Below are 120827 nucleotides of genomic sequence, written 5' to 3'. Positions count from 1 at the left end.
CTTTACTGACCTACATTAGCTCCTGGTCAAGTGATATGTGAGTTTTTAAAAAATTCTTATCTTTGTTTTCAAGTCCCTCCATGGCTGTGCTTCTCCCTTTCTCTGTTACCTCCTCCCAACACCTTATTCTGGCCACTTGAACATATCCGATTTTAATCACTTCACCTTTGGTGGCTGTGCCTTCAGCTGTCCAGGTCTCTGGAATTCCCTCTCTAAACCTCTCTATCTCACTTTTCTCCTTTAAGATGCTCCTTAAAACCTACCTCTGACCAAGCTTTTCACCATCTGTCCCAATGTCTCATAATGTGGCTCAGTGTCTCATATTGCTTCATATTTATAATGCTCCTGAGAAATGCCTTGGCACATTTCATGCACTTGTTGTATCAGTAATTGTGATAACTGGATTGTCATAAAAAAACAGAATGCATACGGCTTACTGTAAGGAAGAAAATTAATCATCCTCACCAAGCCTGGCTTATGTTTGACTCCAGATGCAAAACAATGTGGAATTGACACTTTCAAATGTAAAACAAACGTGCATTGTGATGCAGTTGTGATGTCACACTATCGAAGCAAATTCAGACATTGGTTATAACGAATACAATAACGCTATTCAGGAACATCAGCTTTTCATACCCACCTTCCACTTGGCCTAGACTGTGTTGTCTCAACTTTGCAAGGAAAAAAGAAATCAGTAACAGAACTTGAATTAGTACATGCTGTAAGACCATCTTTCTGTTCAGTGATGCCTTTTGCCTTTATGCTATTTTATATTTGTTCTATCTCCACTTAAACTGGAAATAGTGGCATAGTGAACATAATTCTGATGTTTCTTTTCCAGTTGGTCGTAAATATGGAAAATCCTTTTGAAGCTGATTGCCAAAGCAGCAATTATGCTTTTTTGGCAAAGCCATTTTCATATTACACTGAATCTCTACTGTTCTATGTCATCAGTCACTCATGGCAACTACAATAGTGTTGTACCAGCTATATTATGGTCAAAAAAAGTAATAGAAACATCTTGGATATTTCTCTTAATTCTCTCATGCACTTATTATCAAATGCAAATTGTTGTTTAGACATTTAGCAGACATCTTTATCTGAGGTGACCTTCACTGTATGCTGTGCTGTACCTCAGTTATGCATTTGACATATTCCAGTAGGAAGATATAAAATAGTATTTTCAGGGATGACCTTCCTGAACAAAGGAGCTCTTTGAAGACGTTGTTTGGCTGGTGACATAGTATCTCATCCAGGAACCTATCCCTGAAAATGGGAACATATGGCCACCCTATCATATAATTGCCCTCTGAAATGGCATACTCTGTGAAGGTCTGAGGGCAAGGCACTACCATGTTTAGCAGGTACAATGGCTCAGGGACAGATGATGCTAAGCTTCTCTGCATCCTGCAGAGGAATACATTTGAACATGAATCTATAGAGAGGTCATCAGAATTCACTGCCAGTTAAGTGCACAGCCAGACTACCAGAATATGCTTAAATATGACCTTTGCAGCTGATTCTCACAAATGGTGTGACATAGCTGGGGAACAATGAGCCAAAGAACATCTGGACCTGTTAAATGTACACGTGTTTGTGGACATGCTGGTATGAATAGGCCAAGAATGAGTTGAAAGTTGTGTTGTCTCAACCAATCACATCAAACTTTTGATTGTGCCAGATAGACAAGTGGTGAAACAAGTATCAGCTGTGGTTCAGTTGGTAGTGCTCTTGTCTCTGAGTAACAAGGTTGCATGTTCAAGTCCCACTTGAACACAAGGCTGCCACTCTAATACAGTACTGTGGGAAGACAACACTGTTAGAAGATCTGTATTTCAGAAACTTGAGGCCCCATCTGCCTCTTGGCTGTATGTAAGAGATTCTGTGGCACTATTTTGAAGAACAGAGGAGTTATCCCCAGTACAAAAGCAAAATACTGCAGATGCTGGAAATCTGAAATAAAAACAAAAAATTCTGGAAATACTCAGCAGGTCAAACAGCATCTATGGAGAGAAATAGAATTAACTTCTCAGGTTGATGACCATTCATCAGAAGGTTCTGATATATTCTTATTTCATTTATCCCCCGAGTCCTGGCCAATATTCCTTACCAATCAACATCACGAGAACAGATTATCTGGTCACGCTTGTGTTGCTTTTTGTGGGAGTTTGCTGTTTGCAAGCTGGCTGCTGTGTCCCCTACATTACAACAGTGATTGCTGTCCGAAAGTTGGCTGTAAAGTTCTTTGAGGTGTCCGGTGTGCTGTATAAATGCAAGTCTTTTATTCTTTCAAAGTATCTTTGAGGACTGTGGCTGGTCTTTCGTCTCAGTGCCCAGTCCGTGGATGCCCATGTTGGCACCAATTTGGGGGAACTATTGTGAACTTGGAGAGTAGGGTTGCCAACCCTCCATGATTGCCCTGGAGTCTCCAGGAATTGAAGATTAAACCTCCAGGATACTGCGGTGAACAATCCAGGAGAAAGATCATGGCAGGAGTGAGGTCATTAAATGAATTGAGTGCTTTTTTTCAATGCTTTAACTTACTCATTATAAAAGTATTGGAGATGGGAGAAAAACATTTGCTCCACCAGGTAAGATGTGATGAAATCTCCAGGATTGTGTCCAACCAGAGTTAGCAACCTTACCGGAGAGATGCATGGCTCATTGTCAGCAGGATGTGTAAAAATTGCCATGAAGTGCACGTAAAAATTGCCATGAAGTGCACAAACAGAACAGCACCACCTCCTTTCTCCTAGTGTTGTGAGGCTGCACATTGTGTGGACTCCCATCTTGCATTGACTCTGAATACCCCACACAGCAGGTCAACCCAGCAATTGATTCCTGATCCCAGATAAATGTAAATTCTTTTCATTGTATGTATGTATGGCCCACAATTAATATTGCATAAGAACCCAAAAATATATGGACATATTTGTATTTCAAAATAACCTAACAAACATACTTAGTTATGCAATTTTAAATTTTTCTTCATATTGCAGTCCCTTGGTGCTGCCTTTGGAAATAACAGTAAATTTGCATTTATATACCAGCTTTCAGGATCTTCCAAAGTGCTTTACAGCAAAAGAACTACTTTTGAAGCACAGTCTGCTGTAACTAGGGTTGCCAACTATGAGTCAATGTATTCCTGGATGTTTCATTACATGACTTGCCCCCCACACTCCTGCCATTAGTTGGCCAATGCATCCATCCTTGTGACGCACTTCCTTCCTACACCAATTGGAAAGCAAGAAGGCCAATTACCCAATTGGATGATGCTTGACTGTCACCCAAACAGCCTTTGTTTCCCCATTTTCAATATTTTTATATCTGATAAAGAGAAATATTCAAAAAAAATAAAAAAATCCAAATCTTTGTACTGTCCCATTGACCTTTGGGACACAGCAGCATCCTGGGGATTGATCTTCAATCCCTGGAGACTCCTTGCCAATCCTGGAGAGTTGGCAACTCTAGTCGTGACGCAGGAAATGCAGCAACCAATTTGAGCACAGCAAGCTTCCGCCAACAGGAATGTGGTAACAGCCAGGTAACCTCGGTGTTTGTTTTAGCTCTGTTGTTTGAGGGTTAGATATAAATATTGGCTAGGACACTGGAGAAGAGCTCCATTACAGAGAGAAAAAAAAAACAAAATACTGCAGAGGCTGGGGATCTGAGATGAAGAAAGAAGAAAATGCTGGAAATACTCAGCAGCTCAGGGAACCTCTGTGGAGAAAGAACTGTGGCCTTTCAGCGGGAGTGCCCTAGGGCTCATCTTTGAAATAATGTCATATTGGGATCTTTAACACCCAAGTTCAGGTGGAAAAAAATAAAAGGAAGAGTGTAAATATATTTTTTAAAAGTGTAATAGGGGGTGGAAATAAATTGTAAAGAAGAGAGAGGTAAAAATTTCACAATAGGGCGTGGAAATAAGTAGGAAAGAAGAAAGAGGTAAAAAAAAAATTCACATTAAGACAACTTTCCATAGTGACTGCAGAGGTTTCACTGCTGCTCCTTTTTTTGCACAGTGGAACTGTTCTTCGGCACTTGAGCCGCACGGGGGAACCTTTCCTGCAGGGCACCAGAGGCCGGGTGGCTGTGACTTCTTGTCTCTCTGGAAAATTCAATTGAAAAAATTATATAATTGTGTTTTTTTCGGTGGGGGGGAGATGTCGGCTTTTACGGACGAATATGCGACGGAGGTGAGTTTGTGGCGGGAGCCGGGTTTCTCGCTGATAATTTTGGTTGTTTTCGTTAATGTCCCAACACATGGTTCCTGCAGCCTGAGGCCCACAGGAACCTCAATTTATCAGTAAAATCCCAACACTCTTCATATTATCTTCAAATGACTGTATTGATTTATTTCTTGTAGCTGTAGAATTAAAACAAAGGCTCAACATGTTCTGCCTTCTTCAAAACCTGTTTTATTTTTTTAAATTTCTGGTTTGGATGTTTTACCTTTTCCTTTCTGGTTTAGATGTTTTACCTTTTCCTTTCTGGTTTAGATGTTTTACTTTTTCCTTTCTGGTTTAGATGTTTTACCTTTTCCTTTCTGGTTTAGATGTTTTACCTTTTCCTTTCTGGGTTTAGATGTTTTACTTTTTCCTTTCTGGGTTTAGATGTTTTACCTTTTCCTTTCTGGTTTTAGAAGTTTTACCTTTTCCTTTCTGTTTTTAGAAGTTTTACCTTTTCCTTTCTGGTTTTAGAAGTTTTACCTTTTCCTTTCTGGTTTTAGAAGTTTTACCTTTTCCTTTCTGGTTTTAGAAGTTTTACCTTTTCCTTTCTGGTTTTAGAAGTTTTACCTTTTCCTTTCTGGTTTTAGAAGTTTTACCTTTTCCTTTCTGGTTTTAGAAGTTTTACCTTTTCCTTTCTGGTTTTAGAAGTTTTACCTTTTCCTTTCTGGTTTTAGAAGTTTTACCTTTTCCTTTCTGGGTTTAGAAGTTTTACCTTTTCCTTTCTGGTTTTAGAAGTTTTACCTTTTCCTTTCTGGTTTTAGAAGTTTTACCTTTTCCTTTCTGGTTTTAGAAGTTTTACCTTTTCCTCTCTGGTTTTAGAAGTTTTACCTTTTCCTCTCTGGGTTTAGAAGTTTTACCTTTTCCTCTCTGGGTTTAGATGTTTTACCTTTTCCTCTCTGGGTTTAGATGTTTTACCTTTTCCTCTCTGGGTTTAGATGTTTTACCTTTTCCTCTCTGGGTTTACCTTTTCCTTTCTGGTTTTAGATGTTTTACCTTTTCTTTTCTGGTTTTAGATGTTTTACCTTTTCCTTTCTGGTTTAACTTTCCAGCATTGGCTTATCATATTTATTTTAAAGAGAAATGTTGTATTTAATTTCTAGACATTTTTTCTGGTGGGTTTGTTTCCCTATTCCTCCTCATCGCTTCAAATTTTTTTTCCAAAAATACACTTCATTCATAAAATTTGTAAAAGTACATGGCAAAGCATTTCAGCTTAACAGTGCCATAAAATTTGACTTGTCTCCATGCCGTGTATTCCACTTTGAGGTGTCTCTATTGATTTTTACAATATACTTTCCTATGTCAGGGATGCAACCTGGGCGCAAAACATTCCAAATTCAAAAATTGCAGAGAGTGCAATAGAATTCAACTTTCCTTCATATAGAATTTTCAGTATACTTAGAATCATAGAGTTATACAGCACAGAAACAGGCCCTTCGGCCCATCATGTCCATGTTGCCATCAAGCACCTATCCTAATCCTATTTTCCAGCACTTGGCCTGTAGCCTTGTATGCTGTGATGTGCTCATCTAAATACTAAAATGTTGTGAGGGTTCCTGCCTCTACCACTCCCTCAGGCAGTGTATTCCAGATTCCAACCATCCTCTGGGTGAAAAAATGTTTTCCTCAAATCCCCTCTAAACTTCCTGCCCTCGCCTTAAATCTATGCCCTCTGGTTATTGACACCTCCGCTAAGGGGAGAAGTTTCTTCCTATCTACCCTATCTATGTCCCTCATAATTTTGTATATCTCTATCAGGTCCCCCCTCAGCCTTCTCTGCTCTATATTCGCAAAGTACATTCAGTGCCAAGCATGCAGCTTGACGGGTTCTATACATTTTCCAGCACTATGGTGCATTATGTCTGACAGGCCTTAGACAGCAACCTTTCCCCATTGTGCCTCTGTGACAGCTGCCCTAAACTTTAGTGTGTCCCTCAGCGTGTCAAGCTGTAAGCATTTCCATCCAGAAGCAAAGTAGGAGAAGAAAGAAAGGCTTGCATTTGTATAGCTTTTCAGGACCACCAGATGTATCAAAGTGCTTTACAGCCAATGAAGTGCTTTTGAAGTGAAGTCACTGTTGTAATATAGGAAATGTGACAGCCAACTCACATTCAGAAACTCCCACAAACAGCAATGTAGTAATGACTAGATAAGCCATTTTCTTTTGTGACAGGACAATCAAACATGTCGGAGCAGAAGTAGGTCATTTGGCCCTCTGAGCCTGCTCCACCATTCAATAAGATCATGATTGATCTGTTGAGGGCAAGAGGAGTTGGCACGAAAGAGGAGTTGAGGCCTGGGGCAGAAAGTTTTCCGACATTGATATTTTTACCCTCCCTTTTTCATGTTTTCAGCCAAATGGTTTAACCTATTCAGCAGAGCAGGATGGCAGGGTAATCTCTGCTTAAGAATGTACCTGTCAGACTGATGCACTTCTACAAATAAGGAAGAGTAGGCGACAACTCTTCAAAGAGCAATTTTGAGTTCTCCCACCTTTTTAATTTTTTAAACCAGAACTTGATTGAAGCAGTCTTGCTGAAATCTGCAAAATTTGACTTGTCCATTGGTCTCCAATACACTTTTCCCATCACAAAGATGACAGGCCATTGTGGTTTGAAAAATGTCCTGGCCGCTTCTGTTTTGACAGCAGTGTGTTATGCTTACTAATATTTTTAAAAGTGCCCTGATTCTTCATACTTGATAGGTTTTTGATTTGATAGTAAACATGGCTTAAAGAGTTTGGAGTAAAAACATTCAGCCATGATCTTATTGAATGGCGGGGCAGGCTTGAGGGGCTGAATGGCCTACTCCTGCCCCTGTTTCTTATGTTTGTCATCTTAACCCCACTCTCCTGTCTACCCACCGTGATCCTTGACTCCCTTAAAGATCCGTCTAACTCGGCCTTGAATGTATTCAATGACCCAGCCTCCACTGCTCGCTGGGGGAGAGAATTCCACAGACTAACAACCCCCTCAGAGAAAACAATTCACCTAATCTTTAAAGGAAGCCCTCTTATTCTTACATTGTGTCCCCTAGTTCTAGTGTGTGTTCATTGAGGGATAAAAATTGGACAGGACACCAGGGATAACTCCCCTGCCCTTCATCGAAATAATATCCTGGGATCATTCACGTCCACCCAAGCCGTAGACGGGGCCTCGGTTTTGGGCACGGCAGATACAGCAGTGCTCCCTCAGTACTGCGTTGGGGTGTCAGCCTTGATTTTTATGCTCAAGCCCTAAAGTGGGACTTGAACCTTGTGATTCAAAGGTGAGTGTGCTACCAACTGAGCCACGGCTGACAAACAACTTCCAGAAAGTTTTCCGACATTGATATTTTTACCCTCCCTTTTTCATGTTTTCAGCCAAATGGTTTAACCTATTCAGCAGAGCAGGATGGCAGGGTAATCTCTGCTTAAGAATGTACCTGTCACACTGATGCACTTCTACAAATAAGGAAGAGTAGGCGACAACTCTTCAAAGAGCAATTTTGAGTTCTCCCACCTTTTTAATTTTTTAAACCAGAACTTGATTGAAGCAGTCTTGCTGAAATCTGCAAAATTTGACTTGTCCATTGGTCTCCAATACACTTTTCCCATCACAAAGATGACAGGCCATTGTGGTTTGAAAAATGTCCTGGCCGCTTCTGTTTTGACAGCAGTGTGTTATGCTTACTAATATTTTTAAAAGTGCCCTGATTCTTCATACTTGATAGGTTTTTGATTTGATAGTAAACATGGCTTAAAGAGTTTGGAGTAAAAACATTTTATTTAGTGCTATACTGTAATTATATAGGCTTGGCTTCCAATCTTGTAAACTGGGTCATATCATTGTAAATTCAGAATTTAGGTGATTATTTTTAGAACCTACAAGTGATGTCCTCTACAATATTTATTCTGAGACAGGTAAGACCACAACAGTTAATGACATGGAATTTACAGCACTGAAATATGTCATCTGGTCCATCTAGCCTGTGTCGGTGTTAATGCTCCAAGTGAACCTCCTCCCATCTTGTCTGCATGTCCTCCTGTTCCTTTCTCTTTCAAGTATTTATCCAGTTTCTTCTTAAAAGCAACTATGCTATTTGCCTCAACTACTCTACATGGGAGTGCATTCTGCATTCTATCCACTCTCTGGGTAAATTTTTTTCTCCTCATTCATGGGATGTGGGAGCCGCTGGCTGGGCCAGCATTTATTGCCCACCCCTAATTGTCCCTTGAGAAGGTGGTGGTGAGCTGCCACCTTGAACCGCTGCAGTCCATGTGGTGTAGGTACACCCACAGTGCTGTTAGGGGAGGGAGTTCCAGGAAGTTGATCAATGACAGTGAAGGAACGGTGATATAGTTCCAGGTCAGGATGTTGTGTGTGGCTTGGAGAAGAACTCACAGGTGGTGGTGTTCCCATGCATCTGTTGCCTTTGTCCTGCTGGATGGTAGAGTTGGAAGTTGCTGTCGAAGGAGCCTTAGTGAGTTGCTGCAGTGCACCTTGTAGATAGTACACACTGCTGCCACTATGTGTCTGTGGTGGAGGGAGTGAATGTTGAAGGTGGTGGATGGGGTGCTGATCAAGCCAGCTGCTCTGTCCCAGATGGTGTTGAGCTTCTTGAGTGTTGTTGGAGCCGCCCTCATCCAGGCAAGTTGAGGATGTTGTAACATATAATGAAATTTCTCCTGAAGCCCCTATTAGATTTATTAGTGACTATCTTCTATTTACGTTTACACGAACAGATTCCCGCAAAACATTTTCAGTAAAATTAATATCATTATTACAACAATACTACTTTAACTACAGGGTTTCTGGGCATCTTTTCACCAAAAACATTAACGGAATCAAAACTCTCTCGCTGGAAAAAGCTACATGAAGCTGTCCTTGCCTGAAAACAGGCCCTGGAATATAAACACAAATCGTGTCAAGTGTCCGGCCTTATAACTTGTTTATAGGCATAGAATATGAAAGTCTAATTGGGAACTCTTTCCTCCTGAGTTGAGAAGTTGTTGGGCTTAATATTATTTGAGGAATAAACACTTGATTTCTTTGAAATCTGCCTGTTATAATTTCAGCATCTAACGTCAAAGAAAACAGTTTCGTAACCTGCCAGTCTTATTCCATGACAAAGTCCTTGTTTAGAATTCAAATTCTGTAGTAACATTGTAACTGCACCTTCCTTATGTCAAAGTTTGTGTGGTAGCATGACCATTGGAGTTAGACTGCAGAATGCCTGGAGGGTATAGACTGTTACCATCATCTATTAATTCAATGCTAATGTATTCTTTTCATTCACCTCACAGCTTTTCTAAAACTTTGTCATTCAAATTTGGTGAATCTTCATCTCTAGCACAAAGAATTGCTCTCAAATAATAAGTTGTATCAAATGCAGCTGGTAGGAATGTAGTGAGAAAGAACTGCACAAATTATTTGTGGGTATCAGTTGACATAAAGATGAGAATTTTGGTGGCCACTAGTACTGTGGGTGTACCTACGTCACAGGGGACTACAGCGGTTCAAGAAAGCAGCTCACCACCACCTTCTCAAGGGCAATGAGGGATGGGTAATAAATGCTGGCCCAGCCAGCGATGTCCACATCCCATAAACAAATTTTAAAAAAGGAGGGTCGGGGATCTTTTTTCTCTATATGTTTTTGGGCTGGGATTGCCCTATGCTCAGACACTAAATAGTATTTGATGCAGGACTACAATATTGGTGACAGACATTTGCAGTGACATTGGCCTTTGAAATCTGGGATGCCAAGCAATAAGCAAAAATCAAGCAAAAGTGCCTAACTTTTCAAACAATTAATAAGGAATTCAAAGGAAACTTATAAACTTAAATAACATTGTTACAGTGTCCCCTATACACTCCAGTCTGTGCAGTTCCCAAGATGGACACAATGTGCTCCCTCTCTCCAGGGCTGCCTGGGTGCGGCCAAAACCATGGAAGCCAGAGTGACCACCCCCACAGACAGCCTGCAACCTGGACTTGTAGATGCCACCTTGGCCTGGAACAGACCAACGAGGAGGTCCTCTGATTTCCCTACCCCTCCCCTCCCCTCCGCCATGGTTGATCAAGAGCCGGGGACTGAAGTGGAGCCAAAAGTTGAGGAGCAGCCCCTTCAAGTAGTGAACGAGGAACTGCAATACTCACATTGTGAAACTTGGAAAGAAAGTGAAGATATTTGAAGCAAATAAACGATCAGATTTGGTTCGGAGTTTTCTCTGGCACAGAACAAAAGACTATTCAGCCCAACTACTGTATACTGGTGTTTGTCTCTCACATGAGCCTCTTCCTGCCCTGTGTCCCCCACTCGCTTTCAGTCTGCTGTGAACACCAAGCTTCCCTTTAAATCCATCTGTACTATCTGCTCCAACTACTCCAGGAACCAGTGAGTTCTGCATTGTCTCCACTAAAGGATATCCTTAACTTCTTTATTTGATCTGTTAGTGGCTTTCTTGTGTTGATGCCGCCTTATCTGGACTTAGCCAGTAGTGGAAACAATTTTTCCACATCCACCATGTTGAACCCCTTCATAGTTTTGAGGGCAATCATTTGATGGGTTCCTTTTGTGATACGTTTGTCCAGGAGAGTTAAATTCACCATTTTTTTTCAAAAAAGGGAAGACTTGCATTTATATAGCGCTTTTCATGACTGTCCGACATGACAGGTGGGGATTTGAATTGCAATCCACGTGGAATAAATCAGAGCCAGTTGCTAAGGCAAGAGGCGTGGCTGTGAAAACGTGTTTTGGTAGATATCTGATTGGACATGAGGAGGGAAACAGAAAGCAATGAAGGTGAACAAGGTAAAAAGAGAGAAACTGAAATCCTGTCTGAGAGGAGAGCTGAACTTCTTCGAGGTGGGCATTCCTTGAAGAATAGTGGCAGTGCATTAAACACCAATCATCTTAGGCAGTCCCTCAGGACTTGCTTCCACTCCGCTTTAATGGGTTCTGAAATGGATGATGAGTCCAATGCTTGATCTGCAGACTCTGCCACATGTGGGGCAGGTGATGCTCGAAAAGAATTAGGTCGGTGGGTTGTTTGGGGGTCTTTGTGCTGCCTCCGACACCTTGACTTCGCCTCTACGCGTTCCCGACAAAGTCTCTCAATGTGTGTGATGCCTTCTCAAATGAGCCGCCTCCATTTTGGTCAGTCACAAGCCACAGTGTCCCATGAGTCATTGGATGCATTTGACCTCTTCAGGGATGCTGTGAGGAGATCCCTGAACATTAATATAAAAGCAAATTGTTGTGGATGCTGGAATGACTGAGTGGGCCAGGCAGCATCTGGGGAGAGAGATACAGACTTAACAGACAAAGGCATTGTGTCCTTTTGTCATTTAACCTCTCCTGCCTTGCATCTTATCACAGACCCTTCCTGCGCTGTCCCTTCCCCTGCCACCACTGCCACTTTCCTTTCCCCTATTTTTCCTGCTTCTGCACTTGCTTAAAATCTGTTATGTCTGTTATTTTTTTTTCCAGTTCTTACATAGTTAGATGAAGAAGGGTGAGAGGGAGTTTGTAGTGAACATTAATACTGGTATAGACCATTTACGCCAAATGGCATGTTTTTTTTTGTAATTTTGAAGTTTCTCCTTGCAGGTCATTCTGTGCATAATTCTGCCTTGTACTAGACTGTTGCAGAGTGCATTGTCAGTTAATATTTAATAGGTTAAAAGTTGGTAGTGGGACAGATTATTTTTACATAATTTTGTTTTTGCTGTGTGCATAATTTGTCTCACCTGAAAAATACCTGCACCCATTGCAATTTTCTCCTCTTGTTCGGGAATCTTGTGTGTTTGTTCCATTGATGCGAAGTATTTTTTTTCTGTTTTCCGCAGTACGATCCATATGCCTACAATGCCGATTATGACCTTCACACTGGTAAATCTTCAAGTTTAATTTTTTCTTATTTGGCATGCTTGCTTTGAAGCTGTTGATGAGTCAATGTGTGCAAGTGTGTAGCCTGCAATGATTATTGGCTTGAACTTTAGAGAAGAGCTGAGCTAAGCGAGTCAAACCCCTCTTACAGAGAGTGAATGAGTCGCTGAATTGGTCACATTGGCCCCAATCTTAAAAGAGTTCGGGAGGGCAGATACCTTGTGTACAAGTCCCCAATGTGTTCAGTGCACCCGAGGCCATGGAGGTCCAATGGATTTTAACAATCAGGCTTGGCTGTCATATATGTCCCAGGTGTCCTAGCTGATTGTGGGATCGCTATGCTGTAAATAGCCTGCAACTTGGAGGGGCACACTGACGTTAAATGTGACTATTTGAAAGGCAGAGCTGGCTCAGTAGATGAGCGCGCCACCTGGTATTGTACCAAGCCAGAGAGACCGGGATAATAAAAGCAAAATATTGCAGATGCTGGAAATCTGAAATATAAGCAGAAAATGCTGGAAAACCTCAGCAGGTCTGGCAGCAGCTGTGGAGAGCGGAAGAGAGTTAACGTTTCGAGTCCAATTTCAAATCCTTCGGAACTGGATAATTTTGGGTTTGACATCTAGTATGGCTTGGTTTCACTATGATTGTTTCAGCACTAAAGCTACAGAAAGGAGAGTTCAGCCACCCTCCTTACTTGTGACCCCTCATTGCAAATGTGGGCATTGGCTGAAATGTGCGTTCGGCTTAGAATTGCTCACTTGGGTAAATTACCAAAGGGTCGGCATCCTAATGGTACCTCGACATATTCAGTACCTTTTAGGATCGGGGACGAGGGAAAGAACATTAGGAAGGAAATGCAAGTATTTGTAAAAGTCTCTCCTACATCCTCAGGTGACCCCAAACAGGACCTTGCTTACGAGCGGCAGTATGAACAGCAAACTTATCACGTGATCCCGGAAGTAATCAAAAACTTCATCCAGTACTTCCACAAAACTGTTACTGACCTGATCGACCAGAAGGTCTACGAGTTACAGTCTAATCGTGTGTCCAGCGATGTGATTGAACAGAAGCTTTATGAAATTCAGGATATCTATGAAAACAGGTACGGGGAGTAAATATATATTGCATTTTGTTTGTGGGCCAGTAAATGCAGGAAGTCATGTTGCAGCATACATGTTTGTCAAACTGCTTTCACGCCAGGCTACACCTTGTAAAAAGGTAAGATTTTATTTTTCTGCCCATTAGCTACTTTTGATCCATGCTTTGTAGGAGAGAACATGAGTACATAAGAAACAGGAGCACGGGTAGGCCATATGGATCCTCGAGCCTGCTGTGCCATCAACACTGTCCTGCCATATTAGTATATCCCTCTCAGTATCTATCCTGTCAAGCCCCCTAAGAATTTTATCCATGTCAATGAGATCACCTCTTGTTCTAAATTCTAGACGGTACAGTCCCATTCTACTAAATCTCTCCTCAGTCAACAGCCTCTCATCCTAGGAATTAATCTTGTGAACCTCTGTTGCAGTCCCTCCAGGGCAAGTATATTTTAAGGAGAGCAAAACCATACATACTCCAGGTGTTGCCTCATCAAAGCCCTATTTAGTTGCAACAAGACTTCCTGACACTTAAGTGCCAAATCCCTTGCAAAAAGTCTAGCATACCAGTTGCCTTCCTAATTGCTGGACCTGCATTTTGACTTTCTGTGATTGGTGTACAAGGCCTCCAAATCCCTCTATATCACAACATTTCCTAGTCTCCTTTTTTTTTAAAAAAAATTCTGATTTTCCATTCTTCCTGTCGAAGTGGATAAGTTCACACTTCCCCACTTGAAAGTCCATCTGCTACTTTCTTTCCCAATCACTTAACTCCCTTTGCAGCTTCTTTATGTCCTCACAGCTCACTTTCCCCCCTAGCTTTGTATCGACATGTCACACACTCAGTCCCCTCATTGAAGTCATTGTTATAGGTTGTAAATAGGTGAGACTCAAGCACTGATCTTTGTGGTACCTTACTTTTTGCACCCTGCCATTCTGAAAGTGGCCCATTTATTTTTACTCTTTTTTTCTGTCCGTTACTCAATCTCCAATTCATGCTAATACGTTACCATGAATCTCATGAACCTTAATCTTGTACCAACCTCTTGACTCTTTGTTGAATGCCTTCTGAAAACCCAAATATACTACAGCTACTGGTTTCTCCTTTATCTACCCTACTAGTTACATTCCCAAAAAAAAACTAAATAGATTTTTCAAACATGATTTCACTTTCCAAAACCTCTGCCTAATCCTATTGTGATTTTCTAAGTGCTCTGTTGCCATGTCCTTTATAATAGATTCTAGCATTTTCCATATTACTGATGTCAGGATGGCTGGCTACAATTCCCTGTGTCTCCCTCTCTCATTACTTGAGCAATGGGTTTATATTTGTTACCTTCCAATCCAGGGGGGCCATTTTAGGATGTGGGGAATTCTGAAGGTCAAAACCAACGTATCCACGGTCTCTGCCTCCATTTCTTTTAAAAGCCCAGGGTGATTTGTCAGCTTTTAGCCCCATTAGTTTCTCTAGTGCTTTTTCTTCACTAATTTTAATTACTTCTAAGTTTCTCTCTCTCAATTAGCCCTTGGCTCTCCAGAATTTCCAGTAAAGTCATCGCTTAACCACTTAACCCACTTAGCATTGTTTCACTTTAACATCATACATAAAGTAATGCCAGTATATCTATATAGCGTTGCCAAGTGTCACTTTAACATCGTTTGCCACAGACTTCCTCTTCTGTGGCCTGCTTGCTCACATGACCTCTCCTCCAGCACATCCACCCTTGCCCTCAGTCTCTCTTCCTCCTGCTGCCAGCCTTGCCTCCTCCCTGGGCCTTGTGCCTCCCCCTCCAGCCCCTGGCCTCGCACTTCCCTCTGCCTCCCGCCCCAGCGTCGTGCCTCCCGCACCCCCTTGACCCCTGGCCCGGTGCTTCCTAACTTCTGCTACTAGATTGACCGTGCTCCATCTAAAAGCACTGTTATGTAGGTGAGTGTACCATAATTCTTTTATACATTTTATATTGTACATTGTATTTCTTTTATAGTTAGTGATGTATTTTATTTTGTAGGTTGTTTCAGTTAGGAATGCACATGTATGGTACAGTATTTCAACTTGTACCTTGTTTTTTCTGGGTGAGAAATATCCAAAGGAACCTAACTCTGGCTTTAATATTAATTCCTATGGGAACCTGTGATTCGCTTAAAGTTGCAATTTTCAGGAACGCAGCCACAACTTTAACTGAAGACCCCCTGGATGTCCTTGGGGGAGAATTGTTCTGGGCAGGCCGGTCGGGAGTGGGCGTGGAGCCGATCCGCACCGGCATTTTATGCGGGCAGGCCAATTAAGGTCAGCCCAGCATGATGCACGGCCGGTAGCGTTCAGCGCTACATGGGCGGGGGAGAAGAGGGAGATCAGAGCCTGTGCTCTTTCACACATGCACATGAAAAAGCGCAGAAATCTCCGAGGCACGGAGCTGTCTCGGAGATTAAGCTTATATTGAAATAAAGGTAAAAATTATTTAGACACGTCCCCTCATGTGACAGCATGAGCTGGGACATGTTTATGAAATGTGACTAAATTATTTATAGATTATATTAAACCTTCAGGAAACCTCATCCCGCCCATAGATGAGGTATCCTGAAAAATGCAAAGGCCGCTTGGGCTCTTCGCCCGCCTGCCAACCGCAAGGTTGGGTGGTCAGCATTGATAATTAGTTTAATTAGCTTTTTAATGATCTTAACAGGCCTTTGGCAGTTTGGCGGGCGCACAACTGGCTGCAACGCGCACCCACCGAATGAAAGATCTGAATGATGCGCGGTGACATCGGGGCGCACGCCCGACGTCAACACGCGTCATTTTATGTGTCAGCGTGCATCCCCTTGGTGTCGTCTGCTGTGAAGACAGACACAAAACATATGGTTAATGTCTCTGCTATTTCCTTATTCCCCGTTATAATTTCTCCTGTCTCTGCCTCTAAGGGACACACATTTACTTTAGCTAATCTCTTCCATTTTGCATGTTTGTAAACACTTTTTTAATATGTTTTAGTATTCCTTCCCAGTTTACTCTCATTCTGTTTTTTCCCTCCTTTATCAATTTGTTGGTCGCCCTTTGCTGATTTTTGAAACACTCTAATCCTCAGGTTTATTTTGGCAATGTTGTAAGCCACTTCTTTTAACCTAATATTATCCATAACTCCTCTTGTTCGCAATTCCTCTGATCCAGAAAGCCAGCCGGTGAAGGATAGAACTGGAACCTAATCGTTACACACTATGTAATTTTTTTTTTATTTACAGAGATGCACATAACAAACTTGCACCTTCAAACCCAAGCGGCTGCAGTTTGTTCTATATATAGGAGCACAAATGAATCCCCAGTTAATGCCCATCACCTGAATTCAGTTAAACACTTATTTGATACGCAATTAACAGCAATGTCTGCCACTTTTCCAGTGGAGCTTTTATTCCTCAGGGAATTACTTGTTGCTTTCTTGTTTCTATTCTCTTCCTTTTCTCTTGATGTTGTTGACTTGTTAACGGGGTAGAATTCCATCTGACACGACATCTGATACCTTGCTTAAGTGGCTTTTATGCATAAACTTTGATGCTGAGTGTTAGCCAAATATTCTGTTATTGGTGCTGAGACAATACATTCATCCAATGTCCACATACTGGTACTTGCTCTCAGGGGTCACTATAGTGACGAGGAATTGTAACACCCCGATGGCATTTTGAAGTAAATTAACTCAGCGCACACTGGGATTCAAACAAGGTATCTTCATGGGCCAAATGGCTCAGAGTCATCGAAAGAGGCAGGGACCTATCACCCTGAGTTTATTTTACACCTTAAATTACTTTTTTTTGCATTGAATGAACTCTGAAACATCTGGACAAAACAATATTCACCGCATGTGCTTGAACGTGTTTTAGTACATCCCATTCTAACTTCCCCTGTGTCTTATTTTCAAGCTTGCCTGCGTGACCTTGCTGGAAGGACAGGATCAGACTCGACTGTGAAACCCTGAACAGTCAAACAGCCCACCAGAACTTTACTAAGTTCATACGTGACAACTGAGCTCTTGGAAGAGCTATCAGAAGGTTACCTAGTGCTCTCGGAACTACAACCCCCGCAGTACCCTCTGGAGAGATTACATAAGAGCCTGCAGCTCATAAACAGGCCATTCTGCCTAACTGGTCTCTGCCAGTATTTATGCAGCATGTAAGCCTGCTGCCATCCCGCTTCTCATCTCATCAACATGTTGTTCTATTCCTTTATCCTTATCTGCTTATCTGGCTTCCCCTTAAATGCTATCTATGATACTCGCTTTACCTACTCATTATGAAATTGAGTTCCATATTTGTTGCTACACGTTCGATAAAGAATTTTTTCCTGAATTTTCTGTTTTAATTATTGGTGATTGTCATTTATTTGAAGAGGAGGAAAGAAAATTTGGGAGTCTGTTACGTAGGCATTCATCATTGAATGTGGTAAAATGCTTCATTTGGTAGGATTATGGACCAGAATCATATTTACCTTGTTAAAAAGTTGCTGAAACTCAACAGCTCAAAACTGGTCAGAAAAGCGTGCCTGTGGTGTGAATATTATACAGTTGCAATGTGAACAATTATTGAAATTTTGAGTAATGTCTTTTAATTCTCCTGTTTCCTCAGCTGGAACAAATTGACAGAAAGGTTCTTCAAAAACTCCCCTTGGCCTGAGGCAGAAGCTATTGCATCCATATGTCGAAATGGTATAGTTTCGCTTTCAGCTTGTACAAAATGATGTTTTATGTTAATGTACTTGCTCATGGACTACCTAAGTTGTGTCCCAGCAGTAGAACAAGATGTTCTATACATTAAAGAATAAAACTGGAACTTAATCTTTATACACTTTATATGGTTTTATTTACAGCAAGACATGTTACAAGCATGCATTTCCAAACCTTGCCAACCTCAGTTTCAGTCGTACTTATTCAAGAGCAAAAATGAATCCCTAGATGCCTACCACTTGAATATAATTGATATACAATTAACATAAGATTACTAAGCCTACGACAAAGAATCAATTCTGTTTAAATCTCCTGTCACGAAATGCGTTATCTTGATCCTTAAGGACATCTGCTTATTTCCACACAATATAGCCCACGCTGAAACAAGATCATCATCACATCTGCGGAACACCTGAGGTCTAAATTTAACAAGTTGTGCCCAGTGTCCGGGAGTGAAATGGAAGCAGCAATAACCAATTTAACAGGGCAGCAGCCAGTGCCTGTTCTATGTGTGCATCAGGCCACTGCTAAATTGATCAGACCCTTGCATTTTTTAAGTGGCCCTGGTCTGAAGTGAACAGAAATCTTATTTCAATATTGAAATGAAACTGCTGCTCCTATTTCCAATCAGATGCTTAGTTAGTTTGGACTAATTTCCGAACTGCGACCAGTATTTCTGGGTTTTGAGCTGTCGAACAAGTGGTCCTTAAAGACTGGAGTGCTTCTCCTGGATACAGAAAAGAACTGAAGGTCTTTGGCAGTCTGAACTTCCCACCCCATGCATTATGACACCTGATCGGTGTCTGTGACTATCCTGGGTTACGAAGTTGAAATCTGAGGATAAATTTTTGGTGGTCCTTGGGGCTGTCAAGTCTGTCATGCCTTTGTTGCTTCAGGTGCCACTGTCCCTAGGGTACCTTGTGAAATTTTGAAGTTTGAGTAGAAACTTAATTTTACTTTGAAGTCTTTTGGTTACCTTAAGGCAGAAAAGGGGGCGAAACTTATATATTTAAAAAAAAAGTTTGCATATCTGGTAAGTTGTAGGTGTCACCTAGTATCCTGAATAATTTATTACTGGGGATAAGTATTGAGGTCCAGTCAGCTGTGTATTTACCTTGTAAACGATCTTTTGCAGATGCTGTTTTTATTATTCTATACAAGGAGCTCTACTACAGACACATTTACGCTAAAGTCAGCGTAAGTCTTCAACTCCACCATTCCATTTGTTTGTTCGGCATTTTAACTATATTAGAAGGATAATATTTTACATGCTATTTTTCATCAGTCATTATAGATGCACGGCTTTTCCTTGTAGTTTTCATACCTGTGCCTGTTAATTTAAAATGTAACACAAATTAGAACTTTAGTCTTCTAGTGACTTAGACTTGTATTTTGCTTTTCAAAATATTAAATGGAAGCACGTATTCTATTCTGTAGAAATAAAGTTCTATAAAGACCTTTATAATCACTCAATGCAAACTTGCATTTATATTTTTTCCTTTGTCTATTATTTCATGGGATGTGTGTGTCGCTGGCAAGGCCAGCATTTGTTGCCCCTCCCTAATTGCCCTTGCACTGAGCGGCTTGCTCGGGCCATTTCAGAGGGCAGTTAAGAGTCAACCACATTGTCACATGTAGGCCAGACCAGGTAAGGAGGGCAGATTTCCTTCCCTTAGGGACATTAGTGAACCAGCTGGGTTTTTACGACAATCAGTTATACTTTCATGGCCACCATTACTGAGACTAGTTTTTTTTTGAATTCCAGTTTTTTTTATTAATTGAATTTAAATTCCACCAGCTGCCGTGGTCGGATTTGAACCCATGTCCCCAGAGCTTTAGCTTGGGCCTGTGGATTACTAGCCCAGTGACTACGTCATCATCTCCCCAGTAAATAACGTACAATAGATGCCATTTCAGGGTTTTTAGGAGACTTCATTTTAACTTTTTGGCTCGGGTTTCAGTGAAAGTAAGTAAAGCAACAAATTGGCCTAGAATCCTGGATTCTACTTCAGAGCCACAGAATCCAAATACAAGGAGGTACTGATGAATTTATGCAGGAAAATTACAGGATAGATATAAAAGCAATGGAAAAGGTGCAGTGTAGATTGACAAGGGTGTCACCAGGGATGAAAAATGATGAAAAGTTGGAGTCTTACTACAGAAAGATAAGGGATGGAGGTCTTCAGATTCTGTAGAGTTATGGAAGGGTAAACAGTAAGAAATTGTCTCCACTGGGGGGTGAGATGGTGAAGCAAGGGCAGAGATTAAGATAGTCAACAAAATAATTAGGAGGATTTGAAAAACTATCATTTACACAGCGGTTGATTCAAATGTGGAATTATCTATATAAGAGAGTAAGTAAACTGAAAGGGTGGCAGAAGCAGATTCAATAGTAACTTTCAAAATCAAATTGGATAAAATATACTTGGAAGGGAGAAGAAAATTGCAGGGCTATGGGGGAAAGAGTAGGGGAGTGGAACTGATTGGATAGCTCTTTCAAAGAGCCGACACAGGCACAATGAGCCGAACGGCCTCCTTCAGTGCTGTAACGTTCTATGATTGTATGGTCTTCATGCTTAATGGCATTAAGACAGAAAGATTAGTAATCTTGATGCCATTGTTGCAGATTTATTGAAAGCTAACATTAGTTATTTGGAAATCCCACAGCACAGTGTGCTGTAGTCATTAGTTTGGTATTACCTTGTCAAAAGGTGGCTGAGTGGAATTAAGTATTGATGGACTTTAAGCTTCTGTACAGTCTCCAGGGCAAACCATACATTAAGCATAGTTTAGGGAACTATTTCTGTGATACTCACTGGTTCTCTTTATTTTCTAGGGAGGGCCTACGTTGGAGCAGAGGTTTGAATCGTACTACAATTACTGCAATCTGTTCAACTACATTCTGAGTAAGTACATTTCTAGTAAAATATTTGTTATTCTCTTTGTTTTTCTGCCCCCCACCACCACAAACTCGGATAGCGAAAGGAAGGGAGAACGTTGTGACAGTGTTATTGTTACTGAATAGTGATATCTTCTTGCATTACACTCAACCTGGGGCACATGAGGACCTGAAAACTGATGAACGGAAAAGCACAAATAGAAACAAAAAAATACTGGAAGTACTCAGCAGGTCAGGCAGCATCTGTGGAGAGATGACAGAGTTAACATTTCAGGTCTGTGACCTTTCATCCAAACTGATTTCCAGGATCTTAGTTGAAGGGTCAGTCACGCAGAGACATAAGTTCAGGGTGAGGGGCAGAAGGTTCAGGGGGAATGCGAGGAAAAACTTTATTACCCAGACAAAAACAGAATTACCTGGAAAAACTCAGCAGGTCTGGCAGCATCGACGGAGAAGAAAAGAGTTGATGTTTCGAGTCCTCATGACCCATCTGTCGAAGGGTCATGAGGACTCGAAACGTCAACTCTTTTCTTCTCCGCCGATGCTGCCAGACCTGCTGAGTTTTTCCAGGTAATTCTGTTTTTGTTTTGGATTTCCAGCATCCGCAGTTTTTTTGTTTTTATCTTTTTTACCCAGAGGGTGGTGATGGTTTGGAATGCACTGCCTGGGAGGGTGGTGGAGGCGGGTTGCCTCACATCCTTTAAAAAGTACCTGGATGAGCACTTGGTATGTCATAACATTCAAGGCTATGGGCCAAGTGCTGGTAAATGGGATTAGGTAGGTAGGTCAGGTGTTTCTCACGTGTTAGTGCAGACTCGATGGGCCGAAGGGCCTCTTCTGCACTGTGTGATTCTGTGATCCGTAATATTTTGCTTTTGTAATGGAGAGACACAACCATATTAACTAACAATAACGATTATTGTGGTGTAACACGTGAAAGACACTTGAACAAAAGGACACCCAAGGTGAACAACAGCAGAGTTATATTCTGATAGCCTATACACAAAGCATCAACCAACATCCTTCAATATCGACAGCCCAATACACGATATATAGAACTTACAGCACAGAAAGGGGCCTTTCAGCTGAATCCGTCCATGCAGGTGTTTATGTTCCACATGAACTTTCTCCCATCCAACTTCCCCTGGGTTTTGCAGCCGTGAATTCCGATATGATGTGATTGTTCTCCATGTAAAAACCAAAAGTGTCTGGCAGCTGAATTGAAGCAGATATAGCAAATAAAATGTTGAAATATCCTGGTTTTAATAGTTACAGCTACACTAAAGTAGCTGTACAAAAATAACGGGCCGTAACTTCCGAGCTCCCTGCTGTCGGATTTGGGGGGCACCCCGATGATGCGCTGGGGAACCCCCTTCTTATGTTCACAGGTAAGGGTTTGTACGGCAATTGCCCAAAATGCAAGTTTCCTCTGGGCGATTGCCCTGCGCTGGGAACCATCTGAAAATGCAACTTAAATCCCAAACCTTGGATGGTTCCCAGTGGATGTGTTACACAAGTAGTTACCCAGGAACAATTGGAAGAAGTAAAATCTCTTCTAACTTCTGGGAAACTACTCCACTCTAAAGCCCCAGCCCCCGCCACCCCACCCCGCCAATATCCCCAACCCTCCAGGGGACTCCTCTCCCCCCCCAACCCCTGACTACCCATAGGCCTGAACCCCTTCCGCTCCTGACCCAACACCACCCACTCAAGATCCGTCAACCCCATCCCACCCCCCGAGGTTCCAACAACCCGAGGCCCGATCCCCCTCACACTACCCCCCCCCCCCCCAACAATGGTCCGACCTTGATTCCTCCCCATCCAAATCCTATACACTTACCTTCCCCCTGGCCTGTCCATTTCAATGGGACTTGTAACTTATCTGGTCAACGGCAGGTAGTGCCATAAAATGTGGGGGTGGGAGGGGTCCTTCTTCAGTCCGACGAAGCTGGACTATGATGCTGACGGAGACGACTGCGCTGCCTGATCTCGCCCAGCCCAAGTTGGAAGGCCGGAAATGATGGGCACGGAAGAAAATCCACGCAGGTAATTTGGTACCGAGTGGCAGTCGGACGCTGATTGCCACTCCAAGGGAGTTACGGGCCTGTGTTTCTTAACTGCAGGTGAACCATGAATCTCTGGGGGTGCAGTGTAGAAATGGTTTGGGAATCAGTGCCATAGAATGACTAGCTACCAAAAAGTAGTTGCAGAAGAAATTTCTAAAACGTTAGGAATTTTCTTGAGAGACTCTGAGGACTGTGATAATAAATTGAGACTGAATTGTTGAGTTTTCAGATCTGTAAGATTCTACTAATTTTAAATCAAAACAATCTCGTCCCTTTTAGATGCAGACGGCCCAGTCCCTCTGGAGCTCCCGAACCAGTGGCTGTGGGACATCATTGACGAGTTCATTTACCAGGTGACTTTCTGACTTTTTCTTTGGGCTAACTTGCCTGGATCTCAACTGAACATTACTTTTCTGTTCCAGAGGTGGCATGCATTTGCAGAGCATGCTCGAGGGGCTGAGTGGCCTTTTCCTATTCCTTTGTTTGAGTCTCTGCAACAATTGGCAATTCCGACTTGGCCACTTATTATTGACAATCGGCAATTCTCATCTCGACCCATTAGAGCACGTCAGACAGGGGAAGGGTGATGCTGAGGAAGAAATCACGGTGGGGACTCACCCATTCTTGCCAAGTGCATATTTTATTTGTGTTCCAAGATATATCTGTGAAAAGCAGAAATAAAGGATAATTTTTAGAGCCATGAATTGAGTCTAAATTTAGAACTGAGCAGTTTCAGTTTTATTTTGAAATGGCAGTGATGTGTACTGCAGCAATTCACCAAGGCTCCTTCGACAGCACATTCCAAACAACAACCTCTACCATCTAGAAGGACAAGGGTGGCAGTCGCATGGGAACACCACTATTTGTAAGATCCCCTCCAAGCCCCACACTCGAGGGGCTGAGTGGCCTTTTCCTATTCCTTTGTTTGAGTCTCTGCAACAATTGGCAATTCCGACTTGGCCACTTATTATTGACAATCGGCAATTCTCATCTCGACCCATTAGAGCACGTCAGACAGGGGAAGGGTGATGCTGAGGAAGAAATCACGGTGGGGACTCACCCATTCTTGCCAAGTGCATATTTTATTTGTGTTCCAAGATATATCTGTGAAAAGCAGAAATAAAGGATAATTTTTAGAGCCATGAATTGAGTCTAAATTTAGAACTGAGCAGTTTCAGTTTTATTTTGAAATGGCAGTGATGTGTACTGCAGCAATTCACCAAGGCTCCTTCGACAGCACATTCCAAACAACAACCTCTACCATCTAGAAGGACAAGGGTGGCAGTCGCATGGGAACACCACTATTTGTAAGATCCCCTCCAAGCCCCACACTAACCTGACTTGGAACTATATCTCTGTTCCTTCACTGTCGCTGGGTCAAACTCCTGGTAGTCCTTTCTTAATACACCACGTGGACTGCAGCGGTTCAAGAAGATGGCTCACCACCACCTTCTCAAGGGCAGTTAGGAATGGGCAACAAATGTTGGCCTAGCCAGCAATACCGATGTCCCATGAAAGAATATATAATAAAAGAAATGTTGTGCATTCGCTGTTTGAACTACACAAGTCGAATGTGGAGATATGACGAGAAGGGCATGTTGACTGGGTTACTTAACCTATTTTTCCTAGGATTTGTGCTGGGACAAACTTGGTTGTGCAACATTTCCTTATGTCTTCACCGCACCAGTGCCGTTACAAACATGGCCCTGGTGAAGGAACAGAATACACCTTTGACCTGTTGTGATTCTGAAGACCAAGCAGAGATGAAAACATTGGAAATAAGCCACACGTTTTATTCAGAGTACAAATCAAAATGTGCTTTCGCCAGGCTGCCCTGCAAAAGTTTGCAGCTACCTTCATCGCCAGAGATTTGACCCGAAACTGGCTTGCCTATCAGAGTGCTAACCACGTCCATGCCTTCCATTGAAACTTTTGCTCTTTCTCCACACAGTTCCAGTCTTTTAGTCAGTACCGCTGCAAAACAGCCAAGAAGACGGAAGAGGAAATTGAATTCCTGCGGTCAAATCCCAAAATCTGGAACGTTCACAGTGTCCTCAATGTCCTGCACTCCTTGGTCGACAAATCCAACATCAACCGGCAATTAGAGGTCTACACCAGTGGAGGCAAGTGCAGATGATTCTGCGTTCTGTAAACTTGGCTTTCTTTTGTTGATATTCTTTCATTTCTGCACCCCCACCCCCGGCCTGCCCCCTCGTGGGGCCGCTGCTGAGCTCGCTCTGAAGCTCTGTTTTCCCTCTAGCGGCAGAAGTTGGTCGGTGCAGATAGTCCTCGAACTTCAGCTGCTACCTGCATTGACCAGCTTTTGCCACTGGATGGAGCCTGGTCAATCTAAAAGTACTGCAATGTAGGTGAATGTATCCTGTACCTTTTTATTCTTTTAAACATTTTACATATTGTATTTCTTTTATATTTAGCGATGTGTTTTACTTAGCGAGTTATTTCAGTTTGGAATGCACAGTGCTGCACATGGCATGGTACAGTATTTCAACTTGTACATCGGATCTTTCTCACCCAGAAAAACCAAATGAACCCAACTCTGACTTTAGCATTGATTCCTATGGAAACCTATGATTCACATAAAGTAGTTTCAAGAACGCAACTACAAAACATCAAATGCGGACTTCCTGTACTGATTTGGGATTGTGGAATCTTAGGAAATCTCAGTTAATGTTCTTACATTTCCTGATAAACTTATTCTGCACTGAAAGATTATATTTTTTTTGCCTCATTTGCTGTGTGCTTAATAATTATATCTTTTTTTTGTGTCTCTGGGCATTAGACTAATTTTAAGTTAGCATTCAAAAATGCTGAAGCAGCTTCCTGAGCCAAAATGTTACTTTGCAGACCCCTGAATGACCTGCGCACTTTTTGTTTAAAATTCAGTTTTCAAACATCTGCATTTTTTCCCCCATCTAATTTGAGAACCACATTTTCACTCAAATGATGTCCCTATTTTTGCGAAAGGGAAACTTGCATTTGTTCCGCATCCTTCACCACCCCAGGACATCCCGCAAAGTGATTCACAGTCAATGAAATGAATTTGAAGTATAGTCACTGTGAATAAATAAAATGCGGCAGCCAATTTGCGCACAGCAAGCTCCCACAAACAGCCGAGTGATAACGGCCAGATCATCTGCTGCTGGTGTTAGTTAAAACTGACTTCGCTAGAGACCTACGTTCACTCTTGCATTGATATCTACTACTGTTCATCTGATTACAGGAGATCCTGAGAGTGTTGCTGGGGAGTATGGACGTCATTCCCTATACAAAATGCTGGGATACTTCAGCTTGGTTGGACTCCTGCGTCTCCACTCACTGCTCGGCGATTACTACCAGGCCATCAAAGTGCTCGAGAACATTGAACTCAATAAAAAGGTGCATCCCATCACAGCACATTTCTATCTGTTAACTGAGATTAATTATCCTGCTAATTTTAACCAGCAATTAGAGACACATTCTCCAGTTATTTCTATAGCTGTTGACGAATGGTAGGGATCCATTGCAAGAAACAAGAATTCCAAAATACCGCTGAGAGTAATGCAAGTGAAAATATTATAAGCCAACACTGGGACTAGCCAGCCTTTACACATCTATGTAATCAGCCAAAAGTTGTTCATGTTTTAATTTGTTAAGCAAGAGGAAAAGAAAATGATTGTATACATCAGATAATGAGGGGTTTTTTTGTCCTTCAAGGTACACTATTTTCTGGCTTTGGAGTTAGAGGAGCTTCAAAGCCCTCTAGGTCCCTGCAAGTGCTATTAAATGTCATGCTTGCTGAGAACTGCATTGTAATTTCTGTATAGGTTTTCCATCTGGGCTTATACCTCCCCTCAACTCTGCTCCATCCTGTAGATGAACAGGTTGAGTTTGGAAACACGCTCTGTAAAAATATTGGGGGACAACAATTCTTGTCACACCACCTTTGTGTAACCTCTCAAAGCCCAGACCTTGCCCACTGCACTTTTTAGCAAAACCTTTGCAGTTTCCTCAATAGCTCTGTGACACTGCACCATACATAAAGGCCAGAAGGATCCTGGCTTAGCCCCCGGGGGCCTTGCTGATTCAGCTGTGTTGTGGTTGGGAGTGTGATATTTGCCATCAGGACCTTGGCATTAGAGGGAAAGTTTCCAAGAGCTCCACTTCCTGATTACTAGAGCTCTGAGGTGCCAAGGGATCTGGGTGGTCCAGTGCATGAATCACAAAAGGCTAGTATGCAAGTACAGCATATAATTAGAAAAGTTATTGCAAGGCAGTTGAATATAAAAATAGGGAGGTTATGCTTCAGTTGTACTGGGCACTAGTGAGACCACATTTGGAGTACTGTGTAGAATTTTGGTCACCATATTTAAGGAAAGATGTAAATGCATTGGAAGCAGCTCGGGGAAAGTTTACGACACTAATAACTGGACCGGGTGGGTTTTCTTTTAAGGAAAGGTTGGACAGGCCAGGCTTGTACCTGCTGGAGCTTAGAAGAGTAAGAGGCGACTTGATTGAAACATATAAGATCCTGAGGGGATTTGACAAGGTGGATGTGGAGAGGATGTTTCCTCTTGTGGAAGAATCTAGGACTAGGGTGTCACTGTTTAAAAATAAGGGCTCGGCCATTTCAAACAGATGAGGCAAAACTTTTTCACTGAGGGTCGTAGATCTTTGGACCTCTTTTCCTGAAAAGGCAGTGGAAGCAGAGTCTTTGAATATTTTTAAGGCAGAGGTGGATAGATTCTTGGTAAGCAAAGGGGTGATGGGTTATCGGGGGTAGGTGGGATGCAGATTTCAGGTTACTATCAGGTCAGCCATGATCTTATTAAATGGCGGAGCTGGCTAGAGGGGCTGAATGGCCTACTCCTGCTCCTTGTTTGTATGTACTAGCCCGTGACTGCTGTGTGGATATTGGTTCAGATCAGGCTGGACCGCGGGGCCTTTTAAGAGTGAATAGCTACCATCACCCACTGTCAAGGCTCATAATGGTCTGAGTTGCCTACTTCTGCTCCTATAATTAATGGCCACTTGGAAGGTGCCTATGGAACCACACCAGATGAAGATGTCATCAGGATGAGAGGGGAGAAAAATGGTGAGCACGTGGCGAAGGCTAATTTGCTCTTGCTCGACTTGCAGCCTTTAGCAGAGTAATCGATGCTCAGAGCTGTCGTTAGTAAATTAAAACAGTCGTTAAAATGAAAAGTTAGGCTCTGTGAGTTAAATGTATTTCGTTGCCAGTTCAGATATTGCCTTTCCAAGTTAGTCCCAGCATTGAATTGCAAGCTCAACTTCATCAGCTGGAATATCCCTGAGTTCCTACTTCCCTTTGAACGATGGTTCATCTTTACTGGTAAGGAATAGTAGAACAAGACTCCAATCCTTCTCCTATCGATTTCACGGTAACTGACGTACTGCCGTCTCCTGGCACCTCACACACTCTCACTAACAATAGCGACCTGACTCCTGCCTCACGTATGACGAACTTGTAACGATCACAGCGCTCAGGTGACCAGGAGGAATAATTATTATCCCCAAATCATCTGCTGTCGCCTCATCACCCCAATCCAGGGAGAATGTTACGCCACAGTAATTCAGTCTGGTTGGTAAATCTGTAGGGAGGGTTAAGTATTGGTTTTCCAGCCATGTATACCTCATGTTTGGGAGTAGCACACCCTCTGTAAACCTGTTTGTATTTGACTCCTTCACAGAGTATGTACTCCCGAGTGCCAGAGTGTCAGGTTACAACTTATTACTATGTGGGTTTCGCCTACCTGATGATGCGCCGTTACCAGGATTCTATCCGTGTGTTTGCCAACATATTGCTGTACATTCAGAGAACCAAGAACATGTTTCAGCGGTCGACCTATAAATATGAAATGGTAAACCTAAAAAAAAACTGTGTATAATGTTGCACTTATACACTGTGTTCCTCTTTGTTTGTAGTTGTTTAATTGAAATGATTCCATGTTAGCGTAAAAGAAATGCTCCCTGGGTGTTTTTATTCAAACTAACGGATAACTCACATTTTTTTACAAGCCCAAATACTATGAATTAGCAAGAGCAGACAATATTAACTTTTTATTTTGATTTGCTTATCGCCATTCCTGACGCTGCCAGCTCTTAAATAGTCAACCCTCCTGACTCGCCCAGAATGGTCATTTTTCATGCACTGAGATAGTGAGTGCCAAACAGCAAGGAGGGTATTCGCAGACAAACTTGTCCTTACCCAAGTTCATGCTTTGTGTGTTAAGTTGACTTTCCAGCACTGGGGCACTGAATAATGATTAAGGGCAAAAGAAAGACTTGCATTTATAACGTGCCTTCACAACCTCAGGACGTTCCAAAGTGCTTTACCGCCAAGTGTAACCGTTGTTGTAATGTGGGAAAGATGGCAGCCAATTTGCACACAACAAGGTCCCACAACCAGCAATGACCAGATAACGTGGTTTTGTGATGTTGGTTGAGGGGTAAGTGTTGGCCCCAGGACACCCCATCTCTTTGAAATAGTGTCATGTTATTTTTTACTTCCATCTGAGAAGGCAGACAGGAGCTCGATTTAATGTTTCACCCAAAAGTTGTTACCCCTGACAGTGTAGCAGTTCCTCAGTACTGTTGCTGAAGTGTCAGCTCAGATCTTTGTCTTTAAGCCTCTAGAGTGAGATTTGAACCCACAACGTTCTCTGACTCCTAGGCAGCCGTTCTGCTGAGTAGCACGTGGCAGATTTTTTCCTCCCCACCCACTCCCAATTCCAGTTAAGGGAACTGAAGCCAAAAATCTTCCTGCCCTACCCGAGAACAGGGATTGGACGTGGGACCAATGTTCCATTTAATTTCTCTACTTTGTGCAAAGCTCATTTCTTGCACCATGTGGCCCTGCATCATAGATCCCACTACCTTATGAGATGTCCTGCCCCATGTGCCCATTGATTTGCGAGTCAAGAATCGGCCTGTTCAGCCACGTGAAGACCTGCAGCAGAATCATGCAATCCTGAGTATAAGTCATATTCGAATCAAGGGACAGCCAACGATGACCCTGTTTGTGGGAGCTTGCTATTTGCAATGTAGCTGCCATGTCTCCTATATTACAGCAGTGACTACGTTGGTACTCAATTGGCTGTAAAGCACTTTGGGATGTGCTGAGGTTATGAAAGGTGCTATATAAGTACAAGTCTATCTTTCTCTTTCTCTATTATAGCGATTGATTTAAAATTCCAATTGGGCATTTTTCTAGCCCAGACCGAATGGGTACCTATGGAGGTTTTCCAAACAATTGTGTGGGATCGTCCAAAAGTAGGAATGCATCATTACAGATAAAATCAAAGCCCCGTTTTCTTTCTCTCTTCCTTCTGCCCCTTTTTACGTCAATGTGTAGATCAACAAACAGAATGAGCAGATGCATAGTCTGTTGGCAATTGCCCTGACGCTGTACCCAATGAGGATTGATGAGAGCATCCACACTCAGCTGCGAGAGAAGTATGGAGACAAAATGCTGCGGATGCAGAAAGGGTAGGTCTGCTGTTCCTTCTCTGCCATCCATTTATTTTTAATGTTACAGTTATTCGGCAATGATGCATTGTGCACATCACAACAACAATATGCATTTATATAACACATTTATAGTAGTCAAGTGTCCCAAGGCCCTTCACAGGAGCATTCTCAGACGAATTTTGATAGGGAACCATGCAAGGAGACTTTAGGGCAAGTGTCTGCAAGCTTGGGCAATGAGGTAGGTTTTGAGGCAGATGGGTTCAAGGGGGGAATTCCAATTGGCCCGAGGCAGCAGAGGGAACGGCTGCCGATGGTGGAGCAATGAAAGTCAGGATGTGCAAGAAGCAAGAATTGAAGGAGCACAGAGATCTCAAGAGGATTGTAGGCCTGGACGAGGTTACAGAGATGAGGAGGATTGAGACTGTGGAGGGATTTGAACACATCTATTGGGTTTGCGTTATGCAGCTTTGTCCACCTCTATATTCAGTTGTTACCTCTAAAATTATGTTTCTGTTGGAATGATTAGTGGCTAATTGGAAATTGGTACAGATAAATAGCAGGGGCAATGTTAACCTCACAACGTGACCTGCACCCAGGGTCAGTCTAATGTTGGACAGAACCATGTCAATTCAAAAACCCGTTTATTATTTCATAGGATTTCTAAGTGCTGCTCAGTTCTATGAGAGGTGGTGTTCCATTTTTTTGGATTTTGAAAAGTTCTGAAACTGCTACAATTAATGGGCAAGTAAAATGTGGGATTTTAGGAATGAGAAACTAACCTAAAATGAGGAATTTGTAATAATGTCTCCCCTTTCCAACTTTCCATCAGGTTCGTTCCTGGGATCATGAAACTAATAACCCAGTAGCCCCTTCCCTTAATAAGAATTTGCCTCTTTATTTTAACCTTTCCATGGTTTTCTGTTCCATCACAGGAACATAGGACTTAGGAGCAGCAGTAGGCCATTCAGCCCCACGAGCCTGCTCTGCCATTTAATAAGATCATGGCTGACTTGGTTGTGGTCTCAATTCCACTTTCCTGTCTGTTCCCCTGACCCTTGACCCCCTTGTGTATCAAAAATCTGTCTAGCTCAGCCTTGAATAGCTTCAACGGCCCAGCCCCCACTACTTTCTGGGGGGAGAGAATTCCACATCGTAATGACACTCCTGAGAAAATATTCTCATTATCTCAGTCTCAAAAGGGAGACCTCTTATTCTTAAACTGCGTCCCCTATTCTAGTCTCCCCCTTATAGCCCTGGCCACTTCCCACAGACTCTTGTTTTGGGGCCTGAGCAAGTGAACCACTTTTTTTCCTCAAGGAACATTATTACTTCTTCCAGTCAGCCTTTTAAATAATTATCAGCTAGGCTATAATTACTAAGGTCCAGGAGTGTCTCTTCAAAAAGTTGTATCTCCCACTTTTAGGATAATACAAAGGGGAGATTCTTAAGCAGCACACTGAAGACTATGTGAGATGTTATATTTTAATAATTTATTTACAAATTTATTAAAGAACTATTCAATATACAATACACTCAAAATTGATAAGTACATTGCAGCATTAAAGATTTATAGTAAGATGGAAGCATAATCTTAGTTCTGATATAAAAGCCAGTAAAAGAGACTAAAAAATAATGCTGCAGATTAAAATATCTCTTAAGATGTCCATCAAATATTTAAAGCAAAAGATTACCTTGAATCTCCTGGTAGCTTTGGCTGTCTGAATGGTAGGACACGAAAAAAACGTTTGTCTAAAGTTTCTAACTCTTCAACAGCCTCAGAAAAATTGGTTTAAGGTTTCCCTTTACTCTTTAATATCTCTGCTTTTCTGGAGAAATCTTTTTTACCCGTCTAAACTGAATTTCATCATCTCCAGCAGCTATGGGTGTTGCCTCTTTGTTTAAACTCCTTTCTTTTGATTATCCCTTATAATCCACTATTATCTAATTGTTGAGGATGGCCTTATTATGTGAACATTGTGAGACTTTATCTGGTCAGTATAGGTTTATGATATTTTCTAATATCAATCCTAATTAATTTCACTTGTTTCTATATTTTCATGATGTGATTTTAGACTTTTAACACAGGAATAGTGATTCTAAAGTTCTTTCCCAGCTCAGTCAGAGGCTACGTTCTTATAGCATCTGCCTTTTGTACAAGGTGTCTGATAATGTTCAATTCTGACTTTTGGAAGCCCACTAGTCTTCCATGATACGTTGAGCTAAATTTTAAGAATGCCTTCTTAATAGGTAGCGACACCAAATCCCGGACTGAACCATCATTAATGTGTGTTATCACCTTTTTTTAAAAATTCCTTTGGTAGTAAATAAAGCATTTAAACTGTGAAAGGATAATCCTTCTCGTTACCTCCTTCCAAAAAAGGCACGAGCACTAGAATTCCAATGAATGATACCAACATAAAGGAATGTTGTCTGTCTTTAATTAAATTTAGAGCTGGTTTTAATTAAGTTCAGTGCTGCCCCTGTATGTGTGTCCAAAAAGCTTCTGGGTAGAATGGCTGTCTGTTAGCTTGTAACCATTTTCTCAATTCTAAAGTATAATGTCATAATTATACATGAATTCTACCAAATATCTATATTTTACCTAACTATCCCCACAGATAATCTCCAAATTTTATCACCGCCTTATAAAAGAAAACCTGTTGACAGAATTTCCTATTTTATTTTGACATTTTAAGAGACGGCTCAGCTGACAGCTCACTGACCTCTGAGTCAGAAGATTATGGGTTAAAGAACCATTCCAGGGGTGATGGGGGTAATGTCACTGGATAAGTAACCCAGAGGCCCGGGCAAGTGTTCTGCGTACATGGGTTCAAGTTCCACCATAGTAGCTGGTGGATTTTAAATTCAATTTATAAAAAATAATTTGGAATTGAAAGCTAGCCTCAGTAACGGTGACAGTAGTCTCATGAAACCATCATCAATTGTCATAAAAATCCATCTGGCTCACTAATGCTCTTTCGGGAAGGAAATCTACCACCCTTACCTAGGCTACATTTGACTCCAGATTCACATTAATCAGATCCATATTAACTGCCCTCTGAAATGGCCTAGCAAGCCATTCAGTGCAAGAACAATTAGGGATGGGCAACAAATGCCGGCCTTGCCAGCGATGCCCACATCCCATGAAAGAATAAATTGAAAAAAAACTTGAGCGCACAATCTGGGCTGTCACTTCTGTGCTGCGCTTTGTAATGTGCTATCTTTCAGATGATTTGCTATGCTGTGAGGCCCTTTTTGCTCTCTCAATGCTGAGAGATCTTTCTCAGCCATCTATTTTGAAGGCAGGATGGCAAGTTCTCTCTGGAGTCCTAGCCAAAGTTTATCACTCAATTAACAGATGATTTGATCATTTCTTTTATTGCTGTTTGTGGAACTTTGCTGTGCACCTATTGGCTGCCATGTTTCCTACAACAGTGGCTACACTTCAAAAGTACTTCAACAACAACAACTTTCGTTTAAGTAGTACCTTTGCTATGCTAAGTGCCCAAGGCACTTCATGAGAACATAAGATTTTGATATTGAGCCGCAAAAGGGAATAATAGGGTAGCTGACCAAAAGCTTGGTCAAAGAGGTATGTTTAGAGGAGCATGTTAAAGGAGGATAGAGAGGCAGAGAGATTTAGGCAGGAATTATGGCCCTTAGAGTCACAGCAGCTGAAGGCACAGCTGCCAGTGCTAGAATGACTTTAATTAAAAAAAAGATGTACAAGAAACTCGGTCTGACTGTAAAGCATTTGGGATGTTCTGTGGTTGTGAAAGGCATGATATAAATGCATGTCTGTATTAAGTTTTAAACTCTTATCGCTATTCCTCAAATCAGTGTCGACAGAACTTTGCCAGACCCAAACTCGGGTATGTGTGAAGATCTTATCTCCCTTAAGTTCCCTTCTCTCCCTCATCCTGTTTTTCAGAGGGTAAAGTCACAGGTTCCAGTCATTCCTCTTATCTCAGCTTTGTGTACCTCCTCAGGACTGTTGTTTCCATCCCTGACAAAATCTATACCTTGCCCTCAATACTGGCCATAATTGCCTGTGATGCTCCAGATAAAATTTCCACATCATTTCCTTTATAACTCTCAATCCTGATTAATATATCCCATTAGTTTAATTGCTTTCTCACCACCAATGAAGACAAAACTTAATGGTTTTAACAATCTATTCAGTAACTTCCATAGACCTTTCCCTGCTTTGTTACCTCAAGCGCACTGCAATTTAGTATGTAAGCTCCAGTCTTGCTGCCTCTACCTAATCTCATGGCTTTATACAGAACCATGTTCAGCTTAATCTTCCAGCTCTCTGCCCATTGATCTAACCCTTCTAGATCTCTCTGGATTATTAACTTTGTTAGCTACTCTACTGCACCCAGCTGTTATCTGCAAACATTAGACAGTATTCCATTCTCTAAGTAGAAAATCCAAAACCAACCCTTGTGAAACTGAACAAAAACAAAAATACCTGGAAAATCTCAGCAGGTCTGACAGCATCTGCAGAGAGGAACACAGTTAACGTTTCGAGTCCATATGACTCTTCAGCAGAACTGAGGGAATATAGAAATGAGGTGAAATATAAGCTGGTAGAAGGGGATGGGACAGGTAAAGCTGGATAGAGGGCCAGTGATAGGTGGAGACAAAGGAGAGATTGCTAAAGATGTCATAGACAAGAGGACAAAGGAGTGTTGATGGTGGTGATATTACCTAAAGAATGTGCTAATGAGGACATGAAGGGTAGCAAGTAGGACAAGCTAGTGGCAGATGGCCCTAGTGGGGGTGAGGTGGGGGAAAGGGATCAGAATGGGCTAAAAGGTGGAGATAAAACAATAGATTGAAATAAATTTAAAAATAGGTGGGAAAAGAAATTTTTTTTTAATTCTAAATTATTGGAAATAGGGGATGGGGATGGAGGAGAGAGTTCATGATCTGAAATTGTTGAACTCAATATTAAGTCCAGAAGGCTGCAAAGTGTCCAGTCGGAAGATGAGGTGCTGTTCCTTCAGCTGTGAAACTGCACTGGTTATTAGTTTCCAGCCTGACAGTTCTCCAAATAGCACCATCCTTTGCTTACCTTTGTCGCACAACTTGTAAACCAGCTGTTATAAGGCACAGTCAAATGCTTTCCAGAATTTGAGAGGCCATATGATTCACCTTGCCTGTGTCCCCTCTATATTAGTAATTCAAAACTAGCCCTCTGTCTTCCTCTACGTCAGATATTTATCCATCTTTTCTCTTAAAATTGCAATCAGCTCAATTCGAGCTGTGATACCTTCTGCATTCCAGATAGTTAAAAATCTGTGGTGCAACAGTACCACTTGCATAGTTTCAGAGCAAGTCATCTAAGGTTGCATAGAAGCAGTGGTTTAAGAAGGCAGCTCACCGCCACCTTCTCAAGGGAAACTAGGGATGGGCAATAAATGCTGGTCTAGCCAGCAAAGCCCACGTTCCTTGAATGAGTTTTAAAAAATAGAAGCTGTTCTAGATTTAAATAGAATCACTTTTAGTTCTTTGTTCTTTGACATTGCGCACTGAAAACTTGCCTAAATTGGTTCGTTGTTTGAAGTGCATTTCCAGTGACTAGGTCAATGCCAAGTGGTCTATCCGGTTTCATTCTTTTTTTGAGCCTTTTGAGACTTTATAGCGGCTTGATAGGCCATTTCAGAGGGCATTGCTGTGGGTCTGGAGTCACATGTAGGCCAGACCAGGTAAGGATGGCAGATTCCCTTCTGCCAAAAGGGTGTTAGTGACAACATTTTACAACAATCGACATTAGACTTTTTAATTCCAGCTTCTTTTATTGGCTTCAGATTCCACCATCTGCCGTGGCTGGATTCAAACCTGGGTCCCCAGAGCATTACCCTGAGTCTCTGATCATTACCTCCCCTTAGAAAAGAGGTATTTCAGTGGACCCCTGCAAGTCTCTATCATAATAAAATTCTGAGATAGCAAGACATGGTTGATATTATTTAAGCACTGAAGCAGCACCACAACCAATATATATTTATCTGATATTAACAATACAGTAACGGTTCACATGCTGCAGCTGAACCATAACCTGTCCTTTCTCCTTGAAATGCTGTGACTGTTTCCCAAATTTGTTTGTTTTCCCGCACCTATAACGCTGCTTTTTGTTTCTCCGATAGCGAGATGCAGATTTTTGAGGAGCTGTTCAGTTTTGCTTGTCCCAAGTTCCTGTCACCGGTGGTGCCAAATTATGACTCCGTCCATCCCAACTACCACAAGGAGCCCTTCCTACAGCAGCTGAAAGTGTTTATGGATGAGGTGCAGCAACAGTCTGTACTGTCCACTATACGTAGGTATGTGAACTTAGAATGCAACAAGATTAAACCATTGCCATCTATTAGTGTGTTTGTAATAACATATAGTGGTACGCAAAAGATCCCATGGCAAGTTACTTTAGATTATCTTATCCCTATGGAACCATTTCCCAACAACAAGTCAACATCGTTTTAGCAATGGAAGAATTAGGGAATGTGTCTCGCCCCCACCCTCGCCCAGGCGCACCCCCCCCACTCGCCCCGGCGTGCGCCCCCTCACCCCGGCTCTCAGTTCAGAATTGAAACCTTGAATTGGGATGACTCAAGACACTATAGGTCACTTGATGAGTCTGGCAAGGCACCCAAAATACACCAATCATTGAATATTCAGTGGGGCATTGCATTAGTTGACTAAAGGGTACACTTAATAACCACCTGAAAATATATTTGTTTTAAATGGCGTTAGTTTTGGGGCCAGTATCATTATGTGCCACTCACTCTTGCATGTTGATTTCTTGCTGGTTGCTAACCGCTTGCAGTTTCTTGAAGCTGTATACCACAATGCCTGTTGTCAAGCTGGCTGGATTTCTCGACATGACTGAGCAGGAGTTCCGCATCAACCTCTTGGTCTTCAAGCACAAGATGAAGAACCTGGTATGGACAAGTGGGATCTCAGCCCTGGATGGCGAATTTCAATCTGCGTCTGAGGTTGACTTCTACATTGATAAGGTGAGTTTTGCCTATGGAAGAGTACTTTTTTTTGTATTCTACCAGTTTCATGTCACTTACTCCACACGTGCTGATGGCCATTTGATACTTCTCCCTTTTCAATTTGTGACCCTAGGGCAAGGGTTCCCAAACCATGGGTCAAGACGCCCGATGGGGCCGCGGGACGAGTGATTGAGATTGTGAGGCTGCAATGGTGATTCTTGCAGGACGGCCCTGTCAGTGGCCCCGAGGCCCTAAAGCACATGGTTTGGAGGCTTGAACTCTAAGGGCTCATTGCAGTCTGCCAGACTGTTTGGGAAAAAAAGCATTCTCCCATGCCCTGCTCAGCAGCTCCCATTGCCCACTCAATAACTCTTTTTCCCCACCCACTTCCTGCTCAACAACAACCCTCCCCCACTCTCTGGGCTGCACCAACTTTTAAAAATTAAATGTGGTTGCAGTGGGAACAAGCTTGGGAGCACCACCCTAGGGTATGAGGCCCTAGTGTATGTACCACAGTCAGTGGTTGCCCTGGCTGACACACAACAAACTGGGAATTGAACTTGAGCCTTTGGAGTGTATGCAGTAAATTACCAGACCTTGTCTTTACCCGTAATGGAACAATTTGAATTTCTGTTTAAAACTTGTTTTCACTATTGATTCAGGACATGATCCACATTGCAGACACCAAAGTGGCCCGACGATATGGTGACTTCTTCATCAGGCAGATTCACAAATTTGAAGAGGTGAGGCGAAGTGTTTTATTCTTCACGCACTGATTTCATTAAGCCCTTTCTAGGTAAAAGAGTGACACCATGGAATGCGGACCTATCTTGACTGTGCTCCTGAATCTGACTTTTTACCAAAAGGCGAAACTCATTGAACTGTGTAATATGGAGGTTCACCAAGTGTTAAATGGAGAGTGACTCTCTCTGGCTACCTTTCAGCAGGATTGTCAGTTGAGTCAGTTGAATACTTTCAAAGAACAAAGAAAAGTACAGCACAAGAACAGGCCCTTCGGCCCTCCAAGCCTGCGCCAATCATATTGCCCGTCAACTAAAACATTTTGCACTTCCAGGGTCCGTATCCCTCTATTCCCATCCTATTCATGTATTTGTCAAGCTGCCTCTTAAACACTACTATTGTACCTGCTTCTACCACCTCCTCAGGCAGCAAATTCCAGACACTCACTACCCTCTGCATAAAAAACTTGCCCCGCACATCTCCTCTAAAGTTTTCTCCTCTCATCTTAAATCTATGTCCCCTAATAATTGACTCTTCCACCCTGGGAAAAAGCTTCTGACCATCTACTCTGTCCATGCCGCTCTTAATTTTGTAAACTTCTATCAAGTTGCCCCTCAATCTCCATCACTGTAGTGAGAACAATCCGAGTTTCTCCAACCTCTCCTCATAGCTAATAACCTCCAGACCAGGCAGCATCCTGGTAAACCTGCTCTACACCCTCTCCATCCCCTCCATATCCTTCTGGTAATGTGGCGACCAGAATTGCACGCAATATTCCAAGTGTAGCCTAACCAAGGTTCTATACAGCTGCAGCATGACTTCCCAGCTTTTATACTCAATACCCCTGCCAATGAAGGCAAGCATGCCATATGCCTTCCTGACTACCTTATCCACCTGCGTTGCCACTTTCAGTGACCTGTGGACCTGTACACCCAGATCCCTCTGCCCATCCTGGGAACCGGGATTGAGGAATATGTCGTAACAAATCTTCAACAGGGGGAGATGGCGATTATAGTGGTCACGTCACTGGACTGATAATCCAGAGGCCAGGCTAATGCCCTGAGGAGCATCCACAGCAGCCGGTGGAATTTAACTTCAATTAATAAATCTGGAATTGAAAGCTATTGAAAATAGTGGCGACCATGAAATTATCATCAATTGTCATAAAAACCCATCTGGTTCACTCGTGTCCTTGAGGGAAGGAAATCTGCCACCCTTACCCGCTTTGGCCTATATGAGACTCCAGATCCACAGCAATGTGGTTGACTCTTAGCTGTTTTCTCCAGTGCCCTAACAAGCCACTCAGTTCAAGGGCAGTTAGGGATGGACAACACATGCTGGACTTGCCAGGGGCACCCACATCCCATGAAAGAATGAAAAAAAAGGCAACATATTATCCAAGTGTTTGAAGTGCCATTTGTATAGTAAACATTGGAAATGCGTTAAAGATTCTTCACTGATACAGAAATCTTACCCTTGTGGTCATTTATCATTTTATTCTGGGGAATTTTTGTTTCCGCAATGCTGGAGATTGGTGAACCTAATCGGATATAGTGCAGTAACATGCCTCAGTCTGAGAAGGATCTCCTTTCATCGTACCATGTAAAGTTTTTCTATTCCCTCAACCTCATGGCCTCTTGACTGGGCCACCTTGTATGTGGTGGAGTTGCATCCATTGGGTTTGGGTTGAGAACCACCTCTTCAAAGTAGGTCTCCCGAAAATCAGCAGAGAGAGAGAGGTTTTCATTTTCCAGGGGAGTTGAAGAAAATCTAATAATCAAAGTGTTTGGGAAAATGTATTAATTTTTAATATATTAACTGTATATTTGTCCCACAGAAATAAGGCTTTGCAAGGTGTTAAAGGCATAAAGAGAAAGATAGGTAGTCATTTCATGCTGGTTTCTTTTGCCTGGAGCTGGAATTTTACCAGTGACCATCAGTCTGCAAAGATCCCTCACCAATTGCAATAGAGGGACAGACCAGCTTATTCACAACTCTGCTTGAACAGCAGATTAATATATATTGTGCATTACAGAACTCTGACTGCTATAAAAGAGACCTGCTCATGGTGGACTTGCCTCGTCAGGCCAGAATGTTTAACGCAAGTTTGTTTTTATCTTGTAGCTCAACAGAAGCTTGAAGAAAATCAACCCCCGATAATGTACCTACAGCAGCAAACGGTCAACCAAAAAAGTTGCTGCTTCTCCAAGAGCACAGTGATGGATGGTTGCCGTGCAAGTTGTCCTGATGTAACTAGGGCTTTTTGATATCTGAACGGCTAGGTGCGTTGCTTGGTTAAATGTGGTCGAGAGATCAGTTTTAAAAGCATCCAAGCTCAAAATCTACCACTTACACCTTGGTAACAAAATCATTTGCCTTCTGTTTTATAATATATACAGCACATATTCTTCGCCTACCTTTTGCTCAATGTGAGCTGATACAGGCAATTTGCAGAGGATGATGTGATACTGAAGAGGAAAATTTCCAGTCTTCTGAATTAATTGATACCGGAACATTCATAAAAGCAAAAAGCCTGCGAGTTCAGGCTGTATGTATTATAAAATAATAACTGGTTACTGTTATTACAAATCCTTGGTTAATGATGCATTCCTAATTCAACTAGCACCTCACTAGTTGAATTCACACCCTCTGGTGTTCTGTGTGAATACAGATAATGAACACACACTGAAGGGTGTTGCTCCCCATCTCTTAAATTAAATTTCAAGTGAATCCGCACCTAATGGAACGAGGTGTCACAGTCCAGTTATTTTGGATAATTGGTTACAAGTTAGCTATCTACAAAACTCCTGCCTCTGTAACTCATCTATGACTGATTTCATGTCCATTGGCTATCTGCATGTGTTTGGATATCAGATGTAATACCAGGCCTTTCAATTAAAATGTACTTGCTGTCTCCTGCCTTGTTATCTTCATTCAAGGATATTGTTAACAGCATGAATATTTCCTACAGCTGATTGTTGGGGGAGAACCAAGAACGTGCAACAAAAGCAGTCCAGCCAATGTTTGGATAAAAAGAGAAACTAAAAGTATGGAATAATAAAAACAAGTCTGTAAGCATGTGAGTGCAACACTTTGTATTTGGGATTGGTCTTCAGTGGCTTTGAGTGTCTGTGGAGGTCGAAGAGTATTTTTGCCCCATTGGTTCTGAGTTTTCCTCTGGATTTTTGCCTTCGGAAGGGAACTTCTGTGTTCTAATGTAACAGCACCTCCACGGATACATTGAAAAATATGGCAGGCCCTTTTCCACGCTGATACCTCGCAAAGCTTGATGCTTACAGGAACAGGAGAAGGCTATTTAGTCTCGAGCCTGTACTACCATTCAGTGAGATCGTAGCTGACCTGGATTTAACTCCACGTATCAATCTTTGTCCCCCAAATCCCTCAGTACCTTTGGTTAACAAAAATATATCAATCTCAGGTTTAAATTAACAATTGATCGAGCATCAATTGCCGTTTTCAGACAAGAGTTAACATAACGTAAGAAAGATGAGCAGGGGAAGACAATACAGGTTGTCAAGCCTGCTCCGCCATTCCAGTAAGCAAGCACAAAGATAGCAGATCGAAACAGTGTACGAGTTTGGGAATTTGGTGAGTGAGGGAATTCGGTGCAGTGAGGGAGTAGGTGCTGTTCTGACTTCTTACAAAAGAGGAGTGGGCTGAGAGAGGGAGCCAGAGACCATGAGTGGGATGTGAGAGTTGAAGCCAAGAAACAGAGAGTGCTTGGTGATTTTAAGTTTTTTTTTCTCTGAACAGGGGAAGTAGTTTAAACTGGGGCGATATAAATATTGCTTAAAGTTATAGCTTAACTAGTTAATTCACTTATAACCTCAGATAATCATTTGAGTTATATTTCTAAACTTAATTAGTCCAATAAAGCAATATAGATGGCTGGGAAGGAGATGTGTTGCAGCTGTGGAGTATGGGATCCGGTGGATACCTGTGTGATCTACGGCAACCACATCTGCAGCTTGACGAAATGTTTTCTCTCAGAGGGCCATTAATCTGTGGAATTCTCTACCCAAGAAAGGTAGCAGAGGCTGGGCCATTGAATAAGTTCAAGGCAGAGTTAGATAGTTTTTTGATTGACAAGGGAGTCTAGGATTAGGAATTGGAGTTGAGGCCACAATCAGATCAGCCATGATTTTATTGAATGGCAGGTTTGAGGGACTGAACGGCCTACTCCTAATTCTTGTGTTCAATAGGATCATTGTTGGTACACTACTATGCCATCTGGAAATACTTATACTGGAGCTCTGCAACACACGTGTGGAAGGACTTCTAACCTCCAGGCCAGCACCATTGGTGCCATCAGTTACAGTGTTAATCAATTTATTTGAACCCCACTTTCCTGCCCATTCTCATGCCCTTGATTCCCTGAGAGAACAAAAGTCTTTCAATCCCAGCCTGAAATATATTCAATGATGGCTCATCCACAATCCCCTGGGGTAGAGTATTCCAAATATTCAGAACCCTTTGAGTGAAGAAATTTCTCATCAGTCCTAAATGATCATTGATGGATTTTTGTTTAGGAAGATTAACAATCTTAGTTTTGAAAGTTTCAATTGGCCCAAAGTCCACAGTTTTTTGTGGGAGAAGGGTTCCAGAGTTCTGTTACCCCTCTATGTGGAGATTTGCATCCTGATTTCAGTTCTGCATAGCCTCAATCTTCTATATTCAAGGAAATACAATTAAGATATCTGGGCAAGTGAAATAACTTATGGGACTAGAATATCTGAAACATAGATGCCAAGAAAACAGTTTAAAACTAAATGGATTATTGTTTATTGCAAGGGGAATGGAATATTAAAGTACAGGGTGTTGGTGAGACCACGTCTGGAGTACTGTGTACAGTCTTGGTCTCATTTAAGGAATGATATAATGTATTAGAAGCATTTTAAAGAAAGTTCACTCAGCTGCTACCTGGGATGTGGGGGGGGGGGGGGGGGGGGGGGGGGGGGTGTTGGTGATACCTGGGATGTGGGGGTGGGGGGGGTGGGGTGTTGGTGATACCTGGGATGTGGGGGGGGGGGTGCGGGGGGGGGTGTTGGTGATACCTGGGATGTGGGGGTGGGGGGGGGGGGGTTGGGGGGTGGGGTGTTGGTGATACCTGGGATGTGGGGGGGGGGGGGGGGTGGGGGGTGGGGTGTTGGTGATACCTGGGATGTGGGGGTGGGGGGTGGGGGGTGGGCTGTTGGTGATACCTGGGATGTGGGGGTGGGGGGTGGGCTGTTGGTGATACCTGGGATGTGGGGGTGGGGGGGGTGGTGGGGGGTGGGGTGTTGGTGATACCTGGGATGTGGGGGTGGGGGGTGGGGTGTTGGTGATACCTGGGATGTGGGGGTGGGGGGTGGGGTGTTGGTGATACCTGGGATGTGGGGGTGGGGGTGGGGGGTGGGGTGTTGGTGATACCTGGGATGTGGGGGTGGGGGGTGGGGTGTTGGTGATACCTGGGATGTGGGGGTGGGGGGTGGGGTGTTGGTGATACCTGGGATGTGGGGGTGGGGAGGTGGGGTGTTGGTGATACCTGGGATGTGGGGGTGGGGGGGGTGGGGGGTGGGGTGTTGGTGATACCTGGGATGTGGGGGTGGGGGGTGGGGTGTTGGTGATACCTGGGATGTGGGGGTGGGGGGTGGGGTGTTGGTGATACCTGGGATGTGGGGGTGGGGGGTGGGGGTGGGGGGTGGGGTGTTGGTGATACCTGGGATGTGGGGGTGGGGGGTGGGGTGGGGTGTTGGTGAGGGTTATCCTTATGAGGAAAGATTGGACAGACTTGGTCTGTATCTATTGGGGTTTAGAAGATTGAGAGGTGATCTTATTGTTAGAAGATCCTGAGGGAACTTGACAGGGTGGATGCTGAACAGATGTTTCCCCTTGTGGAAGAGACTAGAACTAGGGGACAACATTTAAAAATAGAGGTCTCCCATTTAAGATAGAGATGAGAATTTTTTTCTCTGAGGGTCATAAATCTTTGGAATTCTCTTCCCCGTAAGAGCAGAGGAGGCAGGGTCATTGAAGAATTTTAAGACAGAGGTAGATAGATTGTTGACTAGCAATAGTTAAAGGTTATCAGGGTAGGTGGAATGTGGAGTTGCACCCACAACCAGATCAGCTATGATCTCATTGAATGGCGAAGCAAACTCAAGGGCGGCCTACTCTCCTAATTCATACGCTCGTATAAAGAAAATCAGAATGGGATTAAATGGTTCAGATCTCCTTACTGATGACAGGTTGTTGATTAGGACAAAAATCAGGGATCATATTTAGATTTTGCAAATTGAGACATTTCTGTCCATAAATCACATTTTCAGCTGATGACTTCAGAAAGAGAGAGAGGAAAACCTATTATACACTGCCTTTCACATCTGCAGGATGTTTCAAAGCCTGTTGCAGCCAGTGAAGTACTTTTGAAATGTGGCAGCTGATTTGTGCAGGGCAAAACCCAGCAAACAGCAATGAGCTGCTTGAACAGTTAATCTGCTTTTAGTGCTAAGGACAGAGAAATTCCCAGCTCTTTAAATAATGCCATAGGATCTTTTATGCCTACCTGAGAGCTCAAATGGGACCTCAGTTGAACCTGACAATGTAACACCCACCACCCTTGGGCTATTGCATTGAAATGACTTAGTGTTGTCACTGGCTATAATTGTCATACTTAACGTAAGGGAAAAATCATGCATTTCAGCAATAAGCTTTAATCATGAGCTTGTGTAGTGTTTGAATCAATAAAGCTACAACCAGCAGTAATTTATCTTTGTGTTAAACAGCCCACACACAACCCAAGTTTGAAAGGGAAAATGCCTTTAAATTTACTGCTGGGAATTTTTCAGTTCAAGGCAATAATCTAAAAATTTCCCACATGCACCATTCACAAAAATCCTATGGACAATTTATTTCCTTTTTAATCTTTTGTGGGATGTGGGCATCACTGGCTGGGCCAGCCTTTGTTGCCCATCCCTAGTTGCCCTTGAGAAAATGGCGGTGAGCTGCCTTCTTGGACCGCTGCAGTCCATGTGGTGTAGGTACATCCATGGCGCTGTTAGGGAGGGAGTTCCAGGATTTTGACCCAGTGACAGTGAAGGAACGGCCGATATATTTCCAAGTCAGGATGGTGTGTGGCTTGGAAGGGAATTTACAGGTGGCGGTGTTCCCATCTATCTGCTGCCCTTGTCCTTCTAGGCGGTAGAGGTCCTATGAGTTTGGATGGTGGCTCATAATAAAATTCTACCTCAGCAACATTGTTGTGATTCAAAGTAATCTGTCAGTACTCCAGGTGTGGTCTCACCAATCTATAGTTTTTAAAATAACTGACTTATCCTTAGAGATATGAACTTTGGACAGGGGAGAGATGGTAGGATGGCTCCCATTTTTCCACCTCTTAACTGACCACAAATAGATGTGTTTTAGAGGAAAGATGTTGAGTGCTGTAACTTTCAAGAACAGACAAAAGACAGGTTTCCTTGTAAGTTTTAAAAACAAAGGACAATAAAAGTTTATTTCTCAACACCGGAAATGTATTCACAGCACTCATTCACACACGTGCACAGACACACACACACACACAGAAGAAAAGGTGATTCCAAACGAGGTAGCGTGCACTTAGATTTTTTAGAAGCCCAAAAATTCACCATTATACTTGAGTCTCTCGAGATGGAAGCTTGAAACATTGCATGCCTGATATTCCCTTTTGGTTCACTGAAGAAATGGAGGTTGGAAGTGTTGTGTGATCCTGCAGCGGCTTGCCGCTTGCAGCAACAGGTATCTGGCTTCAGTTGAGATGCAATCGAACCCCTGTAGCAAAAAGCTGGTTTGGTTTTTCAAATCGGTAGGTAAAAGCTAGCCCCAATTTGCTGCCTGCTGGTGGATTTTAGTCAGGGTCCTTCTTTTGCTGGTCTCTCTGGCTGCCCAGACTGATTCCCTCAGACTACTCTCAAATGTGTTCATAAATGTTCCCTATCATAACCAGCTTTCTGTCAGATGAACATTGTAACTATTTCATTGTTGTCCACACAAATGATCCCTGATGAATTGAACATTGACACACATTAGTATTTGAGTTTCAACCATTTGCATCACCTTGTGATGTAATGGGTTTCTCCTTCCACGCATTCTGTGGAATTCCATTCCACAGCCAAGAGGTCTGCAGGGAAATTGTAAGCTAGCTCTTGAAGCTATTTGGACAATATAAACCATTAAATCCATGGGAAAGATCTGTTGCAATTTTAATGCCTTCTCAAGGGAATGTCCCAAAAGGCAGTTTGCCTTTTAATGTCCTGTCCAGACAAACAGGCTAATTTCTATCCTTGAGTGATTCCACATATATTGACAATCAAGAAAGGAGGTCACCTGACCTCTCAACTCTATCTTGCTTCAAAGCAGATTGTTCATCCTCCATTTTGATTTTTAAAAGTAATGTGTCTATTTTCCATAAATCCATGAGTATAACAGCGTGGGCATGATAACCTGCCATTGGAAATAAACTGATCAGACATTTAAAAGTTTCACACCTTTTAAAAATATTCTGCTTTTCTGTTCTTACTGCCAAAGTGAATAACTTCACACTTCTCCCATATTAAACTCCATCTGTCACCTTGTTGTCCACTCACTTAGCCTGTCTATATCTGTTTGCAGCCTATTTATGGCCTCCTGACAGCTTGCCTTGAGCTCAGCTATGATGCCCCATAACCAACTAGCCTGATCACTCTAAGGAATAATCTTGGAGCCAGGACGTTGGACTGCAGTTGGTACCAGTGGTATTATAGCCTAACAAGAGTTGTTGCTTTCAGGAATTAATATGAGAATCTAACATGTGTGCTTGTCACAAAGTTTTGAGCTTTATTTGTTTCTTGTTACTATCCCAGAAAACCTTATTTCAAACAGCACAGGATCTTGGCTATCTGCCATGAATTCAGACGCAACAACCTTTAGCCCTTTGAGCACTGTGCATGCCAATAGAAAACAATGCAACTAGGAAGCTTTTCGGGGCAATGTTGTAACCTATAGTTCATGGGCTGTGTGATAGAGTGGAAATTTCCTCCCTGCCTCTCTCTCCTCCTTTTAGGCACCCCTTAAAACCTAGCTTTTTGACCAAGCTTTTGATCACCTATCCTAATGTCACCTTATGTGGCTTGATGTCAGATTCCGCCTTGCTTCCGTGAAGTGCCTTGGGACGTTCTACTATGCTGAAGGTGCTATATAAAGGCAAGTTGTTGCTTAGCACACTGTCCTTTCACTTCTGGGATCTGTGTTCAATTAAGCTGCGAGGCGGCAAGAACGTTTCCTCTGTCTGTGAAGCAAACTTGACCTAGTTTCTAATGGCTGAAAAGTAGACAACTCTTCTAACACAACAGTAAATCTCACTCCGAAGCCAGTTCCTATTCACCAGTTGCAACTTGTAAATACAGTTTTGTTTGACTTACACATTTTAAACTGATAGGAATATGGAGGGAGCATATTCATGCAAATACATTGCATTTCGTGCTTTTGTAACCTAAAGCAAAGAAGAGGAAACTGAGCTCCAGGTCATTGTCGACTCTTTTTCCGAAGCCTGTGAGAAAATGGGCCTTTCGCTAAACATCCGAAAAACTAAAGTCCTCTTCCAACCAGTTCCCACAGCACAACACCTCCTCCTGTCTGCAGATCGATTATTGGGGATCTTGGACAATATGGACTATTTTCCATTTCTTGGGAGCCTCCTTTCAACGAAGACAGACAGAATTCACCCTCGCCCCCAGCATGCCAGTTCCATCTTCAGTGTGTCAGCCTTCACCAACTGAGGAAAAGAGATTTTGAGGATCAGGATCTCAAACCCGAGATGAAGGCCATGGTTTACCGGCAGCCATGAACCCCCGTGCTCCTGAATGCTTCGGAGACTTGGATGACCTACAGCAGGCACCTCAAAGCACGGGAGAAGTCTTTGCAAAGTCCAGCTCCAGTGTGGCAATAAAAGCAGTCCAACAGCAGCATAGTCTCCCAAGCCAGCATGCCCAGCATCGAGGCGCTAATCATTCAAATCTAGCTCCTCCAGGCCGACGCCAGACTCTTGAAGCAAATGTTCTACTTGGAACTTGGGAGACCCCCAGCAACTTCAAAGCATCCCTGAAGAGATCAGTTTGTTTTTTATTCATTCACGGGACAAGGGCATCATTGGCTAGGCCATCATTTATTGCCCGTCCCTAATTGCCCTTACGAAACTGAAATGCTTGCTGGGCCATTTCAGAGGACATTTAAGAGTCAACCACATTGCTGTGGATCTGGAATCCCATGTAGGCCAGACCAGGTAATGATGGCAGAATTCCTTCCCTAAGGGACATTAGTGAACCAGCAACAATCAACAGTGGTTTCATGGCCATTAGATTTTTTTCTGCCCTGGTCCCCAGAGCATTACCCTGGGTATCTGGATTACTAGTTCAGTGACAATACCACTACACTACGGCATCCCCCTTTGACACTTGGGAGTCTTTGGCTTGCAACGAACGAAAGTGGAGAAGTTTCATTTCACCGAATACACCGAGAGACTATCAGAAACACGCGGAGGCAAAATCAAGGCATAGGAGAGCATGCCCAAACCTCCAAACACCTCATCTACCCTTCAAGTACAATCTGTCCCATACCTGTCAGAGTCCACCAATCATGCATTGGGCTTGTCAGCCATCGAACTGGAGTGGAAGCAAGTCATCCTCGACTCCGAGGGACTGCCTAAGAAGTCTAAAATAATTTTTATTTCAATCACTTATTATTGCACATTATATATTAGCAACAAAAAAAATTACAAGTTCACAATTCATGAATTCACAAGTATACCTTGTCTACTTACCCAAGGAAGGAAGTACTTGCCTTTGAGAAAGTGCCACAAAGCTTCGCTAGACTGATCCCTGTGATGAGGGGATTGTCATATGAGGAGAGATTGAGTCAACTTGGCCTTAATTCCCTAGAGTTTAGAAGAATGAGAGATAATCTCATTGAAACATATAAAACTCTTAAAAGGCTTGACAGGATAGATGCTGAGAAGATGTATCCCCTGACTGGAGAGTAAAGAGCTCAGAATCAGAGTCTCAGAACAACCGGTTGGTTATTTAGGACTGAGATGAGGAGAAATTTCTTCACTCAATGGGTGTTGAATCTTTGGAACTCTTTACCCCAGAGACGTGTGGATGCTTAGTCATTGAATATATACAAGACAGAGCTCAATAGATTTTTGGATATTAAGGGAATTTGAGGACATGGGGAAAGTACAAGATGGAGTTGAGGTTGAAGAATGTCCATGATATTAACAAATATTGGAGCAGGCTTAATGTTCAATGTAAATACTTTACTAGGCCTTATGGAGATAGAAGCAGATTACACTAGACAAGAGAGTTCAGCTAAAAGGTGGCACCTCCAACAGTACAGAATTCCCTCAGTAGTGCAGTGGGAGTATCAGCCTGAATTTTGTGGTCAAGTCTCTAGATCATGGTGACCAATTGCCCCTTAATTTGTGGCATTTTCCTGTAATCTCCCCTTTAGTCCCACACCCCATTTTTTTGTTTCCCCCAGACACCATTCGCCATTTGTCCCATATTTCTCAGGCAATGACTGGGAGGCTGCTGGGAGTCTCCTCTTCCCATGGCCCGTGGGTCTTTTTTGTTTCCAGCCATCCTGCCATCGGCCACAAGGTGGAGAAGGAGCTCCAGGAGAGACAAATTAGAAGATTGGAAGTGCACTTAGAACTTATGTCTTCCAGTTCCCATAAGTTCAAAATAGTCACGTATTTAAACTCAAGGAGATTCATTGAATGTATTTCTCACTGATCTCCATGTGACTGATGGAGTGATACATTGTGCTGGGCATGTGACTGCGGTGTTGCAGTAAATGTGGTACTCTAGACGTACATTCCCATAACAATTAGTTCCTAACTCTTTACGAATAATACATCGTAACATCCATCTTTCTTTAAAAATTTTATATCAATATAAATTCCAATCCTTCACTTTTTTTATATTAAATCTAACTAAGGAAGGTTAACAATCAACTTTTTCTAATTAAACTCATGACTTTTAGAGTATGTTATAGTTTGTTTTCTTTCTCAAAAAATTACTACAGTATCGCTCAGATGGTAGTATGCTGCGCCTGCACTTGTAGATCTGGCATCATTGCTCCCAGTGCTGAGTTGGTATGCTGCGTGTTGCTCCTGGTGTTATAGGAGTCGTGCTTGGTAATATTGTGTCACTTGGTGGTGATGCTGTCTCGCTGGTTAGTGATGCTGTTGATGATCTTTTCTGCTTTCCAAGCTCAGGCAGAAGTCAAATATGGACTCTGCTCCTTCTCTTTGCTTAACGGTTTTGGTCTCAATAATGTATGACCTTGTAATCTCAGCTTCACAAACAACTTTTGTTGGGTTCCAGGTTTCCATGATTGGGTCCTGTACACGCACAGTCTGACCTTTCAGCTTGGGCAGAGATTTAGCATGCTTATTGAAGTACGGACTGCCTTCCGTCTATGCAAATGTGAGTTGTCGTCTTACCTCCTCCTGATCACGTGGAGGGAGCATCTTGCTTGGCAGAGTTGTTTCATTTTTTTTTTTATTCAGTCACAGGATGTGGACTTCGCTGGCTGGGCCAGCATTTATTGCCCATCCCCTGAGAAGGTGCTTTCTTCCATTCAGCAAGTAATCTCATGTCAGCCTTGCGAGGTGTAGGTCAGAGCAACAGTAAGTCGAGGTTTGGCTCTTCCTGTGCATCTCGGCATTTCATGACGGCTCTCTTCACCGTCTGGATTAATAAACCGGTTTCCACTTGGGTAATATGGTGATGAGATGATGATGTTGAACCCATACTGTTCAATGAATCCTTTATATTCTCTGGAGGTGAATTGGTTCCATTATCACATATAATTCTTTTAGGAATCCCTTGCTCAACAACCAGAACTCATACTGCTGAGATGATTGTTATAGCTCTCAAATATCTCACCTTTCAGATAAAAGGGAACTTTGAACAGTAGTCTGTTCAAACTATTCTTGATTTTGCATGTATAAATCAGCTCCCACAGTTTGCTGTGGTCTGGGTGGTACTTCAGTAGCTATTGTCTCTTTCTGCTTGTTATTTCCATACTTCTGGCATTTATTGCATGCAAAAACCATTCTTTTGATGTCTTTGTAGAAGTCTATCCAGTACACAGCTGATCTGGCTCTGAGCTTACACTTCTCCATTCCCATGTGGCCTTTATGTATCTTCCAGAGAAGTTCTTTCTGCATCATTTTGGGGATGATTATACTGAATCCGTCTAGCAGGACACCATCTGCCAGTGAGAGATCATCTCTGATAGACCAGTACTGCTGTATTACTGGCTGTGTTTGCTGTATCTTATCAGGCCATCCCTGGATTGCTTGCTGGGAGAGCATCTGTAACTCCTTGTCTTTGCTGGTCTCATCTCTAATTTGACTCAGTTTTGTTAGTGTTATGCTCACGAAGTGATGGATTTTTATATCAAGATCTTTTATTTCATGTTTCTCCTGTGATGACAACTGAGATAGGGTATCTGCCAGCACAATTCCTCTTCCAGTCTTGTATTGCAGAGTAAAATCGTAACTCTGAAGCCTCAAGAGTAATCTCTGCAGCCTTCTTGGTAATCTACACAGATTTTTCCTGTATATCTGTTCCAGTGGATGATGATCACTCTCCACTATGAACTTTCTCCCATACAGATATGTATGGAATTTCTCACCTCCATACATGACTGCCAAAAACTCCCTATGTTGGCATATCTGGTCTCAGCTGATGCTAGAGGTTTGAATGTGAATGCTATCGGCTTTCTCTCTTGCACCAGGGCTGCTCCCAGTCCTTTTGTAGAAACATCAGCTTGCAGAGTGACAGGTTTCTTTGTTTAGTATGACAGACTTGTCTCCTTGCATACCACTTATCCGAGTTTGTTAAAACTCCTCTCGTGTCACTTTGACCACTGGTATGCAACATCTTCTCATGAGCTTTCCTGGGTTTGCTGTGTGTTCTGACATGTGAGGTGTGATGTACTACATCAAGCCAAGGAAATTTCTCAGCTCTTGTCTCTTGGAGTTTCCATCTCAGGTGGCTGTGACATTTTCAGGACTCAACTTAACTCCGCCAGGTGTGTACACCATTCCGAAGAACTGGCATTCTGTCACCTTCACAATGCAGTTGTCTGTGTTTAGCCTGATCCCAGCTTTCCTGGTTCTCTCCATGGCTTCATGATCTTTTCCAAGTACACCATAGATCTGTATAGGCTGACTCATCCTCTATATGTCTTGGCTATTTTCTGCTGGAATGCATCATGGCCCACTTTAAGGCCTAAAGGTAGATGCAGAAATTTGATTCGACCAAAGAGTGTGTTGAATGTTGTCAACACTATCATCGTCCTGGGGTTATCATTGACCAGAAACTGAACTGGACCAGCCAGATAAATACTAAGGCTACAAGAGCAGACCACAGGCTGGGAATATTGCAGTGAGTAACTCACCTCCTGACTCCCCAAAGCCTGTTCACCATCTACAAGGCACAAATCAGGAATGTGATGGAATAATCTCCACCTGCCTGGATGAGTACAACTCCAACAACACTCAAGAAACTTGACCTGAACTGCAGCGGTTCAAGAAGGCAGCTCACCACCATCTTCTCAAGGGCAACAAAGGATGGGCAATAAATGCTGACCCAGTCAGTGAAGCCTACATCCCGTGAATGAATTTTTAAAAATATCCAGGACAAAGCAGCCCGCTTAATTGGCACCCCAACCACCACATCAAATATTCATTCCCTCTGCCACCGATGCACAGTGGCAGTAGTGTGTATCATCTACAAGATGCACTGCAGCAACTCACCAAGGATCCTTCGACAGCACCTTCCAAACCCGTGAGCTCTACCACCTAGAAGAAAAAAGGCAGCAGATACGTGGGAACACGACCAACTGGAAGTTCCACTCCAAGCCACACACCATCCTGACTTGGAAATATATCGCCATTCCTTCACTGTCGCTGGGTCAAAGTCCTGGAACTCCCTTCCTAACAGCACTGTGGGTGTACCTACAGCACAGCGGTTCAAGAAGGCAGTGCACCAAGGGCAATTTGGGATGGGCTGTATATAGATGTATCAAACAGGTGGCTGATGCTTTAGTTAGTAGGCCAATATATCTGTTTCCTTTTCAATAGAACAGTGAAAACGACAGGGAACGTCTGTCTATTTTTACCAGATTGTGGTCTGTTTTTCTGAAAAATGCAGTGAGTGATTGATGGCATCCATATAGTTATTCAGGTCCTTGACCATGATGCAATAGCCTACATAAACAAAACTCGGAGTGTGGCCCTGAGTTCTGTCCCTGTCTCACAGAAAAGCCTCAGTTGCTTATGATTGATTTTTGTCTCATTGCACTCCCATTACAACACCTTGTTACGTCTAGCTTCACGTTCCAGCAGCCATTTCTAGCATCAAGCTTGCTGAAAACTTTTGCCCCTGCGAGTGCTTCTGATTGGAAGGTGCTTTTCAATAGATGTGCTACCTTCAACCCTCAGTTCCACCTCCTTTAGCTCATGATTTGCTCAAATGAGCCTCAGCTCTTTGCAACTGCTCAACCCGAGGATGGAGGGACCGTCTGTTTTAGTGATGTGGAATATACAGTTAACATCTCTTCAAGATCAATAACTTAAGAAATAGGAGCTGGAATAGCCCATGTGGCCCATTGAGCCTGTCCCTCCATTCAATATAATCATGGCTGATCTTGGGCTTCAACTCCATTTTCCTGCCTGCGCCCCATATCCCCTTAATTCCCTGAGAAACCAAAATTCTGTCTATACCGGCCTTAAATGTATTGAATAGCGGAGCACCCACAACTCTCTGGGGTAGGGAACTCCAAAGATTCACAACCCTTTGAGTGAAGTTATTTCTCCTCATCTCAGTCCTGAATGATTGGCCCCTTATCCTGAGACTGTGCCCCCCCACCCGTTGTTTTAGATTACCCGATCAGTGAAAACAATCTCTCAGCGTCTACCCTATCAAAAACACCTTTGGAATCTTGTAGGTTTCAGTGAGATTGCCTCTCATTCTTCTAAACTCCAGAGAATATAAGCCCAATTTACTTAGCCTCTCATCCTAGGACAGCCCCCTCTTTCCAGGGACCAATCTGATGAAACTTTGCTATTCCGCCTCCAATGCAAGTACATCAGATCTTAAATGTGGAGACCAAAACTGCACACAGTATTCCAGATGTGGTCTCACCAAAACCCTGTACAACTGTAGCAAGACTCTTTATTCCTGTACTCCAATCCCCTTGCGATAAAGGTCCTTGTGTGTCCCTCTGCCTTGGGTTATTCGTAACTGTTGTATCTCAGTTTCCCCGCTATGCCATTATCATGATGTTGCTTGGTTGCAGAGCATCTTTCTTCAGTTAACCATTTTCTTTCAAATTTTCAGGAAAGATCTTCAGGTATAGTCTGAGCGAGTTGATGTTACTCTGTGCTCCAGTATCAAGCTTTGGCTTCAGTTTTATGGTTGCGGGCTTATTTCTCACCCTCTTCCTGATCTGAATGGATGTGCGAATTTCTTTTCCCTGGGAACTGTCGCATTCAGCCATTTCTCGCAGTTGTATGGTTCTGTCTCTGCTGCGTTCTCAAACTCATCGTCACCCTCCAGGGTATGGATGTTTTGGTTTCTTTTCCTTCTCATTCACTCTGTTTCTCTGTCCCTGATAACTCATTTACCACCTTCTTTCTTTGTTCTGCACATCTTTTCTCAGTGTTTGGGCTTTCCACTAGCTCTGCAGTTTGATCCATATGTAGGACATTTCTTTCCGTTTGTGAACTCGTGCTCATCCACAGCTCCTGCACATCTTTCTTTTTATCTGGTGTGCATTCTTTTGTGGCTATTTCACTGTATGAACGCGGCTGCCTTTATCTTGACTTTACTGATGTTAATAGGACCCAAGCTGATTGGTGAAGTTGAAACCAAGACACAGCACTTTTCTTTATTGGGAGAGTTTATTGACTTTGTTCAGTCTCACAGCTCTATTCCCATACAATCCAGTGTCCCAGCTATCTCCTATTTATATGTGCTCAAAGTATTAATTTAACAATGTCCTTCACCTGTCTATCCTAACAATATAATTAACATACAATTAACAACTGAAAGTTAGCACTTTGGGTAGTCAGCATCTTCATCTGTCTACTTGTGGCTTCATGTGCTCTTGCAGTGTCTGCTGCCTGTGATATTGTAAGCTAGTCCTTTTGTACTCCAGGGCATGTAGAACCCTAAATGATCTGATCTATCAACATTTCATCTGTTTTCCTTGAATTTATATTTCCTGGCTTCATTTTTCAATCTTATTAAGAAATTGTTTGCTGCGGGTTCATTACCTTTCATAGATGGAAGGATGTTGACAATAAGAAATTGTCAGCAGGCTCACCTGGTTTCTGTCTCTGGCTTTGAAGCTCACATTGGTTGATCGGATGATTTGACTTTGGCTGGAGATGGATTTGGCTGAATTTTTCAAAACATTTGTCTGGGTTTTTGCTATTGTCCTCACTCATCTCCCAGCTATTGAACAGATTTAACACTTTCCCTCCTGACCACAAAATGATGTAGCTGGCACATTCCTCTAATACTCGTGCCTTTTAGAAAGCTATTGAATGCCGGTCTGCACTTTTGCTTAAACTTCTCAAATGTCTCTATGACATCATCTGTTTCCCAATGCATCATGACTGTAGCCGCATGTTCATTGCTGTGTTGGTGGCCATTTTGTTTTTCCATGATTCACTAATTACTCTCTCCAGCTCTAACTCGGTTGAATATTCTCAAGTTCATTCAACATTAAATCCATTAAAAATGTTTGAGTTTTATTCAAGACACCAGCTGCCCAGGGTGACCAACTATCCCAGATTTTATGGGTTTGTCTTGTAATCGGCCATTGTCTCATTTCCTGGTTGAAGCTTGCCAAGAAGCTTTTTTCACATTCCAGCCATTTAAGTTTGTGCATGCTTTTGCAGGTTTGGAAGCACAACCCCCACCCTGGTCTCACAGGTTCACCAGTAACCCCTGCCTGATCATGCAGTCCTCCACACTGAAGTATCCCTTAAGTTTTTCCCCTCTGAGAGCTGGTCACCCTGCCGCTGCCACCATGTTATGTCTTCTGGTTCCCATAAGTTTGAAATAATCCCATTTTCCGACACAAAATGCTGGAGCTTCATCAAATGTATTTTTTGCAGTTCTTGCTACATGGCACTTGATTGCAGTAAATGTGGCACCCTGGGTATATTCTCATAATATAGTTCTTTAAGAATAAGAAACTGAACTTCTTTCACTGAGTGGATTATCATTAAGGAACTCAACCCAGTCCCACGATCGAAGTATCTCTTGTTTTATTTCCTCAGAGTCAGTCACCCTGCTCTGGAATGGGCTTGAGCCCACAGTAGGATGACCAGATGTCCTGGCTTTGCTGGGACAGGCCTGGTTTTTCATTAACTATCTTGGTATCCAGACAATTTCTTTAAAAATGTTCAAACGTCCTGGTTTTCACCTTCTCCTTTTTTGTCAAATATAGGGTCTTGGGGGATGGGGGGGAGAAAATCTGTGTGAAATGTTGTCCTTCTCCCTTTAACACCCATCTCCTCAGGTTGTCCCCCTCCTCCCACCTATCTCGACACCTCCAAGGGAGTTGTCACTACCTTTTTGGTACCCATGTCTCCATTGCTGATGACGCCTTTGAAACAATCCACAGCATAGGGTTGCCAACTCTGGCTTGACATATTACAGGAGATGACTCACCTTACAGGATTGGAGACAGCCGGACCTACGAGGGACACTTCTATTCGGGCAGTGGATAAATAGAGGGCGAGGCTTGGGGCCTTCACTCACCTTCCAGGAGCAGAAACAGCCGGACCTGTGATGGACACCTCTACTCGGGCAGCGAGTTGAGTTTGAAAAAGAAAACCCAGGAGCGATATCACAGGAAAACTGAAAGTTCATTGGTTGGTGAGAAGCTACTGTTAGGGAGTGTGTTTAAGTAGCTTAAAACTAGAAAAACATATCATTTATAAACAAGTAGCCACTTGGATTTCAGTAAGGAACACTAGCAATAGGAAAGTAAAGTTAAATCAAGTCAAAGTGAAATAAGGTAATACAGTAAACCAAAGTAAGATAAAGTTAGCATAAGTGTAGTAAAGTTAAATTACTAGTAATTTTGTTCTACTCATTCTACTTAGTCTAAGTGTAAAAAGTAATTTTTAGAGTTATGGAATGGCAGGTTAGCTCGGCCAAGTGGAGTGTACATCCTGTGGTATGTGTGCAGTCGTGAACGCATCATGTTCCCCTGACAGGAAGTGTCACCAGCTGCACAACCTTGAGTTTCGGGTTTCAGAACTTGAGCGGCGGCTGGAGTCACTGTTGGGCATCCGGGAGGCAGAGGACTACATGGTTAGCACGTCTGGGGAGGTGGTCACGCCACAGGTCAGAGACGTACAGCCAGAGAGGGAATGGGTGACCACCAGGCAGTCTAAGAGAACCAGGCAGGAAGTGCAGGAGTCCCCCGAGTCTACCCTGCTTGCTAATCGGTTTTCCATTTTGGATGCTGATGAGGGCGATGGTTCCTCAGTGGAGAGCAGCCAGAGCCAAGCCTGTGGCACCAGCTGTACAGGGGGGAAGGAAGGAGAACGGAGAGGATTTAGTGATAGGGATTTCCATAGTCAGGGGGTCTGATAGGCGTTTCTTTGCGGCAGTAAATATGACTCCAGGATGACATGTTGCTTCCCTGGTGCCAGGGTCAAGGGTGTCATGGAGTGGCTGCAGGACATCCTTCGGCGGGAGGGTGATCAGCCAGAATTCGTGGTCCACATTGGTACCAACGACAGAGGTAAGAAGAGGGATGAGGTCCTGAAAGCAGATTTAAGGGAGTTAGGAAAGAAATTAAAAGGCAGGACCTTAAGAACAGTAATCTCAGGATTACTCCCAGTGCCACATGCTAGTGAGCATAGGAATAGGAGGATTGAGTGATTGGGGAACTGGTGTAGGAGGGAGGGCATCAGATTTCTGAGGCATTGGGGCCGGTTCTGGGGCAGGTGGGACCTGTACAAGCCGGACGGGTTACATCTTAACAGGACTAGGACTCCCATACTTGCAGGGAGATTTGCTAGTGCTGTTGGGGTGGGTTTAAACTAGTTTGTCAGGAGGGTGGGAACCTGAGGGGTAACCCAAATGGGAAGAAAGTAAAACTGGTAGCAGGAAGTAGTAGTGAGACTACAAGGCACGGGAAACAAAGCAGAGCATTGAGTATGCTTCAAATGAGGAATGATGCCAAAAAAACAAAGTTAAGGGCACTTACCTGAATGCACGCATTCAGAAGATTTAAAGGCACAAATAAAGGTAAATGGATATGATATAATTGCTATTACGGAAACATGGCTGCATGGTGACCAAGACTTGGGACTGAATATTCAAGGATATTCGACCTTTAGGAAGGAGAAACAAGAAGGGAAAGGAGGTGGAGTTCCACTGATAATAAGGGATGGGAACAGTGCATTAGTTAGGGAGGATCTCAGATCGGAAGAACACTGTGTGGAATCTGTTTGGATAGAGCTAAGAAACAGCAAAGGGCAGCAGACTTTGGCTGGAGTTGTTTATAGGCCACCAAACAGTGGCGGTAATGTATTAATCAGGAGATCAGAGAAGCATGTAACATAGACAATACAGTAATCATGGGTGACTTCAATCTGCGTATAGACTGGGTAAACCAATTGAGCATTAATACTCTGGAAGGTGAGTTTCTGGAGTGTGTTAGGGATGGTTTTCTTGAGCAGGAAGTTGAGGAACCGACAAGAGGATAAGCTATTTTAGTGTTATGTAATGAAAAAGGACTAATTAATTAATCCTTTAAGGATGAGTGACCACAATATGATAGAATTTTACTTCATGTTTGAAAGTGAGGTAGTTCACTCTGAAGCAAGGGTATTAAAGTTAAATAAAGGAAATTATGAAGGTATGAGGGACAAATTGGTGAGGTGGATTGGAAAAATTAAAAGATATGACTGTACATAGGCAACTGATAGTCTTCGAAGAGCTATTACATAGCTTACAGCACCAATACATTCCTTCAAAGTGCAAAAACCCAAAAAGGGCAGTGAACCATGGCTGACAAAGGAAGTTAAGGATTGTATAAAAATAAAAGAAAAGGCTTATAAAGTTGCCAGAAGTAGTACTGAACCTGAGGATTGGAAGATTTTTAGAATACAGCAAGGGAAGACCAAGAAACTGGTAAAGAAAGTGAGAATAGAATATGAATGCAATCTAACAAAAAACATAAAAATGGACTGTAAAAGCTTCTAAAGGAAGCGTTTGTCTAAGACAAATGTGGTTCCATTACAGGCAGAGTCAGGAGAATTCATAATGGGGAATAGAGAAATGGCAGAGAAGCTAAATGATTACTGTGTCTGTTTTCACTGGGGAAGATACAGGGAATCTCCTAGATTTAGAGATCCAAGGGACTAGGGAGAACGAGGAGTCGAAGGAAATTAGTATAAGTAAGAAGGTTGTATTGGAGAAATGGACAGGACTGAAAGTTGATAAGTCCCTGGGACCTGATATTCTGCATTCCAGAGTGTTGAAGGAGGTTGCTATAGAGATAGTGGACGCATTGGTGGTCACTTTCCAAAATTCTATTAGATTCTGGAATGGTTCCTGAAGATTGGAAGGTAACAAGTGTTACCCCACTATTTAAGAAGGGAGGGAGAGAGAAAACAGGGAAGGACAGACCTGTTAGCCTTACATCAGTAGTAGAGAAAATGCTAGAATCTATTAAAAAAGATGTGATAAATAGATACTTGGATAATTATGATCTAATTGGGCATAGTCAACATGGCTTTGCGAATGCGAAATCATGATTGATGGGTTTATTGGAGTTTTGAGGGTGTTACTAACAAAATTGATAAAGCAGAGTCAATGGACGCAGTATTCTTGCATTTTCAGAAGGCTTTTGATAAAACTCCCACAGAAGGTTGATTAGCAAAATAAAAGCACATAGGATAGGAGGAAGTATACTGGCATGGATTAAGAAACACAGACAGAAAATGCTGGAAAATCTCAGCAGGTCTAACAGCATCTAAGGAGAGAAAAACAGAGTTAATGTTTCGTGTCCGTTTGACTCTTCTTCAGAGCTAAAGAGAAGTAAAAATGTGATGAAGTTTATACTGTTTGGTTGGGGGTGGGGGGGGGTGGAGTGGAGCAGGTGAAGCTGGATAGATGGCCAGCGATAGGTGGGGGCAAAGGAGAGATTAAGGATTGGCTAACAGGCAGAAAATAGAGAGTAGGAATAAACGGGTCATTCTTGGGTTGGCAGGCTGTGGCCAGTGGGGTACCGCGAGGATCAGTACTTGGGCTGTTCACAATATATATCAATGATTTGGATGTGGAGACCAAATGTAATATTTCCAAGTTCGGGAATGACACAAAGATAGGCAGGAATGTGTGTTGTGAGGAAGATGTAAAGTGACTACAGGAGGATTTGGACACTTAGTGAGTGGGCAAGAACATGGCAGATGGAATATAATGTGGAAAAATGTGAGGTTATCCACTTTGGTAGAAGGAACAGATGTGCAGACTATTTCCTAAATGCTAAGAGATTAGAAAGTGTAGTTGTACAAAGGGACCTGGGTATCCTTGTCCATAAGTCACTGAAAGCTAACATGCAGGTGCAGCAAGCTATTAGGAAGGCTAGTGGAATGTTTGTCTTTATCACAAGAGGATTTGAGTACAGGGGTAGTGAAGTCTTGCTTCAATTGTATAAAACGTTGGTTAGACCATACCTGGATTAGTGCATGCAATTTTGGTCCCCTTGCCTCAGAAAGGATATTATTGCCATAGAGGGAGTGCAACGAAGGTTCACCAGACTTGTTCCGGGGATGGCGGGACTGTCTTATGAAGAGAGATTGAGGAAACTGCCTTTAGAGTTCTCTAGAGTTCTGAAGAATGAGAAGTGATCTCATTGAAACCTACAAAATACTTAAAGGAATAGCCAGGGTAGAAGCAGGTAAAATGTTTCCCATGGTTGGGGAGTGTAGAACCAGGGGACACAATTTCACAATAAGGGGGAAGCCACTTAAGATCGAGATAAGAAGAAATTTCATTACTCAGATGGTTGTGAATCTTTAGAATCTTCTACCCCAAAGGGCAGTGGAAGCTCAGTCAACAAGTATGTTTAAGGTAGAGATTGATAGATTTCTGATTAACGACAATGTAAAGGGCTATGGGATATGTGGGTAAAAGACATTGAAGTGTTCTATCAGCCATGATCGTATTGAATGGCGGAGTAGGCGCGACAGGCTGAATGGCCTTCTCCTGTTCCTATGTCATCATGTGACTGACAACCTTCAATTACCCTCCCCCCCAGACTTCTGCCATTGGTCAACCAACATGTCAATCATCATGGAGTCTCACCTTCCCATGGCTTTTCAATTAACCTTGGATTTGACTTTTGAAAATCTGGTGAGCCGAACCCACACACTTCTGGGTTAGAGGCAGACGAGCTACCAACCACTGCGTTCTCTTCCTCCAGGGAGTGAACAAAACTGTGGAAGAGAGACAGGCAGGTGGAGCCATAGTGAGTTCCTATGGAATGGCTGCAGCCTAGGGTTGCCAACTGTAACTAAATGTATTCCTGGAGCTTTCATCACATGACTTTCTCCCACACTCCAGCCATTAGTCAGCTAGCACATCCATCCTTGTGACACACTGCCTTCCTACACCAACTGGAAAGCAATAAGACTCATCACCCAATTGGATGATGCTTTTTAATATTTTTATAAAAACAAAAAACTGCGGATGCTGGAAATCCAAAACAAAAACAGAAGTACCTGGAAAAACTCAACAGGTCTGGCAGCATCGGCGGAGAAGAGTTGACGTTTCGAGTCCCCATGACCGTTCGACAGAACTAGGTGAATAAGTCGAAAAAAACAAAACAACTGCGGATGCTGGAAATCCAAAACAAAAACAAAAACAGAATTACCTGGAAAAACTCAGCAGGTCTGGCAGCATCAGCGGAGAAGAAAAGAGTTGACGTTTCGAGTCCTCATGACCCTTCGACAGAACTTGAGTTCGAGTTGAGTTGGACTCGAACTCAAGTTCTGTCGAAGGGTCATGAGGACTCGAAACGTCAACTCTTTTCTTCTCCGCCGATGCTGCCAGACCTGCTGAATTTTTCCAGGTAATTCTGTTTTTGTTTTAATATTTTTATATCTGGTAAAGAGAAACAATCAAAGAAAATGACCAGAAAAATTCCTTTTTAATGTTCAGATGATTTTTTTATCCAGGGTTGCACACAGCGGTGTCCTGGAGATTGATCTTCCATTCCTGGAAACTCCAGGCCAACCCACCTCCCACCTTCAACTGCCCACCCCAAGGCAAGGCAGGTAGAGGCATGGTGGAGCTCCCCATGGGATGGATGCTTCCACCAGGTCCACTCTCATTGGAACCGGGCCTCCCAAGCCTTCACTTTGATTGACAGCTACATTGGCCCCGCCCCGCCCCGGCCCAAAGGGGCGTGATGACGTAAGAGGTGACCCGGGAGCAATTGTGGGGCGTGGCCGCCATCTTGTTCATCCTTCCGCGGAGGTCGGAGCGGGCGCGGGGCGAAAGGTAAGGCCAACATTTTACTGATTTAGCTTTATGTTGGACTTACCGAAATCAGATCAAGCCAGTCGCTATCAGCTTTATGTGGGTCTTTTTTTCAAAAAATCCGCAGTTGCGAATGGATCCGCTATCTTTAGGCTGTTAATTCCGTCTGGCTAAATAGAGACGATTGACAAGGGTCGGGGCCAATCGGAGAGCCGCCCTGCGGAGAAATGGGCCAATCGGAGAGCGGTGGGTGGATACTTCCGGTCTCAACCAGATTCTGGTCAACTTTTTATTTTAAAAATGGGCCTGTTTACTGTTAATGGAATTTGATCCATTTATGCATCTTACAAGGGCTGGCACTCATTTTTAAATTCTTATTTCCATATTCCTTGTCACTCCCTGGTTTAATTTGCCCCTTAGCCCCTGTTTATATACATTAAAACCCAGGTGGGGAAAAAAAAGGGTCTTTAAACCCAGATTTTGACTAAAGGACATCACATGTTTGAAATGTGAGTCTGAAAATGCTGGAATATCTACAGCGAGTCGGCCAGTTACCATCTGTAAAGTGAAAAGGCAGGTGAATGTCTTTGGGTACAACCTTCTGTCCAACTAAACACTCTTGCTGCATGGACAAGGTCAAAAGTTAAAAGAGTCACAAGTACTTTGCTCGATGTTAAACTGCTATTTATTTGCTGACACGCTTCTGTGAGCCATCTCACAGGTTTTTTTTCATTGCCAGTAGATCAGGACTTTCCAATACAAAAACAAAAATACCTGGAAAAACTCAGCAGGTCTGGCAGCATCTGCTGGGAGGAGCACAGTTAAGGTTTCGAGTCCGAATGACCCTTCAACAGAACTAAGTAAAAATAGAAAAGAGGTGAAATATAAGCTGGTTATTGTCTGTTTGTGGCTGATAATCCAGAATATAAATACAGAATATAAATGGATAGTAGCATTAAAAGTAAAAACTGCCTCTGTACATTTGGATTTAACATATATATATATATATATGTTTTGCTGTATTTAATCCTATTTTGTTACCCAGACTGGAAGGGGAAAACATTGGGACTGAATCATTAGAGGTTGCAAAACTGGCTCATGTTATAGGAGAGTTTCCCTCTTGAAGATGGTGCTGGTTTATCCTTTCATTGTCAGATCTGGTTGGACCATGTAAGGTCCTGCTCTCCTCTGCTAAAACTGCTCACTGTTGGGAAGAAAAAAGACATGTTGAAGCTTTTCGTCTTGCACTCATTAGGACAGATGCAAGAATACCAAGTTTCAAAGGGAGCAACAATTTGTACTGCTTGAGAAAAGGGGTGATATTGTCTTGATTCCCTGTTCCTTACACACTGACTCCATCCCTTTCGTTGTCTGTGGCTGAACCAGGCTGCTCGCAGCTGTGATGCCCTAAATGACCCTCAGACGAGCTTCTGACCACATTTCCGTTCCATCACCAAGACTGTCTTCATCTGTCTTCACAACATTCTCTGCCATTCTCTGCTCCTGCCTCAGCTTATCTGCTGCTCAAAGCATCATCCATGCCTTTATTTCCAGACTTGACTCTTCGAATGCTCTTCTGGCCAACCCCCCATCTTGCACACACTGTGCACTTGAGCTAATCCAAAACTTTCCTGTCTATATCTTCACCTGAGCCAAATCCTGTTCGCCCATCGCCCCTGTACTTGCTGATCGCCACTGGCTCCTGGTTCGACAGCAATTTTAAAACTCATTCTTGTTTTCAAATTGCTCAGTGGTCTTTCTTCTCAGCATCTCTGTAGCCTGATACATTCCTAACCCTCTGTAATCTCTGCTTTTTGATTTTGGGCCTCTTGTGCATTCCTAGTTATATTCACTGCAACATTGACAATCGTACCTTCAGTTGCCTAGGCCCTGTGCTTCCATCTAATACTGAATTTTCAGGAAGGGTAAGGCCTTCAGACCACTGCACTAAATGAGAGAATTAGTAAGGGAATGAACAGGCAGAAATGGGGAGTCATGAACAATGACAGACAAGTTTCACAGCTTTAGTGTTTTGGATGTTTATATGGCTTTTCACCTTTCTCAGGATGGTGTTAAAGGGGAGCCGAAAACGTTGGCACTGCACAACGTGAGTGTGTCAGTTATGAGGAGAAGGAGGTTCACGTTTTCAGAACCTGAAAATAAACAAGCGCTTTAATTGGGCTGAAACAAAATGGGAGCGTGGGGGTGCGAGAGAGAGAGAAAAAAGTCAAAGATACCAAATGTTGTTAGGGATGGTTAATAGGTTGAATTGCCAGCAAATAGGGTTTATTTGGTAAGTGGTAGAAATAGTGAGTGGTAGACAAAGATCATCTCTGGCAGCGAGAGGGGAATTAAGAGAAAAAAATGTACGAAAGGAATGAAGGCATTGAAAATAGACAGATCCTCCAAAGTGAATGATAGGTGCAAAAATATGGAGGAAATATAATGGGAGAAAAAACTATGAATGCTGGAAATCTCAAATTAAGAACAAAAGAAATGTTAATACACAGCAAGGTTATTAGCACCTGAAATAAAAGATAGACCAGACTGACTTCCTCTCCACTACAGCTGCCTGGAATAGATTCCCATTTAGATCTGTGTTTTAACATAAACATAGAAATATTTAAAACACAGGAGGAGGTCATTTGGCGCATGTGTCCATGCCGAGCTATCCAGTCTAACCCCACCTTCCAGCTTTTGATCCGTGGCCATGTAGGTTATGGCAGCTCAAGTGTATATCCAAGTATTTCTTTTTTAAATGTGGTGAAGGTTTCTGCCTATGCCATCCATTTAGGCTTTGAGTTCCACATGCCCCACCATTTGGGCTACTGAGGGTGGAGATGTGAAGTGGGCAATGAGCTGAAAATGAGCAATCCAGTCTTGTTGCTCTGCAACATAACCGGCTGAACACCATGCAACTTCCACCTGCGTGTGGAGAGAAAGGGACTTTACAGGAAGAGGAAAATCACATGGTAAAGCCAACAGTTACAGAGAGTAAAATGGAGGGAAATGCGAGTGAGGCACAGGTTGGAAAGGATGCAGAATAAGAAAAGGCAATGCAATGGTTAATGAGGGAATGAAGGGGGTAGTCCCAGAGAAAGAGAAACAGTTTGGTTGAGAAATAATATGAATGTACGAAGAAAGTAGGTTGTAGGAAAGCTCTATACCTGAAATATCCCTGTCCCCCGACAGGGAAAACTGCCAAGCATATTCTGTTTCTGAGAAAACAAGGACAAAGGCCGAGATGTGAAATGACTGGTGTAGTTCAGTGTAGAAGGCAGCACATTGACCAGGGGAAAGATGAGATTCTGTTCATGACATCTGGATTAACTTGGATTGAATGGTGTGAAAAGTTAGTGCAAATGGGATTAGATGTCCTGATTTCTCTTCCTTCTGCCACCCTATCTAGCTCAGTCCGATTGAGGAACAAGCTTATTCTTCATTTTACATATGTCTTTCCAATGCTGATGGATATGTTGTATATCTTCAAAGTTTACAATTCTTATTTACTTATGTCTAAGGAGAAGAATGTTCTATCTGACATTATAGGTATTACCACCAAATCATTGTAATAAGAACTGCTCTGCAGGCATTGCACCTTTACGCTGTGCCTGTATACTTCATATGTGGTGAAAGTGATCTCTGTTTACTCCTATAATAGCCACGTGACAGACTTGTAGCTGCCAGTACCTCAGGCAGGTAGCAGAACTGAACACTAGGACGAGAGGACATAAATATATGATAGTCAGTAATAAATCCAATAGGGAATTTGGGAGAAGCTTCTTTACCTAGAGAGTGGTGGAACTCGATACCAAAAGGAATAGTTGAGGTGATTACAAAAAATGCTTTTAGGGGGAAGCTAGATGAATACATAAGGGAGAAAGGAATAGAGGGTTATACTGATAGGGTTAAATGAAGTAGGGTGAGAGAGGCTCATATGGAACATAAGCACCAGCATTGACCAGTTGGGCCAAATGGCCTGTTTCTGTGCTGTACATTCTATCTTATTGATCAATGCTGTCAACTTTGGTTTATTTTCCCTCAGGTATGGCAGAAATAACTTCGTACTGATTGGAGGGCACTGTCAATTTTCCTGGTTGATGTTTCTTGTCATGGCGGCCTGGTCACGTGTGGCTGTGCTGAATCTTTACCGAGCTCTCCTGCGCGAGGGCCGCAATCTCCAGTACACTGACCGTGACTATTACTATAGAATCATCAAGAGGGAGTTCAGAAAGAACCAGCAACTCGCCAAGGAGGAGGAAAAAGTTAAGCAATTGGAGAAAGGCATCTACTTCCTGAAGAGCAAGCTCGGAGGCCTGGTGTAATCTCGAGCCAAAACATAAGATCTGTTTCCAAACTTCTAGGTATGCTTTTAAAGGGAAAAAAATCACTCATGGCACTGTTTTGTCTCTTAGAACCTTTGAGGTTAGATGTTCCTGAGGCCACAGTTGGTAAATGGATTGCCCAGTGTGAAAATGTGTCCTGTCAACCACGAATTTTCACATTTGAGTTAGTTGGGACAGGGTTGGCAGTTCTGTGGGCATCAGTAAGGGTTCATTCATCAGCCATAGCCTCCTGGGTACTGAGACACCATAATAGGACACTCCTGAGTAACTCTAGATAGAAAATGGGTGTGAAGTTAATGAGGAGAGTGGGCCGTTCTGAACTATATGTGCTGGACCTGAGAACCAGAGGACTCCAATTTAAGGTGATTGGCAAAAGACCCAAAGGTAACATGAGGCCAAACCTTTTTATGCAGCGAGTGGTTAGGATCTGGAATGCACTGCCTCAGAGTGTGGAGGAGGCAGATTCAGTGGTGGCTTTCAAAGGAAATTGGGTAATTGTCGGAAGATACTTTGTACCTTCTTCCCAGAAAAACAATCTGGGTCTTCCTTTAATCTTTAACAGCCCCCTCACCCAGGCCTGTTGCTAGGCAGACTTCAGCGTGGGCCACACAACCCTGTTCATTTTACCCTAAATCGAAGAGACAGTCCCAAAACACAATCTTCTCAACCTCACAATTGTAACAATACAAATGGACGTCAAGTACAAAACCAAAGAGGTAATCGAGGCTGGTACTGGACGGCTACTTGTGCTCATAGAATGATCCCTCAGCACATCAACCCTTGTAGAATGGTAGGCAGCAAGTTCGGGTGGGGATTCATTATGTCTTCTGCATTTTTAATAACAAAATAAGAACCTTTAGGAACTTGCCTTCAGTGCAGCTAATGGATCAGAAAGGCCTGAGCTTTGAACCCTGAGCTCGTTGACCTTAGCTGAGGTAGTTGTGGTTTGATGAGGAAAGTCAACATGGATTTTCCCCCAGAGCTTTGACCAACTCACGTGGAAGTGCACATCGGTGTGACTTGAGGAAAGAAAAGAAGGCTAGAGTAAGGTACAGATTTTCAGAAGGTCTAATGGGAGAGGGAAATATGTTAAACCTTCTGTATGAAATCATAAAAATATTAAATAGGAATAAATAGTCTCCCTGTAGTGCTGGGTTTTGACTTTGCCTGGTCTTAGTTTACATCTCTTTCTATTGTCTTTAAGTTATGATCAACATAGTATGATCAATAAGCTTATAATTCCTGCCAAATTAATAGATCTTAGAAATGCCTCAACATCTCTATTTTTATAGTAGTTTGTTGTCTAGAACACGTTGTGCACTTTCATGTAATTAAGTTCCTTGTATTTTAATGATATTTGTGTTATTGTGTTGACTGGATGCCAGTAGTTTATAAGCAGTAAATTTTTGTTTTGCATCTGGGTTGCTTTTTTTCTCTTGTTTTCCTGCCTGAAATGGTGATTTATGCTGGGGTAAGGTTCCACAGAAACAGGCAGCCCTGTCGTACTTCCCTAAATCCCACATGCTCCAGCAGCCTGCTCAGCCATCAGAGACAAGCTCAATGTCACTCCAGTATAAAATTGTTCCACACCCTCTCCAGTGGGATTACTGGGCAGTTAACAAGCACAGGAATCCCAGCTCTTTCCCAGTTCATGCATGCTGCTGTGGGACCAGAAGTATTATCTTTTAGCCCTTCGAGCCTGTCCCACCATTTAGTTAGATCGTGGCTCCTCTGTACCCCATGAACCCTCTCAGTCGGACGTAAAAGATTGAATGGCACTATTTCAAAGAGGGAATGCCCTAGCCAATATTTATCCCTCAAGCAACATCAAAGCAGATTCTCTGGCCATTTATCTTGTTGTAGGAACTTGGTTCCATGTTCATTGGCACCTTTGCCTAACAAAAACCTATTCAGCTCAGTTTTCAACTTTTCAGTTGATCCCCAGCCTGAACAAGTTTTTGAGACCAAATATAGCCAGCTCTCTTGGGTGGGTAGGGAAAGAGAATGAAGGTACTTAGTCACAAGGGAGGAGTTAAGCATTGTGATGAGTTGAGTCAATTAGTGCTATTTTATGTTTCCCCTCTTGTGTTACGAGGACTGGAGAAAGGCTTCAGGAGAAGATGAACAGGTTAGCAGATTGGGTAAGTAATGTTTGATGTGGAGAAGCGTGAGGTAATTTTGAGAGGATGTGCTAGAAATGGGAGTATACATTCTGGAAAGACGCAGTGTGTGTTGATGAACTGGAAGAACCTGTTGAAACTCAAAATTACCTGAAATAGTGAGTGCAAGCATAAACGTTAAACAGAGGCCAATAGCCTATATGTGGGCATAGAGTACGAAACCAAGGGCAACAGTTAGGGCACAAATTACAATACTAAGTGCAATTTTGAGCATGCCTTTGTAGAAATAAAGACATTTAATATCATACAATAGGGTGCTTAGTAAACAGCAAGAAGGCCTGTGAAAAATTTCAGAAGAATATAGATGGGGGAGGGGTCGAATGGAATTTAACGTGGAAAATTCTAAAGCGATAAATTTTGGAAACATGCATTGAACAGAAAGACACTGAAGGGTGTGACTAACAAAGAGATCTAGGATGTGATTGCCTGGATGTGTGATTACAGGCCATAAAAACAGATGGCTTAGCGTTTGGGTTTTTTTTAGAATACAACAACAAACAAATAATAGCTTTCAGCATGGCAATGCTGATACATAATGGGATGAAACTAAGGCCACAGAGAGTGTACATCTCTTTTTTTAATTCATTCAGGGCAGGTGGGCTAGACCAGCATTTATTGCCAATTCTTAATGGCCCTTGAGAAGGTGATAGTGAGCTGCGTCCTTGAATACAACTGAGTGGTTTGCTGGGTCATTTAAGAGGGCACTTAAGAGTTAACTGCATTGCTGTGGATCTGGAGTCAGGTTGAGACCACACTGGATAAGGACAGCAGATTTTCTTCCCTAAAGGACATGAGTGAACCAGGTGGGTTTTTACAACAATCGGGTGGTTTCATTGTCACCATTACTGATACTAGCTTTTGATTCCAGATTTACTTAATTAAGCAGCTGAGGAATTTCAATTTAATTAATAAAATTAATTAAATAAATCTGGAATAAAATAGTACCTGGTTCACTTCAGGGTAGGAAATCGGCCATCTGTACCGTGGCTTGGCCGGCCATGTGACTCCAGTCCACAGCAACATAACAGACTTTCAACTGCCCTCTGAAATGGCCTAGCAAGCCACTCAGTTTCACAGGGATGATTAATAAATGCTGACCTCACCAATGACGCCCACATCCCGTGAATGAATAATATTTTAAAAATGACCAATTTGGGAATTCCACTTACAGGTCCTGGTTTCTACATGTTGTTCGTTGGCTGATGAATTAAGCTAAGCCTGCTCTGATGGCCCAGGTAGATGTGGAGAGTGAGGATCAGCAGGCAGTACTACTAGAGTGCTGGTCAAAGTACCTCCCTCTGCAAATAGCACCCAAATAATTTGGAGGAAAATATTTTTCAAAATCATTTTTTAAAATAAATATTGTAACTTTTTTCATTCCAGGCTCTGTTCAAAATGGCTGGTGTGGGTGAAGGAAAAAGCAAGAAAGGAGACAATGGGATTGGAAATGCCATTGACTTTGTGCTCTCGAATGCCAGGCTGGTGCTAGGTGTTGGTGGGGCAGCGATGTTAGGCATTGCAACGCTGGCTGTTAAGAGGGTAGGGTCCTCATTTTCTTTCAGCATTTATCTGTTCTGCTTCCTCCTCCAACTCCACACCCTCCTTGTCTAGGTTTTCAAGTTCCGTGGAGAGACTGGCCTCCCATTTTACAACCTTGTAAACTTGAGCCTGTCTAAAACTCTGCTGCTTGTATCCTAACTTACAAGTCTTGTTCACCTGCTGGTCGCCTCTGCTTTCGCTGATCAATGTTGGTTCCCAGTCTGGCAACCCCTCAATTTTCATATTCTCATTCTTGACTTTAAATCCCTCCATGGCCATTTGCCCTCCTTATCTCTAAAACCTCTTTCAGTTCTACAACCCTACAGTTTCTCTGCGCTCCTAAGGCTCTAGTTTTTAGTGAATCTTTGATTTTCATCCCTCCACCATTGGAGGCTGTGCCTTCAGCTGCCTAATCCCTTGGGTCTGGAATTACCTCCCTATATCTCTCTACCACTCTCTCTTCCTTTAAACACACCCTTAAATGCTGCCTCTTTGATCAATTGACCTAATCTCCTTATGTGGTTTAGTGTCAGATTTTGTTTCCCACGCAACCACCCTCACTCCTTCCTCTCCCTCCCAGAACCATGATAGGGTCCCCCTTGTCCTCACTTATCACCTCACCAGCCTCCGCATTCAAAGGATCATCCTCCACCATTTCCGCCAACTCCAGCATGATGCCACCACCAAACACATCTTCCCTTCGCCCTCCCTGGCGGCATTCCGCAGGGATCGTTCCCTCCGGGACATCCTGGTCCGCTCCTGCATCACTCCCTATACCTCAACACCCTCCAGCGGCACCTTCCTATGCAACTGCAGAAGGTGTAACACCTGTCCCTTTACTTCCCCCCTCCTCACCATCCCAGGGCCCAAACACTTCTTTCAAGTGAAGCAGCACTTCACTTACACTTGCCTCAATTTAGTCTACTGCATTCGCTGCTCCCAATGGGGTCTCCTCTACATTGGAGAGACTAAACGCAGACTGGGTGACCTCTTTGCAGAACACCTTTGGTCTGTCCGCAAGCATTACCCAGACCTCCCTGTCACTTGCCATTTCAACACACCACCCTGCTCTCATGCCCACGTGTCCGTCCTTGGCCTGCTGCAATGTTCCAGTGAAGCTCACTGCAAACTGGAGGAACAGTACCTCATCTTCCGACTAGGCACTTTACAGCCTTCCGGACTGAATATTGAGTTCAACAACTTCAGATCATGAGCTCTCTCCTCCATCCCCAACCCCTTTCCGATCCCCCTTTTTCCAATAATTTATAATTTTTTAAACATATTTTTCTTTTCCCACCTATTTTTAAATTTGTTTCAATCTATCGTTTTATCTCCACCTTTTAGCCCATTTCAATCCCTTCCCCTACTAGGGCCATCTGCCACTTGCTTTCTACCCTTAATGTCACCATTAGCACATTCCTTAGATAATATCACCACTGTCAACACCCCCTTGTCCTTTTGTCTATGACATATTTGGCAATCTCTTTGCCTCCACCTATCACTGGCTCTTTACCCAGCTCTACCTGTCCCACCCCCCCCTCAACCAGCTTATATTTCACCTCATTTCTATATTTCCTTAGTTTTGATGAAGAGTCATACGGACTCGAAACGTTAACTGTATTCCTCTCCACAGATGCTGTCAGACCTGCTGAGTTTTTCCAGCTATTTTTGTTTTTGTTTTATGGCAGTCCGGTGAAGAAACCTGGGAACACCATTGCTTCTAATTTATTTTGTTGTGCACAGCCTATTCATTAAGTGTACTGGCCCTTTAAATTTGTTGCATGACAACCAAAGGGGCCAACATGTGGTTGACTTGCATAGGAACTTCTGGATTGCTTTCCAGCTGTGCACCTTAGAGGCAGCATTGTTCAGGGCATTTTAGTATATTAAAGGTGCTCCATAAATGTAAGTTGTTGTTGTCTCTGTGGAGCTGCACAATGGCTGAAAGATATCTCCTATCAAACGGGTTATTAACATTGCTTAACTAAAGAATGCTGATGTCTCCCTTTAAGAGATGGTGGCATAGTGATATTGTCACTGGACTAGTGACCCAGAGGCCCACACTAATGCTCTGGAGACCAGGGTTCAAATCCCTCCATGGCACCTGGTGGAACTTAAATTCAATTAATAAATCTGGAATATAAAGCTAGTCTCAGTGATGGTGACCATGAAATGATCATCAATTGTTGTAAAGACCCACCTGGTTCACTGATGTCCTTTAGGGAGGGAAATCTGCCACCTTTACCTGGTCTGGGCTACGGGTGACTCCAGACCCACAGCAATGTGGTTGACTCTTGGAATGTTCAGTTCAAGGGCAATTGGGGTTGGGCAACAAATGCTGGCTTTGCCAGCAACGCCCATGAAAGAAAAACTACTGGAATATAGTACATATTGTGTGTACCAAGCTGCTCATGACCAATATTACATCTTTTCTAACCTATTCCTTGCAGATGTATGACCGGGCGATCAGTGCCCCAAGTAGCCCCAGCAAGATGGATTTGAGATCTGGCAAGCAAAGTTGGGAGGAGCCCAGCTGGATTGGTTCATCACCACGTTTATTGACCAGAGATATGAAAATGAATGTCAGCAGATCGCTACAGACGCTGCCAACTGATAGCATGAGCTGCGAAGCAGGTAAATTGTCAGGTAAAATAAGTGGTTTACTATACAGCATATATGATGCACTAATTATAGAAGGAGAAAATCATAATTAATGACACTGAAGGAATTGGTGCAGTTGTAGGAGAGGGAGTTTTGGAACACAGATCTTCAGCAGTACAACCAGGATGTTATTGGAACCCGTAGTCACCTTGTCCAGTACACTGGCTGCTTCTTGGTATCATGTGGAGTATCAAGTGAATTCGCTGAAGATTAGAATCTGTGATGGTGAGGACCTCAGGAGGAGGCTGGGATGGATCGTCCACTTGGCACTTCTAGCTGAAGGTCATTACTTTCATTCTTATCCTCTAAACTTATGCGCTGGCCTCGGCTGTCATTGAGGATGAAGATGTTAATGGAACCTCCATCATCACTGGATGTGGCAGTACTGCAGATCTGATCTGGCTGTGTTATCAGTACTGACTACAATGGTGGGTTTTGAAACTGGGTGTTGAGTCATTTTGTACAGACAGGTTCAGCATCAGTAAGCGTTGACACTTACTGGCTGACAAAGAATTCCATTCCTCAGCAGTGATGTTCATCGTAACATCTAACTTCAAAGGTGGCACATCATTCTTTTAACAAAGCTGTATCAGTTTCGTACACAGCTCCAAAAAATGGTATCTTTTAAATCATGAGCAGTGATAGGCTGAGAGTCAATTATGGTGATCAAAATGACCTGGAAGCACTTGCAGTTTACATGTGAGAATGACTATGTGTTGAGCCAATTCATTTTAAGAGAGCATTTCTGAGGTAGGAAATTAAAGGGAGAGTATGTTGGTGTATTGGCTTGGTGTGTAATGTTTCTCTACTGTAATTTTATCCCACACCAAGTTAATTTATTATCGTACATTGTCCCTGCCATAAACTCTGTTGCCTTTCCACTGATTTCATCGCCATGCCTGGGTACTCACTCAGGCTGGTACAGTCCGTGCCAAACATTGGTATTTAGTTTGAGCCAGAATTGCTTCTCAAGTCTTCCACAATGCCCTTTTTCACCACTGCAGCTTTGCTCTCTACACCCCTACCTCATTCCTGCTATTGCGCAAACTTTTATGCATGCTTTTGCCATCTCTAGACTTGGTATCTTCAACATTCTCCTTGTTGGTCTCCAATTCTCTCTCCATAAACTTCAACTTGTTCAAATTCCTCCCCTCTCCTGTTCTGCACTAAGTCTTGTTGGCATGCAAATCTCCTCACTAATCTACACTGGTTAACTGTTCCAATACAGATCCGATTTGAAATTCTCAGCCTCGCCTCTCTCTAGTTTATATGCTCCATCCTTGCTTCCCCCACCACACCCTTCTGTCCTCTAATTCTGACCTCTACCTTGATAACAAAGTTGATTTCAGAGCCTCCAGTTGTTTCTGCTGCTTAAACCTTCATCCTTGCGATCAATATCACCTAAAAAACATGATCTTATCCTTATTACATTGCTGTTTGCTGTGTGCAAATTGGCTGCTGCATTTTCTACATTACAACAGTAACTGCGCTTCACAAAGCACTTCATTGGCTGTAAAGTGCTTTGGGGCATCCTGAGGTCATGAAAGGCGCAATATATTTTCAATCTCGTCTCTGTATTTGAATTTTCTTCAAGCCTACCTTTTTGATCAGGCTTTCTGTCAGCTCTCAACTCTCACATGGTTTAGCATTCAATCCTTTTAAACATGACTTGTAAAGTGCCTTGGGGTGACTTTCTGCCTTACAGACACTGTCAATGCAAGTTGTTATAATTTTTTATAAGTTGTTATAATGAATATCGCCAATCTTTGTTGTTCAGTTAACGGAAACTTAATGGGATTTACTATTCTTTATAATGCCCTGTCAAGGAAAAAAAGTTAATTACAAACAAAAACAAAAAATACCTGTAAAAACTCAGGTCTGGCAGCATTTGCGAAGAGGAGCACAGCTAACGTTTCGAGTCCGAATGACCTTTCAACATTCGGACTTGACGTTAACTGTGCTTCTCTCCGCAGATGTTGCCAGCTCTGCTGAGTTTTTCCAGGTATTTTTGTTTTTGCTTTGGATTTCCAGCATCCGCAGTTTTTTTGCTTTTAAGAAAGTTAATTATGCGACTTAGGTTAAAACTATCTGTTTCAGTCCTCTGCCTGCTGCAAGGTTGAATGAGTTGTCAAACAACTTCACTTTATGACCGGTTTGATTTACATGACATACAATTCAGACACAAGTGTGACTTGTATATTCAGTGTTAAATGAATTAGTTGCATTTACTCCATTTTGTGTCTCGATACAGGTACTTCCAAAGGTGCTAGCAAGAAAAATCAAATGGATTTGAAGAAAGCTCGACTCCGCTTGTCCATGCAAGATAAACTCTTTGTGTATTACCGTAAGCATGTTGTCATCCTAGGTGCGGAAATGAGCCGTGCCAAGCAGGCTGCAATGGATATTTGCACAGAACTGCGGAATTTCATCCATGCCAAGCTTCCTGATATGCCTCTCCGGGATATGTATCTCAGTGGCAGTCTGTATGACGATTTACAGGTTTGAGTTTAATCTAATTCCTTTGAGTGGCATCAAACAGATCTGGAAGCAGACCGTCTGTCTACTTTCTCTAAGATAAAAAGAAAATACTGCTACTTTCTCTGTTGTGGAATGGCACGTAGCATAAAGAGCAGCATGACAGGAGAAGGACAGTAATTTTATAATGGGGAAATGGAAGTGTGAAGGATGGTTCAAGTCACAGTAATGCTGGTTGTCCTACTAGACCTTGCTTGGGCCGATAGATGAAGTCTGACCTAGGTTTTCCAATTGCCATGTTGATGGTAAAAGAAAGAAGGAACTTGCATTTATACAGCACCTTTCACTTGATGTCCCAAATCTGTTCACAGCCAATAAGGTCCTTTTGAAGTGTCATCTAATATAGGGCAGTGCAGCAACCAAATTGTGTGCAATGGAGGCTTAATATCTCATCCAAGAAACAGCAGCTCCAAAAGTGCAGCACCCACTCAGCGCTGCACTGGAGTGACAACCTAGATTATGTGGTCAGGTCTCTGAAATAGGCCTTGAACCGTTTGGTGCACAATCAACTGAGCCACAGCTGTCATTTGACTATTGTCATATTCAAATTCAAGATGTGTAAATGGAAAGTTAGAAAGCTACACAGTTGGGCTCTGGTTGATTCTGAAATCATGTCTCACGTATTGCATTCTTTTCTGGCCCCCTTCCAGATATTCTGTTCATCCTTAATAATCTTACTGAGAACCCCAGATGAAAGTCGGTGCAGGGTATTTACTAGAGGTTGAAAAGAATGGAAATGGATGAGGTATAGGGGAAATGGTGATTAAGATGGTGATACGCTCGACCATTAGATACAGAGGAAGAAATACAGGGGCCTTGTTCATTCATATAAAACAATTTATACTATGCATTATACAATGCCTACAAGCTGGCACTATTTCACTAACCTGCTTCAGGATAAAATGTGTGGGAATTTAAAATACCTCAGCAGCATTGGAAAGAGCAGGCCTTGTGCAGTGTTAGTTAATGTCGAGGAAGGTGCATATTTATTTCACCTATCCTATATAATAGAAAAGTGCTTGATGCTGTCACATTGTAAAAATTACAGTAGCTGCTGTTTCTCAATATTGCAAAATGGCGTTAATCCAAAAGACACAAAAAAGTTTGTTGTGGATCTAATCACCTTGGATTTATTGGAATTATTCACTTTAAAAACTGGGAATTCCTGGGTGACAGATTCATACTGCGTTGTGTTCCTGCTATAGATTGGGAAGGTACAGATTTACCCCAAATTATCCAGCTTCTTGGGTTCTGGCCTTTGAGTCATATGAGTGTTGAAGGGCAAGGGAAGAATTTAATCATAAATATGACCATAAGAAATGGGAGCAGGAGCAGGCCATTCGGCACCTCGAGCCTACTGTACCTTTCAATAAGATCATGGCTGATTTGATTGCAGCCTTAACTCCACTTTTCTGCCTGCTGCCTTCCTGTAACTCTTGACTCCCTTGTAGATCAAATATCTGCCTAACTCAATCTTGAATATCTTCAATGACCCAGCCTTCACTGCCCTGAGAGAGAATTCCAAAGACTAACAATGCTCTGAGAGAAAAAGTTTCTCCTTACTCTGTCTTTTTTGGGATCCCTCTTATTTTTAAACAGCGGCCCCCTCGTTCTAGAATCCCTCACGAGGGGTAACACCCCCTCAGGAACTACCCTGTCAAGCCCCCTCAGAATCTTATGTTTCAATACGATCACCTCTCATTCCTCTAAACTCCAGTGAATGTAGGCCCAACCTGCTCAGCCTTTCCTCATAAAGTAATCTCTTCATCCCAGGAATTGGCCTAGTGAACCTTCTCTGCTACGCAAGGAGATCAAAACTGTACATAGTACTCTAGGTATGGTCTCACCAATGCCCTGTTCAGCTGCTGCAAGAATTCCTACTTTTATATGCCATCTCTTTTGCACTAAAGGCCAACATTCTATTTGCCTTTCTAATTACTTCCTGTTACTTGCATATTAGCTTTTTGCCCCTCTGACATCCAGATCCTCCTGTACTGCAGAGTTCTGCAGTCTCTTTCCATTTATGTAATATTCTGCATATCTGTTCTTCAGTTTTTTCATCCAAGTCATTAATATACATTGTAAATAGTTGAGACCCTAGCAATGATCCCTGTGGCACTCTACTCATTACAGTTTGTCAACCTGAAAATGGTCCATTTACCCTAACTCTCTAGTTTCAGAACAGCATTTCTCACCTTCAAACTAAATGTGAAATTCAATCTATTATCACTTACCATGGGGATCCTTTACTATGAGGTAATTAATTAATCCTGTGCCCTTACACATTACCAGGCCTAAAATAGCCTGTTACATGGTCGGTTCCAGAACATATTGTTCTAAGAATTTGTCCTGAATACTCTTATGAACTCATCCTCCATGCTACTTTTCCTGATTTGATTCATCTTAGTTATATGGGATCTATTTGGAATGTTATCATCTTAATTAGTGATGTTTTGTGGCATTCACATATTACTAAATGCTTGTCTTCATAAAATCGCTTCTGACCGTATTACCAATTGAGTTTAATTGTGTCTGACTCTTTAGGTGGTCACTGCAGATCACGTTCATCTGATGGTTCCATTGATCTTAGAGAAGAACCTCTGGGCTGCAATCCCAGGGGAGGAGACCATTATGAATGTCCCTGGGTTCTGGCTGGTCCGCAGGGAAAACATGGAATATTTCCCCCGCGGCAGCAGTTATTGGGACCGCTGCATCGTGGGTGGCTATCTCTCGCCTAAAGTTGTGAACGAGACGTTTGACAAGGCCTTGTCAGGGACCATCAACTGGCCAGCTATAGGTAGTGTCTTGGACCTCGTGATTCGACCGGTGGTCCCTTCTGAAACAATGACTTTGGAGGTTCAGTACGACACGAGTAAAAAATTATTTATTGAGTTCTTGCCATTGATCGTGATGGAGGAGACCATGCTGATTGCCAAACCTCACCGGGACGGACGGTACGAAAACATGTGGCGGCAAAGCTTCCGAACTGCGGAAACTGTTAAGCTGCGAGCCCTGGACGAGAGGGACGGAGGCTGTCGCTGCTGCTGCCTGAAGATACTGAAAGCCATCTGCAAGTCCAGCCCTGTTCTCAACAAGCTGACGGCTAGTCAGCTGACCAACGTGATCCTCCATGGCTGTGAGAAGGAATCCGACTGGTCACCAGATTTGCTGGCCGATAAATTCCTGCTGGTTCTCAGAGAGCTTATAAGCTACTTGGAGCAAGGTTTCTTGCCATGCAGCTTAGATACCAAAGTCAACTTGTTTTTGGAACTTAAAGAAGAAGAAATTGATGAATTGGGATACATGCTGTACTGTTCCTTATCTGAACCAGAGACGTTGTTAAATACATGAATTATTTTGTAGTAGACACATGAAGAGGTTCGTAATTTGATATTTATCAGGGTTCACCAAATGACTGCGTTCGAGTGCTGTTAACCATTTCATAACCCTATTGGCCAGATGACTCATTTTGCATTTCCTGAATTTGTAGTCGTGATTGGAAGTTGCATGAAAGGGGAACCAGTGATCTTGTGGGAAGGACTTCCAATGTTGTTTACTATTTAAAAAAAGGCAATTAGGCTTGGGCTGAATGGTGTCTTGTCCTTTTGATGAACCAAACGTGAAAATAATATTCACGTTTCCCATTAACACTTAAAATGTAAAGATTTAAAATAAATGTCGTTTTCAAAGACTCGGACAAAATTTTCAAAATTGCAGCCGTCAATAAAATCAGTTTGACTGAGGTCCAGTCATTTGTTCTACTGGTTCTGTTTTCAAAAACCGATAAATGTCCAGGATTATTACTGAGGATGCAAACAGAATTCAATAGGAACTGCATGTCAAAAGAAGAGTGCAAACTAAGAGCTTTAGAAACTAATCTGGTCGAGCGGGTATTCACAGTAGCAATTTTTCCTTCCACTTATGAGGAGCCATTCCACTCCACCGTCTCTCTCAGAACTAAAGTAAAAGTATTGTATGGAACTTAAGGGAGATGAGACTGTACTGTATGGAACTTAAGGGAGGTGAGACTTCTTATTGAGCATACTTCCCTCTTGAGTCATCAGTTCGTTGAATTGAACACGGCCCATGCCTAATTGCAGGAAAATTGCTATCTCCTTGCCAAATTAACCACCTGCAGCAGAAGAGCCAATGGTTAAGATTTACCTTTTGATGCAGGTACCAACTCAATTTAAAACTTATACAAGATACAAAGTGGTATAGAGCATGAATACTGGAACAGACCAGTGTGCACGAATGGCCTGTTTCTTCACTGTAAATTCTGTGTAAAATGCAAATTCTCAGTGGTTTGTGAAGAACAAAATTGAGTTTTCTTTGTTAAACTCAAATCAAGATTTAATTTATCAATCTGCTTTTATAGTTCATACCAAGCTAAATGTTATAGCCGACTTTTCATATTCATGTTTACTCACTCAGCTCATCCCATAATGACTTGTACATCCAGCTGGCTGTATCAATACTTCGACTAGAAATTTTCACACACTTTAATCAGCACATGTGGTTTTGGCGAGTAGCCCCACCCAAGCCTATCTCTCTTGTTCAGATGCTGCCAGAATTGCTGGACGCCTCCTGTCCTTTTTTCATTTTAATTTGAAGGTGTTCTGCCTAGGCAGTGACACTATAAACAGCGCAGTGTTTTCCCCAAAGAGCTAAGTTCCTACTCATCCATCATATCACTGCCAGATGGCTTTCTACAGAAAATTACTGCTTCCAATTCAGCTTTTACCACGCAAAAATGTGGATAAATGAGTGCTGGCAAACCCCAGTAACTGAACCCAAACGTCCTTTTTATAATCTCTATGCTGCTGTTCTCATGATTTAACTCAGGGGTTCTAGGTTTCTTGAGTATGAGTTCCTATTCACAGCTTTAAAAAGTTATTTTTCAAAGACACAGAGAAACTCCTGCATAATGTTACAGTCTTCGGTTCTTTTTCCAGCTTTTCCTTTGGTGTTTTTGATATGTTGCCTTTTCTGGTGCTTATCTCTTGACTCTTTTGGCCACCAGGCTTAAGCTTCAGTGAAGAGAGTCACTAATAAATCCAATAAAGAATTCAGGAGAAATTTCTTTACCCACAGTGGTTAGAATGTGGAACTCACCAGGAGTAGTTTAGGCAAATAGCATAGCTGCATTTAAGGGGAAGCTAGATGAACACTTGAGGTAGCAAGGATTCGACGGGTATACTGATAGGGTGAGTTGAAGCAGTTGAGAGGAAGCTCAAATGGAACATAAACACCGACCAGTTGGGTTGAATAACCTCTTTGGAAATTCTATGTAATACTTTCACACTCAGTAAAGAATTTCTGTTTTCTAACAATGTTTTAAGTTTACAATTAACTAAGAAACCTCAGGGGAAGTGTGATACACTGTAGTGGAGTTGGGATTGAACTTGCTCTCCTCCCTGATCTTGGGACCTCTGCTGCCACAGATGCTGGATAAAACCAAATGGGGAGTCTCCATCTAGCTTGTGTACATCGTAGGCTAACCAGCGGTGGAAAAAAGGCTGCCTTTTAGCAGGGGTTAGGCAATGGGCGTTGGAACGTTGGTATGTCCCTTTGTACGAGAGAACATACCCTTTTGCTTTTAAGAAAATATTTTATATGTTTGCCAGTTCAACCTTTAATGCTGGATGATAAAGTTAGTACCAGTACAAGTGTACGCTGAACGGCATGGGTACCAGTGGGAGCACTACAATGGGTGCCACACTACCTGGGAAGGAGAGGGGGGAAAAAGAGTCAACTAGGGTTCTCATTCTTGATAGTGCCATCTGAACGTTATGTATATGTTCATCAGATGTGGGTAGAATTGGGCTTCTGTGACCAAATAGCCCACTGGTGCTCATTACCCAACTGTGCATATGAAGATTGACCAAATACCATAAGGCAGCTGCAGCCTATGGAACTGTACTACAGTGTGAATCTCGTCCTTGGAGAAGAAAAATAAGTCCTGTTTAAAATATGCAAGGTGATGCTAAAGGGTACTCTTGGAAGAGTATCTATAACCTCTATCAATACTTCAAAGACGACCGCTTCAGTCTCTAGTTATGTACAATAATCTTGTATCAGAATATGATTAATATTCTGCACTAAGATAATTACCTGCAATTATATGCACATTGCTAATGTAAAATCTGTATGATTCATTCTATTCACAAGTCTTGCTGAGTAACGTGTACTGTGGAAAGCGTTTGTCCCTATACAAAATTAATGATGTCTATGTGAGTATAATTGACACAGATCTCTGTAACCAAAGATTATTATTCAAAAAGCAAAACTCATACGGTTGTCCCGATAGCCCTGGCCAAGAACGCTGAGAGAAGGAAGGCACAGGAAACCTCTTTGAGCTGGTATCTGTTGATGATATTTTCCTTCTTTTAAGCAGTCTCTGTCAAACGCTGATTATAAACATGGATTTTGTGCTGTTTTTGCAGCTGTAAAATTTTGGAAAGTGGCCAAATGTACCCTGCTGAGATTGAGCTGATTGGCGAAGAATATTGCATTTGTAACACAAATATTTAGCAATATTTCATGTTGCGCACAGAATTTTGTGCAACTCTATTTAAAATTCATCCAGTTTATGAAAAGCGATTTTTTTTCTGTTCATTAGTTTTGACATTGGAATGTAATAAATTAAAGGACATATGCAATCAGCATTAGTAGGCTAGTTAATGTTCTGGTTGTGACTTAAATCTAAGCTGACTACTGGGAAGGGCCATATCGCAAAGTGATCAGATGGTTTAAACCCACTTTGGTTCCTTTATTTAGTTATTGCAGTGTGAAAATACTGTGGTAGACATAAATCCCCCTTCATAAACTGGAACACATTTTAAATAAAAAGAAAATACTGCGGATGCTGGAAATCTGAAATAAGAACAAACTGCTGGAAAAAATTCAGGTCTGCCAGCATCTGTAGAGAGAGGAACAGCATTAAAGTTTTGAGCCCAATCTGACTCTTCCTTGGAACACATTTTAAACACACCGGTTTGAAATTCGCTATGTGTGTATAAAATGTAAAACGTTGCCATCTGTTTACTAGTTAGTAAAATAGGTAGGAAATATTAGAACATACAGTGTATCAGATGATATTTAGTTGTGGATCAAGTTCCCATCCTTATTCATGAATGCTCTATCTCATGTACCTTTTAAAACTTAACATTGCAGTACAAAATGTTCAAATGCGCAAAAGTGTTGCTCAAACCTTTAAATTATTTATAATTTTGTAGTATTCAGTGTTAACTCTCAGAACCACCTTTAGTGTAACAGGAGGGTGATGAGTGGTATCTTGAAAGGCACAGGAATATAGAACTGTTAACTGTCCAGGCATGGAGGAAGGTCCTAGAGTGTTGTGTAAAAACATTTCAGAATTGGCTTTGACTACCTAACAAGTGGACCACTGCAAATTATAACAAACCTGAATGGATACATCGTTCAGTGGTGTATCTGAATTCGTGGAAAGGATAATGGGTGCATGACACTGAATAACACTCTTCACAGCAATCACAGATAAAAGGAACCTGCATTTATGTAGCACCTTCTATGACCGCTTGACACCCCAAAGTGCTATCCCACAAGTAAAGTACTTTTGAACATTATGATTGTAATGTAGGAAATATGGCAAGCATTTTGTGCACGGCAAAGTCCCACAAATGGCAAAATGATAATGACTAGGTAATCTGTTTTTAATGTTGTTTGAGGGATAAATGTCAGCTAAGACATGAGAGAATTCTCCTGCTTTTCTTAAGAGTTCCTTGGGTTCCTTTATATCCACCTGAGATGGCAGATGCCCATCTAATGTCTCAACTAAAAGACAGCACCTCCAACTCTCTCATTACTGCACTGGAGTGTCAGCCTAGATTATTGTGCGCAAATCCTGGAATGGGACTTGAAACCACAATCTTTTAAGAGTCAGAGGTTAAGAGTACTATTAACTGAGTCACAGCTGACATTTGGAGTCAGCAACCTTTCAACAACTGGGCAAAGTTAAGACCAGTGCCAGGTTTTAAGTACAGAGACAGGGAAAGGGCGGAGGGGAAGTAAAAGGAATGAGATGTTAAGCCAAAACCTTGTGTGCCCCTTGAGTGGATGTAATAGATCCCATGGCACTAATTCAAAGAGCAGGAGAGTTTTCCCCAGTGTCCCTCAATCAACAGAAAAACAGATTATCTGGTTATTATTGCTGTTTGCAGCAGTGGTATGCAAATTGGCTGCTGTGTTTCCTACTTTTACAATAGTGACTATTCTTAAAAAAATGTACTTCATTGGCTTAGCTTCTCTTTTGATAACTCAAAAGCTCAAGACTAGCTGTTTGCAATTCAGTTAGAACCTACACACAGAGAAACTAATCCAAACCCCACTATTAACCTATAACACTATTCACAATAATATTAAAGAGCTTTGAGGTATATCATGAAAGATACAATATTAATGTTAGTCTTTTTCTGTAGACGCCCTAATTATGTCCAGCATTCACACATACAAATACAGAAGTTGTGCAGTAAAATATAGTGGAATGTAATCCCACACAGTGGACAGGAATGGACAAAAAAGGTTGCATATGGTGACTAGATAGCAGGTGGAAGTGGTAACTGACTGACAACAAACTTAACATAAAAGCAAAAAACTGCGGATGCTGGAAATCCAAAACAAAAGCAAAAATACCTGGAAAAACTCAGCAGGTCTGTCAGCAGCTGCATTCCTCTCTGCAGATGCTGCCAGACCTGCTGAACAAACTTAACATGTTACTTTAACTGATCATAAATATACTTGCCAGATTTCTATGTTAAAAACAGCTTTACAGGCATTTGAAAAGTTACCCAGCAGTTTAAAGTCTCCATGCCAACAATTTAACTCTCTTGAACTTGATTCTAGTTAGAGATCATTTTCTATCTTTTGACATTTGTTTGCTTGATTTTTCTGAGAAAATTTTAATGCTGAACCTTAGAAACCAGAGGACGTTTCCTTAATTTGCAGAATTATAGATGCCAAGTGAAACGGAAATTCTGTGCACTTTTATGCTTGGATGTATCTAATGAAAGTTTTGTTTGTACATATACTTAGAAACAATATACTTGGACCTATAATTTTTGTGTTTGTGATATGGTTTTGATGGAGAAATGTAACTGGCATCCTTCAAAATATTGGCTCAGCTTCATATTTGGGTTATTGAAATCCATGTTCCCAACAACCCTGTTCACAAGCTACCGAAACTAATGGATTTATGAGGAGTCATTTATTTATTTTAAACCATTGTAAAGTGCTTCTTTGAATAAAGATGCGACTTTTATCTTTAAGTGCTGCATATTTGAACTTTTTTTTAAATGTTGATTTTGTATGTTATATAATCCCTCTTGTTACAGATCACAAACTAATTTCTCTGTAATGCCTGATAATTTTTTTTATTATTCATTCACAGGATGTGGGTTTCGCTGGCATGACCAGGATTTATTGCATACGAACTTACGAATTAGGAGCAGGAGTAGGACGCTCGGCCCCTCGAGCTTGCTCCGCCATTCAATAAGATCATGGCTGATCAGAATGTGACCTCAACCACATATTTCTGCCTACCCCCGATAACCTTTCACCTCCTTGTTAATCAAGAATCTGCAGCTCTGCTATAAAAGTATTCAAAGACTTTGCTTCCACTGCCTTTTGAGGAAGACGGTTCCTAAGAATCAGTACCCTCCGAGAGAAAAAAATTCTCCTCATATCTGTCTTAAATGAACAACCCCTTATTTTTAAACAGTGACCTATACTTCTAGATTCTTCCACAAGGGCAAACATCCTTTCCATATCCATCCTATCAAGACCCCTCAGGCTCTTAAAGGTTTCAATTAAGTCACCTCTTACTCTTCTAAATTTCAGTGGATACAAGTGTTATGGCACCGCAGATGGTAAATGCTGAGCTGCTCAAAATCCAGAGGGAAACTTGAAATAGCTGCCACAACTGTTTTTGTAATTTGTATTTTATTTGGAGATGCATGCCTTGAATTCAGTAGTAATGAGTCCATTGAGACTTTGAGGTTTTTGTACAAAACTAAATTAAGCATTTATTAATAGAAGAAAAGATTTTAAGCACATATATAGGTCTACAAATCATTATTACATTAACTCCTAAATCTCCTAATTAATCTAGCTCCCAGTTACGTCTCTGTTAAGGCAACTGTAAAACAAGATAGATTTCAACCGATCCAGGCATGGCACACAATACCCTGGACAGTGATATTCACGAGTTTTCTTAGCTTTGGTTCCTGTAGACAGCAGCTTGATGCATAGAAGCTGGAGGCTTTTCACACTTGTTAGATCTTAGAATTCCTTTTCCTTACATATAACTCATCCTTTATACAGGTTTCTTCCTTTTTAATGTAAATTCCATTGTACCAATATGTCTTTGCAACTTTACTTTTTCCATAAAATAAATCTTTCATAGTACTTATATTATCAGTAATCATTGGGAAAAATAAACACACTTTGGCTTAACTTCTAATGGCTAGGTGTAACATCCCATCTCTTTGAAATTCAAACTACTCTGGTTTATCTAAAAATGCAAATGTGCCTCACACTTCACATCCTAAAACTTCAACCATGTTTATTTATTTAGCATTTCAAACTTAGCTTCTCTTTCGATAACTCAAAAGCTCCAGACCAGCTGTCTGCAATTCAGTTAAAACCTACACACACACCTGCACATAGAGAAACTAATCAAAATCCCACTATTAACCTACAATAAATCACAATAATATTATGAAAATTATTATATTTTCGTGACACAAGCCTCACCTGTCCAGCCTTTCCTCATAAGACAAGCCACCCATTCCTGGTATTAGCCTAGTAAGCCTTATCTGAACTGCTAACACATTTAAATCTTTCTTTAAATAAGGAGACCAATATTGTACACAATACTCCAGATGTGATTTCACCAATGCACTGTACAACTGAAGCATAACCTCCCTGCTTTTGTAATCAATTCCCCTCACAATAAACGATAAGATTCCATTAGCTTTCCTAATTACCTGCATACTAACCTTTTCTGATTCATGCACTAGGACACCCAGATCCCTGTGAATCTCAGAGCTCTGCAATCTCTCAATAATTAGATAATAAGCTTCCTTTTTAATCTTTCTGCCAAAATGAACGATTTCACATTTGCCCACATTATACTCCCATTTGCCAGATCTTTGCCCACTCATTTAACCTAGCTATTGCCTATTTGTTGTGAAGTTGAAGGTGAGCCACTTTTGTGAATAAAACTGGGTGACCTGCTATGCCATTTTAGACAGAAGAGTCAACAATATTGCAGTGCATTTGGAGTCATATATAGGTCAGACGGGGCAGAGCTCCTTCTTTAAAAGAGACATGAGTGAACCAAGTGGGTTTTGAAAACAACCTGATAGTTTCATGGTCACCATTGCAGATGCTAACTTTTCATTGCATGTTTATTTAATTGAATTTAAATTCCCCAGCTGCTGTAATATTTGAACTCATGCCTCTGGATCATTAGTCCAGATTTCTATATTACTAGACAAGTGAACCCTACTACTATGCTACTGAACCCCCATAACACCTAATACTGATAATAACATACTCAGTAAAAGAACCACACAGCAACACCCTAACATTCGTCTTACTAAAGTTGCAATAAATATGAGGGAGAAAGGAATGGTAGGATGTGGCCATAGAGGGTTTTTTATTCGTTCATGGGATGTGGGTGTCACTGGCTAGGCAGGCATTTATTGCCCATCACTAATTGCCTTGACAAGTTGGTGGTGAGCTGCCTTCTTGAACTGCTGTAGCCCATGTGGTGTAGGTACACCCACAGTGCTGTTAGGGAGGGAGTTCCAGGATTTTGATCCAGCGACAGTGAAGGAGCAGCGATACATTTCCAAGTCAGGATGATGAGTGTCTTGGAGGGGAACTTATAGGTGTTCCCATCAGTCTGCTACCCTTGTCCTTCTAGATGGTAGTGATCATGGGTTTGGAAGGTGCTGTCTAAGAGCCTTGGTGAGTTCCTGCAGTGCATCTTGTATATGGTACACACTGCTGCCACTGTGTGTCAGTGGTGGAGGGAGTGAATGTTTGTTGATGCGGTGCCAATCAAATGGGCTGCTTTGTCCTGGATGGTGTGAAGCTTCTTGAGTGTTGTTGGAGCTGCACTCGTCCAGGCAAGTGGAGAGTATTCCATTATACCCCTGACTTGTGCCTTGTAGATGGTAGACATAAGAACTTACGTATTCATGAATTAGGAGCAGGACTAGGCCACTCAGCCCCTCAAGCTGCTCAAGTTGATAAGACCCTAGGATGGAATCCATCAGGACCCAGTTCCAACAGCTTGCCAAGTATCACGTTCTTGGTGATTGTAATTTTCTTGAATTCCTCCCTCCCTTCTAATTCCTGAGTAATAGCTATTTCTGCGATATTACTTGTATCCTCTATAGTGAAGAGCTTTGAAAAATATCTATTCAATTCATCTGCCATCTCTTTATTTTCCACTACTTTCGAAAGGACCAATGTTCACTTTGTTAATTACTTTTTAAAATATCTGTAGAAACTCTTACTGTCTGCCTTTATATTTCCAGCTAGCTTTCTCTTGTACTCTAATATTTCCCTCCTGATTAATCTTTTAGCCATTCTTTGCTGTTTTTATATTCTGTCCAATCTTCTGACCAATAGAGATCCAGTGGCAGACATTTAAAGAGATATTTCAGAATACACAGAATATATATATTCCAATAAGAAATAAAGATTCCAAGGGGTGGATTCACTATCCATGGTTTTGTCTGTGTTTGAACCAAGGCTACAATGAGGTCAGGAGCTGAATGACCCTGCGGAACCCAAACTGAGCATCATTGAGCAGGTTATTGCTAAGCATGTGCCGCTTGGTAGCACTGTTGGTGACCCCTTCCATCGCTTTACTGATAATCGAGAGTAGACTGATGGGACAGTAATTAGCCAAGTTGGATTTGTCCTGCTTTTTGTTTGTGTACGGGCCATACCAGGGCAATTTTCCGCATTGCCAGGTTGATGCCAGTGTTGTAGCTGTACTGGAACAGCTTGGCTAGGGGCTTGGCAAGTTCTAGAGCACAAGTCTTCAGTACTATTGCTGGAATGTTGTCAGGGCTCATAGCCTTTGTGGTATCCAATGCCTTCAGCCATACTTGATGTCACGTGGAATGAATCGAATTGGCTGAAGGCTGGCATCTGTAATGCTGGAGACCACCGGAGGAGGCCAAGATGGATCACCCACTTGGTATTTCTGGCTGAAAATTGTTACATTCAGCCTTATCTTTTGCACTGATGTGCTGGGCTCCCCCATTATTGAGGATGAGGATATTTGTGGAGCCACCTCCAGTGAGTGGTGATGGTCTGGAATGTGCTGCCTGGGAGGGTGGTGGAGGCGGGTTGCCTCACATTCTTTAAAAAGTACCTGGATGAGCATTTGGCACGTCATAACATTCAAGGCTATGGACCAAGTGCTGGCAAATGGGATTAGGTAGGTAGGTCACGTGTTTCTCACATGTCGGTGCAGACTTGGTGGGCCGAAGGGCCTCTTCTGCACTGTGTGATTCTGTGATTCTGTGATCCTGAGTTGTTTAATTGTCCACCACCATTCACGGCTGGATGTGGCAGGACAGCAAAGCTTAGATCTGATCCGTTGGTTGTGGAGTTGCTTAGCAACTCTATCGCTTGCTGCTTATGCTGTTTGACATGCAAATAGTCCTGTGTTGTAGTTTCACCAGGTTGACACCTCATTTTTAGGTGTGCCTGGTGCTGCTCCTGGTTTGCCCTCCTGCACTCTTCATTGAACCAGGGTTGATCCCCTGCCTTGGTGGTAATGGTAAAGTGGGGAATATGCCAGGCCATGAGGTTACAGATTGTGGTTGAGTGCTTCTGCTGCTGCTGATGGCCCACAGCACCTCACATTTGCCCAGTCATGAGTCGATCGATCTGTTCAAAATCTATCCCATTGTGGTAGTGCTACACAACACAATGGAGGGTATGCTCAATGTGAAGACGGGACTTAATCTCCATAAGGACTGTCCAGTGATCACTCTTACCGATACTTTCATGGACAGATGCATCTGTGGCAGGCAGTTTGGTGAGGATGAGGTCAAGTATGTTTTTCCCTTTTGTTGGTTCCCTCAGCACCCGCCGCAGACCCAGTCTAGCGATTGTGTCCTTTAGGACTCGGCCAGTAGTGGTGCTACCGAATCACTCTTGGTGATGGACATTGAAGTCCCCCACACAGAGTACATTCAGGCCATTTCAGAGGAGTCACATGTTAGCCAGGCAAGAACAGCAGATGGAGTTTGACAACAATCAACATTTTAATTCCAGATTTTTAACAAATTATTGAATTCAAATTTCACTACCTGTCTTGGTAGAATTTGAACCCTGGTCCCCAGAACCTTACGCAGGGTTTCTGGATTACTAGTCTAGTGACAATACCAATACTACTGCACCACCACCTTCCCCTAGAGTGAGGGCAGGTTGGAGGACAGTCATGTGAAGTATAAAAGACGGTACAAACCAGTTGGACTGAGTGGCCTGGGTATACAATATAATTCTAAATGGATCCTGCTGCTGTTATTTTAGAATGAGTCAGCTGTGTATAAGCGCTATGATGGGCTGTTGAATGTTGTAAAATACTCTTGACATTTAATGTTGCTTCTTTTGGTAGTTTCTGGCCAATAGTAGATGTGCAGGTCCTGGAGAATTAACTCCAGACTGTGATGCAAACAAACTGCAGTTCCAGGGAACTGATCGTATCGTGGGTGCACGGATCTGCACTCAAACAAAGGTTCCTGTTGTGACATTTAACACTGGGAACATTGGAGGTCTGCACCTCGCATCAAATATAAAGAAGGAACAATGGGGAATAGAGATCACCCTATCAAGATGGGGGACAATAATTGTAAAGGAAACCCCCTTTAAAAAGCCTGACTTGAGACTTGATGCAGTTGGGTTTACTATAATACTGATGAAATCCAAAATGGCCAGTGCTCTTGTGTGAGTCTGCACACTAAGTATCTACAAAATATTTGACTTCTAAAGCATGTACATTTGAACATAATCCTGTTTCTTGACCAGTATCCATGTCAGTACACTTTCCAACTTCTTTTTTCATGGGATGTGGGCGTTGTTGGCAAGGAGAGCAGCATTAGTTGCCCATCCCTAACTGCCCTTGACCTAACTGGCTTGCTAGGCCATTTCAGAGGGTAGTTAAGAGTCAACAACATTGCTGTGGGTCTGGAGGTCTGGAGTCACGTGCAGGCCAGACCAGGTAAGGACGACAGATTTCCTTCCATAAAGGACATTAGTGAACTAGATGGGTTTTTACAACGATCAAAGATAGTTGTCATGGTCACAGTTGAAGAGGCAAAACTACAACCCCTGATCACACAGCGACCACAGAGACTCAGGCTTCCTTTCACCAGTTTATTCAAACATATGCAAGGGAGTTGCAATCATTCCTGAAAATGACCCTGCTCCCAGATTGATTACATTTCATTACTTTTGTATCTTTTCTTATCATAATGCATCTGAGTACATTTGAATACATCCAATTGGTAACCGACACACCGGTCCCACGTTAAAACTATCCTATTGAGTGCATAAACATGTGATTTTGCTAACCAATTATTCTAAAGGGTGTATATATAATTATATTATCCAATCAAAATTAAAACACGTATGCAAAGACCTTGGTTCTTACAACTCAAGACTGCTTGTGTTTCATCAAAGCCCCCTCTTTGTCCATTGCATGTCCTCCCACATCTAAGCTAAAACCATCTGACCCTTCCCTATGTGAGAGGGGAGTATACATAATATATTTTATGTCCTTCTTGTGTCTTCAGCCTGACTCTCGAGGTTGTGCAATGTTCATCTGGTAATCGTCAACTCTTAATATGCTTAGCAACCATGTCTGCCTGGATTTTTAAGTGTTCTTCAGTAAATTCTTACAGTGTTCTCATTTAGCATTTTTAATTTTCCCCTAACTGTCACCATGTATTGTGGCATTGAATGCATTGTGAGTGGGAGTGATTGGGGAAGAGAATATCACATCTATTAAGGGAATATTGGATAAATGTTTGAAACTGAAGACAATTCAGGCCTACCAGACGAGAGAAGTGCAGTGGAAATAGCTTCCTCGCTAAGAGCTGCCACAGACGTGATGGATTGAATGGCCTCCTTTTGTGCCGTAAACCTCCATGATTCTCCTATCATTTGAGAAAGAGTCCTTGGAGTGTCAGTAACTATGAGAGGAGAGACAGCTGGGATGGAGGGAAAACACTTTGTGCAGCAGCATTTTTCCTAACCTCCACTTGTCCTTGGCCCTGGCTTCCTATCCTGGGGAAACCACCTTCTCTGTTTAAGGACAGAAGTAATGCCTGGGACTATGCATGGAGGGAGAGATTGTTCAGGGACCTGCAGCAACAGGCAAGGATTGAAATAACAGCTGAGACCTAAACCAGGGTCAAGAAGGAGTTTGGCAATATAACTGAGAAAATGTAGCACAATAACATGCATGTTTACTCCCTCGCCCACCATTGCACAGTGACAACTTGGGACCATCTACAAGATGCACTGCAGCAACTCACCAAGGCTCCTTTGACAGCACCTTCCAAACCCATGCCCTATATCAGATAGAAGGACAAGAGCAGCAGGTGTGTGGGAACTTGTATTACTATAGCGCCTTTATTGCAGTGGAAACATCCCAAAATGCTTCACATGAGCATTATCAAGTAAAACGTGACACCGAGCCACATAGGGAGATATCAGGAAAATTTGGTCAAAGAGGTAAGGTTAGAGTTAGTGTTCGGGTAGGTTATAAGGAGTGTCTTAAGGGAGGAAAGAGAGGTAGAGAGGCAAAGAGGTTTAGGGAGCTTATAGCCTAGTCAGTTGAAACACGGCCGCCAGGGATGAATATCGTGGATGTGAAAAAGCCCAGAATTGGAGGAATGCTGAAATTTTGGAGAGTTGTGGGGTTGAAAGAGCTTACAGCGATAGAGCAGAGTGAGGCCATGGAGGGATTTGATAAGCAAGGGTGAGGATTTTAAAATCGAGGCATTGCTGACCCTAACCCCTAACCCTAGCCAGAGAGAGAGAAAGAAGGAGAAAGAGTGGTAGACAAAGAATGAGAGCCAAATGGAAAATCTTAACGTTAACAGGAAAATATTTGTGAGCAATGCTACCTAAGATCAATTGATTATTTTAAATTCATTACTTCAAAAGAATTCCCTAGCTGTCTGAGGTGGAGTAGTCACCACAATAAAATGTGCAATTGATAATCTGCCTCTAAGAAGTGTGGTGAATAAACCAACAGGTGGCAATAGAAACACAGCAAAATGTGTGAGAGATTCTCCGGCTAAAGTCTATTAATAAAATGATTTTGCTGTTGTCGCTCTGCAGAGCCGACAGGAATAGGAATGGAAACTATGATAAAACTACAAAGACTAATAGTTAAAATTAGATTGCCACAGTGTATTGAACAATCTTGGCAAAGAGTGATGGTGTGTAGAATTATCTGATGTAAGTATCTGGTGATCTAACTGAGGTGTTTAAGACGATTAAAGGATTTGCTCAAGTAGATAGAGTCAAACTATGTCCTCTGATGCAGAGTCCAGAACAAGGGGAATAACCTTAACGTGGGGCAAGCCATTCAGGGGTGTTGTCAGGAAGCACTTCTTCACACAAAGGGTTATGGAAACTGAAACTCACTCCCCCAAAAATCTGTTGATCGTGGGGGGTGGTGGGGGTGCAGGGGGGATTCAATTAAAAATATTAAAATGGGTTCATATGTTTTGGTTAGGCAAAAGGCTTTAAGAGTTAAGGAGAAAGGTAGGTGGAATTGATATATAGAGCAGCTCTCACCTAATTAAGTGATAGAAATGACTTACGTTGGGCCCCTGTGACATGGAACAGAAACCCAACCTGTATATATTTAAAAACTTTATCCTTATTACTATTTCTTATTTTTAAACTGGACTTTTCTGCTGAACACAGACAATTAAGATAGTTGACCCTCTGTCTGGAAATTGTCCCCCAGTGGTCTCCAGAACAAAAGACTTCTCTTTTCAGTTTTGGGAATGTCACACTTCATTGTGCCTAAGGAGTTTCTAACATACCACCACGGACTACACAGGCTAATTTCAGAAGGAGCTACAGGAAGGCCATTTGCATTTGATAAGCCAACCTTGCTAGCAGAGTTTGTGGGTCTGTTGAGACAATAGCTTCCCAAACACCAGACCCTCCAGATGAATGGCACCCCTTTCAACCCATAATGGCTGAGACATTATCAGTCCTGAAAACAAAGCCAAATTCCAGGTGTTGGATAAACATCCTTTGCTGAAGTCACTCTGGTGATGGAAGGTCACATGACCCAAGACTCTGACCTTTTGGGCAGTTTAATATCACTTTTCGGTACTATGCAGCCAGTCTGCTGTTTAACATCCAACTGGCCGGCTGCACAGAAGCAAGCTCTGTCCAGGTTGGATTACTGGCCCATCTAACCTGACTCTACTGGAAGATTTTGTATCATCGCCTACGGAACTGATGCTGTCTCTGTGTGCCTACTTCACTCGCGGCATCAACACCACCTGAACAGGCAAAACTTACAACACCAGTTTCCAGCCAGTCAACCATCGAAGGCCTACATGAAAAGGCTTCCTCATTGGACTCTGACTTTGGGGCTCTGGAACACATATGCACCAATACCCATTTTCTCTCTGGTCCTTGTACTATAAAACCTTCTTTTCTCTATCCTTCCCTGTACTATGTGAATGCGGAATGGGTTGTTGCGAACACTCCTTTTCATGGGTTTTTAAATGCGTAAAAATAAACTAACCTTGTGAGTTAATCCTAACTCAAATTTGCTGTGGATTTATTAGTAAAATTGGATCACATTAAAACTGAGGGACTTAAAAAATACTTGCAAAAAAAAATTCTTATCCTTAAAAGCAAACTGATTCAAAACACCTTCTGTTTCATGGACAGGTGGTAAGAGGGAGTCAGTGCTGTTTGAACTGACCCCCTCCTGCCTGTAACACCTAGATGGGCTGAATGGCCTCCTTTGTTCTTGTTGTTTCTAGAAATATGGATTTGAATCCTTGCAGATCAAGTTACCAACTTCAGCTGCTGTTCTAGGAGGAAGCACAAGAAGATGTGAAGCATTTCCTTCAGAAGTCAGGAGCAAAGGCTAAGCCATCCCCAGGGTTCAGTTTCTGGTTCCTTGCCCTCTCTCATACCCAAGAAATGCCACGGCTGGTGAAAGAGAAGCAAAAGAAAACATTTTTCTAATTTGGAAACAGTCACAAGTACGACAGGAGAGGCACTTCACACACGAGATTTAGCAAGCCAAATGAGAGAACACATTACATGGCTGACATTCCAGTCAGCTTTGGCTAAGTGGATGGCATTCTTACCTCAGAGCCTGAGGCTGTGGGTTCAAGTCCCAACTCCAGGGGACTTTGAGCACATAGGAAATAGGAGCAGGGGTAGGCCATTCAGCCCCTCAAGCCTGCTCTGCCATTCAACTGGATCATGTTTGATTTTTTTTCATCAATACCATTTTCTCGCACTACCCCATATCCCTTAATCTTTAATATCTAGAAATCTGTACATTCCCATCTTTAACACATTCAATGATTGAGTCTCCATAGCCCTCTGGTGTAGACAATCCCAAAGATTCACCACCCTCTGAGTGAAGAAATTCCTCCTCATCAGTCCTAAATGGCCTACCCTTTATTCTGAGACTGTGTCCCCTGATTCCAGATCCCCCCCAGCCAGGGGAAACATCCTTCCTGCATCTACACTGTTGAGCCTTGCAAGAATTTTGTATGTCTCAATGAGATTTTCTTCAGGCCGACTGTTCTATGCAACACTGAGAGAGTTGCTGCACAGTCTGACGTGAACCTCACATGAAAAATTAAACAAGTCCAGTTCCTTATTTTCACAAGACCTTCGGTTCCCTAGTATTTCTGGGAGGTTTTCTGTTTTTTTTTTCTTCTGTTAAAACAGAGACGAAGTAATTGTTTAGTTTTGCTGCCAATTCCCTATTCTCTGTTATAAGTTCTCCTGTCTCCCCTTGTAATGGACCCACATTTGTCCTTGCTAAACTTTCCTTTATGGTTCTTGCTAGTTGGCATTCATATTCTCTTTTCTCTTTCTTTATCAGTTTCTTGGTTCTCCTTTTCTGGATTCTAAATTGCTTCCAATCCTCGGGGTTATCACTTTTTCTGGCAACCTTATAAGCCACTTACTTTGATCTACTGCAACCTTTAACTTCTTTTGTTAGCCATTGTTGATTCAACTTTCCCTTTTGGTTTATGTGTCTAAGAGGAATGTATATTTGTTGTAGACCATGTAACACTTCTTTAAATACTAGCCTTTATCTGTCTACTGTCAAATATTTTAGAGTGTTTTCCCAATCCACCATAGCAAACTTGCCCCTCATGCCTCCATAGTTTCCTTTGTTCAGATTTAGGAGCCTAGTTTCGGAATGAACCATATCACTTTCAAACTTAATGTAAAGTTCTGTCATATTATGGTCACTATTCCCTAAAGGCTCCTTTACAGCAAGATCATTAATTAGGCCTTTCTCATTACATAATAGTAAATCCACAATAGCCTGATCCCTAGTTGGTTCTTCAACGTACTGCTGCAGCAACCCATCTCGTACAAACTCCAGGAATTCATCCTTCAAAGCATTAGTGTTAATTAGGTTTACCCAGTCTATATATAAATTGAAATCACCCATTACTACTGTATTACCCATGTTACTTGCAGCTCTAATTTCCTGATTTATACTGTGCCCAATGTTACCACTACAATTTGGTGGTCTACAAACAACTCCCACCAATGTTTCCTGCCCCTTGATGTTTCTTAGCTCCACCCAAACTGATTCTACATCTTGATTCTTCAATCTCAGATTTTTTCTCATCCCTTATTAACAGTGCTACCCCACCTCTTTTTCCTTTTTTGCCTATTCTTCCTAAATGACAACTATCTTTAAATATTCAGATCCCAGTCTCAGTCGCTCTGTAACCACATTGCCGTAATGGGATTCAATCATACCCATTTACCTCTATTTGTGCCTTCAAATCATCTACTTTATTGCAAATGCGTGCATTCAGATAGAGTGCCCTTAACTTTGTCTTATGACATTATTCTGCCTTCTGATCTGCTTTGTCTGCCTTCTAATTTCACTTAATACTTTTCGACTTCCTGTTATCAGTTTTGCTTCCCTGCCACCAAAGTACTTTGAGACGTCTGGTTGTTGTGAAAAGCACTATATAGATGCAAGTCTTTCTTTTTTTAAATTTAGTTTGACACAAGGGTCAGCACCCACATGTGGCTTATCAGTAGGTTATAGTACAAAGTGGGAATTAAACCACCTGTGCCATTCAGGGTTCAGTATTGCTGACTTCATTTGGTAGGACTCTTGAAGGAAGATTCCACCTTGCCTGGAGCCCCTCTCCTGCTATTCATTGGCTGCTCACTCTATCCTTCCTGGGGTTTCCTCTTTTGGATCCTGAACCTTTTCTCATGTGGCTGCTGCTCCCTTTACGGGTCAGCGCTTGCCCCTGTCCAGTGTAATGCTGTAATTGGTCTCTTTTTTATGCCACTTTTGAGGGTAGGTATAGGGGTGGGCAAATTGATCCACATCCTTGCTTGACTGAGGTCTTTTCAAAGGGTCAATTGTCTTCCAGATAAAAGAAGAAGAAGAGTCAGCCCACCCTTTATCTCCAAACTTTCAGGGAGAAGAGGGATGAATTGAGTGTCCTCCACCCTTTGTTTGACATATTGTCAGCCTACAACACCGAGAAAGTGTTGTTTCCCATCTTATCACCTCAACCTTCTTTCGAGATTCAATTCTGTGGTTTTAGGCTCTCCTGGCATCGATATGTCACTGAGAGGTGACGGACATGCAGCCAACAATCCATTTAGGTGAGCGGGGGCAGGGGTTGGGGGGGGGGGGGGTGCGGGGGGGGGGGTCTTCATTTTGTGCACCCTTTGCAGATAGCTTTGAAGGCCAATCCTTAAGAGGCCAGCCGCACATGAGGCTGCCAATCGTTGTTGTGGGTTGTTGTCTTTGGCTTTGGTGCTTGTTACCAAGCAGCTGCCGCCAAGTTGCTGCTGCTAAGTTGTTGCCAAGTTGCTGCTGCTAAGTTGCTGCTGCCAAGTTGCTGCCAAGTTGCTGCTGCTAAGTTGCTGCTGCCAAGTTGCTGCTGCCAAGTTGCTGCTGCCAAGTTGCTGCTGCCAAGTTGCTGCTGCCAAGTTGCTGCCAAGTTGCTGCTGCTAAGTTGCTGCTGCTAAGTTGCTGCTGCTAAGTTGCTGCTGCTAAGTTGCTGCTGCCAAGTTGCTGCTGCCAAGTTACTGCTGCCAAGTTGCTGCTGCCAAGTTGCTGCCAAGTTGCTGCTGCCAAGTTGCTGCTGCCAAGTTGCTGCTGCTAAGTTGCTGCTGCTAAGTTGCTGCTGCTAAGTTGCTGCTGCCAAGTTGCTGCTGCCAAGTTGCTGCTGCTAAGTTGCTGCCAAGTTGCTGCTGCTAAGTTGCTGCTGCTAAGTTGCTGCTGCTAAGTTGCTGCTGCTAAGTTGCTGCCAAGTTGCTGCTGCTAAGTTGCTGCTGCCAAGATGCTGCTGCTAAGTTGCTGCTGCTAAGTTGCTGCTGCTAAGTTGCTGCTGCTAAGTTGCTGCTGCTAAGTTGCTGCCAAGTTGCTGCTGCTAAGTTGCTGCTGCTAAGTTGCTGCCAAGTTGCTGCTGCTAAGTTGCTGCCAAGTTGCTGCTGCTAAGTTGCTGCTGCTAAGTTGCTGCTGCTAAGTTGCTGCTACCAAGTTGCTGCTGCTAAGTTGCTGCTGCTAAATTGCTGCTACCAAGTTGCTGCTGCTAAGTTGCTGCTGCTAAGTTGCTGCCAAGTTGCTGCTGCTAAGTTGCTGCTGCTAAGTTGCTGCTGCTAAGTTGCTGCCAAGTTGCTGCTGCTAAGTTGCTGCTACCAAGATGCTGCTGCTAAGTTGCTGCTGCTAAGTTGCTGCCAAGTTGCTGCTGCTAAGTTGCTGCTGCTAAGTTGCTGCCAAGTTGCTGCTGCTAAGTTGCTGCTGCTAAGTTGCTGCCAAGTTGCTGCTGCTAAGTTGCTGCCAAGTTGCTGCTGCTAAGTTGCTGCTGCTAAGTTGCTGCTGCTAAGTTGCTGCTACCAAGTTGCTGCTGCTAAGTTGCTGCTGCTAAGTTGCTGCTGCTAAGTTGCTGCTGCTAAGTTGCTGCTACCAAGTTGCTGCTACCAAGTTGCTGCTGCTAAGTTGCTGCTGCTAAGTTGCTGCTACCAAGTTGCTGCTGCTAAGTTGCTGCTGCCAAGTTGCTGCTGCTAAGTTGCTGCTGCCAAGTTGCTGCTGCTAAGTTGCTGCTGCTAAGTTGCTGCTACCAAGTTGCTGCTGCTAAGTTGCTGCTGCCACTGGTTGTGGTAGTCATGCGCCCAGGCGGTGTCGTCATTTCCCTCTTCCGCCAGCGGGGGACTCCCAGGTGCGATAGGTCAATGTTTAAGGCCTTTATATTGTGCTTTCAAGCGTCCTCGAAGCGGAGCCATGGATGGCCCACTGGTCACCCAGCTCCGGCAACCTCACCGTGCAGGAGGCCCTGGGGTGTGTGACCATCTCCCGCCCTGCAGACATGGCCCGATTCATCCTGAAGCTGCCGCTGTTTGATTAGTGCCAACGCACTGGGGGCTCTGCCTTTGAGAGGACCCGCCACATTCGTCGTTTTGTCCTGCCAGGATAAGCCCATAATGCACTGCAACCAGTGAAGGTGGAAGTGATTGAGCTACTTTTCCTGGCAGCTGTAATTCGTCCGTGTTTCACAGCCACACAGCAAGGTGCTGAGAACACAGTCCTCATCAACCATTGGCTTGGTCCTAAGGGTCAGCTTGACGTTACCCCATGCAGGTTTGGCACATCGGCCAGGGTGGTAGCTGCTTTCCCTGTGCATGTATTGAGCTCTGCATCAAGGGACCCGTGTGTCTCTCACTCACACACCTTGTCTGTCACCATTGGACCCAAGGTAACACAATTTGCTGACCGTTTCCAACAGGGTGTTAATTAGTGTGATCAGGAGCAGAGATGCAACTACCTTTCCCACAACCAAGGTTTTCTTGACACTTATTGTTAGGGAGAACAGGTTACATGGGAGAGATAGCCCGTGAGTCTTTGTAGCTGTGGTTCCATGGGGATCGACTAGCACAGCATCAGCAGCGGAGAGGAGTTCCCTGATCAGCACACAATGTGTTTTGGTCTTCACTTTTGCCTTGATTGATTGTAAAGCTTGCTGTCTGACCTGGTGTGTAAATTGACTCCTTCCATATCTGCAGGGAAGGCAAAGGTTATGACTCACAGTAATCAGCCTCTATCCCTCTCAAACAAACACACACACATGCACACATACACAGAGTAACCAGCTTCTCTCCACACACACACACACGCACACATACACAGAGTAACCAGCTTCTCTCCACACACACACACACACGCACACATACACAGAGTAACCAGCTTCTCTCCTCACACACACACACACACACTCTAATCAGCCACTCTCCCCACACACACACACCTTTAAGCAGCCTCTCTCTCCACCCCCACCCCCCACCCCCCACCCCCACACACACACACACACACATATACACACTTTAAGCAGCCTCTCCCTCCCCCCCACTCCACACGCACACACGCACACACACACGCACACACTGAGTTGAATCGTCCCAGTTTTGCACTAAGTGCAGTAGCAGGCAGGAAAAGCGATGTTTTTCCCGTCGGCCACATTGTTGGCTTTTCACACCGTATCGTCCCAAACCCGCTGCATTAATTATGCATTCCCAGGATGCACACCGTTTCGATGGCGGGCAGGCTCCGATTTGCATGCCACGCCACCACCTCACCACTTCATTACGCCAGGCACCACATTTAAAGTACAGCCGCGCTCAGTGCTTCCAGCCCAGGGCTGCAGCAAGGAAGACATGGCCCCGAAAGGCAAGAAGACAGCACCCCCCCCAAGCGCCTTTTGAACGCCATGGAGGCTCTGCTGTGGTGTCCTGTACCCCCACTCTGGCCACAGGAGGGGCAGCTGCATGACCACTTCTGCTGCACAGAAGAGGTTGCTCATCCAATGCGGATAGGGGATGAATGATCTCATCTATGCCGCCAGGGTAAGGCAACCATCTCATCACTCTAACCTCACACACTCAAGCCCATCACACATTCACATTCCTTATATATGTTGTTGTGAAACACATTGCTGTATTTTCCCGCTAACATGGGTGGATGATCCAGCGGGTGGGGGGGGAGGAGATGAGTCCCGCAGGCTGGCCTTATTATAATATGCTGATAATTTACAATGAGGTTCCCGAGGTCTGATGGCGGGGAACACAGTCTGCCATCGATGGGCTGAGCAGACGATCGCGACCTGGGTTCACGACATTGTGAAACTGTTTTTTGGCCTTCTTGCCATATTGTGTACTCATGCCACAGAAGACACCTGATACTGGCGGGCATGGATAATCCCAACACACATGCACACACACGCACTAATCAGCCCCTCTCCCCTCCCCTCCCCAGCACACACTGTAATCATACCCACTCCTTGTATTGTTCAATTGTTCTGCATTTGATTATGTGAGTCTAGTTACTATTGATGCTCACTGTCCTTGGTTAAGCCTAGGTTGCAGAAGTTTCTGGAAGCTGGAGCTGTAAGGATGGAGCAGAAATTTTAAAGCACTGTGAATAAAGCCTGTTACACATATAGAAACTAGTGTCACCTCTGCATATGGCTCCGAGATAAAAAGTGTACAACTCTCCCCACCTCCCATGCACACACACATGATGTAATCAAACCCTCTCCAGCACCATGCCCCCCCACACCACACACATACATACATACATACATTATAGTCAGCCCCTCCCCCTCACACACACCTCTCCACCTTTGATCTTGATTTCCCCTCTTCCCTGCCCTCTGCTTCACTTCGGTTTCCCTGCATTTGGTTTTGCCTCTCCCATCCCCAGTTTCCCTCCTGGTTCTCAAAATTGCTCACACAATAGCTGCAGACCGAAACCATGAGCAAAGATACTCAACCTGAAGAGCCCAATCTTTAAAAGACCAATTCAATTCGCATACAGACATCACATGGTCAGATGTTATGTGGTCAATGTTAAACTCCTGATAGCCAGTTGGTGAAGGATGTAACCAGAGCTAATTTTTTTACTCAGCTCAGATTTATTTACAAAGTGAAGCATTACAGGTGTATACCTCCTAACTCAACCACAGTAAAATGTCAGTGCCTCTTTATATGTGCTCAAGTAACAACCTAATCAATGCCCTCCACCTGCATATAGTTAACTGCAAATGACATACAATTAACAGTCAGAAGGAAGGTTTCCACCCAGACTTAACAGCCCATGGCCCCAAGCTAGTTTCTCCCTCCCTCGCCCAGAGTACTAAAATGGGTTGACAGAGCACAGGGCAGTGACAAAACAGGCATTCATTCTGCTGACAGGATTTCTTTTTTTAAAAACAAATATCTTTAGTGTTCTTTTGTTCCTTTGTGCAGGGCCCTTATGCTTCACTGGTGCTGACAAAATGAAAACGACAGTTCTGTGATGTATTTTAATAACAATCGCAGCCTTCAACCCAAGCCTAGAAATTGGATCTGACTTCCCCCTGATCCTTTTAATGAAACTTTGCTTTCCCTCTGACTGAAGATAGTGCTAAACTTGCGAAAATATTTTGTCGTATTTTCACTGGGGAGGAGGTGAGAGGCCCTTCACACAAAGATCACAACAGCCTTAAAAAAAATCTGAACTCTTTTGCCTTTTGACCTTATGTCTCAGTTGGAAGAAATGCCACTCCAGATTATCTTTGTCTTGCCGTTTACCTTTTTTTGGTTTCAAGAATAAACTCAGAAGCAAGGTGGCTTTCAAAGAATCGTAAACGTTTACAGCAGGGAACGGGACCTTTCAGTCCATTGTGTCCAAGCCAACTAACAAGTGGCCATTCAGCCTTAACCCACTTCCCAATATTGGTCTGTGGCCTTGTAGGTTACAGCGCTTCAAGTGCATATCCAAGTACGCTTTGAATGTGGGGAGGAGGTGGTGTTATGTTAATGCTAGTGTCACTGGGCTCGTAATCTCAGGGTCCCAAACTAACCTCCTGGGAATATAGGTTCAAATCCCACCATTGCTGGTGGAATTTAAATTCAATCAATAAATCTGGAATTATAAAGCTAATTACAGTAATGGTAACTATGAAATCAGCATCAGTTGTCATAAAGACCCCTCTGCTTCACTAATACCCCTTTAGGGAAGGAAATCTGACATACACATGTTCCAGATCAACAGCAATAAGGCTAACTCTTAACTGCCCTCTGAAACAGCCTAGTAAGCTACACAGCTGGGGATGGTCAATAAGTGTTGGTCTTGCCAGTGATGCCTACACCCCATGAATGAAGTTTAACAAAGGCAGTGAGTTCCAGATCCCTGCTACCCCCTGGGTGAAACAAAATGGCCTCCAAACCTTTTCTAACCCCTGGTTTTGTACCCCTCAACCAAAGATCCTGCTGATCCATTCTACCTAGACCCCTCATAATTTTATACACTCAAATCAGATGTCCCCTCATTCAAAAAAAAATACAACCCCAGCCTGTCCAACCTTTCCTCATAACTAAAACTCTCCAGTTCAGGCAACATCCTCAGAAATCTCCTCTGTACCCTCTCTAGTGCAATGACACCTTTGCGGTGATGTTCTGCAACTCAAACACATTTAAAAAAAAAAGACACACACACATTGTCTAAAACCAAAACAGTTTACCAGGTAATGGAGGTAAAGCTATCAAATAATTACCATGAACTGTGGGAAAAGACATTGACGTCACAAGATATGTTCACAGGAACTGCGATATTCTGCTGGACTCAAGAGGTTCCACGAGATCAGATTTGGCAAGCAAAAGGGCTAAAGCTGTGTGTACTCCCTGATTCTGTTAAAGTAGGCAACTTCTGTCCAAGTACAGAAATTGCTAAATACTAGTCGACACGCACTAAGAATAATTTAAAAGGCTAATGGAATGTTGTCGATTACCTCAAGTGGGCTGGAGTATAAAGGGGTGAAAATTGTGCTGCAGTCTTATAAAGGTCTGGTCAGACTGTATCTGGAATACTGTGTTCAGTTCTGGGCACCACACCTCAGGAAGAATGTATTGGTCTAGGAGGAGATACAGGACAGATTCTCCAGAATGATACTGGGACTAAATGGATTCAATTATGATGACTGGACTAGGTTTGTATTCCCTTAGGCCACAGAAGATTAAGGGGTGGGCCAAGTGGAGTGGTTAAGAACATTAAAGGAGCTCATAGATAGAGAGAAATCATTTTCTCTGGTGGGGGAGTCAGGAACCAGAAGGGACAACCTTCAGATCAGAGCATTAGGGGTAAAGACTGGAAGCATTTCTTAACACAAACAGAAATCTCCCATCCCTGCCAAAAAAAAATCAAAAATTTCAAAACCGATAATGATATATTTTTGTTAGACAAGATTTTTTTTTTAATATTCATTCACGGGACGTGGGAGTCACTGGCTAGGTCAGCATTTGTTGGCCATCCCTGATTGCCCTTGAGAACTGACTGAGTCGCTCGGACATTTCAGAGTCAACCACATTGCTGTGGGTCTGGAGTCACGTGTAGGCCAGACCGGGTAAGGGTGGCAGATTTCCTTCCCTAAAGGGCATCAGTGAACCAGATGGGTTTTTACAACAATCAACAATTGGTTCCTGGTCATCATCAGACTTTTAATTCCAGATTTTTAAATGAATTTAAATTTCACCATCTGCTGTGGGAATGGCCTACATTCCTCTTCTTATGTGCCTAGCCAGGATCGGCATGGCATATTTGGCGGAGCAGTCTCCCTGGAGCTGCCCCAGTGACCCGCAGTGAATCACCAAAACATACAGCTCAGTGCTGAGTTAGCCGGTTAAGGAGGAGGCAGTGGTGATGTTGCTCTGATTGAACCCAACATCCTGAAACTAGGGAGGGAGAGAGGGAGAAAAGAAATCAGCAAGTATGGCACCCCCTAAGTCAGACTCCTCCTCCTGGGGCTGAGAACAAGACTGTGTTTATGGCTGCATTTCGTCAACATTTGGGGAAGCTATCTGAACACATGAGAGCAAAAGGCTTAGAAAGATAAAATCAAAATACTGCGGACATTGGAAATCTGAAACAAAAACAAAATATCCAGCTCTACCTGTCCCACTCCCCCTCTACCAGCTTATATTTCACCTCATTCCTCTATTTCCTTAGTTCTGATGAAGAGTCATACGGACTCGAAACGTCAACTGTGTTCCTCTCTGCAGATGCTGTCAGACCTGCTGAGTTTTTCCAGGCTTAGAAAGATGTGTTGATGGAATGGAGTGAATTAGGGATGGAGGAGGTGCAATTGCTGCATAATCACCAGCATGGACAGAGCGGGGCCGAATGGCCTGTTTCTGCTTCGGAAGTTCCACGTAACATTTATTCTGCAGTCACACACAGCGTACAATGGGCGAGGTTGGGAAGTTGCTTGCGCCTGTGGGATTCCTTCTAATCAGGAGCCGTTCCTTGAGGAGTAAAAGAAAATATTTTTTTTTTATATCTGTTCACCTTTCAGGACCCGAGTTTGAACCCAAGAGCCCGGCCTCTGATTGCTTTTCAGTTCAGTGTGCGGAGTGGGGTGAGTGCTGAGGCACTGGTTTAACACAACATATGTCCAGGTTCAAAGTGGAGACCTGCCTGCTGACCTTGGCTTAGTGCTAAGCCATGTGATGCATTCATCCACTGCAATGCCAGCGAGCTCACCGTAGACACAATTTTATAAGCTGGGTTCCATGTTCTTTTGCTGTGGTTTCTATGATGCCAGAGTGTAATGTAGAATGAAGCCAACAGCGTGGGCTCAATCACCATTCCAGCTGTTGGTAGCTCACGGAGGCTTGCCTCCTCACCTTGCCCCATTGCTTGTGGACTGGAGCCCCACTAGCTGTTTATAACCAATTGTCTGTCTCCCTCTTTCTCTGTCGGGTGGGCTTGATATCCTCGTGCTCCAGTTGTATTATGATCAATGAACATTACTGAAAAGCAGAATGAATTAATTGTGAGGAAAAGCTTTTTTTATGCAGCGAGCGGTTAGGGTCTGGAATGCGCTGCTTGAGAGTGCGAGGGGGGCAGAATACAATGAGAAGCACCTGAAGAGAAGCCATTTGCAGGTGAGGGGAGTGGGACTCACTGAGCCATCTTGCAGGGAGCCGACGTGGACTCGATGGGCTGAATTGCCTCTGTGCTGTCACCATCCTATGATCTTTATGGTGTTTTGTCAGGCAACAGCTGGCTTTTAATAAGGTATCTTTGTGAAAGGTCCCAGTTACTTTGCAGCAGGGTTACCAGGACACAAATTGACACCGAGCTACACAAGGAGAGGTTGGAGCAGGTGAGAAGGCTCATTTTAGCGCAATACGATTTGAAGAGCTAAAACCCTAATAACCACCGGGCCACAACAGACAGTGCACATCTTTAGAGCTGTTCGTGCAACAATGCACGACTAAAAGAGCAGAGTTGAATGCTACTTTATGTGCAAAACCTTCAGCCGCTGCTGCTTACCAGAATATTTGAGGGTGTCTGTGGAAGAGACCATCGCAGTGAATTCCTGGCATGTCAGCCAGGCCGCTGGAGCTGCAAGAGAGCCGTGGGAAGCCTTGCTTCTTGTCGCTGTGCCACTTTCATAACTTGCTCTGGCTTCTTCACTCGCTGCCAAAACTGGCAGTGGTCGAGGACTTTCCTGGTTTTTTATTTTTAACTTCCTCACCCGCCTCCCCCCTCACTTGCCCAAGCTGGGCAGGAGATTAAAATGACCACACACACACGCACACACACACCGACCACTAAACATATCTTTGATATGCCAAGGACATTTCAAAGGCAGAATTTAACTGCAGATTAAAGTGTATAGTCCTGGCAATGAAAATTAGGACCTATACAGGGGGAATCTTATGGAGACCACAAGAAAGTTTTGAACAACATGAGCCTTTTAAACCATTTCTTTTTATTCAGAAAACCAGCTCTACTTTTCTGCAAGTTCCCAGACTAGGTCCTGGAAAATTATAGAAGCATTCTGTGCCATGGTTCCTACTTGATAGGATATGATTTTGATGGTCACTGCCTATTGCCAGAGGCCAAGAGGGATTTTCCAGTTGGTCTCCAAGCATCGGGAGGCATCAGGGACTAGGCCAGCTGCCAGGTGACAGAATGGGGTGGGGGGTGGGGTCAGCACTCCCAGAAAGGCTCTGAGGTCCTCCTCGCCAAAGGCTGCCCTGCGGAGAGGTTCCCCCTCCACAATGGTGGCGATGGTGGGCCCATGGGCCATCGATTTAGTCAGGGGGAAGTGATCCCCATTCCTCCAGCCTCAGTGTTCTGCTGCAGGGAGGCAACTTCACCATCTCAGAGGTTAAGGAGGTGGTGGGGGTGGGGGGCAATTCCTTGTAGCAGACGTAATTTACAAAAACGCCCAGTTTTGGTTAATTAACGCGTACGCCTCGGCTCAAAACAGCGAGCGGCTGGCCATCTTTCAGCAGCTCCCATTGCTGCTGGCAACATCCAGGCCGGTCATTCTGGGCAGTGACCTCAACTGCATCATCGATGTGGCTGGACGATCCGGCAGGGCAGAAATCAAACTGGGAGACACGTCCGGACTCCCACTGGAAACGGTAAAAGATGCCAAGCTGCAGGACACCTTCAGCCAAGCCTGCAGACTGTGCGCCATGCAGAGGCACCTGGTCTGTCTATTCCAGGATAGACTTCCTGTTCATGTTCCAAGCATTCACGCTCAGATCCACCGACCTCAAGCCAATGTTCTTCCCTGACCACTGCCTCCTACTGGTTGACTGCCACTTACAGGAAGACCAGAGGGTTTGGCAGGGGGACATGGAAGCTGACGGGAGTTTGCTTTTCCCAGGGAATGTTGAGGATCTTAAAAGGGATTGGAAAGGTTGGAGAACTGTGAAACTCCTCTTTCAGCCTCCAACACACCAGTGGGAAGTGATCAAGGAGAGCATCAAGAGATTCTTCATCCTCAAAGGTGTTCAGAAGGCCAGAAGGAACAGAGGGAAATGTCCCTACTCCAGAAAAACATGCAGAATCTGCTCCGGCTGCAGTCGATGGGACCGATGTCAAGGAGGATCGCCAAGAGGTGAAAAGCCAACAGACCTCAGGCTCTGCCTCAGAGGCTTCCAAGATCATCTTCTGGTCCAGAGCCCGCTCCGTGGAGCAGGATGAGACGTGGTCACATTTCTTCTTCCAAAAGGTACAGAGAGAGAGCTCTGTGATCAGCAGCCTGAAGGAACAGCTGGCTTGTTAACTACATTGCAACCTGACATACTAAGGATCAGCAAACCCTGTTATGCCGGATTGTATGATGTGAAGCCCACAGTCAACACGGTCTCTATCAGTGAGGTCTTAGGTGACAGTATGTGGGAGAGCCTGGACAAACTGCTAACTCTGGATGAATAGACAAAGGCAGTCAAGTCCTTCAAGAAGATTAAAACTCCTGGAAGCGGCAGCTTACCATCTGAGTTGTATTCGGCTCTGTGGGACTGGATGGGCCCAGACCTGCTAGAAGTGTACGAGAGTATGCTTCTGGCCGGCAGCATGTCAGAATCCATGAGGAAAGGCATCATCACCCTCATCTACAAGCGGAAGAGGGAAAGGGAGGAAATTAGAAATTGGTGACCCATCTCACTGATGAATGTGGATTAAAAAGTTCTGTACAAGGTCATCGCCAATCGGGTGAAGTCTGCTCTGGAGTTGGTGAGCCAACCTGACCAGACCTGCACTGTACCCGGCAGGAAGATCTCTGAAAGCCTCACGCTATTCAGGGATACGATTGCTGATGTACAGGACAGGGGTGTGGATACCTGCCTCATCAGCCTGGATCAGAAGGCCTTTGACAGAATATCGCACACTTACATGGTGGATGTGCTCTCCAAAATGGGGTTTGGGGAGGGAATCCACAACTGGATCCAACTGCTCTACACAACCATCTGTAGCGCAGTTCAATCAATGGGTGGAAATCAGAAAGCTAACCAATTAAATCTGGAGTCAGGCAGGGCTGCCCTCTCTCCTCTGCCCTGTTTGTGTGTTGCATAGACCCCTTTGCTGAGTCCATCAGGAAGGATCCGGGCATAAGGGGAGTGACAATCCCAGGCAGTGGAGGCACTCAGGTCAAAGCCTCCCTGTACATGGATGATGTCACCATCTTCTGCTCGGATCCGCTGTCAGTGCGCAGACTGATCCACATCTGTGAGCAGCTTGAACTAGCCTCGGGAGCCAAGGTAAATCATGGCAAGGGCCAGGCCATGTTCTTTGGGGATTGAACATCATCAGGTTAGGTGGCCTGAAGGTGCTGGGGATATGGTTCGGAGGGACCAGAGCATGTGCTAAAAACTGGAAGGAGCCAGTAGCCATGGTCAAACAAAAACTGGGCATGTTGGAGCGACGGACCCTCTCCATTGGAGGTAAGAACCTGGCCATCAGGTGTGAGACACTCTCAGTGTTGCAGGTCTGGCTCGTTCCTCACTCCTGTGCGGTGGCAATCTTTTGCTTTATCTCAAGGTCGAAAATTGATCGTGTTCACAGGGACGCGATGTGCAAACCTCTAGAAAAAGGGGGGAAAATCCAACATCACTCACATCCTGATAGCCACCTTTGTGTGTGGCTGCATCAAGCTGTGTGTAGACCTTCGGTATGCAAACACCAACTGTCACTACGTGCTGAGGTTCTACCTGTCCCCAGTGTTGCGAAGGATGGGTCTGGCCACACTGCCATGGAACGTTCCAAGTAGTTGAACCGTGCAGTATCACCTTGAGGAAAATTTTATGTAGAGAAACAACTTTGACCACACATCAGACAAGAGTCAGCACGTTAACGCCCTCGAGGCCCTGAGCGAAAAGGAGAGGGTGGATCCTGTAGGATGGTTCCCTGAGCAGACTGTCAAAATCATTTGGCAGAATGCCTCATCGCCAGAACTTTCCAACAAGCACCAATATGTAGCTTGGCTTGTGGTGAGAGAGGCCCTCCCGGTCAGATCCTTCCTACACGCCAGGAGTCTCACCCCCTCTGCACATTGCCCTCGAGGTGGCTGTGGTGGGGAAGAAACCATTGTTCACCTCCTTGTGGATTGTGTCTTTGCAAAGAAGGTCTGGAGAGAGATGCAGTGGTTTCTGTCGAGGTTCATCCAAGCAGTTCTGTGACAAAGGACTCTGTGCTCTACGGGCTGTTCCCAGGGACACACACCGAGACAAACATCAACTGCAGCTGGAGGAACACCAACTTGGTGAAAGACGCTCTTTGGTCTGCCCGAAACTTGTTGGTCTTCCAGTGCAAAGAGTTGTCCCCGACTGAGTGTTGCAGACTGGCACATTCCAAGGTCCAGGACTATGTGCTGAGGGACGCACTAAAGCTTGGGGCAGCCGCAGCAAAGGCACAATGGGGAAAGGTCGCTGTCTAAGACCTTTCAGCCATAGGGCACCGAGGGGCTGAAAACTGTGTAAAACCCTTCAGGCTGTATGCCTGACATGGAATGTACGTTGTATATATCAAGAGTATTGAAATTGTGTTGAGGCACTTCTGAGGTGTATGCTGCATGGAGAAAAATTGAATTTTATTGCACTTTCTGTAGGTCTAATTTGAAATTTTTGTAAAGTGCTTCTACAAATTTTATCAATAAAACATATTTTGGGAAAAAAAATGATTGGACCTTGAAGAACATGATTCAGTCAATTTGAATTGAAGGCAGGTCAGTCAACTGTAGCTCAATTGACAGTGTTCTTGCTTTATCTTTTAATCACAAAGTTCTGAGTTCAATTCCCACTTCAGGACCTCAGCGCAAAAATCCAGGTTGACATTCCAGTGTAGTACGGAGGGTATTGTAGGTGCTGTCTTTTGGATGTTAGACTTTGCCTGCTCTCTTGGGTGGATGTAAAAGATCCCATGGCATTATTTTGAAGAAGAGCAGGGGGGTTATCCCTGCCCAATGCTTGTCTCTCAAAGCAACATCACAAAAACAAAATACCTGGTCATTATCATATTGCTGTTTGTGGGAGCTTGCTGTGTGCATAGTGGCTGCCACATTTCCTACACCACGAGTACACTTCATAGGTGCCTCATTGACTGTAAAACGCTTTGAGTTGTCAGATGGATGTGAAAAGTATTACATAAAGGCAAGTGTTTCTTTTTCTTTATATTTGAAAAGACCCATTAACAGTGAGCACAGATCAAAACATTTCAACATTTTTTGAATGGACATTTTGAATAGTATTGCAGCATTACTGGGTAATTGACTTCTAGCCTTATAAAGATGTATTCATGAGATCAGTTGCTCAGCTTCCACTTACCCAAGGCAGGCCCGCTAATACTGACGAACACAGGTCACAGTATTAGCAAACAACTCAAAACTCGAATGCTCCTTCACACCAGCTTAAATAATTCAGGTTGGCCATAAATGAATTACATAGAATTTTACAGTACTAAGACAGGCCATTCGATCTAACTGTACATCAAAACTGTAAACAAAATATAGACAGGAGGCGTGCCCAGATGTGAAATTTCTAATATAATTTATTATTAAAGGAAAATTATGCTCAAAATCATGCAGGGCCCCATTCTAACAGCTGACTGATGCAAACTTTCATCTATTATCCATTGTGCTAAGGAACCACATATAAATACGCAGTCTATATTAACAGCTATTGCTAGGCAATAACTATTTATAGGCAGGTTTCAAATGACAGACCTGTTGTCACAACAGAACTTTACCGGTTTGGTCTTCTATGGTAACTTCAGTCAGTCACCTTTGCTCTTCAATTCTCTACTTAAAACTGTCCCCTCTCCTCATGTTCAACAGTCTCTTCAATATCTACTTCCTTTAATTAACTCCCCCCACTCCACCCCCATCCGCCAGCACTGTAAGAATATGAGAATGATTCCACAGCTGCCATCATTCTCGGTTACACATGTACAAAATGGCATCTTGAAAGGGAAATTCTGGGACTCGCTAAATTTAGGCCTCCTTCCTCACAAGGCTGCTGACTCTTCTGAAAGAGAAGTCGATGAAGGTATCAATTCCTCTCACGAAAGAGAAGGCTTCTCCTGACTGCACCCAAAGCCCGCTCACACATTTTCCAGAAAGGCTTATGTGCTAAGAAATTGATCATGTCTAATTCTTTTCCCTAACCTTGGTTGATGAGTCCATTGGTATCTCTCCAACGAGTGCCTTGGCTGAGAGTAGTCAACGTCCCCCCACCGCACCCCCCCCCACCCCCCCCCCCCGCCCCAGCCCCAGCCTCGCCGATCATCAAGGCCGTGGTGTCCTGAAGCAGACCCGAGACATCAACGGAGACCTCCCACCTTCCGTGAGCTGCTTCACGGCAGGGCCACCCAGCGTGCGATACGTGTGTTCCTCCAGGGTCCGGAAGCTGTAGGGCTCCAGCGTCTTCTGCCTGTTGGATGTCTGCCAGCTGATCAAGGCCCTGACTGGAAGTCTTGACTTCCACACGTCACGCTTGTCCAGATGTGTTCTGGGCCGGCGTGTTTTCCTGCCAACGTAACGGGAAATCTGGCAAATCGGGATGCGAAGCGGGTTCACGGCGGCTTCCAGCGGGATTGGCGTTCTGCCATGGCGGATGCCATCAGATGACCCCCGCTGTGCTTTCTCACCGCCGTGAAACCAGTTTTTGGCCTTCTCGCCATATGGTTCCCCCTTCTGCCCGCAATGACGTCTGACGCCAACTTGGCCGGAAAATTCCAGCCCAAGGGTCAAACTCGTGACCTTATATGCAGGGCCATCGAGTGAGCTAAGACCCTACAAGTGCAACAATAACTTGCATTTATATAGCCCCTTTAATGTAGTGAAAACATCCCAAGGCACTTCACTGAAGAGTTATCAGGCAGAATTTGATGCCAAGTCACTTAAAGATATGCTAGGACAAGCAACCAAAAGCTTGATTTTAAAGCGCTTATTAAAGAAAAGAGAGGCAGAGAAGATTGCCACCAGCCTGAAATAATGGGTGGGGAAGCAGGTTGCTGGTAAGCTGCTGGTGATGTGTCCCCAGTGATTAGCTGGAGGGAGTTGAGGCTTATCCAACGTTTTTGTGTTCATTTCAGACCTATCTGCAGGGTCTCTCCCTGCCACTTTCCTTCCCTTCCTTTCCCTCTCCTTCACTCCCCTCCCTTTAAAATAGTTGACCCCTGCTCTCTCTGCAGGCACAGACCAGCCTGAAGTTGGTTTTCAGTATTTTCTGTTTATTTCGTCCATTAGTTGCCCCATGTTGCTGTCTCTGTAGTAAAGGCGTTACCATGACGGAGGCAGCGTTACAGAATATAAGTGGCCACTGCTGAAGGTTGAATGATAAAGGCAGCTGTGTATCGGGGCAGTGCAGAGTTCCATCATGGCTGACTGAGGTAAACACTCAGACACACACACACACAAACACACATACATAGACACACACACACACATAGACACACACACACACACACACACACATAGACACACACACACACACACACACACACACACACACACACACACACACACACACATAGACCCACGCACGGATACACATACACAGACACACGCACACACACACACACACACACACACACACGTAGACACACACACACACACACACATAGACCCACGCACGGATACACATACACAGACACACACACAAACTTACACAGACACACAAGCACACACACACAGACATACACACATGCATACACACAGGCACACACACAGGCACACATACACACACAAATGCACACATACACACACACACACACAGATACACACGCATGCACATGCAGACAGACACACAGGTACACACGCACACACACACAAGGGCATGCGCACACACAGATACACACACACACAGATACAGACACACACACACAGACACATATGCAAAATACAAAGACCTCGACTCAGACGCACACAGACACGCACACACATGAGCACACACAAATACACATACAGACAGACCAACACACACACAAACATGTACAGACACACACAAAACACACAGATACACACGTATGCACACTCAAACACATGCACACACATAGAACTTGCACACATGCACACACACATACATATAAAGAGACAAATATACACAAACACAAACACATACACAGATACACATGCATGCACAAGCAGGTGCACACACATAGACATACACACAAAGACACACATATGGACATGCACAGAGACATAGACAAACACACACACACACACACACACACACACACACACACACACACACACACACACACACACACACACACACACACACACACACACCAGTAGAATAGCTTATGTACCTGACTGTATTCTACCATTTACAATTCATCTCAGTGCTCTTAAGAAAGACCTTGCTTAAATATGCCATCTTTCATGTTTTCAAGATATCCCAAAACACTTTGCAGCCAATGAAATACTTTTGGTGTGAAGTCACAGTTATAATGTAGGAAACTTGGCAGCTGATTTGTGCACAGCAATGTAAACAGAACAGATTATATTAGTTAATGAGAAACTGATATTTTCCTCTGCTCACAGGATTGCCAACCTCCAGGATTTGCCATATTCCAGCTCTTTATCCACAGCGCTGCAGATTATGGCATTTCAATTGCCTACCCAAGTACTTATTAAACAGGCAGTGAGTTCCAGATCCCCATCACCCTCTGGGTGAAAGTATTTCCCCCCAATCCTCTTTAAATCTCCTTCCTCTTACCCTAAATCTATGTCCTCTAGTTATGAACCCCTCAACCAAGGGGAATAGAGGCTTCCGATCCACTCTATCTAGACTCCTCATAATTTTACACTCTTTGTTAGGTCTCCCCTCAGCCCCCTCTGTTCCAAAGAAGACTACCCCAACCTTTACTTTTACACGTGTTCATGGGATGAGGGCATCGGAGGCTAGGCTGGCATTTATTGCTCATCCCTAATTTCCCTTGAGAAGGTGGTGGTGAGCTGCTGTTGCAACCGGGATGGGAGGAGTGTGAGAATTATCAAGCCCCATTACTCTGCAGGCCGTACCACTAATTTAAATGTTTAATTTTCTCACCGAAATGGCAAATTGTTTACCTATACCTCTAGTACCCAGAAGAAAAGACTCTGACCAGGCTTCTTTCAAAAAAAACTCAGAATGATTAATTTATTTTCTAACAAAACTTCCTTTTAACAAGTTGCAAGTGTTGGGTAACATTCAATTGTAATGGGGAAGTGTAACTATCTATCTCTTCCTAAAGAATTGTCCTAGCACACACACAGACACACACACGCACAGACACACGCACAGACACACACAGACTCACACACACGCGCACACACACACAGACACACACACAGACAAACAAAGGACAAACAGATAGAGTCTCCCTGCTGAGATGGGCTTTGGTGGATGGGGGGTTATAAAATAAAGGATAAAGTCCGCAGGGTCTCGACACCGTTGACCCGGAGTTCCCTTGTGTGAAAGTGATTGCTGGTCCTGGTGGATGCCTGGGAGTTCTCACCAACTGGTCTCAGCATTGCAGGTCCGAGTGCAGACCAGTTACACTCAGATGATGGATCTCTGGCTACAGGTTGATAGCCACACACAATTTTAGGCAAGGTTGAGAGAGAGAGAGAGCCAGTTAGGGTAGCCTTCCTTCCTCAGCTTGTTCCCCATCAAGACTGCCTTCAAGCAGGTTTGCAACTTAAGTTTGTTTCCTCTCTCCCATGCGATTTCCAGCAAGTTACCAACTTTCCTTTGCAGTTTTTTTTCCATCAATTAAAGTGATTGCTGCTCAGAGCAAACAACCAGATCTTCCTCAAGTATCATAAAGATCTGGCGAAGAGGCCTACTTGTTGACAGTTCCAAGGTGAACTTATGACCTTCTTTTAAAAAAAAATCCTGGGTTAGCATCCAGATGTCCAGAACATGTCATGTCCTTCCATTTTATTAAGGAAAAATTCAGTCTTGAAAGATGTGATTCTAATACTGCCTTCTTGAAGCGCTGCAGACCATATGGTGTAGGTACACCCACAGTGCTGTTAGGGAGGGAGTTCCAGGATTTTGACCCAGCGACAGTGAAGGAATGGCGATATGTTTCCAAGCCAGGATGGTGTGTAGTTTGTAGGGGAACTTACAGGTGGTGGTGTTCCCATGCATCTGCTGCCCTTGTCTTTCTAGGTGGTAAAGGTCATGGGCTTAGAAGGTGCTGTCAAAGGAGCCTTGGTGAGTTCCTGCAGTGCATCTTGTAGTTGGTACACACATTGCTGCTACTGTGCGATGGGGGAGTGGATGTTTAAGGTAATGGATGGGCTGCTTTGTCCTGGATGGTATCAAGCTTCTTGAGTGCTGTTGGAGCTACACTCAAGGATGAGTAGAGAGTATTTCATCACACTCCTGGCTTGTGCCCTGTAGATGGTGGATGGGCTTTGGGAAGTCATGAGATTAGTTATTTTCCACCGAATTCTCTATCTAATCTTTCTCATAACAAAAAATCTCCAGTTCAGGCAAATTCCTCTGTACCTCTCTAGAGCAATCACATCTTTCCCATTGCGCAGTGACCAGACTGCACACCGTACTCCAGCTTAGCCAGTATTTTTATATAGTTCCAGCATGATCTCCCTTCTCTTATATTCTGTGCTTTGGCTAATAAAGGCAAGTATCACGTGTGCCTCCTTAACCACCTTCTACTCAGCCACCATCAGGGGCCTGTGGACACTCACGGTCCCTCTGTTCCTCTGTACTAAATTTGAAGGCCTGAAGATTTAGAAAGAGCTTTCTTTAGTGTTGTTACCTTGTGCCTGTCAGGAAATCAAAATCTCTTAAAGTCAGCAACATAAATCCCGATTGATGGGAAGGTTGATTTAAACTTCAAGGGCTTGAGGCTCCTTCATACACACCTAGGTGGCCAACAGCCCTACAGTACATCCTCCCGGCACCACAGGTGAACTTGAGAACTCAGTGGCATGGCCCATTAAACCTGTATCATTTCAGTCCTGGTGGTTTCGTCCTTGGAAACACTGGACTGCAGAATTGGAAAGGAAGACTGGCAATTTACATCCCACCTTTCATGGCCTCAGGACATACCATGGCACTTAATAACTAATTAAGTGCTTTTGAAGTGTTTTCATGATTGTGTACTTCCATATTTGGTACTCTGTCTTGCCAGGAGATGCCCAATATTCATTTGAGACAGCAGAGGTGGAAGCTGTTCAGCTGTTTTCTTGCCTTGCATAAGTCCAGCATGTTTGCCCTCTTGAGTCAGCGGTGAATCCATTGGCTGGACCCAGGTGAACTGAGTGGGTGGCGGCCCCATCCCCAAAGACATGCTCCATGACGAGCTTGCTATCGGCGCAAGACCAACAGGTCGCCCAACTCTGTGATACAAGGATGTCGGTAGGCAAGACCTCAAGTTGACTGGGATCGGAGTCGATGCGTGGGAAGTCCTTGCTGCTGACTGGAATGCCTGGAGACAAGCAGTCAGGAAGGGTGTGGAAAAAGCAGAGGACAAAAGGAATGACCAGACAGCAGAAAAAGAGAGTCTGCTGGAAGGAAACAAACATCAGTTGAACTCGGGCCACACTAGTCATCTGTGACAGCTGTGGAAGGGACTGCCACTCACAAATTGGTCTCTACACCTACAACAGACGATGGCTGATCCAGTGACATACACCCTGGGCGCAGTCTGAGATGGATGGACCCCAACAACATTATTGTGATGTAGGGAACACACAGCCTCTATGTGCCCAGTGAGCTTCCATCAGCCACAATGAAATAGTGTCATGATCATCATTTTAGTTGCTTTGCTTGAAGGATATATATTGGCTAGGACAATGGGGATAACTCTTCTCCCAGTAGTGCTGTGGAATCATTTATGTCCACGTAAGAGGGGCCTCAGTTTAACATCTTGTCCAAAGGACTGCATCTCTGACATTACGGCACTCCCTCAGTACTGCACTGGGATTGCCAATCACAACCCACAAGCTTCTGACTCTGTGGCAAGGGCGTTAACGACTGACACCCTTACATACCTGTCCTGAATATATATAGAATGTAAACTGCTATTTAAAATTAAAGATTAAACTAATGCTTCATTCTTGACAGCTATATATCGTTATCTTCATAAAAGGTATTGATCTCTTTTGTGTTATTCCAATTAAAATTTTATTATGCAATCAGATCCATAAATGAAAGGGAAGTTTTAGAACGTGCACATTATCATTATGACACATATTTTGCACTGAAGCATAAAGCACTAGGGGATTAGACCCCAGATCTCTCTCTAATCCACTTGATCCACCATTGTTGTCACTTCAGCATTCAGTGACATTCTAATTGTTTTGTCTGCTGCATACCAAGTAAATAACTCTGCGCCGGGGCCTAGACGGTGTTAGTGAGGACATTGAACTGCTGTTTAAATGAGGCTTAATCACCAGTAGAAGGGTTCCCATAGAAACAAAACGTGGGCGTGTTTCACAGCGTGACATGCTGTTTGTCAAGTCAAGGTGAAGGTCGAAAGCTCTGGCATGGTTCCAGCAGAGCACACACCCACAAATGCCACATGTGCAGAAATGCACCTGTGCGTATGTGAGTAACTACGTTCAATTTTTGGAATGATAAATTCACCTTTTAAAGGTAGATTTGACAATTGCGTGGTCCACTGTCCCCCACCGTTGGTTGAGGTATTAACTATAGGCTCTGCGCACCTGTTCTGGTGCTTCAGAAGGAGGTTGGATAGGACGTGGCACTCTTAATAGTGGAGCATAACGTTCTTCTTGCGCTCTGCCTTTCCTGGGATTTTCTACACGTAAATGAGGGCTTTCACCGCACTTCCAGACTGTGAGTCAGATGGCACAACATTTTAGGTCTGATTTCTTCCTGGGAATGCAGCTCCTAGAATAGAATTAAGTCTTTAATCTCATCAGATCAGATGAAGATGACACAATTTTTTTTCTGCTTTTACAGTTAAAGTGCCTGACCTAATTCCCCCAATTAGTTAACAGCATTACAATTCTTTCCTGACAGTAAATGAGTCCACGTTTTCAAAATGAAGCTGCATTACATTACATAGAGAATTACCACATCGCAACAGGACATTCAATTCAACTGGTCTGTGCTGCTATTTAAGCTTAACACAAACCTCCTCCCACCCTACTTCATCTCACTCTATCAGCTTATCCTTCTATTACTTTCACCCCCATGTACTAGGGATAGGAAGACTATGGAGGGGTTTGAACACAGAATCACAGAGTTGTTATGATGCAGAAGGAGGCCATTCAGCTCATCGTGTCTGAACCAGCTCTCTAAACGAGCATTATGACTCAGTGCCATTCTCCTGCCTTTCCCCCGTAACCCTGCACATTGTTTTTATTTAAATAATCATCCAATGCCCTCTTGACTGCCTCAATTGAACCTGCCTCCACCACACTTCCAGGCAGTGCATTCCAGACCCAAACCACTCAATGTGTGAAAAAGTTTTTTCCCATATCGTACTTGCTTCTTTTGCAAATCACTTTAAATCTGTGCCCTCTCATTCTTGATCCTTTTACGAGCGGGAACAGTTTCTCCCTATCTACTCTGTCCAGCCCCCTCATGATTTTGAACATCTCTATCCAATCTCCTCATAGCCTTCTTTTCTCCAAGGAGAAGTCCCAGCTTCTCCGATCTTTCTTCGTAATTGAAGTTTCTCATCCCTGGAACCATTCTTGTAAGCCTCTTCTGCACTCACTCCAATCCTTTAGTGTGGCACCTAGAACTGTACACAATACTCCAGCTGAGGTCTAACTAGCATCCTATACAAGTTCAGCATAACCTCCTTGCTCTTGTACTCTATGCCACTATTAATAATGCCTAGGATTACATTGAAATTACAGCACAGAAGAAGGCTTTTGGGCTTAACAGGTCCATGCGGTGTTTAAGCTCCACTCGAGCCTCCTCCCATCTCCTCCTCACCCTGGCAACATATCACAGAATGGTTTCAGTACTAAAGGAAGCCATTCGGCCCATTGTGTCTGCACTGGCTCTCCTAAGGAAAAATTTACTAGTGCCATTCTCCCTGTAGCCCTGCACATTCTTCTATTTCAGATAATAATCTAACTCGCTCTGAAATGTCTTGATTGAACCTGCCTCCACAACACTGTCAGGCAGTGCATTCCAGATCCCAACCACTTGCTGCGGGGAAAAGTCTTTCCTCATGTCTCTGTTGTTTCTTATGCCAATTACCTTAAATCTGTGCCCTCTGGTTCTTCCCTATCTATTTTATCCAGACACCTCATAATTTTGTATACCCCATCAAATATCCTCTCAACTATCTTCTCCAAGGAAATCAGTCCCAAAAGTTCCAATCTATCCGCGTAACTGAGGTTCTTCATCCCTGGAACCATTCTTGTGAACTTTTTCTGCACTTTCCTGAAGTATGGTGCCTAGAACTGGACACGACACTCCAGTTGAGGCTCAACCAGTGTTCTATACAAGTTTAACATAACCTTCTTGCTTTTGTGCTTTATACGCCTATTAATAAAGCCTAAAATTTGAATTTAAGTTTCCTAGCTTCCATGGTGGGATCTAAACTCATGTCTCCAGGTCGCTAGGCTAGTGACATAACCACTATGGTACTAGTGCCCAAGATGCCTTCTGTTCCTTTCTGCTTTATGTGTTTATTTAGCTTCCTTACATAGGTATCTATTCTATTCATCTCAACTACTCCACGTGGTAGCAAGTTCCGCATTCTAAACACTCTCTGGGTAAACA

The 120827-nt window shown here is 43.2% G+C and overlaps 3 protein-coding genes across 3 annotated transcripts; all 3 read left to right on the top strand.

Moving 5' to 3' along the window:
* The first annotated feature begins 4053 nt into the window (after positions 1 to 4053).
* On the top strand, positions 4054 to 41013 carry LOC121271663 (eukaryotic translation initiation factor 3, subunit 6 interacting protein). The gene is made up of 15 exons (XM_041177784.1): positions 4054 to 4196; positions 12059 to 12101; positions 12993 to 13203; positions 17810 to 17889; positions 19043 to 19104; positions 20744 to 20813; positions 23152 to 23225; positions 24824 to 24995; positions 26114 to 26268; positions 28581 to 28751; positions 30245 to 30378; positions 36513 to 36686; positions 37187 to 37376; positions 38021 to 38101; positions 40224 to 41013. Exons 1-15 carry the CDS (start codon positions 4164 to 4166, stop codon positions 40257 to 40259), a joined length of 1686 nt encoding a protein of 561 aa, XP_041033718.1. The 5' UTR covers positions 4054 to 4163; the 3' UTR covers positions 40260 to 41013.
* Positions 41014 to 66810: 25797 nt separating this feature from the next.
* LOC121271665 (MIEF1 upstream open reading frame protein-like) lies at positions 66811 to 67035 on the top strand. The gene has a single exon (XM_041177787.1). The coding sequence runs from the start codon at positions 66811 to 66813 to the stop codon at positions 67033 to 67035; it is 225 nt and encodes a 74-aa protein (XP_041033721.1).
* Positions 66984 to 79719, top strand: mief1 (mitochondrial elongation factor 1). The gene is made up of 6 exons (XM_041177785.1): positions 66984 to 67074; positions 69152 to 69197; positions 70620 to 70775; positions 73226 to 73409; positions 75688 to 75935; positions 78516 to 79719. Exons 2-6 carry the CDS (start codon positions 69177 to 69179, stop codon positions 79320 to 79322), a joined length of 1416 nt encoding a protein of 471 aa, XP_041033719.1. The 5' UTR covers positions 66984 to 67074; positions 69152 to 69176; the 3' UTR covers positions 79323 to 79719.
* The last annotated feature ends 41108 nt before the right edge of the window (positions 79720 to 120827 follow it).

This window comes from Carcharodon carcharias, chromosome 31 (genome assembly GCF_017639515.1).
Source record: "Carcharodon carcharias isolate sCarCar2 chromosome 31, sCarCar2.pri, whole genome shotgun sequence".
Classification (NCBI taxonomy): domain Eukaryota; kingdom Metazoa; phylum Chordata; class Chondrichthyes; order Lamniformes; family Lamnidae; genus Carcharodon; species Carcharodon carcharias.
Note: the sequence above shows the minus strand (reverse complement) of the source record. Positions and strands in the feature narration are given on the sequence as shown.

What these genes read in the sequence shown, in the direction of transcription:
- LOC121271663 (XM_041177784.1), top strand. Translation starts at nt 4,164, where the DNA reads ATGTCGGCTTTTACGGACGAATATGCGACGGAG. An exon ending in CGACCTATAAATATGAAATG is followed by an intron (nt 28,752 to 30,244) that starts GTAAACCTAAAA and finishes GTCAATGTGTAG; the next exon opens with ATCAACAAACAGAATGAGCA. An exon ending in GTACTGTCCACTATACGTAG is followed by an intron (nt 36,687 to 37,186) that starts GTATGTGAACTT and finishes AACCGCTTGCAG; the next exon opens with TTTCTTGAAGCTGTATACCA.
- mief1 (XM_041177785.1), top strand. Translation starts at nt 69,177, where the DNA reads ATGAACAGGTTAGCAGATTGG. An exon ending in TGAACAGGTTAGCAGATTGG is followed by an intron (nt 69,198 to 70,619) that starts GTAAGTAATGTT and finishes TTTTCATTCCAG; the next exon opens with GCTCTGTTCAAAATGGCTGG. An exon ending in GTCTGTATGACGATTTACAG is followed by an intron (nt 75,936 to 78,515) that starts GTTTGAGTTTAA and finishes CTGACTCTTTAG; the next exon opens with GTGGTCACTGCAGATCACGT.
- LOC121271665 (XM_041177787.1), top strand. Translation starts at nt 66,811, where the DNA reads ATGTTTCTTGTCATGGCGGCCTGGTCACGTGTGGCTGTGCTGAATCTT.